This window comes from Juglans regia, chromosome 2 (genome assembly GCF_001411555.2).
Source record: "Juglans regia cultivar Chandler chromosome 2, Walnut 2.0, whole genome shotgun sequence".
NCBI classification, from domain to species: Eukaryota; Viridiplantae; Streptophyta; class Magnoliopsida; order Fagales; family Juglandaceae; genus Juglans; species Juglans regia.
The window spans coordinates 31,707,707-31,834,562 of NC_049902.1; the positions used below are offsets into that span (position 1 = coordinate 31,707,707).

The window sequence follows — 126,856 nt, forward strand, 5'->3', positions numbered from 1 at the left end:
ATCTCTACCTACAAAATCTCTACCAATGGAATCTCCAACAATGGAACGTCATCTCCAGCAACAAAATACCAAACAGATAGCGCCTCAGACCCTCACCACACCTCGGCAAGACAGCTCAGGTTTGTGAATTTCACACTCGTGATTGAAAAGTATTTGCGCCAACAGGTTTAACTTTTATAACATCTTCTACTTACCTTCCCTTGAGAGTCAACAGGCGGATCCAGCCTTAAGGCAACCTAGCCTGCCTTACAACAAAGTGTAGGTCCAGTCTTCCAACTGCCCGACATCACTTTTGAGACAACATCTTCACCAGAAGATGCCGGGTGTTCATGCTCGTGCTACAACCGTTGCCAGCGTGTTACCTTCGTGAACGAGCCTTCGGAGTTAATGAGGCTCCAAGCTCCACAACCGCCTGAAGTGGACCCAGAGAGTCGACGGGCTCCCTGACAACTTCACACAGGTTACAACAAACATACTCTAACACTAACCGCAAATTCAAATCGGAAAAGAAAATTTCACCAACGTCATCGAAAGCAAGGACGTTAGAAGAACGTACACCCTTCAACAAAACTTAGGTCAAGTCCAGTCTTACGAACTGCTCAACCCTTTACTATTTTTTTATAAAAGTCAACAGGCAGGAAAGGTCAAGGACCATCGGGCCTCTCAAGTGTCCGAATAGGCGGGTAAGTCACTTGACTGCTCGGCCAACATTCGTACACGCTCCGTGTGGTCGAGTCTATCTCCTACTTACCTCGCCGAGACTGGTTTCGTGCTCGCACTCCATACGGTCGAGCCTACCTCTCGTTTACCTCGCTAGGACAGGGTTCGAGCTAGAGCTTTGTGTAGTCATGCCTACCTCCCACTTACCTCACCAGGAAGGGCTTCGCACTAACACTCTGTGCGGTCACGCCTACCTCTCGCTTACCTCTGCATACCCGACCAATTTTCGTAAGCCCTCTATGCGGTCGAGCCTACCTCCTGCTTACCTCACCAAAGGCTTCATGGCTTCGTGCTCACACTCCATGCGGTCGAGCCTACTGCCTGCTTACCTTGCCAAGACGGGCTTCGCGCTAGCACTCGGTGCGGTCAAGCCTACCTCCAACTTACCTCACCAGGGCGTGCACATGCCTTGCGCATCTTATGCGGTTAAGCCCATCTCCCACCTATTCCCACTTTCGAAAATGTTTACAGTTTAATGCAAGAAGAACGAGTGACCAGGGCCAGTTCCCAAAATTCATTTCTTTACAGATGGAGGCAGATCAGTTCGATTACATATTTTACCTTTAAAAGATTATTAAGGTCACAAATTGCCCTTAAGAATCGTTGACAACTGTGAAGAGGTAAAATGCACCAGACCCAAAAAAGTTTTGAAGGCCTAGCCCATAAGGAGGGTCATCACTAGAAGATAAAATACGAGAGAATGAGATGAGACAAGATGAGACTAGGGGTGAGGGTGTCAGGAGGCATGGAGGTGTCAGGAGAAAGAGGGAGAGGGAGAGGGGGTCAGACAAGCAAAGCAGACATATCTCCCCACTACCGAGGTGCATGCATGAAGAGGGTCAAATAAAAAGGGTAGGGTACCTACGGTTTCAATGATTTCTTTTCAGTTGGGACTTCTTCTGACTCTTCTGTTCTTCTTAAAATTATTTTTCAACCAGAGAAATCCAGAGAGAACCTCTTCTCCTGCAAATAAATCTACAGCTCTTATTGTACAGTGAGAAATGAGAGGCTATGAGAGACTGTAAAAAAATATATTCTAGTGGAATCTCCCCCTCCCCCAAATCGCCGTCGACATAGGCCTAGCGCCGAACTATATAAATTTGTGTGTTTATCTCTTCTTATTTTTTTTGCATTTAAATACTGTTCACATCCATGAATATATGCACCGACATCGTATAGTCGCACTGAACCACTGTCGAGGGCAACGTACCTTACAGAGCAATGCACTGTTTGGGATACATGACCACATATATCTCAGTACAATGGGAGAACTTAGGATTTCAAAAGGTTGAAGATGATGCATCATCTTAACATTGTGTTTCGCATGCCTTTAAGCCATGTTCCAGCATCCGAACGATCGATTGTCAGGCAAACGTTCATGCAAGCAGACATTTTTTGAGGCCCATCCTTGTTGGTCGTTACTACAAATTTCACTGATCCTTCTTAAGCATCACACACGGAGATCTCTCTTGCATTACACCGCAGCCAGAAACTAGTGACAAACTTTCACTATTTTTTTTTCTACAATTTATCTCTATCATGCCTTGATTTAAAGATACTCAAGACCTTCTTGCTAAGCAAATTGACCTTAATAATCGAGGACATACTGTTGGGGATAAAATCAAAGACCAAAAATATAGCCTAGAGAAAAAGTCAAGAAGAGATAAGAAAAGTTGACTCAGATTCTTAAAAGAAAAATGTTTCATAAGGCATGCATGACTCAATCTTTCCAAAGAATGAAATAGATCTCTATAAAAAGAAGAGATATCTATAAATAAAAAAGACACTCTACACTTCTCTAAGCACGGCCTCCACCATGTACATTAACTCCAAATGATATTCTCTTAAAGGATGAGTCATTTTCAACCTCTTGAAATTTTAAATTACTTTATTGTTTTTAGATATATGTGAGATAATGAGTAATCTTAAAATTGCTTATTATAGTGGATTCATCTCCAAATAATTTAGAGATGTAATTTTTATGTCAAATCACATAAATTTATATGTATCTCTATTTATATTTTATTTGTTTATTTATTATGTAACGGATGAATGCAAAGATACCAAAAATGACCATCTCGATATTCGAATCATCATTGTCTATCTACTCTGTTTCGACTTTTTACATGCATATGCATCAACACTAACATTTATAGCTTAAAAGATATGTACACGCGCCCAAGTGCGTGAAGGGTGGACAGTCTTCATGATAGGTAGCATATCATTATCATATTCTACATAGTCAACGACCGGTCTCGCACTCGTCCAAAATTGGATCGTGCTACAGCCCCCGCTGGGGGCTCCCGCTGGGCTGTAGTGTATTTTTATATGTGTTTTTTTTTAAGTTATTTTTTATATAATTTTTTTAATACTTTTTAATACTTTTTAAAAAATAAAATAAATTTAAAATATTATTAAAAATACTTTCTTAATCAAGAAGTAAAAAAAAAATTATTAAAAAATACTTCCTTAATCACGAAGTAAAATAAAAAATCATATAAAAATATTTTATATTTTACTTCGTGATTAAGCAAGTATTATTTAATAATATTATAAATTTTTTTATTTTTTAAAAATATTTAAAATCATTAAAAACATCTACATAAAAAAAAGAATTAAAAAATACACATAAAAAAATACACTAGAGCTCCAGCGGGAGCCCCCAGCGGGAGCTCTAACATTTTCCTCCAAAATTATAAGGGTGATACTACAGCCCCGATGGGTTTCCGCTCTGGGAGCTCCCGCTTAGGTGTAGTATTATTTTATATATATTTTATTTAAATAATTTTTTATATAAATTTTTTAATATTTTAAAATATTTGAAAAAGATAAAATAAATTTAAAACATTAAGAAAATATTTTTTTAATTTGAAAGTAAAAAAATACATATTAAAAAATATTTTCTGAATCACGAAGTAAAATAAAAAATTATAAAAAAATATTTGTTATAATTTTTTTTTTACTTCGTGATTAAAAAAATATTTTTTAATAATATTATGATTTTCTTAAAAAAATATTTAAAATGGTCATACTACAACTCCGCCGGGAGCTCCCGTTGGGTTTAGTATGTACTTTTCTATATATTTTTTTAATTTATTTTTTATATAGGTTTTTTTTACATTTTTGAAATATTTTTAAAAAATAAAATAAATTTAAAATATCATTAAAAAACATTTCCTTAATCAGAAAGTAAAAAAAAAATATTAAAAAATACTTCTTTAATCACGAAGTAAAATAAATATTATTTTTTATTCTACTTCATGATTAAGAAAGTATTTTTTAATAATATTATAATTTTTATTTTATTTTTTTAAAATATTTAAAATTATTAAAAATATTTATATAAAAAAAACACATATAAAAAAATACTAGAGCTCAACAAGAGCCCCCAGCGGGGCATCTAACATTTTCCAAATTATAATAGGTTGTTTAGATTCAGAAACTTTTAACTTATCTTGATTAAAATTTTTATAAATTTTTATATAAAGAATAATAAATAATTTAATTTTTTAAATATCAAATAAAAATTATATTTTAATAATATTTGATTCAACATTTTATCTTATTTCAACTCAACTTAATTCAAATTTTATTAAAAAGCCAAACTTTAAGATTTGGTTTGAATGTTGAATTGAGTTGAGATAAATTAAATTCTTTATGAAAAATAGTAAGTTGAGATAGTGTAATGAGTTTTGTAGAATCCATATAAGATGAGTTTAGATGTATTTGAATGTTAAGATAAATTTAAATATATTTATAAAAAGTTAAAAAAAATTATGAATTTTACATATAAAAAAAGTGTTAATTTAAAAAAAATTATAAATTTTACATGTAAAAATATTTTAAATTAAAATAAATTTAACAATTTAAATATTAAATTCAACTTAAAATTACAACGTCAATTCAATCCAAATTACGAACAAGCGTTCAAACTTCACCGGAAAGAAGTTTCCATTCTGCTTCTTCTTCTACTAGCTTAACTCTATCTCTCTCTATCTCTCTCTCTCTCATGAGTACTTGTTTTCACTCTGATCACCTAGAGATCTTCAACCCCAGATGTCAGAACCCACCTCTCACTTTCTAGCCCTGATCTTCTCTTCTCTCGTATATAACTCATGCACTTCCTTTCTCTGTAGATGTAAAGAAAAAATCTACACAATCTCAACAAACTTCGAAGCTGTAAATTCCCCTAGCCGCCCCTCCTCCTCACATTCCCTCTCAAGGGGTTTCTCAAAAAAGTAACTCATGAGCTAACTCAGAAGGTGCATTTATGGAACCTTTTGTTTCTTTCTCAACCACATAGGTACTGCAATATACTTTAAAGCTTGAGTACCACAGCTTTTTTCGTAATCTATGTCGCTCCGCAATCTCTGACTTTCATCCTTCTCTCTCTCTCTTTTCTCGGTTTTAGCCTACTTAAACCCTTTTACTACGTTACAGCTCTCTGACCTACTAAATTTACAATGGCTTCGACTGATCATTCCAATGATCATCAGAAGCAAAGAAAACCGATTATGATTCAACGGAGGCCGATGATGCTTAAAGATTACCTCAGGGACGATCTCCTGAGCTCCTGTTCATCCAACGGTTTCAAATCGTTTCCACGCCGACAATGCTGCACCACCATCCGATTCCTTCTGGAGGTCGATCTCAAAGCGAGCAGGAAACAACAACGACTCCGTCGAAGCCGGTCGAAGGCGCCGGCTTCCACTACCATCTCCGCTCTGCAGAGAGCTTCGGACGCTGTGATCAGCGCCGTCAAGAAGCAATTGCCGTTCCACTCCCTTAAGTCTCATTCTCCGTCCCAACGAAACGGCGATAAAAAGGGACTTGTGCCTAGAAGCCTTTCGAGGAAGCTCTTCTTCGGAAGGAGCTTCTGGAGGAAAACCGATAAGAGAGACAACGATCTCAGACGGTGGAGATTGTTCCGTGACATTCTAAAACAACAAGATAAACCGTCGGATCATCACTCCGCCACCAGTGTAGTCGGTGGCTGGGTTTCAATGAGTACCAGCTGTAGCAGCAACACTGACAGCTGGGCTGAGAGTGAATTTACCTCGGAGATTTTAGGGTCTTCGAGTGGTAAATCGGAGAGTTCAAGCGAAAACCACGTGGTGGGTAGTAAATCGGGTCCACCGGAGATGGAGATCGGCAGGAGCATAGGCGAAACAGTCTGTGAGGATTCCATTTCAGAAGCAACGACCGCCAACTTCTCCGGAGCTAACGCAAAGGTTAGATTTTTTTATTCCCAAGGAATCTTTTGTTTTGATTATTATAAATTTTTATTTAAAATAAAATAAATAGTTAAATTTTTTTAAATTTTTAAATAAAATAATATTAAAAAATATATTTTAATAATATTTTAATTTATTTTTAATTTTAATCTCAACTTATTTTACTTTATTTTATAAAATTATTTTTATTTTTTATTTGTTTTTCAACAAATATATAAGACTCTTCTAGGAGTCAAACAATTTTTTTTTTAATATATTTGAGAGAGAGATTTTGAATTCTAAATTTTTATTTTAAAGATTAGGATTATGCTAATCAGACCAAATCTTTGCCAGAGTTAAGAGTAATGCTACATATAGTCGTGGAATGCGCAAACGCCGTGCAGTCGTTTTGAAAAAGAATGGGGTTCATTATTAAAAAATTAATTTCTTTTCAGATGGATCCCTTATTTATTCACTTTTTTCAAAATGACTACACGGCAACTGCACGCTCACGACTGCAAGTATCATTTCTCTTATTTGAATTGGATATGATTAGAATCAAGTAACGATAGATTTTAGGGATTTTGAAAAGTTTTGATCGGAGTGAAAGCACAAGATGAGCTGGAGCTGGGCTGCTGCATGACTTTCACGTGTGGGGTCTATCTTGGGAAATGAATACAGTACGACTCAGAGCACTGTAATTAAATAGGGTCGGGCGTTCCGATGCCCGGCCATTACGCAAGATCCGGCTACGTGTCGTTATTTACTCTTATAACACGAACGACTATTTTGTTTCAGCATACATAGTGATGTATTGGATTGGATCACTCCCTCGATCTACCCCCTCTTGATCTTGAAGAGGTAGAATTCCTATAAGAGCTTTGCTACACAACCTCCACCACACTCCACACTCCACACTTTTTTAAATTTTTTAAATTTTTAATATTTTTTTTAAATTTTTTTTTGAGTTTATTCTTTTTAAATTATTTCAAATTTTTTATTCATTATTCATATAATAAATATTTAATAAAAGAAAAAAATAATAAAAATTAAAAATAATATAGAGTGTGGAGATTGTGTGAATAGTAGGAGGTGGAGTAGATTTTTTGTTCCTATAAACTCCTCGTCCCTTGTAATTTAAAAGAATAGGCTGGTTAGTGGGACTTGGGAGAACATTGATTGGGTTTTGGTGGGGTAGTTTAGGAAGTTTGTGACATTCGATTTTGATTGGTGGGTTTACGGATTACGACTACTTGTTATTATCCTCTGTCGGTGAGATAAAGGAGCAGTGGGTTTGGTTTGGTTTGGTTGCCTGTATAGGAAATTAAATGGATAAGGGGCATTTTGTTTTGGTGGGATTCCTGTTTTTGGGTTTGGGCACATAAAAAGTGGCAATATTTATGAATGTATACTGTTTTGTGGGGTTGGCTAAGTATTATTGTATCTGGGTGGTTTAATTTAGGTTAAACAAGATAGGTGGCATATTAATTAATTAGGTTTACTTAATTGGACATGTGTCCTATTATTGTCAGGTTGTGGGGTTGACTAAGCCAACTCATCCCTACCCTCTTTTTCTTTTATTATATGATGGGAATTAGAAATATTAGTTTATAGAGATTTTTAGTTATTTCAAATTTTGAAAGATAAATTCACGAAAAATACTATAGTTATAAAGTGATTATATAAAAATAATTTTATAAATTAATGTGGTTTGATATGATTTATCAAATTATAAAATTATTTTTATTCTAAAAGAGATATAACGAATAACATGAAATTATATCAATTTATATAATTCTTTTATAATTATAGCACTACTTTAAATTAATTAGCAAAATGTTATTAGAGCCTCTCAAACTTACCGTTCATATATTTTATTTTTATTTTTATTTTATTTTATTAATTAGTAATTTTTTTATAAAAATTTTATTTAATAGTTAAGAAAATGATTATTAATAAAATTTTATATATTTTTATTTTTTAATAATTAAAAATGTTAAAAAAATGTTTGAAAAAAAATAATAACAAAAAATAAATTTATAACGAACTTGTACGTAAACGATTGCCGGCCTGCTAGTGCTAGCATTACATAAGGTGTAGGTACGTAGCATGAACTGACCGACATGACTAGACTTGTCCAAGGTTTTGCCCCACGCTCAACAGGAAACCCATTTTGCATCGCGCGGTTCGGTGCATGAACTTGATATATATCTTTATGAAAATTTTATTCATCATTTTTACTATACACCATCCATATTTTTTTATTTAATAAGTATATAATACAAAGATAATGAATAAAAAAATTCAATTAATTTAATCAAAAATAAAAAATAAAAATAAATATGATGTATGAGATTATACGTAGCAAAACTTATCCGTTTATGGGTGCAACCTCTAACATGTTTGGCCATGATATCACATCATATATATATATATATATATATATATATATATCCATTTTATTCATCATCTCATGCAACACTTGATTTTTTATTTTTTTTCTTGTTAAATTAAAGATATTCTTTTACTCATAATCTATATACTACATATTTGATAAGAAAAAAATTAAAATATATATATATATATATATATATATATATATATATATAGTGTGTGATATGTGTTGTAGAGATGATAAGTAAAATTTTTCATATATATATGGTAGGGATAATGTTATAGATAAGAGAAATGATATTTGTAGTTTTACGATGTGCAAATCTCTTTTTTTTTTTTTTTTTTTTTAAAGTTAAATTTGGATCAACATGAATAAATAAATTTTTTAATGGTAGATTTCATTTTTTTAAAGGGAGTCATGTGAGTGGTTTGTACACCACAAGACTATATCTAGCATTATTCGATAGATAATATATAGGACATTCTTCCGTGAAATAATATATTATAGAGATTTTAAAGCGTAGACTCTTATATAAAATCTACTGACTCTTAATAATTAGAAAATTTTTATTATCAAATCGGTATATTGAGGACATAGTCAAATATTTATATGACATAACTTAATTTGAAATATAAATTTTAAAAAGTGAATTTTTTAAATAAAATCTTACAACTTAAATTATGTACATGGGTGGTGTGCTGATTTATATATAAGCTTGAGAATATAATAATTTTAATAATTTGTATTGTACATCTATTCTTCCCCTCTAGTAGAGCATATATAGGGCCGTAACCTTTTTAATTTGTTCATGATAGATATGTTAGGAAGCTTGCAAATGAATATTCAGATTTCTTCCGTGACTATTAGCACCATTTTTAAGAGATTTAATTGATGAAATTGATATTATGGAACATAACAGGTTTGGTCAAATGAGAAGGAGAAGGTACAATTCAGTCCCGTATCCGTGCTGGATTGTCCATTTCACGAGGACGATGAAGACACGAGCTCGCCTACTCCCCATGATAAACTTGGCCGCATTGAAGGTACGTATCAGTACGGATCTATGTGCATCTCTTTGCTTGTGTTTGCGACCAAATACTTTAATTACAAGAAATTTTATAAAATTAATAGTACTATAAACTAAAATAATTTGATATAATATATTAGATTATAAAATTATTTTTATTGTAAAATAAATTTAACATATTATATAAAGTCATGCAATGACAGATCTACATAGAGCTTAAAAGGGTCATGGCCCCTCCATTTGTCATGGTCAATGAACTAACTAAGGTCTTAATTGTAACATTCTGTATTTAATATGACATAAAAATATCTAGATTTTATATGAAACTGGCTGAACTAACTAAGATGCTAGAATGAAAATGACATTTTAGAAGATCACTTGATAACTTCTATAAAGAAAATAATTTCTCAATATTTCATTACAAAAATAATAAGGGATGAATATTACTCCTTGAACTATTATGGTAAAAAATCTGAAACAAACATTAAGTTGTGTTTTTTGAATTTTATTTCCATGTATATGTAACAAATTATTGAGATTTAATTTTATATATAGTCATGCTTTATGATGCTTTAATCTTTTTTCATTTTATATAAACATAAATTAAGGTAAACGTGACACGTGAAATAAAAGATAAGATAAATGATATTTATGCTCAAAGAGTGGGTAAATACCATGCACTTTTTTTTAAAATAAATGAATAAATATGAGATCACATGAAAAAATTAATTTTTTAATAATAAATTTTACTCTCTTTCAAAAATTATTCACGACACATACATAATCTATTATAACTGTATCTAATATTACTACGTAAGATGCATTGTTTCTCTGGGACTCGAGTCTCTCCTACTCTAGCTACTACCGATCCATTGCATGCAGCCCACATTCATGCATCTCTCATCAGCAGCTGCCCATGTACTGCTTGGATTTATCCCCCCGTAGCAGCTACACAACCCAAAAGACTTCCTCTGTAGTCTTGGGCGACTCATGCATGCTCGGTAACATAGCAGTTTGAAAATTGAAACTTTGAATCTGTCTTTTGCTCATATCAACAAGACAATAACTAAAAGAAATGGAGAAGTACTGTTTCACATTTTTTTGGCTTATGTTTTAGTGATTTTCAGTAATAGATACAGGCTTACGCTACAAAACTGTGCTGTTTGAGAGGAGCATGCTCTTAGTAAAATAGCATATTGGATGAATATTCATCTGACAGAAATGTGATGGACAGGCACGAAGCAAAAGCTTTCCCACAAGATGATCCGGCAGTTTGAGTGTCTTGCTCAACTAGAACCAGTGGACTTGGAAAAACGTATTGCGCTGTCTGCCGGCCTGAACCATGAAGCTCCTCATGAATCACTCGTACAAACTTGCTCGATGTCCACTCTGGAAAACAACACCTTCGACAACCAGACAGAGAAAAAGGCTGAAGAATTGCTTGACCTCATAAACACAAGGAGATCAGTAAACGGTGCAAAATTCAAGGCCGACAATCTGTTGTCGGATTTCTTTTGGGAGAGAATTGAAGAAAATATTAATGCAAGTGCAAGCACCAGTACAAGAGGTATTGTTAATGGATTTGAGAGTGAGTTATTGAAGGTGGCAGAAGATTGGCTTAGTGGGGGGAATCCACTGGAGTTGTTGTTGGGTTGGGAAGTGGAGGATGGGAGAGAAGTATATGTTAGGGACATGGAGAAGGGAGGGAAGTGGAGGATATTGGTTGAAGAAAAAGAAGAGTCGGGATTGGAGGTTGAGTTCGAGGTTTGGATTTCTTTGCTTGACGAGCTGGTACTTGACCTCTTTTCATGATCACGGTCCATAGATGAATGTGTTGGCAAGTCATTGGCTTAATGACTAATTACTTAAGCCAGTTAGCTAGAGGCAGGGACTTTTGACCATTTTTTTAATCAAAATTAGAGGGAAAATGGTGAGTAGAGCTGGAAAGATTAAAGTATATGGAAGCATCGAATGAGAAATTGAAGGAATGAGATCTATTTACTTACTACAATAGATTTCATTCGTTCATTTTCTTAATATATAGGATATATCAAATAAATTTTTTTAGCAAACATTTACATAATATTATTGGAGAACAAGAAGTTTGTATTGATCTTTAGTTTCATCTCAGTTAATACTTTTCCCAATAAATAAATATTCCTTTAGTTTCCAATGCCAAGGCTACTCCATCGATCTCTCTTACTAAAGTCATTCTCCAAACTTCTACTAAGCTCATGAGCATGAGAAAAATATAAATATGTAGGTACAAATTAGTTTCAATTTGAAACTATATAAAAAATAAAAAGAAATAAAATCTTAGAAAATCGTACTTGTGTGACTGTGTAACTGATAGTAGTTAATTAAAGAAACTATATTTGTATGGGAGAAGTGTTACAGCCATAAAAAAAAAATCACAAAAGTAAACTTATAAATTGGTTTGACTATATGTGATACGTTATATCTAGTTTATAATTTGACATACCATATCAATTCTCGTCAGTTTGTGAATTTATTTTTATAAAATTCCTTAATGACTAAAGTATTTCTCTTAGTATATGATACGTGTTAATGTCGTGTTTCGTATGCGTTTGACTCAGGTCTTTAAAGCTGAGCCTGTGAAAACGAAGAAGAAAGAAGTTGAGAGAGGGCAACCTTAGAGGCGGAGAGTCTCTGATACCAAAGTTAGTATAATATTTTAAAAGTTTGTATATAATGAGGGTCTAGAGACCAGATATCATTCTTGTACTTGAGGATTGCTATTTATACCGAGAGTTTGGGAGGACAAATCGTGCCAGCTCCGATGGAGCCCATGTCTCTTTTACTGTTTATGTTTTCAGAGTCCTTTAATGCGGAGTGCATCTGTGACGACATCATTAATGTGGAGTGCAGATCAGATAATGATGCCATTAATGTAACGTGTAGCTTGGGTAGTGGTGTCATTAATGCAGCGTGATTATCCGATTTGCCTTACTCTGCTGGTGTCCTCGGTGGTCCGTCGATGTCACATTTTCAGAGGATTGAGGGTCCCCTTACTTCCCGCTCGTTCATGTGGACATGTACTAAAGGGTTTGACGCTATTCGAGGGATCTTTAGGACAACAAGTCCCATCCCCCTGCATTACGCTTCCCACATGGGGGTTGCGTCTAGGAGAGTCTACCTGCAAGCCGGGCCAAATGGTCTATTTGTTTTGACCTAAACATTATTTTCTTATTCTCTTAGTTGCTTCTCTCAGACCCACTAACAGGGAAAATCCCCTTATACTATGCATTCAAACAATACATATAGAATGGATATATAGAACTTTAGATTCTGTTTTGTCGTTTGGTAGAGCATGGACGAAGAAATTAACTAAATAAATGAAAGCATAAAGATATAGCTTTAATGATCTTCATGCAAATGATTTGAAAACGACATCAGCTCTAATATATGTTTACATTTTATAAACTTGTCTTAATTAACAGCATATCTCTGTGTTCACAAAATAAATAGACCATGTTGGCTAAAAGGAATCAATTTTTTCTACAAACATATTTTGGTTTCGTTTTACAAACCTTTGAAACCATCTCATCTTATATCAACATTGATTGTGTTTGAATGTTGAGCTAAACTCAGTTGAATTAAATTCTTTATGATTGGTAGTGAGTTTAGTAGTGAAAAGAGTTATGTGGAGTCCATCTAAACTGAGTTTAAAGTATGTTTGTATGTTAAGATGAGTTTAGTACTTTCTATAGAAAATTAAAAAAGATTGTGAGTCTCACGTATAAAGATGTTTTAAGCTGAAAAAGGTTGTGGGTCCCACGTGTAAGAAGGTTTTGAGTTGGGTTGAGTTTAGTAATTTGATAATTGAGTGTTTGGATGTTAGATTCAACTTAAAATTAAACTAAACTTAACTGAGTTTGAGAATCAGACGGAGCCTTAAACATTATTTAAATATAAATATTTTCAATTTTAAAATTTCAAATTTTCAAAATTTTTATCTAGTCGTTATCTAATCATTACATCTTTCTCACACTCAAATAAAATATAAAAAATAATTCAATTTTTTCAAATCTCAAAATAAAATTATATTAAAAAATTATATTCTAACCATCTCTTAACTTTATAATTTTTTATTCAATTTGTTTTCTCTCATTTTTTAAAATTCTATAAAAATTTTAATTCAAATTATTTTATTATTATTCACAAGTTATTTTATTATTATTCACAAATTATTTTATTATTATTCATAAATTTCTACTATGCTTAAAGTACTCTGAAAATAAGTTTTCGTACCCAAAATATTGATATCTATTCAAAAGTAGGCCTCATTGCTTTCGTAACAACAATAAAAAAATCTCAATAAACTATATATCCTTGAGTGTATCCCCAACACTAACAATCATAAAAACTTACAAGTCGAGATAGAGCAGTGGGACAAGATTCCACTCGCTTGAAAAGGGTTCAAGAGACGGGACCTTTACACAAGGACCTAATCATTCCAAGCACATAAACAAAGATGACTATTCTTTTTTTACACATTTTTAATGTTTCCTATCACTTTCGCAAGTACAAGCACGGATCAAAACATCCTAAAACAATATGAAAATTAAATATTAATTTTTCTTTTGAAAAATATTACTATAGCCACAAAATTAAATTTATAAATTAACATGACTTCATATGATACATTATTAGATCTACCTTAATTTTACAATCTAATATGTCACATAAAGTTATGTCAGTTTATATATTTATTTTTATAAAAATTATTTGTGGTTGGAACATATTTTGATAGCTTGCTAATGACTTCAAATTCAGTCACCAGGGAAACAGAAAGTCTGTATCTCGTCCCACAGCGTAATGAACAATCCAGACTGCCCCAGAAGAACAATATAAAAGGGTAACAAAATTCAATTGAATAAGCTTTGGGATTTCAAAATGAGAGAATCGAATAAAACCGATCCTAAGAATATTGAAATTGGATTAGCTAAATACTTTTTTATTTTTAAATTTAATAAATATCATCTATATTTATTTCACATTGAATTAGTTAAATTATTTTCATCTAAATTATAAATTACAGTAAATTCATTCATTATTCTTTTTAAATATGAAAAGAATTATAATAAGTCAAAAAGTATTTTTTTAGATTATTATATTATAAATATAAGATTTTTATTCATATGAAATTTTACCATATATATACATATGAGATTATTATATTATAGATTATTAGATTGTAAAAATAAAAATGAATATAATTTGTTGAAAGTTATTGAAGATTATGAAAATAAAATAAAAATTAATTAAAAAATATAAATAATTAAAAATAATAATATTTTATTATTATAAATAGTGTAATGACTAATTTAATATAAATTTTAAATTTTAAATAATTAATTAAAAGTAAAAAAATTATATATTAATTAAAATTTAAAGAATAAGATGACCAATTCAACGGTAATACTCTGACTTACAAACCGAAGCACGTTATTTGGATCTTTTTGTTTTTCACCAATAATAAAAAAGTATTATTTTTGGAATAAATTTATTTGTAAATTTTTTTTATTGATTTATAAAATATTTAGTATGGGAAATAACTTCACAATTCTCAAGAAAGCCGTAGTTGGCACTTGGTACGTCCGTGACAAGCCGTAGTTTGAATTTTGACCTTAATAAAATGAAAAATCATAAACAGACATTACTTTTTATAACGTATTTCATAATTATATTTTAAAATAAAAAATATTATTATAAAATATCATATAAAAATAACATTATTTTATTAAAATATTTTAATCATAAAATAATTATATACAAATAAATTTATAAAATATAATACATTATATTATAAAATTATATTTATTATAAAATAAAAATCTAATCCACGTCAATTTACATAACAGTTCCCTTATAATTCGGCCGCATCCGCCGGACAATTCGCATTTGGCAAACAAGTTCAATTCCCTGATTAGTTCGTCATCTTAACACGTGGCGCCATAATAGAAAGAGTCCAAATAGGTGATCTCACCTACTCGCGAACATGCACTTGGTCCCAAATATAGAATGCGGGGCCCTTACGTATACACACATTACATATTACGCTTTATTTTATATTTTAGTTGTGTAGTGTTAGTGTAGTTAATCATTATATTTATTTCCAAAAAATGATATTTGCAGCGTATAAGTTATGCTTTGTAGTTAATCATTATATTAATTTTCAAAAAACAAGCTATTTGCAGCGTATAAGTTATGCTCACACATTTTAAAAAAAGTAAATACATTTTAAATAGATTATACTTGAACTTGCATATCCTAAAATTATATCTATCATTATTCTTAATTTTTAAGACCAAATTTAATACTTTCACACTTATTTTAATTTAATTATGTGAGAACATCAATTAACTATTAAATTTATTATTTTAAAAAATAAAGTAGATATAACGGCTAATTGATAATTTCATGCAAAAATAATATAATAAAAATGAAATAATCATGTAAATTTACTCATTTTAATTTTGATCATTGTTATTGTTCATTTTTAATTTGGGGTATCTAATTATAACGATGCTTTAAATGGTTTATTTATTTATTTGTTAATCATGTAAATTAAATCACATTACATCGATACAATTGAAGATAAGAAAAAACATAGAATGAATAAGCATTTCATTATTCTTCTCCAAACAAGGAATAAGGATTGAATCATATGTCGTTGAAATTGACTTACATATTCCTTTGATCTCAATACAAAAAAAATGGTAAAAAATGCATTTCCTTCAACAAGTCTTGTTCAAGAATTTTATTAATCTAGAATTTATTTGAAAAGATAAGTTATCCTTTTAAGTTTTTAAACATATAAGATCTAGTTAATATTCCCGTTTGAATTCAAAAATAACTTTAACTCATTTTAATTTATCTTATTATTATTCACAAATTATCTCAACTCATTTCTAAATTCAAACGAAAATTTTTATGTTTTGAAAGATCATGATCTCACACGCAATTATAATAATTCTATGTTTTGAAAGATCATGATCTCACACTCAATTATACTAATTGATTTTGAGAAACGAGTCCAAGGACTTGAATGGTACCAAAAAAGGTAACTAAACTAAAATGGTGGTAAAATGTTACCAAACTCAGTGCTAAGATGTAGCGAATGGTGAACAGAAATGACGCCAATGGAGTAGAAAACATGGCATTATCCTGCGCGGTTCAGCTGTGCCTAACATTATTGTTTTAAGAAAAAGTCTAGATAGTTTATAGATTAGTAGTAAGTCAACCACGCGGGATGCCTCCAAATTGCATTGCTTCGTCTAAATCGCGAACCTCCCGGCTTTCAAGCCTCAAAGCCGGCTGCCAATTTCCAAACGCCTCTTTGTTCGTCTCTTTCGGTTTCTAGAGGCAGGCATCATCTGAAAAGGTTTTGTTCCCCTCACCTTCGATACTTCGTGATGTGATAAACCTACCGCTTTCTCTGTTCTTCTTCTTCCTCGGTTTTTTTTCCCCATGGAAAACACCATGCAACGCTAAGACAAGCTGTTCTGCTAGGCCTGCTTTATCCGATTTTGCTTGTATCAGCCTTACTTTTGGGTTCGTGGAACGATCGGACGGTCAGGGTTCGCGGAGGAAAGAGAATGAAGAACGAAGACCGAGCCAGGTCCCTCTTTGGGATTTCCCTCTCAGACCGGCCTATATGGAAGCAATTCCTCATTTGCTCTTCTGGGTTCTTCTTTGGCTACCTTGTTAATGGCATTTGCGAGGTTTGTTTATTATTCGTTGACTTTTTCTTATTAATTCTCTCTCGCCCTCACTCAAAATGCTTTCGCATTTGAGTCGGGTTGTGATGATTTTTGGTTGTTTTAGGTTTATTTTGATGGGTATCTACTCTCTTTCATTTTGGGTACCCTCTGTTTGATTGCCGAGATTACGTGGGAAAAGAGAACACGCATTTTGGACTAAAAGATCAAAACAGATTATAATTTCATGTTGCTTTGGATTCTAAAGATGCCAATCTATCCATCTGAGTGATTGTTTACTTGTTTTTGTATTCTTGGGTTTCAACTGATGGGGAATTTTAGAATCTAATATCTAAATTCCCTTCTTTTCCCACGTTTCCCCTGCAAACAAATTAGAGATGAAACGCTTTTTGCACTTTAGCCTTCCGCGCAATTTCTCAAATTCGGTATGCGCTACAAATTTTGTGAAGAGTGTCGTCAGAGCTATCTTGTACCCTGCCTTTTGAATAATCTTCATTTCTATGTTCTAGGGCTACTGTTTTATTGGTTTTATCCGCTGTTAATCTCATCTTCTGAATAGCAAATAATTTGGATAGTTTCGTGTGTGTGTGTGTGTGTGTTTTTTTTTTCTCTCCAAACTTTTTTTCTTCTCTGAGCACTGACATACTATTTTGGGTGATCCCAGGAATTCGTGTACAATCGGCTCCAATTCAGGTAATCTTGTATTCCTTCCATTTGCCAATTTGATTTTTTCGTGCATCAATTCAACTTTGTCAATGTGTCAATTCTACGTTTATTACTTACTCTCTTGGTTTCAGCTATGGTTGGTATTTCACCTTTGTGCAAGGATTTGTCTACCTGATACTCATATACTTACAAGGATTCACCACCAAGCAAATGGTGAACCCTTGGAGGACGTATGTGAAACTCTCTGCTGTTCTTATGGGTTCACATGGATTAACTAAAGGGTCTTTGGCATTTCTTAACTATCCGGCACAGATAATGTTCAAATCCACAAAGGTAAACAGTGATGGAATCTGTCTTTTAAAGTTTACCTATTGTAAGCAGAGGATTGACTGAATTTGTTGCAATAATAGTTTTTGGCTTCCACATTTGTTATTGATTTAATTTCGTTTTTGCTATAACTCTGGAAAATCAGTTTTTTATAGACTTCGATATTGGAATAGTAACATAGCTAATCTATGTTGGCATCTCTATTTTCTTACATGTGTGTCTGTGATTGTGAAAATTCAGGTTCTGCCGGTCATGATAATGGGTTCCTTCATTCCTGGCTTGAGAAGGAAATATCCAGCTCATGAATACATCTCTGCGATGCTTCTAGTAATTGGTCTGATCCTTTTCACCTTAGCAGACGCCCATACGTCTCCTAATTTTAGCATTGCTGGTGTTGTAATGATAATGGGTGCTCTAATCATGGATGCCTTCTTGGGAAATTTGCAAGAAGCAATTTTTACCATGAATCCCGATACCACACAGGTGACTTATAGACCCTGAGGTTTATGAAAGCAAAAGTGAATCAATCTTTAAAAAAAAAAAGGAATTTTTGTTTTTAACTATAATATTTTCTTATTATTCTACTGACAGACGGAGATGTTATTCTGCTCAACTGTTGTGGGGTTGCCTTTCTTGGTTCCACCAATGATCCTAACAGGAGAGCTGGTTAAGGCTTGGAATTCTTGTTCAGAGGTAAGAACAAGCCCGTACCTTACAGATAGCTTTTACCATTTTAATTGCGTATGCGTGCTCTATAATTTCGTCGCAGGAATTGATGATTTAACTGCTGTTCACTTTAGTAGTTTATTTACTTCTGAATTAAGAGGGTTATTAGTTATTCAAGATTAGGAATTGGTTAGAATTCTTTATAATAACATTAGACATTGAATAGAATCTGATATATGATTGGTACCTTCCTTTGTTCTTCATTTTTCATGGTTAACTTTCTAACGGTAAGTGTCATTATTTTTTCTTTTTCTCCTTGTTGGATTGTCTTTGTAACGTTTTGTTAATGAACTGCAGCATCCTTATGTCTATGGGGTGTTGGTGTTTGAAGCCATGGCGACATTCATTGGGCAAGTGTCTGTTTTATCGCTCATTGCCATTTTTGGGGCTGCCACCACTGCCATGGTAAATATATATTCTTCCTCCAAACTGCATCTCTGTCTGTCGATTATATCATGTTATTGTTCCAGGTTATTATAGAGGAATCACTTAAGATCGTTGGGGAATGTCGCAGCCACTTTGATACAGGATTTGAATTAAGCATATATATATCTTTTAATGCCACTTGAATGGGTGCATCTAGTTCTGTTGTCTGTACTGAGGGCGTCTCTAGCCTTCTATAAATTATAGTAGTTATGAGCCTTTTTTCAGAACTTTATTGCTGAAATTCCGTGACATATTTACTGGAACGTCTTTGATCATCATGGAATTGCCTTCTATGCATCATATGATGTCATTAGAGCATTTTTCACTAAATTAACCATTGGAATTCTGATTGATGCTGGCATTCAGGTAACAACTGCTAGAAAGGCAGTCACTCTGTTGCTATCATACATGATATTTACAAAGCCATTAACTGAACAGCATGGGACAGGGCTGTTGCTCATAGCCATGGGAATCATTCTGAAGATGTTGCCTGACAACAAACTTCCAGGTAGGAGTGCAGTGGCATCCACAAAGCAGGGAAAACCCTCCAGCAAAGTAGACAATAGCCTGCAAGAAAATGGAGAGAGTGTAGAGGAAGAGAAAAATCTTTTAGTCTGAAGATCAACGTAGATGTTAATCTCTTTTATTCTGGTTTTTCTTTTATTATTTTGCAATTTGTTAATCGAGGTTCCTAGAAAAGGCACAGGGATAAGAGAAAGCAGAAATATATATTTTACCAACACGTGATGTAGGTTGATATGGTGAGGAATGAGATTATTCACATTAGATATTATGGAAACTGAATGATTTAACAGTTGGGAGTTTCCTGAATTTCTTACTTAAATACCATGAACCAAATCTTCAAAACAATGGCCAAGGACAAGAGTGTAAAGAGGGGGGAATTGTCTTTTGTCGAGACAAAACAACGAAGTCGACACAACGAAGATGGATGGGCATTTTCCTCCATCTGCCGGGTGTCATTCGAACAAGATTTTATGGATTAATCAATCTTCTATGAATTATAACATCATCATGCATCAGTTTTTCGTAACCCATTTGTCATCTTTCGTCTTTTGGCAACTCTCAACTACAACAAATGCATTTTGGATTAATTGAATTTTACATAGCAAGCAAGTTGGAAACTTTCTCAAAAACTTTCAACTTTTCAATATCCTTCCACCCTAAGTTTTAAGGCAGTTTTTATTTTATCAGACCCTAAAGTCTAACCTAAAAGTTATAGAGAAATGATATTTGTAATCATGAAGTGTGCAAGTGTCATACACTCCTTTTGAAAAAATGAAGAAAATATAGAATTCACATGAAAAACTAAATTTTTTAATAATGGATCCCACTCTTTTTCAGAAGAAATACACGGCGCTTGCATAAATCATTACTGTATCTAACATTAGTTTAAAACCATATATACCTATACAATTCTTCTAGAGGCAGTTGACCCTTGCAAACGGTGGGTAGTCTGCCCTCCCACGTCAGCCGTTATATTTTATTTGAAGAAGAAGAAGAAAAAGAAATGGGAAAAAGATGAAAATGTTGGCTTGTTCTTCAAATTTCCGAATGAGCTCTGCAGAAAAGTGAAAAAATTGAAATGGGCTGATCTTCTTACTTCACGTTGTGCTTTGATTGTTGAAAGAAAGTAAAAAAAAAATTGGGAAAAACGTGGGTCTTCTGCGTTTAGTCTTCAGGGTCATTGTCTTGGTTGGCTTGGTAAGAAATCCTTGTTTAGTTTTCGGGGTGCCTTTTTATTTACGCCATGTAGGATCCGTTTACCCCGCCCGCATATGCGCGAGGCGACTGCAGCTAGAGTTTTTCATACGTATATTTCAAACCGGGTAAAAACTTTAGTACTTCTTATGGTTTTAGGCCCAAGACGCATTCCAGACACTGGCCCATATTGTTCATTTTTGGTAACGGCAGTGGCCCCATTAGCAACGGGCATCCATGTTAAAACTTAAAAACATAAAATATTGCAGCAGCACGTTGCCCATGTGCACCGATCTTAGCCGTCATGACGACCCTATCTAACGGCCTCAATTGAAAGTTCGTTCCCCACCTGATCCAACGGCTCCAAAAAATTGAAGAGAGAGAGAGAGAACCTCTTCCTGTCTTCCCTTTTAACACGCCTGAAACAAAAGCAGACATTTTTGAAAGAAACCCTAAAATCTCTCCTTTCTGCTACCCCTTGCGCTTTTGGAAGAACTCCATAGACAATCATGAAAGGAACGAAACGTTTCGGTGTATCCGAATCGAACCCCGACACCAATGAGACGGCCGTGAGTATCCGTACTTTGCTCTCTCCCTCCTCTTTTTTCTTACCCCGAAAATCCCTATTTTTTTAAGTTTTTAAATCTATTTGGGGTAGGAGACTATTATCTGTTCAGCTGACCACCGTACGAAAATTCTGATCGAGTTCGAATTTGTGTACTAAATAGTAAGTACTCGAGCAATATGAAACGTGAAAATTTCACGTTTTTTGCTTTTTATTTGGTTAGCTTTGGTGTAGAAGGCTTCGAAAGCAGTGTTCATATTGAATTCTTTTGAGGGAAGTGAAAAGTGAAACTAGACGGTAGTACAATTTTGGTGCTTCACCTAAAGTTTATCCGGTTGTTGAAAATTAGTTCATTCTTCTTAACTTGAATTTAGATTATAAAAGTCCTTTTACCGTGTTGTTGATAATTTTTAAATATTTGATTTGATTTTTGTAACAAATGTCTAGGTTGGAGTGTTGGTGGAGACTTATTTTCTAATAGAATATGTAGAACTGCAAATGTCCAATATCGGGGTGTTTTTTTTTTGTCTTTGTTTTTTTGGGGGGGGGGCGGGGAGAGAGAGAGAGAGCTTAGTGAATTTTTACTTTTTGGATGAAATGCCCGAACAGCCGAACATCGCTTTACCATGCAATTCAGGCTGTCGTCACGACTCACGAGCTCTTGAAAATACCGTAGGTTTTAAGAAGATGAGAAAGCTTTATTGAAATGGTTGCCGAAAAGATTGCCATGGCAATGGATATTCCTCTCTTGAAATGGGCTTTTTTAACTGTTCAATTGTTAGAATCTTCCATTCACTTGCAAAATGAGCACAATGTCTGCTGGAGCTCTAAAAGAAATGCTGGTGATTTTATCTTCCCTAGGAAAAACGAAAAGGATTGTTAGAGGTTGGCTGTGAAACTTGGTGTTCAGAAAAAAGTGTCTTTTCTATTTTTTTTAATGCGGATGGTTTGTGTTGGCCTGTCTCCTTCTTATGTATTTATGTGTCCAACTGTTTGGAGGCTTATAATGGTTCTTCTCGTTTAAATTTGATACAGTTTCGGAATAAAAGAGTAATGGCAGGATCTGCCTTTGATGCTCACAGGGCAGAACCATCTCAACAGTTGGCAGCAACTGCTCCATTGGACATGCAACGGGCGAACTCATCTTGGCAGCACGTGAGAGCTCTCAATACCCAATTTGCAAGGTGCACCATTCTTCTATCTGTCTTTTTTTTCTCCCCTTTGACAATGGCATTTATCATGTCATCATGTAGTCTGTTCCTATTCTGCAAATTTGCTATTTCTAGGTTTTTATGTTATCATGTCTTGATATCCTTTTTTATGTTCTTAAGTACTTCCATGTTCTATTGGTTCTCTGAAGTTGTATTTCCTGTTGTTAATAATTGGACCATCAAGCCAGGCCCAACCCAAATGGAGGTGGCGCCTCAAGAGGGTTGGGACGACTCCAGTCCCAACAATATGTTTGATTTCCATGGCTTTTTGGATTACCCAACTTGAGACCCTAGGATGAAAAGAGTTCAGAGGAGTGGGTTCTAACCCCTCAGCAGTGCACCTACCCCTCACCACTCCATTTTTAGACTCACAAACTACTAGAATACCTTCCAATGCACTGTCCTCTGGATTACCCAAGCTACCCGCACTATGATGATCCTCCAACTTGGATTTCACGGCATCTGAAGAAGGTTTCAGCTCCTTACATAGTGTATGTGCATTTGAAGGTGACAGGGATGGCCCAGACAACATCTCTGTCAAGTTCTGTGAATTTTCACAGTGTTTCGACCCACCCAACAGCTCACCCATCCTCTCCTCTGTGACCTCTTGCGGAATAGCAGCTTCTACAGACTCCGACGATGCCTTTAGCACCATCGCGATGGCTGGAGGCAGCCCAGAGGGGACCGTCGCACCCTTCTGTCCCAAACCAGAGGACACCGATCCTTCCGATGAGAACCCAGTGGCCACCTCTGAAGCTTCGAGCTGTCTCAAAACTTCCATAGACGCCGGCGACATCATTAAAGCCGTCGTGATGAGTGGAGGCAACCCAGAGTGGTCCATCGCATCCTTCTGTGTCACCCCATGAGTCAAAGAATCTCCCGATGGCATACCCCTCTGAAACGCATCTTCTTCTGTAACCGAGAACACTTCTGGCACTAAAATTTCGTCGCAATTGTCGCCGGAGGCAATCCCTGAGGCTGACGGCGCCGAGCCATCGATGGTTGACAACGGCCCAGTGGCTTTCGAGCCCTTCACGGGAGAAAGCCCACAATGGCAGGGTGATATCATTTGCTTACAAGAGACCAAAATAGAATTAATTACAAGGCAAATAATTCGTAGCTTGTGGAGAGGGCATCATGTTGGATGGTCGTATCTACCTTCCAAATGTGCCTCGGGTGGTGTTCTTATCATGTTCGATAAAAGAGTGGTGGAAAGAGTAGAGGAATGTGTGGGTGAATTCACTGTGGCATGCTCCTTTGTAAATGTAGAAGATGGCTTTCGTTGGGCTTTTGCAGGTGTATACGGTCCTAATGTTGACTCAGAAAGAAGCTTATTGTGGGAAGAGTTGGCTGGAATCATTAGTTGGTGGGATGTACCAACCTGTATAGGTGGAGACTTCAACGTATCTCGCTTCCCAAGTGAACGATCAGGTACATCCCACATAACTCCCGCTATGAGGGAATTCTCTGATTTTATTTTAGAACAGGAGCTTATGGATATTCCAATAACGGGAGGCTTATATACTTGGTCCAATACTCGAGATCTCCCTTCTTGGTCGAGAATTGATAGATTTTTGTTAACCTCAGAATGGGAATCACACTTTCCGGATGTAATTCAAAGACGATTACCGAGAGTTTGTTCTGATCATTTCCCTATTCTTTTGGATTGTGGAGGCATCCAAGGAGGTAGAAGGTATTTCAAATTTGAAAATATGTGGCTTAAATCTGATGGTTTTGTAGACAGGGTCAGGCAATGGTGGTCTTCGTATGAGTTTCAAGGATCTCCAAGCCACATTCTGGCAAGGAAATTAAAAGCGCTGAAATATGATTTGAAGTTATGGAATGAACAAGTGTTTGGCGATATTGTATCACAGCGACGTTCCCTTATGGAGGAGTTACAGGGCCTAGAGGGAGAGGAGGAGGCAAGAATTCTTAATGAAGCGGAAAAAGTTCGCAAGAGACAGTTAGTTACAGATCTTGAAAGAGTGTTACTAATGGAAGAGACCTCTTGGAGACAGAAATCCAGGGCTTTATGGCTTAAGGAGGGGGATAGATGTACAAAGTTCTTTCATAGGGTCGCTAATTCGCGTCGGAGGGTCAATGCTATAGATACTTTGTTGGTTGATGGTGTAGTTTTCTCGGATCAACCAAGTATTGAGGAGCACTTGGTACAGTATTATGAACATCTTCTATCCGAACAACAATCTTGGAGACCGTTAGCAGATGGGTTGACATTCTCAGTCTTAGACCAACAGTGTGCAGGGTGGATGGAGAGGCCTTTTGAAGAGGAAGAAGTATGCAAAGTTGTCCGTGGTATGGCTAGTGATAAAGCCCCGGGTCCTGATGGTTTTACTATGGGTTTCTTTCAAACCTGTTGGGAGGTGATTAAGGGAGATCTTATGCGGGTTTTTCGAGAGTTCCATTATTATGCTAGTTTTGAAAGAAGTCTCAATGCCACCTTCTTAGCACTCATACCAAAAAAGGTGGGGTCAGTGGATGTTCGTGATTATCGTCCTATTAGCCTTGTGACAGGGGTCTACAAGATTCTCTCCAAAATACTAGCAAATCGACTGAATACGGTGATGGGAAAGTTAATTTCGAAGCCACAAAACGCATTTGTTAAAGGTAGACAAATTCTAGATTCGGTTCTAATTGCAAATGAAGTTTTGGATGGACGCCTCAAATCTCGGGAACCCGGGGTACTTTGCAAATTAGATATGGAAAAAGCCTATGATCATGTTAACTGGAAATTTCTACTCTATTTACTTGCAAGATGCGGTTTTGGAGAGAGATGGATGAAATGGATAGAGTTTTGTATCTCAACAGTACGATTCTCTATTTTGGTGAACGGTTCTCCAGCGGGCTTCTTTGATTCCTCCCGTGGGTTGAGACAGGGAGATCCGCTATCTCCATTACTATTCCTATTTGTCATGGAAGCCCTTAGTAAGATGATTGTAGGGCTTGAGGAAGGTGGTTTTCTCCACGGTTTCTCGGTGGGGAATGGTAATTTCGACTCTCTTGATATTTCTCATTTGTTGTTTGCTGATGATACTCTTATATTTTGTGGAGCAAATCTTGGAAATATCCAATCTCTGAGGCCCTATTTCTTTGCTTCGAAGTGGTTTCGGGTTTGAAAGTTAACCTGTCAAAGTCTGAGATGGTGCCGGTGGGGAATGTTCCTGATGTGGCTGCTCTAGCCTCTCTTTTGGGATGTAAGGTATCCTCTTTACCCCTTCAGTATCTTGGATTACCACTGGGTGCCTCCTTCAAATCAAAGCAGATTTGGAATCCTGTGGTTGAAAAGGTGGAGCGTAGGCTGGCATCTTGGAAGAGATTGTATTTATCCAAAGGTGGCAGGCTTACATTGATCAAAAGTACTCTTTCTAACCTTCCCACCTACTTTTTGTCTCTTTTCCCACTCCCAGTAAAGATTGCCAAACGTATTGAGAAGCTACAACGTGATTTCTTGTGGAGTGGTTTGGGGGACGAGTTAAAGTTTCATTTGGTCAATTGGAACACTGTATGCACTCCAGTCTCTGGGGGTGGATTGGGTATTCATAACTTGATTAAATTCAATCAAGCTTTATTGGGAAAATGGTTGTGGCGATACCAACAAGAAAGGGGGGCTTTATGGAAATCGGTCATTGATGCACAGGTTGGGGAAGCATGGGGCGGTTGGTGCTCGAAAGAGGTACGTGGTCCATATGGGGTAGGGTTGTGGAAAAACATTAGGAAGGGGTGGGAGACTTTCAGGAGATATACACATACTGGGGTGGGTGATGGCTCTCGCGTAAGATTTTGGTATGATAGATGGTGTGGTGAACACTGTCTTAAAGACACTTTTCCCGCCATTTTTGAGTTAGCACGAGTAAAGGATGCAGCGATAGCGGACATTTTGGCTTTTTCTAATGGCTCCCCTCAATGGAATGTGGACTTCATTAGGGCAGCCCATGATTGGGAGATGGAGGTTATTTCGGATTTCTATGCAGCTTTGTATTCAGTACGTATGACAGAGGGTACGATGGATATGATGTTTTGGAGCCCTTCCAAAAAAGGTAGATTCACGGTTAAGTCATTTCACATAGTTTTATCGAATCAGGGCAGGCTCTCATTCCCATGGAAGAGCATATGGCAAACCAAAGCTCCTTCAAAAGCAGCTTTTTTTGTTTGGACAGCAGCTTTGGACAAAATTCTTACCACGAATAATCTAAGGAAAAGACGATTAATGGTATTAGATTGGTGTTATATGTGCAAGAAAGATGGAGAATCTGTTGATCATTTGTTTCTACATTGTGAGGTGGCTAGGACCCTGTGGGCTGATTTTTTTACAGGACTTGGTTTATCATGGGTTATGCCCGGTAGATTGGTGGATTTTCTATCATGCTGGAGAGGCCTTCGTGGAAACACACAAGTTGCAGCAATATGGAAAATGGTCCCTATATGTATGTGTTGGTGTATTTGGCGGGAGCGAAATGATAGAAGTTTCGAAAACCAAGAGAGAACAATGGAGGAGCTTAAACGTTTTTTCTTTAAAACTTTATTTTCTTGGGTGGGGGCTATTGTTTGTAATGGACTCAATGTTCATGACTTTCTTCTTACGTTGTACAGTTATAGATAGGTATTTCACATGTATACTTCCTGTGTACTTGGGCTTTGCCTATTATTATGAATAAAACTTCTTGATTACTTATCAAAAAAAAAAAAAAAAAATAATTGGACCATCATTGTTCTTGATCTTATATACCTTGCAGATCGATTTTTATTTTCCCACTGCAAGGCCTGATTTGTTATATCTATTTTGAACAGTTGGGTGCAAGCACAAATGAAGAACCACCCGGATGAACTTTGGGAAGATGGTGTCCGGGACTATCTAACCCATGCTTCAAACATTATGGTATTTCCAAACTAATTTTATTTTGTTTGAAAAGTGTTATATATTTCTTTGTTTGCATTCCTTAGTTGTGCCAAGTATAGTTATCTGAACTATCTCAATATGTTTTGGGCCCCTGCCCATTTGATGGCTGAAGAAGATATATTTTGCAAAAGATAATGTTGAGGGTTCATCTTGTATTGTTTACTGGATTTACTTTATGTTAATACATGAATGTAATTACATATATGTCTACTTTTCAGATTAGTGATGTTTTTGGCAAACCCTTTAAATGGCTATATGCATGTTCTAATGGACGCATGTAATTGTATTTGAAAATAATTATACCCCTTCTTTTGTAGACTTGGTCGCTCTATTGCCCGATCTTTATCAGTTTTTTTTTTTTTGCTTAGGATATGCATACTCTCTCTCTCTCTCTCTCTCTCTCTCTCTATATATATATATATATATATAGGGAAATGGTTACAATAGGAGCAGCTTGGTTATAACTTTGTCTAGCCAGTATCAAAGTAGTTCTTTACTTTTAATTTGTTTTGGTTTTTTTTTTTTTGGGGGGGGTGGGGGGAATATCGACGTAATAGATGAAAAGACTTTTTTCCTAAATCTGGTTCCTTAACTCAAACCTGACCATGATGTTTCAATTATATTACTTCTATTTCACTATAAAGCACGGAAAAATCTTTATGATGTCATTAACTGTTACATATTTCTATTTGATCTCTTTTTAGGAGAAGTTCAGTGATGTTGTCAACTGGCTCAAAGCAAATGCAGCAAAAGGAGGTAGCTTGTCTAGGTCGGAAGCTCAAGCTGTTGAAAATAAAGTGGCATTTGAAAGCAATAATAGTGGGATGAAGTTATCTCAGGAGAAAACCGGGTTTAATCCATCAGGCACCACTACAAACGTTGCACCATCATGGGGTTCTGGAGTATTCTCCAGTTGTCAAACCTCTGGGTTTCCTGCAGTGAGCACAACTTCATTGAGCTTCGGAGCATTCCCAAAGAATGAAGCCCCTGGATCTACTCCGGCAGGGACAAACACAACCTTTTCAAACACATTGAGCTCTAAAGTGTTTTCAAATAGTCAAACCACTGGATCTAATCCAGCAGGCACACCCACAACCTTTTCAAATTTGAGTTCTGGAGTATTTTCAAACAGTCAGACCCCTGGGTTTACTCCAGCTGGCCCAACTGCAAACTTTGCGAATTCATGGAGCTCTGGAGTATTTTCAAACATTCAAAAGCCTGTCTTGTTTGGTGGTATTATTTTATTTGATTTTAAGAAATATCTTCTATGATCTTTGACAAAAGCACTAATATTAGAAGCTTTATGATGTTAAAGTTAAAGTTGGTGCTCAAAATGTGTTTCACTCAAGTGGAAACCTGAACTTAGTAGAAAAAACCTACATTCTTGTTGAACAGAAAAAAAAAAGGTTACTAGACCATACAGGGATGGTAAAGTGGACTATAACACATAGAGAACTCCACTAGACCTCAGTTTCACAGGGTAAAGGTACATACTCATTAAAATGATGACTTATTTTAATAGAAAGTTCGAACTGGTTGAAAATTTGAAGTCTATCTTTAGTCCGTGAACCAGTCCTTGTGCCCTTGGAACTTCACAAAGAGTTCCTGAAACCCAGTACCTTTGTGGTGATGAACAATTTGATCAGTGAAAATTAGCTGTTAGAACTTAGATAAAAGCTCAGCGATACAGACTGAACTTTTCTAGTTGTCTCTATTAGCTGTTCCATTTTTAGCACAGAGTTGTATGAGTTGCTTTGATGAGATTGAGGTGCATTTGATTTGCTACTTTTTTACTTTCAGGGAATCAAAGTTCGGTCACTGTTGCTCAAAGTTCAGTTCCCACAAACTGTGATGCTTCAGATGATGCAGATGGTGGTGAGACAATGGAATTTTTTCACTCTATTTTTCTTCATTCAAATAAAATAGTTTTATGTTTCTAAAACTACCATCCTAGAACTTGGTTACAGTTAGTGGAGATGGGTATAGACTTTTTAACTAAATTAAATAATAAGGTTTGAAATTATTGGTGGACGATATTTCGGACATCAATGAATTTTTCTCTTTTGCTGATCTACGGAAGGAATTTTCCTCTTTTGTAGACAATGAGTTGGAGCAGCCTAGCAGCCCATCTGTTAAAAAGTCAGAAGAGAAGGGCATAGTTGTAGTTCATGAAGTCAAGTGCAAGCTTTATGTGAAGGTATTCAACTGTGAAAACTGTTTTTAATAGGTAAAAACACAAGTCACACTCCCACATGGGATTGCTCGGTAACCTCATTTCATTTCCTTCTCTCACCAAGAAGGCAATGCCATTAGGTCTAAAGACCATTGAATTTTATTGTGAGAACTTTTATGATATCATCTTGCAGATACAGCATCTGTATATTTTTTCTTCTTTTTTCGGTTTTAATTAATGCTGTTCACCCATATTTTCACTCAAAAGAGCAATATACGTACCATATATGTCATATGTCTCCTTGCTGCATGCATTTAATGATAGGAATAGATATTGCCATTTTGAAATTGTGCAAATGATAATTGTTGTTTCATTTGTTGGCAGTTTCATCAATGAACTTTGTTGTAATCGTTACTAGGTTAGTAGCTACACAACAAGACAGTGCATGCTTGTTGTGCATGCAATCTTGCTTTTGTATGCTAGGGCTGAGTGTTCTGCCCCAATTTAAGGGCGTAGTAGCTCATCCATTGACCATTCATCAGGCTAGATCTACTTTAAATTGATTAGATTAGTTAATGTCGTATACTCGGGCCTTTGTCTACTTTATTCTCAATAAAATTTTGTTTATCAATACCTATAAAAAAAAAAATTGTTTATCAATGAAAAAAAAGATTAGTTAACGTCGTTTATTTTTGCATTTATGGTTCTTGTACATTAACTTATCCAGTATCTGATTTCACTCATATATATAATATTGATCTTTTACTTATAAAAAAAAACACTTATCCAGTATCTGTAACCAGTAAGATTTATGGGCCAGTGGCCTTTGGCCCAGATGGTAGAAGCCTTGTTTAAAAAAAACCATTAAGATTCATGGCAGAATCAAAGAGAGGATTGAATGAGTGATCCAGTAAGAATCTGGCTATTGCTCACTTACAAGTTACGAGTGTTTGCCTAGACCTTATTTTTGTGTTTTTCTTGTCCTTCAATTACTCCAGTCAAGTGATCCAGCAGATAAAGATGCATGGAAAGATAAAGGCATGGGACAGCTTTCCATTAAATGCAAAGAGGGTGTTGACAAGGGTACTAAAGAATCCAAACCAACGATTATTGTGAGAAATGAGGTATGTTTCCGTAGATAATTTTGTTTGAAATATTAAAAACAAAATGATATTAAATTTTGTTCATAAAAAATATTAAATTTAGCATGAAAAGTTTATCTGAAAATGGGAGAATGCATCCCGTCATAGCTGTTAGTTTGGAATTTGGCCACTTATGTGTCCACTTTTTCTCTAATCCTGAATCATAATTATGACACAAAATAAATAGGGGAAACCTTTGCATAATGTTGATTTATGCTACAGTTTATGCTGTATAGATTACTCTCAGCTTAGGATCACGTTGAGCTATGATTTGTCATATGAATTACCTAATTAGTAGTCTTGATAAGTCTCTCTCTCTCTCTCTCTCCCCCCGTCTCTCCCCAAAGTAGGAAATAAATATCATTAAACCATATAGCTGCATTTTGATTATAAAATTCAAGAGCCTTTTGCACCATTCAAGGAGCATATATCTTCTTGTTATAGTTTGAAGTTCCGATTATTAAATTTATTGCCAGCCCATCTCCTTTTTGTTTTGAAGATTCTATTGAAAGGCATAAACCAAGTACACAGGTACGTTTATAAGAGGAGTACCTAACTACAAATAGAAAATGATACAAGAAAACTTATATTGAATGGAGATAATCTTCACGATTTGCTTTTAGCCTATTCTCTAGTAGTTCCTAGCTTGTATTTAGGTATTTTCTCTTGTGTACTTCCTGTGTACTTGGACTATGCCTATTTACTTGTCAATAAAATTTTCTTATTACTTATAAAAAAAATGTATAGGGGCTATCCTCAAAATTTCTATCATTTTCCTCCCTCCAAATGCACCCCTCTAGACAGCTAACGGCCACCTTCCACATCGCTACACTGTGTGGGCTGCCATATAACCCTCTCCAATTGGCAAAAAGGTCTATTTTCTGCAATTGTGAGAGATAGAGAATCTGTAGATGGTGATCTACAGATGCCCTATTTTTTGCACATACAACATCAATCTGTCACAACTCACAATGATATGATGTTTCCTTAGGTTATCTAGGATTTTTCCCCAGTAAGTTTTCCAAGCAAAAAATGCTGTTCTCAGAGGCTCCTTAGACTCTGGCATATACTCCAAGGGAAGGAGTTATTATTCTGAGATATTAGGACCTTGTAGAAAGATAAAAAAAATGAACTTCCGTCTCTGAAAGGCCCAAAGAGTCTGTCAGCCCATCTCCTTGTGGTTACAACTAAAATGATTCTTTATTGTGATTTAACCCTTGTTTTCTCTCCCTTGTAATTTTGTTGTTGGTATCGTTTGTATTGTTGTTTTTGTTAAAGGTGTGTGCATGTGTCCTTTAAAACTTTAAACTATTGTTTCCTAAACTTTCTGTAACCTCTACTGTTTGCAGGTTGGGAGACTGCTGCTTAATGCATTGCTATATCCTGGCATCAAGACAAATTTGCAGAAGAACTCCATTGTTGCAATATTCCATACTTCGGTAAAAACATGATAAAACTGCATATTTACATTTTTATTTCATTTTGACTTAGTTTAGCTGTGGTTTTCCTACACTAGTAATACCAGAAAGCAGTGTCATAGAACTCAGGATAAAATAACAAGCACTATTGAGACTTTCTTTTCCTCTCTTTTTTTCCTAATAAAGGAATTAGACATAAAATGCTTTGGGCGGCATTTGGCTCCTAGGAAAGGAGACAAAAGTAGCTGGGAGTTCTTACCTTACATATCCAAAACCAAAAAAAAAAAAAAATTGTTGGGAGTTATTACCTCTCTCCTGGTTGTTTCCCATTTGGATACATTATTTTTTCATTATCGAGTTAAAGATCTGCCCATTAAAAAAGAAAAGAGCTCAAGATCCAATATTTTTATCAGGGCCTATAATTTCTAAATACTGCACTCAAACAAAATTCATTATCTTTAATATATGAATTCATTTTCTGCAATTCTCTCTTTAGGACACAAATATATTGATATTAACTGTTTTACACACACACCCCCCGTCACACTCATATATGTATGTATTATGAGAGAAATGCTTTTGCCACAATCGTTGATGTGGTACGTTAGATTGTAAATCTACTTTTATTGTAAAATAGATGTAACGTATCATATGAAATCATATCAGTTTGTGAGTTTACTTATGTAAGATCTCTGTGGCTGTAGCACACTTCTCATGTATTATTAGTGATCTTATAACATATACAGATATGTAGAAACACATGCTTCTGTTTGAAGAAATTTCTAATAATGACCTATCTGTTACAGATGATTTGGATTGCGTATACCGTGGTTCTATCTTATACAGTAGTCCTTGAAGCTATTGTATTGTGACTTATATCATGCATTATGAAATTGTTTTGTTTCTCTTGATTTTTGTAGGGTGATAGTGATGGAAATAATGGTGGCAATAACAATAATGTTGTGGCACGTACCTTCTTAATTAAGACAAAAACAGCTGAGGATCGAAATAAACTGGCTACGGCCATTCAAGAATTTGCTCCAGCATCTTGAAAACAACTATAAGCAACAGCTTATTTACATGGATGACACTTATTTTTCCTCATAATTTCCTTCTAAATTTTGAGCCAGTTTCTTTTTGGGGCTCCAGGACCAAGCGGGGAAAAACTTTTTGGGTAGGCTCGATATTAATGTATCTAGTAAGAGGCCACTGTACTTATACCATAAGAGAGGAATGAAAGGGATTATCTTTTGCTGCCAAATTGGAATTTGAGCTCATTTGTGCCCTAAATCTAATACCTATATTTGCGGACTGTTGGAGGATTTTGTGCATCAATCATCATTTTGGTCTATTTTGTTATGTAATTGTTGTCAGTCTCTTTCTGGTCAAAGCCTTGTTAATACCATGTTCTGTACTTTCTACAATATTTAGCTATGAACCTCAACTTTATGCATGCATCGAAAAAGAAAGAAAGTATTAGGACATGTGTGCGAGTCAACGGGCTGGTATACACAAAATCCTTTAAAAGGGTTATAAAAGGGTTGCATTTATAAAGTAACTATTTCTAAAAGAATAGTACTCACAATATTTAATGGCACAATATACCGTCAAAGGTAAAATGATCATATCATTTTATAAATATTGTAATATTTACAATATTCTCTACACCTCTAACCCATACAACGTACGTGCCTTAAATAATCCATCATTATTAGCTAAGTTTGTATATGATCACATAACTTATTTATAGATCTAACAGGACTCATTCTTTAGAGACTAGTCACCCCTTTTTCTGACACAAACCAAAATCTACATACCATTATTAGAAATGACTTATACTAAGGCTGAATTGAAATAATATGATATGGAAGTTGAAAATTGAATAAAATATTGTTAGAATATTATTTTTATTTTGAAATTTAAAAACCTTGAATTGTTTATTGTGTTTTAATTTTTTTTGTCGTTTATTGTATTTTAATTAGAAGTTTGAAAAAATTGTAATGATTAGATAAGATAAGATGAGTTGAAATGATTTCATTTTACAAACCAGACCTAAATGTAATTAGCCGTTTGCATAAAAATCAACGTCTTACAAAATTTACTTTTATGAGTTTTCACCTTTATAGTAATTTCAGAATATAAAAAGGGAGAAAAAATCCTAGCCAAAAGCTCTCTCTCACTTTTCTTTCCAAAGATCCACCCTAGTAAAAACCCAACCTAGGGGGGTGGAGCTTCAGCTCCTCCCTCCCTCCTCCCATCTGATTAGACTAGAGACTGTGTAGCCCTTTATTTTTTAGTTTTGTTTGTTTTTCCGTCGAAAGTATGGCGAAATGCTGATCTGCTGTTTTCTGAAGCCCAACGACCACCACGCGCCCCTTCGCAAGATTCCTAGGCTAACGACTCTTCGGACGCCCAAAGGCTTTCATTGAACAAAACGGCATGTGAGTCACATGTGCAAGTCATACCAGCGCATGAAATCCACGCGCCACCGCACCAGGAATCTTCTACTACTGCTACGCGCAGCGTTTCTGGTACCAGGGACCACGATTTCTTTAGACTCGATTGGCCGCACACTCCTAGCATGGCGCGTGTCCCTCACGTGCCACCACAGTCTCTTTGTTCATTGTTTTTTGCTTTCCTTCAAGCTGAAAATTTGGATCTATAGTTGTAATCTGTCATTTTCACATTTATTTTTATATTTATTGTTATTTCCTTTTACTTAGGTAAAAATAAAAAGGAAATAGTCTATTGGACATTTTTTCCATAGAGTGAAAGTCATCTCCTCTTCTGGAGGTGGGATTTGAAATCTTTATTTTAGACAGAGTGTGGTTTCTTAGATGGTTTGTCTATAGAGATTTATAGAAGTTAAGACCATACCAGTCATAAAGGAATTTGTGTATTGGTGGAGCCCCAACCGTGAGTAGTTGGCTTATAATTTAAGATTTTTTCTGTATGTATCAGGTCATAGCTGTAACTTCATTTTTATGAATGAATGAAGTCTATTTCCTATAAATATATATATAATATTAAAACCTTTAATTCATTATCCAGATTGGCTGAAATAAAAACTATAAAAGTAGGAGTAAAGCGACGAGCACTAGCAATGGTGCAATCATATGTAAATTTTTTGCTTACAAGCTACAGTATCTCTACATATTTGAATAGGTACTCTCCACAATCTATTGATTATTTTATCACTTATTTATTTCTCCTTTCACTCACTCTCTCCACATAAGACAAAATAATAATTTAATTAAAGATTAAATTATTAATTAATATATAGTCAGTATAATTACAAAATATGAAAAAAAATTATAAAAAAAAAGATTATTATTATTAAAAAATAATATTTTATTATTTTAACTAATATATAAATAATCTAATGTGACAATCTCTCTTGAATGGCAAAGACAAAAAACAAAACATGTGATTTTAGTAGAATTTTATCTTTTCATTTGCAACTCCATTGCTAATGCTCTATCATGTAAAAACTTACATCCAAAAATAAAAAAATAAAAAAAATTCAAATATACTTAAAATCACTTTTTTAATCACTAATAAAAAAAAAATTGGTAAGTGGTAAAATTGAGCGGTAAGTTTAAAAAGATAAAATAATTTTTTTCATATATATATATATATATATATATAATGTTGGTATTGAATTTGGTAACGATAATCGGTGACTCTAGCACCACCCATATAACCTAATGGCTATAGAGAGAAGGTGGGATGGGGTGGGGGTTGTGAATTTTAAGCACTTTATGGGCATCTGGCCCATAGAATAACTAGTTATCTCCAATTTCTTGTTTGTTTCTCAATTGTCCATGTCCTAAAGGACGACATTGTCGGCTGTTCAATCAATGGAAGAAGCCCACATTGGTCGCTGTCTCTACCCCACCACCTTATCTATGGTCTAAATGTGTTTGAATCTTTAATAATGACAGGAAGACTAGCAGGTTTTGGTGGGGTTAGGTTTAAGGGTATCGCAGCCGCGTGACGTAATTAATATATTGCATTTTCATAAAGAATAAGAAAAATGTTTGTTTCTTATTAGAATATTTGTTTTTATAAAGAATAAGAAAATGTTTTATTTGCATTTTCATTGAGTTCTTCAGACTTCACTCTTTGATATCTACTTGGAGCCTATTTTTATTGCAAAAAAATTTTATTTTCGTCGCGTGTAATTGAAGGAGTCCGTCTATATGTAATATATATTGCCCTAAAATATAACGAGAGGTTTTAGTGAATAAAAAATTCTTTTGTCAAGTTGATGTGTAGAGTATAATTATTAAAATATTTACGTGTTATAATTTTATTTAAAAAATAAATTTTTAAAATTTAAGTATTACAAATAAAATATTATTATTTAAATTATATAGATGATATATTTTATACTGATAATAGAATAACTCTTTAAAAAAAAATACTACCAGTTAAATAATGAGTAGTGACAATGTTACAACGCAATCATAGCTCATTTATAATTCTTAATAAAATAATATTTTTTAACATTTAAACACATCAAATCAAAATAAAAATCAAACTAAAATTTTAAAAAAGATATTATTTTAATCCATAGTTAATGTATAAAAATTATTTAACATGAGGTTGGTGGTTTATCATTTTTGATAAATAATTATGCATGACACCTACAAAATCCTATACGTACTTTACTGACTTCATGAGCTTCAATTTGGAGTACGTCATAGGTTCGCCTCTACCACATGCAACCAATGACCCATTAGGCAGATTCGCCAACACAGATTTAATTACAACCATTGACCAACGCACAAGATATCACAACTATTGACTAGTGGTGTAACAGGTCCGATCTGGTTTGGTTTTAGATAAAATTTAAGACCAAACTGATATGTATCGATTTTATATTTTTCAAAACCGATTATGCACCGGTTACCCTCCTAAACCGGTACTTCCGGTTTTACCAATTTTCGGTCCTGTCCGGTCCGGTTTTCTAATTTTTTGAAAATGTAAATTTCATAATTTGTCATTAAAAATTTATTTATAAAAAAAAAAAATTGATTTAAAAAAAACTGTTTTATACTTTTATTAATATATTAGACTATATAATAGTATTAATATTAGACTATTGGTATAGTTATAAATTATATATTAGTATTAGTTATAAACTTTTAGTGATTTAGTATTAACATTTTATGTAATAATTTATAAATTATAATAAGAAATTATTTCATATATGAATATATATGTTATATATAAAATTTCACATAAAAATTTATAATTATACATTATATATAAAACTTATATATATTAATATTTAAAATATATAAAATATTTTGTATAAAATTTATATATAAAAATATTATTTTTTATTTTTTTTAATCAACCAGTCCGGTCCGGTCCAAAAAATTCCGGAACCGGAACCGGCCGGTTTTTACGTTTTAAAAACCGGTTCTGGACCGAACCGGTTCAAAACCGGTCCGGTCCGGTTCGGTCCAGTCCGGTTTGAATTTACACCCCTACTATTGACCAACATAGAGTATTCATCACCAAATCTGACATGTTATATAAAGCGAAAGTTCTAATATGTCCTAACACGAGCATATTTCTCTAAAACTAGATCCACTAAATGAAGTCTTAAGTTCTAATATATTATATAATCGAAAATTTGAAGTGGGAATAATATTTCTATGAAATCACATTACCAATAGATCATTTTCACAATCAATTATAAAAACTCAATTTGATTTCGTCGGAATTGAGAGAGGGACAAAGAGAGGCGACGGGGACAAAATTAAGGACTAGGAGACCCTTGTAGCTTCGTATATTCTCGAAACCCTATAACTATGACGTTTTGTGACCAAAATAAAGTCAAACTAACGTTGTTTTATCTTTGTTTTGGCTCTTTTGGGCCCATTCTTTTTATCCTAAACCCTAAATCAAATCCTAAACAAATTTTAATTTTTGTTTTAGTCATAAATTTCTTTATTTATGGTTTTTATAATTTGTTATCACTAAATTTAATTCTTAGTATTGATTATTAACAATTACTATTTAACTAATGTCTAATTACATGTTATTATTCTATAGTATTACAAATTATTAAATATTAACTTAGTATAATATTTTATACTAATGTTTAACTTATACTTATAATTATAAACTTATACTATAGTTTTAATTACATGTTATTATATTAGTTTCTAATTTATTTCTAATTTAATTATATACTAGATTTAGTATTAATTGTTATTATACATTGGTATTACATGTTATTATACATTAGTGTTACATATTAATATGTTATTACACATTAGTGGCTTAGTGCTCATATATTAATATTACATGTTATGATAGATTGATCACTATACATTACTACTACATGTTATTATACTTTTGTATAAGTTACATTAGTATTACATGTTATAACTTATTATAAATTTATACATTTGTGTTTATACATAATACATTAGTATTAAATGTTATTATACATTAGTTATTATATATTAGTATTACATGTTATTATACATTAGTGTTACATGATAGTAATAGTATGGTGTTTACATATACTAAATTATTATTAGTCAATTTAGTCAATTTATATTATAATATAAATGTATTATTTTAGGTACATTTGTTCATACTAGTATTTAATTAATAATATAAGTTATAGTTATATAAAATATATATGATTAATATATAAAAAACACATATATTTTTATAAAAATATGTAAAATATCAAAGTTGGAATTGGAGGATAAAATCGGAGTCAGAGTCGGAGTCGGAAGTGGAGTCGGTGCACCACCACCTCCAACTCCTACTTCTTGTGGGGAAAAAAATCCTACTCCGAGCAAAGTCAAATTCGAAGTCCAATTTTTGAATTTTTGCTCAGCCCTACCTCTACCAACCAACCAGGAGATAAATCCAAGCAACAAGTTGATCGAGCCTAACATAAAATCTTACCTCAGAGATTCGTAAGACACCTGTGGTACCCCGATTGAGTTGTCTTTTTCTAGACAAACCACCTACTTTTTGAACATGATAAAGTAGATGCTGCTTTTTGGATGATTAAAAGGACAGGAGTGTATGATTTTGATTTCAACTGAATATGAAGTTTTTTACCACTCTAGAATTATTGAATGTTTTGTATCCCCATTAATGCCAATTGATTGAGGAAAAAACAGGGCGATGTTCTGAAGGCAGCTTGTACTTGAGTCATCAATGGTTACTGGTTAGAAGTTGAAATGTCACATAGTCATGTGAATGAAGATTGGGATGGAATAAGAGAAATGATTTGTATAATTTTTAAATAGACAAATCTCATACAAATCCTTATAAAAAAGTGGATCCTACCTAAAAAAATGTAAAAAAAAAAACTATTATTTCTTAGTGAAACTCACTTTTTTATAAAAAAAAGTTATATAGAACTTATCTATTTGAAGATTGTACATAACATTACTTATGCTGAATATATAAGCGAAGAAGACTGGACAAGGTTGTACCATTCATCATTTGAGTCTTCGACATTAACCCCATTCAAACCATCGGCTCTAACATTAGAGTAGTAATCATGTAAGTATTAGTAAGATCTCCATAATATGAGTAATGCTAGGTACAGTCCCCACTTGGAGATTGCATGTGCAGGCCTAGGCTATTTTAACTTTAAAATTTTTTAAAATTATAAAATTATCCCTCCTAAAATAATATTTTCTCTCATTTAATAATGTGCCTGCACATGCAGTCCCCACTTGAGGACTGCAAATAGAATTTCTCATTTTTTAATCATCACTTATCTAAGATGAGAGTTCTCAATCTCCACTCTCCATCTTGCGGGGGGTATTGGAGCATGAGATAGAACAGATTACCTCACCTCAATTTTTAAATAAAGGAAAGGAGCCATATATTGATGCAGAATGATTTAGTTAATTTGTTTGTCATCTTTTGTTGTTGTGCTGTACAGAAGGCTATTAATGTATTTGTTATTTAATAGTTTGTTAGAAGATTCCTTTATGCAATTGTATATATACGGTCCATGTAAAGCTGCACATAAGACAAATACACTCAGAGAACAATTTTCTCTCCCTTTCTCTGAGTCCTCTCTGCACTTTTCCCTTTTCTTCATTTTGTTACACAAATCTTTAGTTTGTCCATATATAGGGAATGATCAGATGAAATCTCTTTCCTTCTTTCTTTTTTTCCCTTCCTTTTGTCTTTGAGATCGAATCACTTATTTTGTTAATTTGTTTTACTTCTTTTCTTTTTAGTTATATCTAAAGAGATCAAACTTGTGCTAGTTTTATTAGTTTAGAACAAATTCACTAATAATTTATATCTAAGTAGGTTTTGGAGAAACGGGAAAAAAACAACATAAAAATAAAAAGGCTAACATGATATTTATGTTGAATGATATTGTTTTAACTTGTGCAAACCTCATGCATTAAAAAGTAGGCTTTTTGTGTGGGTTTTAAGATTTGCTCCATTTTTTTAAAGATGGTGCATGAGATTTGCCCGCCCTAAAATCATACAAATTAATAATTTCCCATTTATGTTTCTTGATTTTAGATTTTCTCCTACCAAGATGACTTTATATTGGATAGAATACAAAAAAATGGGACTTGAAGACTTCTAGATCTAGAGTCGCCTCAAAACATTCAGCTAATTATAATCCAAAATATTCAAAATAATGTGAAAAAAAAAAAATGCAGGGAGGAGAATTTGGGATTTGGGAAATGGTTCCAATCTCTGTGATTTTTTTGGTCAAGCAAAGGGTCACCTTAGGAGTGGTTTTTGATGCAATCAAGATAATTTTAATAGTAATGTTATATACAGTTTTAGAGTGTGTAAGCGTCACATACTCATTTTAAAAAACTGTGGGTCCATAATTAAATAATTAATTTTTATATACATGTTCTATATTTACTCATTTTTTTTTTTTTAAAAAAGGCAAGATTTATATACTCTTAAGACTATAAATATTTGCTAAGAACCTGATCTGCAACTAAAGGGAAAAAAAAAAAAAAAAAACCTTTTGGAAATAAATATGGAAAAATCAACATAATAGGGGGATGGGCTACCCGGGGTGGGGGGGACTCGCAAGAGTGGGTGCAGTAATCACTGAGAAGGAGAAGTAGGAGAACCCTAACGCCCATTCGAACTCGTACCTAACCTTTGGTAGGTCCATTCCGACGTGCCATCCATCTCAATTCACATCATATCATTATTTCCAATGAATTCATTTACCTCTCTTCAAGACAATTATTGATATTCAAGACAATTCTTTTTTTAAAGATATAAATAAATAAATAAATCAAAATAAATAAAAAAGACCAAATAATCTTGTCAATATTCATTCTCGGACTACACTCTCGATGGTAGCATGGCTCATTCAACTTTATAATATAATAATTAAAATACATTATTTTTATATTTATGGTTTCTATAGTAAGACGTTGAATAAAAACGTGTTAATTTTGTTTATTAATATTGTTCAGAATTTTGCTACATATAAATGTCGCGTTAACACATTACCTATAGCGTGATCTATTATAATTTTGAAAAAAATCCTAACACTAATTATTCTTTATTATAGTTGAAATAGAAAGTTTATGCATCAACAATATGTTGGGGTGTAAAAAATAAAGTTTATAAATAATTTTTTTTCTATTAATTGGTATTGAAACTTGGGAGAAATTGAGAAAATAATGATCAGCCATAAACGATATGTGATCAAACAAAATTCAAGTGTCTTGTTTGCAGTGATTGCAGCTTTAATTACTCATGTGTTGAATTTCACTTAGATTATTTGACTTTTATAATTATCGAATTAACCATATAAGTGTTTTTTTTAGATGCTTTGATTATAACGGAATTTTATAAAAATAAGCTTACAAATTAATATATATAGTTTGATGCGTTACGTTAGATTGTAAAATTATTATAACATGTTATATAAAATTAAGGAAATTTATCAATTTATTTTTAAAATTTGTTACTAAAAAAATAATGATTTTGTCAAAGCAAGGGGATGCCAACCACGATCGAGCACTAGCATTGGTTTCTCTATATGCATCTTCAAAATTACATTTTTTAAAGATTGATTTTGCATATCAAGAAAAATCCCAGCCCACATTGGATTATGCATATTTGAATCAAATAATAATAAAATATTATTATTTTTAATTTATTTTTTTAAAATTATTATTTTTTATATATTTTACAATAATTAGCACCATGTGCTCAAAAATACAAATTCGATATATCTAAATATTACAAATTTCATATATCAAAATGACCAATTTTATCAATAAATATTAATATGTACTAAAAAATACTTTGTATCATCAACTTAATATAAATTTCATATATCAAAATCATATTAATATAAATTCCACAAATTGATTTTAATGGGTAGGAGAGGAAAAAAAAACATTAAAAAGAATGTTTGGAGAGTAAATAGTGCTTCTTTGAAGAACTATTCTTAGTTATATAAAAATTTATAGATGCATAAGTTAATGTAGATGAATTTAAAGATATATGATATAAAGATGAAGAGAAGGACTTGATCAATCGCCGAAAAGTTAAGTGGTCTCTTGCTTTTATCTTTTTGGATAATTATGGCTTCATTATCAAGTACTATGATTTGGCTCCTGTAAAAAGGCTGCGCCAACTTTTTATTTACATTATTACAAAGATTTATGTTTCGGGACATTTTCAAGTACTGCATCTTTACCGAATGGAAAATTCTGTACGCTATATATAATACTATTGTTCTATTTTGAGACGATTTTCTTACCACAGGTGTCCTTGGTGCTCTTGGGACGATTGATCCTCGGAGGGCAAAAAGCTACAAATCAAAATGGTTGCAGCACAGTACTGACCAAGCCAACCTCATCTGCTTGTACATATTTCAGAAGTCGAAACATGTAAAGTTCCTGTCATTGGATTGGAGGATAACCTTTATGCTTAAAGTCTTCACATCAGATAAGTCAAACATGCAGTCATTTTGACTTACAATTACAAGGAACCTGAGGCCCACCTTTTACGCTAGGCAATTCGAAAAGTTGATGGATTGTTGGGCAGCTGACCTATAACAAGGGCAGTGGATCATTGCAGAATGATAGTTTTGGAGCTTTCATACCTTTACAAAGCTGTTCTTTTCCAGAACAAGCAGAATATTATTGTGAGCAAGAAGAGAGCAGTATGATCAAATTTGCTTCTTTTTTCTTAAGTGGACGATATATTTTTGTAGTTACTTCTTTTAATCTCTCTGTAATATATATATAGTGCAGCCCCCCATGCTTCTTTTTGCTACTTCCACTACAACTTTGTTTGCCTTCAAGAGATATATATAGTGGAAGCAGCAACGATCGAGAAGCTTGTAAAGGTCACTACCAATTTTGAGATGTATCTAAATCATGTACAATGCAGATATATATTCATGATATATACGTTGGTCAATTCATACAATGCATCTGGCCCCCTAAGTGTTTGAATCTTTAATAATGACAGGAAGACTAGCAGGTTTTGATTTTTGGGGAGGGGTTGTTTGTTAGGTTTAAGCTGGGTATAGCAGCCTGCCAGCCACGTGAGCTGGTAGCTAGCCCAAATTAACATGAAGATAATTATGCATGATACCTACACAATTCTATGCGTACTTTAGTCCAAATGAGCTTCTGTTTGGAGTACGTCATAGATAGGTTCCCGGCATCTACCTACCAACGAGTAGATAAATCCAAGCAACAAGTTGATCGAGCCTACATAAAATCTTACCTCAGAGATGCAACATGCTAATTGAATTCAGTTTGCTCTAATATATTCATGAGTTCGCTATTTCAATCTTATCTTATCGTTTATATTTTATTTTATTAATGTTTTTTATTTAATAATTAAGAAAGTAATTAATTATTAGTAAAATTGTGTATTTTTTTTAATTTTCTTAATGATTAAGAATCTTAAAAAAACCTATAAAAAATGAATAAATAAAAAACTAACTTTTTTTGTTTTACCCGCCCTCTAGATTCCTCGAGATTCGAAAGACACCATACACCATACTCTGAGTCTGAGCTGTCTTTTTCTGGACAAAACGTATGATACTTTTTTAACATGGTGGAGAGATGCTGCTTTTTGGCTGCTTTTTGGACGTGAAGGAACAGGAGTGTCTGATTTTCTTTTCAACTGAACATGAAGGTTTTTACCACCTAGGAATTATTGAATGTTTTTAATATTTTTTTTAATTTTAAAATTTAAAAAAATTGAATTATTTATTATATTTTGTATAAAAATTTAAAATATTTGTAATGATAAGATGAAATGAGATGAGATACTCTCACTATCCAAACATACTTGTCATCAATGGTTAGAAGTTGGCATGTCATACAGTGCGAATGAAGATATTGTTAGTATGGAATATTACCGAATAAAAGAAGAAGCTTGCAAGTTTGGGAGTGAGATAAGAATTTTGTGTTTTGTTTGAAAGTTTAAAATATTATGTTTTAATATTATTATTATTTTAAGATTTGAAAAAGTTGAATTAATGTTTATTATATTTTGTATAGGGATTTGAAAAATGTGATGATGAGATGAGATGAGATGAGAATTTTGTATCTCATCTCACCCCCCAAATCTTCATAAACATTTGAGTTTTTGACACGTGGTACACCACCCAATTCAAAAGTCTAAAAGTCTAAGGTACCGTTTGAATAGTGAGTTAGAATGAGATGAGTTGAGATGAAAGTTACAAGTTGAATAAAAAATATTATTAAAATATTTATTATTATTATTATTATTATTTTAGAATTTAAAAATGTTGAATTGTTCATGGTATCGTTTGAGTTTTCAACACGTGGTACACCACCCAATTCAAAAGTCTAAGGTACTATTTGAATAGTGAGTTGAGAAGATGCATTGAGTTGAAAGTTGGAAATTGAATAAAATATTGTTAAAATATTATTTTTTAAAATTATTATTATTTTAGAATTTGAAAAATGTTGATTATTATTATTATTATTATTAAAATGTTGAATTGTTTATTATATTTTATGTAAAAATTTGAAAAAATTAAAATGATGAGATAAGATGAAACACTTTCACTATCTAAACGGGATCATTATTGATTTCGGTTACATTATGTTATGTTAACACCTCCATATATACTTATATTATATTTACAGTATGAGACTTTCTAAAATACTTTTTGAATCCAAATAGTCCTTAAAATTCTCTCACATTCACATAACCTCAATAAACTATAAATGCAGATGGCCGGCCATGATGTATCATGCTGAAGACAACAACACAACTGTCTCTTGATTTTTTGTAAAAAGAAATATCTATTATGTAGTATTTAGTAGTACTACTACTAGTTTACTGAGTACTTCAAGATTTGTAATTAGGGTTTGCATGTGATGTTAGTACATCATAGATACTTGAACTTTGATCCTTCTTAATTGTTTGCTGGAAAGTGCTGACCTGCCGGGGAGTCAGAAAATAGAAACTTTCTAATAGAAAGCATGAGTTTCTTTTTCCATTATGACTGGCATGATTATTGACATGACAAAATGATATCTTTGATGCAAGTGACCCGTGGGTGATCAACTGTGACAAAATGACAAAAAAACAAGCCTTGTAAACTTGGGAAAAAGTATACATAATTTATGTTGCTTGATTAGCTAGCCATGAGCTGGTTTGTTTCTATCTGCACTGAAGAAAATAAATGGCATCTCTACTCTAGCTAACTAGCTAACCTTCTTGTCTGTCCCTTACAGAACCAGCTTCTTTGATCTGAGAACCTAACATTCCTTGGTCAAAGGTCAAATCGACCACCATGAAATGAATTTGATGTGTTCTTATCCAAGGATGAAGCTTTGCAAAATAACATACTGTCATCTGCAAAAAACAGATGACTTATATGAACCTGACCTCTGCAATAGAATTTCAGTGATCATTCTCTTCTCTTCTGCCTTTCTAAGCATTTGACTTAAGGCTTCTGAGCACAAAATAAATAGATAGGATGAGAATGAGTCACCCTGTCTAATGCCTCTGGTTGGGATAAAAACTAGTTGTGGGGTTCCATTCATAAGAAGAGAATATGAAACTGTTGTAACACAATTAAGAATTAAATCAATCTATCTCTTGTTAAAACTCATCCTTATCATTACAGCTTCTATAAAAGTCTATTATAAACTGTCATAAGCTTTGCTCATATCGAGCTTGAGAGCCATGTATTTAGTTGACCCCTTCATTTTACACTGCATGGTATGCAGACTTCAAAGGCTACAATTATGTTATCAGCTATCAATCTTCCTGGAACAAATGTACTTTGTGTTTGGGATATAATTTCTGGTAGGATGTTCTTCATTCTATTAGCTAGAACTTTGGCCATAACTTTATATAAGACATTACACAAACTAAGTGGCCTAAATTCTGAAATAGTTGTGGGATTTTTAGTTTTTGGAATCAAAACTATGAATGTCTTGTTGATAGAACTATCCCACTTGTTATTGTTCAAAGCCTTTGTAACTACTTCACATAGCTCCTTGTCTATGCTATCCCAATGTTGTTGGAAGAAACTAGCAGAAAAACCATCAGGACCTAAAGAACTGAATGGATTCATACTAAAAACTGCTTCTTTGATCTCTGAAATCTCAAATTCTTTTGTAAGCATAATATTCATCTCTTCTGTGATGAACTGTCCTAGTGGATTAGAAGTAGCAAGCAGATTAATGAAAAATTCTTGAAATGTATGATTGATACCTTGTGCAGTTGAATGAACATGCCTCTCTCCATCAGTAATATTGTTTATGGCATTATTATTCTTTCTCTGATTAGCACACATGTGGAAAAATCTAGTGTTTCGATTCCCCTCTCTAAGCCATTTCTATTTTGATTTTTATTTCCACTTTAAATCCTCTTGCTCTAGCTGCAAGTTTAGATTTCTTTGAATCTGTTTGATTTCTTCTTGATCTGATCGTATATTTCTTTCTTGTAACTGTTGCACTTTGTTAATCTGACTTTCAATTGTTTGTTTGGATTGCTTCTCTTGTCTTTTATTCCAGTTAATTAACTAACCCTTGCATCTGTCCAGTTTGTTTAATAAATCTAACATTAATTGTCCAGTTCTACCATTCCTTTGCCAAGCTCGAGTGACCATTGTTTTGCACTCATTGTTAAGGCCCCAACTCAATTCATATCTGAAAAGTCTAACCCTTCTTCTTGGTTGATCATTTTGAGATATCATGTCTATTAGGAGAGGTCTGTGATCAGAAGTGCATGCTGCTAGAGTAGTAACATTAATAACATGAAAATTGTTAATACAATCAATGTTGGCAAGAACTCTATCTAACCTCTCCTTAGTAAATTCACTTCCTTCCCAATTGTTGAACCAAGTATGGTTATTACCAATGAATCCCATATCATTTAAATCATTGTCTTGTAATGCCTGTCTAAAACTCTCCATTTGAGCAAAAGGTCCTGTATTTCCCCCATATTTTTCATGGTAATGAAGAATTTCATTAAAATCTCTCATGCATAACCATGGTTTGTGATCCATTGGTTTTAAAACCCTTAACAGTTGCCAACTCCCTTCCCTTTTAGTAGTTGTTGGATTATCATAAAAGCTTATAAGTGTCCATGCTTTCCCAATCTGTGGATTAGTTACTCTAACTGAAATGCGATAGTTTGTGTAAGATTCAACCTCAATATCAGAACTAGAATGCCACATCATTGCCAACCCTCCACTGTTACATTTGCTGTTCATTGTAAAACTTCTCTTAAACCCAATTTTGTTTCTTATGTTCTCAATCATTTCCCTTGTGCTTTTAGTTTCAATTAGGAAAATGATTTGTGGGCACTGTTGCTTTACCATAAAATGAAGCTATCTAACTATACGAGGGTGCCCAAGCACTCTACAGTTCCAAGTAAGGCATCTCATTGTTGTAGGTGGGGCTGCTGAACAGCCTCCACCTTTGATTCCTGATTTATGCTCATTTCAAGATTGAGCCCCTCTTTTAAATTTCTTGTTTAAACCCTGATCTTTTTAACTGTCTAGCTCTTCTTTGTTCCTTTTCCTGCCACTTGTGTCACTTATTACTATCTCCTCCATTTACATCTCATCTGGTCTTAATAGAGTAGCAAACCTAGCCCTTCTTTTCCAACTCAATGGTTTTATAGGAGCTTCCATTGAGCTGGGAATGTTGTGTCGAATTTACCAATTGAGATCCTGGATTTAAAAAGATTGGCTGAGGAGCTTGACTAGTGAAGTTTGTATTCAACTCTTCCTAAGTCTTTTCTGTTATGCTTGTTTCAACTGTGATACTTCTCATCTTGTCTGTAATTTGAGTCTCTTGTCTTTCAAACTCCAATTGGTATTTTTGGTTCCCCATAGTAACTGCAGGTGCAGTTTGGCAAAACATCTCTTTTTGGGGCCTTAGAGAATGCACCAAGCTTGCCTCCTCTTGAATAATCTTGTCATCATTTAAGGTGAGAAAGCCCCTACTGTGTTGCCCCTCTTCATTAGCTTATAACCGAGCCTGAGTTTTATTTTCCCTGCCCCTATCCTTTTATCATCATTGCCCATCATTATTATAGCAGTAGCCCTCAACCATTAGCCATATTGGGACTTAACAGCACCTCTAGTATTCAGTCTACTTCTTTCCACTGCACAACTCCTGTTTACATGTTAAATTACCCCACAATGAAAACAGAATAAGTGTAATCTTTCATATTTAAAATCAACCCAGTATTGTTTTTCTTCAATTCTAACTAGTTTCCCTCGAGGTAAAGGCTTTGTGATATCCATTTTAACCCTGATTTTGAGATATTTGCCCCACCCTACCCCATCCTCATCCACATCCACATCCATAGTTATTGCTTCCCCTATGGATGACCCAATTCTTTCCCCACCTTCATAGCTCATAGCATCCAAGGGTAAGTCATGAAGTTGTATCCAAAAAAGCTCATGAGAAAAACTTATCTCACTATGAGGGTTACTGCTATCAAAGGGTTGAATAGGTACTAAAGTTTTGTCAAAAGTTTATGGTCTTCCATTAATAACCCTTTTTATGTCTACTACTTTTTGGAATTCAACTATGAACTTGTGATGTCCTATTTCGTTGAAGCTTACAAAACTTTTAGGATTCCACACTTTTGTCATTGTAGTCTTAAAAGCTTTCTTATTTAAGTTATTTTCCATCACACTAAACAAAAGTAGGCATTTATGTACTTTAGCTGCAGCTCGGTGCGTTTCCTCTTCTATTAAAGTTATCTCATCTTTCTCTGTTTCAGTCAAGGTAAAACCTTTCCAGAGTCTTGCTAATTCATATGCCATGTCTATATCAAGAATTTGCTTATCAAAATTGTATTGAATGGAAGGAATCCTACCCACGGCCTCACCGTTCTAAGAAGGAAAGGACATATATACTCCATACCCAAAACAGAAAGGAACGGAAAGGAATCAGTGTCACCATCAATCTTTGAGTTGTTTAATTAATTGAATTAACCATGTAAGTGTATTTTTTTATGACAAAAGTAATGTTTATGTCAGGTACTACAAACGACTTGCTTTTGTGGTGGTGCTTTTGTCTTTTTGGACAATTATGCTTTCATCATCAAGTACCATGATTTGGCTCCTATATAAAGGCTGCACCAACTTTTTATTTACATTATTATTGTGATTAAGTTTTGAAACATCTTTTTAAGTATTGTGTATTTAAAAAAAAAAATATTTTTGTTATTTTACTGTATTAAATTTCTAAATTAAATTATACGTCATATTATAAAATATACTATATACATAACAGATTACATGAAGTTACGTAAATTTTTATAAATTTATTTTTATAAAATTTTTTTTGTACATGTAACACTTCTCTAATTTTTTTTTTACAAATAAATAGTAGAATTTTATATCTTCAATTAAAAAAAATAGTTCTAGGATGGATAACTGTGAAGGCTTTGATCACCAACGATTTTTCTCTAGCTTAAAGAGTTGCAACACAGGACACCCGTACAATTGACCACAGTAATGATTTTGGCTCTATGAAATTGACCATGTGTTAAATAATTATGTCAACCTAAGTTCTCTTATAGGAGATGATTACTGATTATAGGTTCGACCTCGACGCATTTTAATTGACCCAATTTCAAAGGCGGCCATAAAGGAATCAATAATGAGGCTACCAAATCCTACCAATATGAGAGAACTGAGAAGGATAGCTCATGTCGAGTTGTAAATCTCATGAAGACAGGTGGATCCCCCCAAAAAGCGATTATGATACATCACCAACCATTCTACAATTTATCTACAATTTCAATATTCTGTTTTCAACAGAGCTATTCTCCGTCCTAATTTATCAGTTGACTTCGTATTAGTTGATTACGTAGACTAAAAGAAAAATTATGAAAATTATGTAACATCTACGTAATTATTTATAAGTTGTGCAAATGTCCGTACGTATTAGAATCGATTATTAAAAAATTATTAATTTTTATATGAATTTTATATTACTTGCTCAACATGATCTATGCATTCTATAATTGCAAACGAATATCTCTGTTAAAAGATTATAGAATTTATATGAATAAGGTCATTTTCCTTCCCATCGTTGCCAATTTTCCAATGAGCATTCAATAATTGGACAAGAAAAAAGATTGACGTCTACGACTCTTCCACTATTTTCATGGTGTGCAATGATCAATTATTCAATCAAGTATGGGAGGGGGCCCACTGCATCTGCCTGGTTGAGATTTTCACCCCTCAGGACTGCTACTACTGAATATCCGCTTTCTATGTGAATCAAAAGCAAGTCTTCCACCTCCTCTCGATCCCCTTCCAAGGTATTTCGTGCATTCTTTCTCTGAATATCCGATTGCCTTTTGATTTTGAGAAAACGATTCCTCTGCTTCGTGAAAGACTTGCTATCTGTTTTCTTCTTGTTTCGGATTTCAGTTTTTTTCCTGCTGGTCTAGGTGTTCGTTGATGGTCATCTAAAAAGTTTCGTTCCTTGAGCAGACTCGTAAGCGAGGTTTCCGAAACTCACTTAGGTAATGTATTTTCCACGATTGGATTGTATGTTAATACAACGTGTTTGTTGGCTTTTGTCTACGTTTTCTTGGAATTCGTGCTCTGTTTGGCGATGTAGAGAATAAAACGAAGAAGATGAGAGTTTTGATACCCTGAATATTCTGCGTCGCAAGTCAGCTCACTTTCTTTTCTTTTTTTGAGTTTTTCAAAGCCGGAAAACGCAGAGTTTACCAGTAGGAACTAATTTTCGTTTGTTTTTTCCCGAGTTTTCTCGGCAGCCAAACAGAGTATCGACCGGAAACTTCGAAACGACGTTTTTGTAGCTGTTTGATGCAGTTCTGCAATTGACAAGTCACTCTTGAGCACAATATTAACTTAATGGTTGGGACTAATTTTCGTTTGTGTTTTCCAGAGTTTTCTCTGCGGCCAAACAGGGGGTATCAACCGGAACTTCGAAACAACGCACAAAGTATTATAGCAATATAACGCACAAAGAATTTTTGATAAGTTAACTTTAGGACGAGAAGAGATTAAAATTAAAATGGAATAAAATATTATTAAAATATATTTTTTTAATATTATTTTTATTTTAATATTTGAAAATTTTGAATTATTTATTTTATTTTATATAAAAATTTTAAAAAATTTTAGTAATTAGATAAAAATGAAATGATATGAATTGAATAAGCGAGTTCTTAAATAGGTTAATATTGACGATCGCGATGTGACTCGAACCCAAGGCAGAGAGTATAAATTCTTTTGTTTTCTTCTCTCATTATCCTCTGAACAGCTCCTGTGATGTCAATATTCACCGAAAACGCAAATTTCTGCTGTAAGCATTGCCTTCAAGTTTTCTTTTCAAGTAAGTTTCCATTATTTTATTTGTAGTGAAAGATGGTTGCCTTCGGGAAAAAGTTGAAGGAAAGACAGATTCAAGAATGGCAAGGGTACGTTTGAAATTAAATTATATGACTCTAGTTTGCGTTACGGGATTTAATTTATTTTGACTGCTTCATGAAAGTTTTCTCTGCCAAAATATGAAAAGGAAAAGGCTTACAGATTTTCTGGTTCAAGCACTGCATGTTTGTATAATTATTTGGATAATCATATATTTACTCCTCCTTTACTATTACTGTTTTACTATTTAACCTTTTTTTTTTTACTATTTAAATCTGATTAAAAATTTTAAAACATTACTTTTTTACATAATCTAAAAGAAAATAAATTCTATCAATTAATATAGTCATGTAATTTAATTAAAAATAAATTTAATTTTATAAAACTTGACATTTTACTCTTTGAGTCAATTTTTATAAAATTAAATTTATTTTGAATTAATTTACATAATTATGTTAGTTGATTGAATTTTTTTTTTAAATTATGTAAAAAGTTATATTCTAGAATTTTTAATTCAAATTTAAATAGTAAAAAGAAAAAAATAATTAAATAATAATAAAAAAAGGGTAAAGACATTATTTTATTTTTTTGAGGTGAGAAGGTTTTTTTTTTTATAGGAAAAAAAAAAAGTCATGATAGTAGGATAGTAGGTCGGACATCAGTCATCTTGTCTATGGCCCTTTTTGCTACTTTTTTTTTTTTTTTAATTAGATGTCAATCTGTTTTAAACTTTTGGGCACGTCAAATCTCATAGTTATTTTTGTTCTAGGCGTATACCCAATTGATATGAAAAAAGCGAAAGAAGAATCCTAATGTCTCACAGCAGACCTACATGTCCACAGTATGTCTATGGTCCTCTGTGCCAACATACTCGACAACTGCCTGAAGGCCTTTTCCAACAGAGCCCTTATTGCTTTACCCTTTGTTAAACATTCGATATCAATCTGAATTTGATATCTCGCAGTGACTGAAACCTTGCCCCTGGCATTCTGTTATAAATCAGCATCACACACTCCATGCTTATAATTTTTCATAAAGTGTGCATAAATTATTTAGATATTTTTCATAAGATATGAAATATGAGATGGTGAATAGTGGCCGGGTATTTAAACAGTCTCTCATCTAAACCTGCAAACAAATTTGTGTAGCCCATTATCAATTTCATTTGTAAATTAAGCACAAAAATGAATTATCCATTTTTGTTTTTTGCTGCCCATGAACACACAAACCCGCGGGAATGATACCCCCACAATTAAAAGCTTGTTGGGAGTCCAATCTCCCTCAAATAATATCTTATAACATTTTAAAACTAATAAATAAGCGAAACTTGTTTGATTAGATTTTATAGCTTAAGCGACTTCAATAAAGATTTTTGTCAAACCTTCCATTTAAAGGCAACCAAACAACATAATTTACACTGGCATGACATTACTTCACATATTTCCTCAATGTACACGCACATACAAAGCACACAATAATATATATAAGGTTGATTAGGATTTCAAAACTGCTACCGACTTTTACTCAAGTTTTCATTTCATTGTTAGATCCCTGTCATGGATGCTCATAGTTTTATTTATTTCAGATATTATATCAACTATAAACTCATGAAGAAAAAGGTAAAGCAATATGCTCAACAAATTGAAGTTGGGATACAAGATCGCAGGCATGTACTAAAGGACTTCTCAAGAATGTTAGATAACCAGGTGCGCTATGTACCTGTTTCTCTTTGTGAAATTGAAAACATGTTTAAACAAGCTGAAATGACGTACAATACGTATCTGTACTTTGCTTATGTGTTTTAACTTTCTGTCATTCATAATTTGGCTACTGAATCACATGGCGCCGCATTGTGTCAGACCGAGTACTGTACTTCGAAGTTCTAGGATGTCATTTATTTTGTCAACGCTTATTGGTTTGTTAATTCAAGATACTTCCTTTAGTACGAGGGGTTCTTATCATGCATCCACCTTTCCATTCTGCCCATTTAAACAATCCATTGAACATTAATTAACTTAGGTATTTGTTATAACCGATTTGTAGTAGGCATTCTAAGGAATCAACTTTCTTAGATATGTAATAAACATACGATCTGATCTCTCATAAGAAGCTGCCCTTACATAGGGTCAAACCGAAGTTTTTTTTCTTGATGGTTAGGTGACACTTTTGCATCTTTCTTACCCTTCTGGGAGAAAAAAGCTTATAGTTAAATATAACCTCAAAGGGAGCATCCAAGATATATTCAACCTATGTCTGGCAGTGGCTCTTTTGCATATGTACACTCATGTCTGTAAATACATGTAATACATGCATGTTATTGTATTGCTTGCCTAATGTATCTAGGAGCAGGAACCTTGCATGTGCAGTCATCAAGGGCGATCTAACCTTTGGAGTTCTTTACTTTACTCTAGGTTGATCCTGAAATGTGTTTCAATTACTTTCCTGTAACTATTTCAGATCGAGAAGATTGTCCTTTTTCTGTTGGAACAGCAAGGGCTACTTGCAAGCAGGCTAGCTATGCTTGCTGAACACAATAATACCCCTCAGCAGCAGCCTGAAATATCCCAAATATCGGAATTAAGAGAAGCTTATAGAGCAGTGGGACAGCATCTGTTAAAGCTTCTCTTTTTTGTTGAGATAAATGCTATTGGTCTGCGGAAGATACTGAAGAAGTTTGATAAACGTTTTGGTTACAGATTGACTAATTCTTATGTCAAAACACGTGCAAATCATCCTTATTCTCAGCTGCAGCAAGTGTTCAAGCATGTGGTAATGTGTAAATGTTGGAGGCATTCTTTTTCTACTTATACATTTTAAAGGCTCTAAAAGACTTTTAAGAACTACCGTCCTTGGATAAATGGAACTTTACTGACAGATAATGGAAACCTGCAGGGAATAGGAGCTGTCGTGGGAGCCATATCACGCAATCTTCATGAACTTCAGGACCGTCAAGGAAGTTACTTATCAATATATGATCAACCTGCTCTTCCCCTCCAGGTTTCTGTTGCATATACTCAATGAAACCTTTTCAATTTCTCATGGTTTCCCCCCTGTAGACGTTTCTCCTTCCCTGTTGTATGCACACAAACAAAGACACTGGAAATTAGAGGTCACAAGGCTGGTGATTTCCAAATGTATTTACTATGTTTCATCTGCAGGATCCTGTCATTGATTCAATAAAAGCAGCTGTGGATAGGTTAACCCACTCAACAAATTTCCTCAACTTTTTGGCGCAACATGCACTCATTATGCAAGACGAGCTACCTACTCCTGTTGAGGAGCAAGTTGATGATCAGAAATACCATTTTATGTCGCTTCTCTTGAACTTGGTGAACACATTTCTTTATATGGTCAATACATATATCGTTGTCCCTACAGCAGATGACTACTCCTTGAGCCTTGGAGCTGCAGCGACAGTTTGTGGTATTGTGATTGGGGCAATGGCTGTTGCACAAGTCTTTTCTTCGGTGTATTTTAGTGCATGGTCAAATAAATCATACTTCAAACCTCTTATATTTAGCAGTGTAGTTCTTTTTGTGGGAAACATCTTGTACGCGTTGGCTTATGATCTTGATTCGATAGCGGTTCTTCTAATTGGGCGTCTTTTCTGTGGGTAAGTAGTCTTTTTCTTCTTCCTGTGTTATTACTTGATGGGAATAACTTCATTCATGTGCTTTTTGTGCATATAAGTAAAACTATTTGGATCTCCACATGCTTTAGGCATCTCTTATTTGCTTTATAATAACATTTTTTGAATCGAGAGGTCCACTTTAAAAACAATCGCATCTAAGCATAACTGTGACAGAACTTACTAATTAAAAAACTCAAAAAAATCATAAATTAGCATGAGAAATGTATAACAATCTCGTGTTTGTGTGTATTAGCCCTCACACACCCAAGACATGAGCATTCGAGGAAGATTTTCGCATGAAGATACAGCAACAAGATTTGTTCCTGCTCTGTTGGAGAGGCACGCCATATTTTTATATTGTCCAGTCACAAGAAACTAGAAACCATTTCCTGCTTGTAGAAGAGACTAGAGGCTGTTTCTTTTGACCTGACAGTATAACCATGTAGTTTTCTGTGTTAAGAACTACAGATTATCTTATTTATACCTCATATATATTAATATAGCCATACTTTTCAAATTGCAGACTTGGTTCTGCCAGAGCTGTCAACCGGAGGTATATTAGTGATTGTGTACCACTAAAAACCCGAATGCAGGCGTCGGCAGGTTTTGTTAGTGCCAGTGCTCTTGGAATGGCTTGTGGTCCTGCCCTGGCTGGTTTGCTTCAAACTAATTTCAAGATCTACAAGCTTACTTTCAATCAAAACACCCTGCCTGGCTGGGTTATGGCTGTTACTTGGCTAATATACTTAATTTGGTTGGGGATCTCATTTAAAGAACCTTCTCGTGAAACTGAAGAAAATCATTTACCACAGGAATCTAATGCTGGTATGTTCATTTACAGGGTGGTTTTTTTTGTTGACATCTCAAGCATGTCCGATTCTGTCTACATTATATAATTCATAGGCTGTAAATTGAAGTTCTCACCATTTAATTTTAACTATAGTTATTTTTTCTTCTTGAAATTATTTTGTACTTTTGAAAACTTTTCAAAATTATTTATATTTTAGAAGAGATCATCAATCTATCAATCATACTGGTGATTTACATGCTGATCATTTTTGGAAGTGGTGACAAACCGATCCTCTGTAACTAGCAGCGCTATTTCTGGAACACAGAACTCCTCCCAAAATTAATCTTTTTTGACAATAGTCTTCTCTTTTCAAAATGTTTAATATGTATAGTGGCCTTTTAATGACAGAAGCAGCAGAGAATGATGCCCTTGAGAATGGACTTAAACAACCATTGCTTACTAGTTCAGAAGACAAGCAACAAGATGAAGATAGTGAGCAAGAACGTGATGAAAGTGAAGAAGCTTCTCCAGAATCTCACGGACCAGCTACTTCAATTCGATCGGCATATAGACTACTTACACCCTCTGTAAAGGTATATAAGTGACTTTTATACGAGTTTCTAAAAAATTAGTGAGTTAGATGTATGTCTTGGATGCCATCATTGACATGAAAAACAAGTTTGTAGTTATGATAGTTCACATGCTTTCTCAATTTATAGTTCAGATGAGTTATCTAATCAGATTTTGCATTGTGAAACGGAGCGTTTTGTTCCTCATTCAGCATGTGAAGTGGAACCTCACCCTTGACTTTTGAAGAAATTTGTAAACCTAACTCATCTCATAAAATAGGTTTAACAAGAGAGAATTATTCATTCCTTATAAACATGCCCAAAACCTTGTCCACAGATAATGTGAAATTATTCCTCAACACCCTCCCTCACGTGTAAGCCAGTTTTTTTTCTAGTCCTTGTCACGGAATAAGTAGTGTGGGCTCTCATTGATCCTGTGGCAGGCTCTGATATCATGAAGAAATTCATAAGTCTAACTCATCTCGTAAAACTAGTTCGACAAGAGAGGATTGTTCATTCCTTATAAATATACCCAAGACCTTGTCCACAGACAATGTGAAATTATTCCTCAACACCCTCCCTCACGTGTAAACCAATTTTTTTTCCTAGTCCTTGATACGGAATAAGTAGTATGGGCTCTCATTCGTTCTGTGGCAGGCTCTGATACCATGTTAAAACTGAAAGAGAGAGTGATTTTCAATCAAAAATGTATATTCATTTGTGTATCACATTACAAATATATAGATGTACATGAGATTAAGTATGGATACACATATAAAAGGTAAGTAGACTAATTATACAAATTAGACAGATTCTTAAAATTAAGGTTACTGATTTTCTAGAGAAGAAGAATTTGAAAAATGTGGCAACTGTCAATAACTTTGCTCCTTACATTTACTTCCAAAATAAAAATGAATCACTACTGACCTGCTGGTGATTAAACAAGCTAGAACTTGCCCATTCATCTTCTGATTAGTATCATGTATTTTATTGTCCAAGACAATGGACTGAGTTGAAAATCATTGAGAAGCTTTTCCTCCTATACTTCTTTGCAATCTCATATTCTCTGCTAGAATTGTTTGGTAATTGGAGCTGAAACTCAAGGAACTGTTCTACACAATCTCTAATTGAATTTCTATGTTTCATTCAGGTTCAGCTGTTGATATATTTCATGCTCAAATACGTGATGGAGATTTTAATTTCAGAATCAAGTGTTGTTACCACATACTACTTTCAGTGGTCTACAAGCAGTGTGGCGATTTTTCTTGCTTCTCTTGGCCTCACGGTTCTTCCAGTTAATATTGTTATAGGAAACTACATTAGCAATATGTTTGAAGACAGGTAGTTATTTAACAGTAGCTTGCTTTTCATCTCTATTTTCTGTAGATAAGTGTTGCAATAACAAATTAGAGATCTCATACAAATAAACTCACAATTTGATATGGTTTTATATGATCGTTAGATCTACTTTATAAGAGAAATAATTTTACAATCTAATATATCATATCAAGTCACGTCAGTTTGTAAATTTAATTTTATAGAATATTGGTGTAGCTAAATTATTTCTCTTTTCTGTAGCATGTTCGGTATCTCTCGTATTTGCTTATCTTACCTTAGCATCTCCCCCAAGGCCCAAATGATGAAAGCATATAATCTGAAGTTTTTGGATGTTTCTCATAAACTTCTGATACATTTATATTTTCATTAAACTGATCGCAGGCAAATTTTATTGGCATCTGAAATTATAGTTTGCGTAGGCGTACTCCTGAGCTTCCATATTATAATTCCATACTCTGTGCCACAGTACGTCTGCTCTGGACTCATCCTGTTTGTTTCTGCCGAAGTACTTGAAGGTGAGATATTGTTCATACGTTCAATTACCTTTTTTTTATAATATAGACTATGTTTTTTTTAATATTTTTAATCATTATGAAAAATTAAAAATATATATATAATTTTATTAATAATCAATTTCTTAATCATTAAATAAAAAATTAAATAAATAATAGAAATTAATAACTCTATATTATCCGCGGAACCGGATACTGAAATTATATTCAATCGTGTGGTGGCGGGATGTCCTCTGTCATTGGTCCAGGTGTCAATCTGGCACTCCTCTCACGCGTCATGTCGTCCCGGCTATCCCGTGGAACCTTTAACGGTGGACTACTCTCAACAGAAGCAGGGACAATCGCACGAGTGGTGGCAGATGGCACGATAACATTGGCTGGGTACTTGGGGGAGAGTAAACTGTTGAATGTCACCCTGCTTCCTTCACTCTTCATTTGCATATCCTCCATCTTTGCCACCTGCTTCACCTACAACTCTCTCTATTAATAATGGTAATACTTCCTTATCAAAACATGATGATGTCTTTCAATATCAAATGTACGTAAACCCTGTCTCTTTATAATTTCTATCTCTATTCCTTAATTCGTTATTTTGCCTCATGTATCATTGCTGTATATTTGTACGAAAACGATCCAGCTCATTGATTTTTTATTTTGTCTACATTTGGATATTAATAAATTATTAGTGATCCTTTGCCGTGGAGGTCCCTCGCTAAAGTTGCAAGCTGCCTAGTAACTTAATTCCATTCTTTTTACACGCTGTTAAACTACATATATAGTTATACGATAAAACTTGAGCGCAGAAATACTAGAGTAAGGTCTATATATTTGGTAGTACTTTGCCCTATGCATGCAGTTTAAAGATGTGTATAATTTGGGTTGTATCTGTGAATAAAAATCACTTAAAATTAATAAATTAAAAGATTACTATGGTCTTATAAGCTAGAAAATGAGATCCAATTCTTTCGTCTTAATTTTGCCTCCATGTTAATGTCTTAATTTGCACAACAGACTGGAAGGAAAGAAAAAATTATTCTGACCCCTGAGATATTGATTTGGGCTTCGATATGATACTCTTCGCGTTCATCCATAAAGTAAATAGCAAATAAACAAATAAAAATAAATAAAGAGAGACACAAGAGTTTATATGGTTCAGCATATATAATGCCTACGTCCACGGATTGTTTGGGAGCGAAATCTACTATAATGTAAAGCCACGGATAATTCTTTCTAATTTCCTTCCAGTCTGTTGTGCAAATTAAGACGTTCACACTCCCGAAAACATATGCGACGATGTCTCTACCAATTGGTGTTACATTTGGAGTATTATTAGTAGAATTTGTTTAGTCTTTTTTAATTTACTTAAAATTAGCATGCATAATATTATTGAATCGAATAATTTATACCATATACTAATTCTTTAAGAAAAAAACACACACCTCGCCACGAAAGATATATCACAATATTAATGTGTGTGTGTGTCATGTGTGCACGATTATCGCTTCCATCACATTAGCCGAAGGTACGTAGGGCGGGGGCTCTGTAGTTCATGAGCTCTGGCTCATTAAAGTTGTTGCCATTTCCCACACTATACGTAGCCCTACTTTTTATTTTTCTTTGTTCCCCTTAGAGAGATTAGATATATATGAGCTGCGTGCGTAAATAATGAAAGAGGAGAAAATATACTTACAACCGTGAATTGCGTAACCGTCGCGTAATCGTTTTGAAAAAAATGAATAAAACATGAGACCCACATGAAAAAAATTAATTTTTTAATAGTGGACTCCACTCTTTTTCAAAACGATTACGCGGTGGTTACGCACTTCATAATTATACATAGAATTACTCATGAAAGAGAGAGAAGACATCATGCATGCCGGCCGGACTTTCCATCTACGTTTAAAAGCCACCAAGACATGCGCGTTAATTTGGTAATGATAAGATCAGCTAGCTGGGACCAATCTTCTTTGCAAGCTAATTACAATATTAATGAATTCAGCAGCAATATTATCTCCCTCAATTATATATGCTACATTAATTCAATTACATGCATCTGATCACCTACTATATCTACTACGTACATTCATTCTTTTTCAATTATTAGGGACATATTCATTATTAACATGCAGAAATGGTACTACTTGGGATCGGTGGCTTAAAGTAATGCAGGCTGATTAAATTAGCTAGGAGGCTGAATCATGAATTCATGAATTTGGCTACATTTTTTTGGTTAGATGCATGCATATATATATATTGGGTCATAATTATTAGCTAGCTAGGGTACATTTTTCTGCATGGTTTAATTTCTCATGTGGTGATCATGTTTCTTCCGAGCTAGGCCCTATAATTAAAGCGGCTACCAAGATTATAATTTTTCTTTTTCTAAGCGACTATAATTATTCACCGGAAATATGGTCGATCTAGGGAAAAAAAAAAAAAAAAAAAAACGTCCGCTTAATTTCATCAATGTCCCCTGATTACTATTTACGGCTAGTTAATTTTTAATTAAAGCCTTTTTGTTTTTTTAAAATTTTTCAACTCATCTCATCTTATCTCATTTAATTATTATAATTTTTTTAAATTTTTACACAAAATAAAATAAATAATTCTACTTTTTCAAATTAAAAAAAAATATATATATAATACTAAAAATATATATTATAATAATATTTTATTTAATTTTTATTTTTTATTTTAACATATCTCATTTTAATTCATCTCAAATATTTATCTCATCTGTAAAATAAAAAATAAAAAAAACAAACAAACAAACTAGTCTAGAGACTTATAGCAGGATTTGGTGAAGATTCGTGAATATGTTTTTTGTTTTATTATTATTATTATTATTCTTATAACGCGAGTATGGGGGCTAAGAGGAAAATGACAATGATAAGAGTATAAGGGCAGGTTTGGGATATAAAATAAAACATAAAATTTTCATCTCATTTCATCTCATCATTATACATTTTTTAAATCTCTATATAAAATATAATAAACAATTTAACTTTTTCAAATTTCAATACACATTTTTCAAATCTCAAAATAATAATAATATTAAAATATAATATTTTAAACTTCAAAACAAAATACAAAATTTTCATCTCATTCCCCAAACCTCCCCTAAGAGTCTAAGACTGATAGGGTTTCCATTCTGTGAGCATTAATAAAGTACTGAAGCTGCAGTACTATTTCTTCACAAGTAGTTGAAATATTAATTCATTAATTTTCCATGACTGCAATTCTACAACGTAGGGTAGGTTTAGGAGATGAGATGAGAATTTTGTGTTTTATTTTAGTGTTTAAAATATTATGTTTTAATATTATTATTGTATTGGAATTTGAAAAAGTTGAATTAAGATTTGAAAAAGTTGAATTATTTATTATATTTTGTATGAAGATTTGAAAAATGTGTAATGATGAGACAAGATGAAATGAAAATTTTGTATTTCATCCTACCCTCCAAACCTACCCTTTAATTATACTGATTACTCTCATTAATGTTACAAGTTCTTGTTTTTCTTCTTATCTCTATAAATATATATATATATATATATATATATATATATATGATTAAGCTAGCGCATGATCAGTACTAATAATAATTTACATCTCCTAGACCTCTTTTATCTTTGACGGTGCCACTTGATGTATTATTGGGCCAAAACATGGGCGAGCGGCCAGGGGGTGCAATTAATTCTGGGTGGGTGTCACATTTTCTGCATTTCTTGAATCTTTCCGTGCCTTTGCATGCCAACACATTATTTAACCTTCATGTGAGCCTGTTTCGCCGATTCCACCAAGACATCTTTGTACGTAACTCATGCGTATCTCATCGCCGTCAAGATCGTTGGTCTTTCAATTATATAGGCTTGGGAAGAAGCTTTTGGTTTACAAAATCCACACGGTTATAATTCGAGGCCTTTACTGGTTACTGAGAATTGAGCTTTCTAAATTGAGATATTAATGGCTACGTTTGGCTTGTGGAGATTGTTTAGTGCTGCATTTGCTGGAATTCTCTTCTTTCATGGCGCCTTTTCTTCCTCTGAGAAAGGTACAGTACCGTTAAAAGGGCAGGCAGATTTAAACATGAATTTATACTTTTAATAAAAACACCTATATAAGATCCAATACTATAGATCGATCATTATGAAATCAGGTTCAAAGTAAACAATTCTCTTATATATTATATATATCATCGTTTTTAGTGTATATTAAAATATGAATATATTCTCCTGCTTGCTTTTACCTCAACTCTTTGCACGTACGTTCGTACATGAAATATTTATTGAACCTGATCTCGATATATACACATTGATCAGCTGATCAAGAGTACTAGTTTGTGTACTTTTTATTTATAACCTTTCATCTTGTTTCCAATGATCTAGCTTTAACGATCATTGCGATCATTGCTTGCTTTGTGGAAATCAATAAGGCCAAATTATGAAAGTACTTTACAATTAGCATTTCTAATCTATCTAGCTTTACCCACAGCTCCAAACTACAGCTTCATGCACAATGCAACCTCAGCCCCACCGACATCCTATTACGACTACATTATTGTTGGCGGCGGTACCGCTGGCTGCCCCTTAGCGGCAACTCTATCCCAGAACTACAACGTTTTACTCCTCGAACGTGGTGGCTCACCTTATGGTAACCCTAACATCACCAACTTAGCCGCCTTTGGTGCCGCGCTTTCTGACCTCTCCCCAACCTCTCCCTCCCAACGCTTCATCTCCGAGGACGGGGTCATCAATGCTCGGGCCCGTGTTTTGGGTGGTGGAAGCTGCTTAAACGCAGGGTTTTACACGCGTGCCTCCCCATATTACGTCAGGTACGTGTGTTTATATATATATATATTTATATATATATTACCTACCCTTATAAAGATTATTTGAAACAAACAAACAAAAAAAATGCATGGTTTATGAATCTTTGATCCTATATTTTATATATTTTTCATAAACGTACGTACGTACATTAATAGGGAGGTGGGTTGGGAGGGGCGGCTTGTGAACGAGTCATATGAATGGGTGGAAAAGGTAGTGGCGTTCGAGCCGACAATGCGGCAGTGGCAATCGGCTGTACGGGACGGGTTGTTGGAAGCCGGGGTGGCGCCGTATAATGGATTCACGTATGACCATTTGTATGGGACTAAGGTTGGGGGAACCATATTTGATGGAGATGGGCATAGACATACTGCTGCCGACTTGCTGCAGTATGCTAATCCTAGTGGCCTTACGCTGCTTTTGCATGCCTCTGTGCAGAGAATCTTGTTTAGAATTCGAGGTACGTATGTGAATCTTTTCCATATAGTATACCTATATATACTATTTGTATAATATTTTGAGTCTAATTAATGTATTTTTTAGTTTTATTAAACCGACCAATTAGTGATCTTTTAAATGAAGCAGGAAGATCAAGGCCAATGGCGCATGGAGTGGTATTCACAGACGCAACAGGGGCAAAACACAGAGCATATCTTAAGAAGGGATCGAACAAAGAGATAATAGTATCAGCAGGTGCACTGGGGAGCCCACAGCTACTAATGTTAAGTGGAGTAGGGCCTGCAGAGCAGCTTAAGGCACACAACATAACTGTAGTGTTGGAGCAGCCAATGGTGGGGCAAGGGATGGCAGATAATTCCATGAATGCCATCTATGTTCCCTCTCCGGCTCCGGTCGAGGTCTCTCTCATTGAAGTCGTCGGCATCACCGAGTTTGGGAGCTACATTGAAGCTGCCAGCGGCTCCAACTTTGCTGGTGGCTCTTCAAGAGACTTTGGCATGTTCTCTCCCAAGGTATACATATATATATATATATATATGTTTAATTACTTGGTGCTAGCTTTTATTAGCTTTGGCTAGAGTTTAACTCTCCTCAGATCAATTGGTAAAACTTGCTTGACATGTACAAAGCAATAATAATGCCTTTGGTAGTGCTAACATTTATGAATTTATTTCGGATTAATTAAGACTCGTGTGTTCACCATAATTTGCAGATTGGACAGCTCTCCACAGTGCCACCAAAAGAAAGGACCCCAGAAGCCATAGCCAAAGCTGTAGAACTTATGGACAGTCTTAACCAAACAGCCTTTATGGGTGGATTCCTTCTAGAAAAAATCATAGGTCCAGTTTCCACGGGCCATTTGGAGCTCCGGACCCTCAATGTGAATGATAACCCATCTGTCACCTTTAACTACTTCAAAGATCCAATAGACTTGCAAAGATGCGTCCAAGGCATTAGCACCATCGAGAGAGTAATCGAGTCTAAGGCTTTCTCTAAGTTTAGATACGATAATTTAAGTCTCCCAGACCTTCTCAACATGACGGAGAATTCACCAGTAAACTTGTTGCCAAAACATCAAAATGCTTCAAGGTCCTTGGAACAATTTTGTAAGGATACAGTGATGACCATTTGGCATTATCATGGAGGCTGTCAACTTGGGAGGGTCGTTGATCATGATTATAAAGTTCTTGGAGTGGATGCATTGAGGGTTATTGATGGATCCACATTTAATTACTCTCCTGGAACTAATCCTCAAGCCACTGTCATGATGCTTGGAAGGTACGTACGTACTGTCGACATTAATAATTAATTATATAATTATTTAGGCCATGATCATGAGTAATATCTATCTATATAAAGTAATTATTAATAATGAGCTGTTATTTAATGTGCATGGTGCAGGTACATGGGTTTAAGGATATTGAGGGAGACACTACTTGCTGGAGATCATGATCACGACTCAAATTAGATTATCATAATTTGAATTTAGTTTAATTTTCTGAATTAATTACTAATTGTTCGAATTAAGTCATGCATGAATTTGGACTCCTTTTTACAATTATTAAGATCAGAATGATCATCAAAAAGCCAATATATCCTTGAAAGAATACACGATATATAAAACGTGCACATACGTATAACGTAGAGGATTAATTATATTATATGCTTACTTTTGCGCGCGTCTTTCACAATATATAAATATATATATATATAATAATTAATATTGTTTGTGGTTGTACGTACAATTAATTTTATCAGCCTCGATCGATCGTTAATTTCATGATATATCAGATCATAGTTATTATAATGATCTAAGAAGCTGGCGGCCTGCATAGTACTCATGAAGCGAAATCTATAGTACTAGTATCTATCATTGGAAATTGTTGTGCTATGCGCGATAATTAGGATGAATAATACGGAAAAGAAAAAATAAGAAAAGCACATAAAATTTAACGTAGTTTGGCAGTGTGTTTACATCCACAAAAGCAAGGGTTGAATTTTTACTAAACTCGAATTATGGTTACATCATATATATGCAGTATTTATATTAAACCCTAGCCGTATAAGAGGTATTAGAAAATTTCAATAATACCCCTATACCCTACGTACGCTTCCCTCACTCTGCTCCGCTTCATTCTCGGCATCAGCTTGCTTTCTCTATATACGTGTTCCACTCAATATGAGCCACATACTATAATAGAAAATAACCGTTAATGACTATATATATATATATATATATATATATATATATAAAGTCATGCATGCAAGGGCTAGCTACGAAAATAATATACTAAGGCAAGCATAAATTAAAAACGATCTGAAAGAGAAATCTACAGAAATATATTCATGGTACGTATAAAGGTTAAGATAATTAATAAGGTATATAGCCTTAATTATATATAATATGTAATATATATAATTGGGCTAATAATTAATTAAGATGATGTAAATCTTTTTAACAGCTAATTAATTATGTTGTAGGGTCGTCTTTACATGAGTACTTATGATATTCATGTGTTTGCATGCACTGGATATATAGTACTTGTGGTCTCATCATGCATGGCAAATATTCATGTTATTAATTAGGTTTGCAGAAAACAATTAAAGAGAATATATTCTTAATTAGATCATGGGAATTGCTAATTAAGGGGTAATGCATATTATAAATATCTTATATATTCTCATTGCCTGATCATGTGCCTAGCAGCTTCCACTTCCTTGTGGACCTGCTTGACCTTAATTTGGTGCATGCAATGATCTAATCCATCCATGATTTATACAGAAGCGAAGACAAAAGTAAAACCTGATCACTAATTAATGAGAGTTTCGCAACCCTAAAACATGGAAAACGCTATAAATTAAGTACTGCAACATCTTATTATAAGGTCCAAATTAGGAGTACATGACTACAATTAATACTTCTTCTAGAGATAATTCATTAACTAATTAAAGGGACTTCTAATCAGAACCAATAATTAATTAAATACCATAAAGTATATCAAAATGTAGAGAAGAATATATATATATGAGTACACTAGGATATACCTCTAGGCCCAGGATTTTCTTCAAATATATATTGTCTCCCCAAGATGGATAGAGAGATCAGAACGAGATAAAGAAACACAAAAGATCAAGGCATCGAGTGTTGTTGTCCATGCATGGCATCTTCCTCTTGATATTTCTTTTTTTCCCTTCCTCCCGTCACCTCATGATGAGAGTGGTGAAAGAAACGTTCAGCGGTTGAAATAAAGCAGATCGAATCCATCCCAGAACACATTCGTAAGGAAGCCTTTTTTTTTTCTTCTTTTTTCTGATAAAGGCAACCATGATATATGCATGGAATTATGCTTAGAAAGCAGGCACCTATATTAAAGCAAGGATATCCATGGCATATGCTACTGATCCTCCTCCAACTGCTTAATTATCCACTGCTATTAGACGAGCCTATAAATAAAGCTTTCAAGGCAGGCAATATCCCTCAACACACATATATAAATCAGTTGGAGCTGGTTCTAACCCATGTCAAACCACTCTAGACGATTAAGATGATGATGATGAGTGAGCGAACTAGCTGTAGGGCTTCTCTCTTTTGGCAGTGCATCGATATTCATGGCTTGGCTTTGTGTATATATATATATTCTAGCTGGCTGGCTTTCTAATGACCCGCCAAAGGAGAGTTGCCCTTCAACTGCTTCAGCTTAATGTATTAATTTCAAGCGCCAAAGATCGTGTTTAATGCATACAAAATCATCAGGTATATATAATATTATTGATATCTTAATTCACATGCAATACATATAAACGCATGCACGCTTGGATCAAATTGTTGTCTTATTAATATCTGTACGTACGTACGAACTTATTAATTTATTTTCATGATCCCATGACTCACGCCATAATCATGTGATGATCGATCATAAAGGTGTGTGTGTGTGTGTGTGTGTAATAAGAGTTTGAAATCAGAGAAAAATAAAGCTAGCTAGCTAGCAACTCATACGTTTTTTCTTTAGTGTGGAATTTAATTAATATCGTTACATGATGATCATCAGTTTGAGATCTGATCTTCTTAATTCGAGCAAGATCAACGTCTGGCCAGCTCATGCTAATTCACCCGCAACATTATTATTATTATTATTATTATTAACAAAGTGAGTACCTTTTGTGCCCTGACTTTCATGGAAGATCAGGCTTAAAAAATTGTCTTCAAAGATGGGTCGTTATAGAAATGAGTTAATGTTCTGTAATTTTTTTTTTTTTTTTATATGGCATGGACAATTAATGGAATTGCTGGGTACAGTCATAGTGGGATGGACATTTGTTATTAGGATGATTAATACATGGAATGATCGATGGCATATATAGTGAACGACCATATTTTATGGACTTAAGTACTACTGCAGGTTGTTTATGTGCAATCACTGATTCTAGTAGGTCGTTTTGAAGGGACCCTTATATTAAAATATTTTATATTCTATTAAGCTAATAAACTAAAAAAAGTGATACAGCCACAAGATATTTCATAAAATTAAATTTACAAATTCACATGACTTTATCATATGATAGATACATTAGATCTATTTTACAAGAAAATAACATTAATATAATCTGACACAGTACCATATGAAATCGTGTCTATTTGTAAATTTATTTTTATAAAATCATTTTATGGCTAAAATATTTCTTTCAAACCAAATATTTTTTAATCCAAATGAATAATATTTGCTTGTGATTTTCTAGCATATTGTCAATAGTATTATTATTCGAGTCTTGCATCCAAAATGCGTGCTACCTATATACGTAATAACATGAAAGAGTTGTTCTACTCAGCTACTTACACCACACACTTCTGCCACGTCAATATAATTTTTTTTTTCTAATTGCTCGTTTTGAAACAACATCCCCCTCGTTTGTTTTCAGAGATGAGATGAGTTAAGATTAAAGTTAAAAAGTTAATCAATAAAATATTGTTAGAATATATTTTTTAATATTATTTTTATTTTGAGATTTGAAAAATTAAATTGTTTATTTTATTGTGTGTAAAAATTTGAAAAAGTTATAATGATAAAATGAGAGGTTTTCAAAATTTTAAATTTTAGTCTTGAAAGCAAACCAGGCGAACTGGCTCTTTTCTTGGGTCTCTGTGAGAGTTTTGTCCCTTTCATTGCAAGGACATGATCTGAGTGTGGCCGAGATCTATGGCCCAGCTTCCTGCTCTGAGTGTGCTTGATTAGTAAAATCAAGATGATCACAGGATCTATTTGGCTTCTCCTTGTCATCTTAATTTGCTGACCCAAAATAAGGTTGATTCATCTTTCTATCAAGTTTCTTTAGAGGAGGAGATCGTTTTCCGGCCATAGATCTCAGCCACCGGCCCGCCGCTGCCACCATTTCAAAAATAGATTTTTAAAAGAAAATAACTCACTTTGATTTTTCTGTTGAAAACCCTAACCCAAAAATCTCTTCCCCACATTCTCCTATGCTTTTGCAATCTTGCACAGAGCTTCTCAAACTCAAAACCCTTGATATCAACTTCTTCTCCATCACCTAATCATACTCATAGCTTTTTGTAAAGTGATGAAGATGAAATATTGAGAACTTATGTTGTTTAACTCTTTTTGTGAGTTTGGCTGCTTAGAAAGGTGAGAAATTGAAATGTGGATTTTTTTTTTTTTTTTTTAAATCAAATGTTGGTTTTCAACTATTTGAAATTTAGCTTCCTGATGGTTTTCGGCTTCTTTGCAATGGGGGAGAGAGCGTGTCGGATGAGATGAGTTTCAGTAATTGAGAGAGAGAAAGAGAGAAGCATCAACGGAAAGAAAATGAAAGGGGTTTGCCCTTGAACCATAACGTAGCTTTAGACCGGGTTTATTACGTTGGGTGTGCGGTGTAAGAAACTAAGACCGGCGGTTGAATAGAGTTTTCCTAACATGAAATATCTCAATTTATTGGATAAGGCTGGGTTGGGCCAACAATAAGGCCAGAACCTTGGAGTTGGATAAAGCTGGAAATTCTGTAGGGTCAGGCCCAAGATTACCATGGTAGATATCATTTAAAGAGTAATGTTAGATACAATATTTTTATATTGCATAAGTCTATAAACTCAATTTGAAAAAAACTAGGCTTCACACTATAACGTAAATAAATTTTCAAGTAGTCATACCATCACAACTATATATCATCACAGCTATTCTACTACTACATAATAAAGTCATTTAAAAAAAAATAAACACCTTAATATAAAAAGAAAAGGTCAGAAAAAATTTAAAATTTAATAATTTATTAGATAAATTGTGAAAGGAAAATGATAGGGTTACTACCTTCTTACTATTTATTTACTATTCATTTTATATTTATTTTTTTATTAATTTTTTATTTTATTTAATGATTAAGGAAGTGACTATTAATAAAATTATATATTTTTTTAATTTTTTCTTAATAGTTAAAGATGTTAAAAAAATACTTAAAAAAAAATAATAAAAAAATAAAAAATTTGAAATGAACTATGAATAATAAATGGGGACTACCAATGTGAAAAAGTTGTTAATCAGTTGTCACATATAATTTCTAGAGATCTTAACCAAACCGGCAATCTAGAAAGAAATCCCATAAGGTATGTACGTATTTGCTTGGTTCATGAGTACTACAACATCCCAGATTTTTGCGGCCCATCATATAATTATCCGAAACAAAAAATCATAAAACTAGTCGAAAACAATTTAGGTTTAGTTTGTTTTCGAAAATGAGATAAGATAAGATAAGATGAGATTAAAATTAAAAAATTAAATAAAACATTGTTAGAATATATTTTTTAATATTATTTTTATTTTAAAATTTGAAAAAATTGAATTGTTTATTTTATTTTATATTAAAAATTGAAAAAGTTGTAATAATTAGATGAGATGAGATGTTTTCTCAAAACAAATGAATTTTTTCAGAGATTTTTAATCACAGCAGAATGGTCGTAATTAAATGTCTCGTTTTAATTAATATTATTTTACGGCAAAAATATAAAATAATTGCATGCAAATAAGATTATTTCTGACGAAATATTTGGCTGCAAATAATCAAAATCTTAGTTCATGAAAGCCTGAAAATAATGTATTTGCATTAATTAGATGAAAGCCGCCGATCGAAAAGTCATTTTTCTGGTTGTATGAGTTGAATCATAAATAAATCTTATAGAATATTGATGATCCTTTATTTTATATGATGATCATCCCTTTTACATTTTAGTCTCTGAAATTCAAAAAGAAAAAAAAAAAAAAACTCTAAAAAATCTTGATCAAAAGTAGCATGCACGCACCAGATGCAAGGGATCATTCGCTGTCATAGGTTTGGTTAAAACAAGCTGCATGACTTGAATTTTAAATATTCCAACACGTCGCCTTGAAAGTCCCCTCCCCTGAAATAGTCATATCCCTGCTGTGCTATCATCACTGGTGGACAATAGGCGCAGGAAGGCAAACTTTGACTTAAAACGATTAAATTCAGATATCATACGCTTCATGAGTACTTGGAGTAGCAGCCTACACATATATATCCTGATGCGAAAGGTCATGATCAGGAACTTTATACGGATCATATATAGGTAATTAATTAAAATAAATTATTATTTATAGCACCCCCAATAAGAAATTATGGCGGGGTTAGGTGGGAATTAATAATAGATCAGTTAATTAGGGAAATCGAAGAAATCTACTTATGCATGTATATATACCAGTTTCCGTCTTTATACATATATATCAGTGTACGTAGATCTGGCATTGAAAATCGTTTACTTTCTTTCTTCTAATTTTAATTCACCTATTTCGATCAAACTCATTGCATGCTCAAACCAATTTGTCCTAAGACATGACGTTTTTTCCATATTCAAGGATTGATTATCGCGGGTTCTAATTTAATCGAGCACGTTTCAAACGACATTTACTTTTATATTTTTTGGTGTAGGGAAATGATATTTTAAATAAAATTGATAAATTTAAAATTTACATGAAAAAATTATTTGTTTAAAAAAATTTTTATGTGCAATTATTTTTATGTATTTTTTTAACATTCTACTAATATAATTAACTGTATTATTTTTTTAATATAAAATAATTATTTTGATCAATCATATTAATAAAATATATAAAAATGATTCTACCTATCATATCTTTATTACTCTTCACTGCAATTTCATTTTTTTTTTTAAATAACTTCAGCAAGTAATTCGCTGCTAAATTAAATCAGTCTTGTCTGCATTTGTCAGAGTCTAATTGGCTATTGTGAATTTTTTATTTTTTTTTAAAAATATTTATATTGATTAAAAAATACATAAAAAAATAAATAAAAAAATCTAATTTTACGTTTTCGGTGGATTCTCAGGGATGTAGCAGTACCCATTTTGGAGGCCAAAAAGTAGCATGATTCGTTTGTTTCGACGTGGTTAGAGTACTTAAGCTAAAGCATCCATACCCCCAATATTATTAATTTAGTTTTTTATTATTTTATTATTTTATCTTAATTAGGTAAAGTCATACGACTCAATATGCTAATTTGCAACCATCATTATTAATTATTTTGATCTGTAGTGAAGTCATACTCATTATGCATATCAAAAGCATAATGAAAAGACAAATTTCCATATATAAACGCCAATTTGTTTTCAAAGTACCATTCTTGTCGCCTAGTTTACATGGCCATATTTATTTGTAAGATTTTAAATTGTAAAACTTTTCTTATAAATCACGTCATGTTAAATCAATCGTATATATAAATATAAATAATATACTCTGCATACTGACTTATAAGTCAAAAAAAATATATATATATATATATATTGATTAATCATTTCTCACTCGTGAATTGATGCTTGCAAGTTTGAACATAAGGATTTGCGTGTTTTACCAAGCAAGTCAGCCGCCTGTAATTCGCGTCCAAGTCATCGCTCATTCACAAGTGCATGCATGTTTATTGCAAATAGATGGGAAAAATCTTTTTAATTCACGTATGAGTAATATTATTTATTATTTTAATTTATATCATTCTTCTATTATTTTATAATATGATATTAATTCACTTAATACTACATCATAAAATGATAAAAAGATAATAAAAATTAAGATAATGAATAGATTTTTTCTTCACATATATATATAGCACGTTCTTCTCTTCTCCGAATAATTCCACACACCAACTTGGACAAAAACGCTGTCTTTATTTAGTTTCTGTACGTCTTCGGCATCTAATAATTAAGTCGATCGGTTATGTCGGTACCATGCATGTATGTATTTACTATTTAGGATCAAAGTCGGTATGCTCATCATCAATATCCTCTGATTCATCGTCCATTTGAATTTAACGTTTTCGTGATTTGAACATGGTTGAAAAGAGGCATCTTGACCTTTATATTGCTTCCAAAAGCAATTTTGAAGGGGACAGCGGAAAACATCAAGTGTTTAAAAAGAAAATTGTTGTGTTTATTTTTATTTTTAGTGCTGCTTTTGTTGTGTTTAAGATGATTGTTAGAGACTCTCACCCCATTAAATCTTGTATCCTTGTAACCGTATACTTAACTTGTTGAAAAAAAAATTGTTAGAATTATCTATGTTATAAATAATGAGATCTCACATTATTTAAAAAATAAATTATTATTTTTTATAATATTTCAATATGATTTCAATTATATTATTGATTAGTCTTTCTGAAATATAGCTACGTGGCTTTAGCTTTCTATTGGGACGTTACAGACTTCATATATAGGTGAATTGTGAATCAATTAGAGAAAAAATAATCCCATTTACATATATAAGTAGCATAAGCCTCTTGTGTATATGTTCTTAATTTACTCCTTTTTAAGACAACATGATCAAACCATGTCCTAATTGATAATCATCTGATAAAGTACTGTTGAGTCAGGGACTCTCATGGGACCCAAAAACATAAAAATCCACATTGGTATTGAGGTATGCATGGAAAGTTTTACATCCACATGAATAATAGTGAAGTCCCCCTCGTCCTCAACTTTAGCTGATTGATCTCTGAACATTTCATGTTCACTCATGCAACTTTTTCATGAACACAACTGATTAAAGATCTTTCTCCTTTTCTATTCAAAAAGAAGAAGTATTCCCACATCGTTTTAGCCCAATAAAGTATGTACAAAATAAAGCATCGTACATACATACATATATATATATATATATAGATGCTTATTCATAACCACATATCTATCAGTCATTAAGCTAGCTATCAAAGTGCATCGCATGCATGACTAATGCCAGATGATTGACAGCTTTAATAATTTTTTTTCTTTAAAAAAAAAATAAGATCTTTGAACTATTACTCACATGCTTGACCAAACAACCACCATAGGCGTGGATTCTACCAACCACACTCACTTGCTTGTGCATCATCTGACTCATCCAACGGTGAATCACGAGTCCATTTGACCAATTGTAATGGGAACGGCTGGCAATGAAACAGTCAATCTTGGTTGTCCCTTAGACTATATAATAAACAGTCGGGTCTAGTTTGGTTACCCAGATAAGATGAAATGATATATTTTATTAAAAATTAGATAACATATTATTATAATATAAATTTTTAATATTATTTTTATTTTGAGATTTGATATTATATTTTATGTAAAAGTTTAAAAAAATTATAATAATGATATGAGATAAGATAGTTTGATTTTGTATAACCAAATCAGCCCAATCTTTTTAACCATATATACTAACATTACTAACGTGATATAAAAATCCTTTAAAATATATAATATTAATTTAGAAAATTCTACATACTATATTCTCATCTTCCTATGTTGAAGTGTCAATGTCTATCAATTTATATATATATATTTTTTAAAGGGTGATGAGAGTGTCGCATTTTAGCATTTTATATAGTAGAATAAGAATGTGGTTTGTAATATTACTTTATTAATTAACGTGATTTGAAATGATAAATCCAAATAAATAAAAAAAATTATAACTTTTATAAAAATCAATACTGTCAAAACCATATGCAATTACTGATCGATGGAGATGATCCAAAACGCATCGATCTTTGACCATTATTATTAGGTAATTTGTATTGACGACTCAATGAAATCAACTTTGGCCAATGGATCACTGATCATCGTGCAGCCGTGCAGGATGGGAGGCTAGGATCGGACAAACGGTGTTGGAGAGTCCAAGGTCGGAGGAGTTGGGTGCCGCTTGTCTGTCTGTGACTGCACATTTTAGTATAAAATAATACTTAAAGTCGAAGGTGGCAATAAGAGCACTCTTAATAATTTACGAATCTTATCTTTTAAAATATATTATTAAAATTTATTTTTTTATTTTATATACTGACTTTTGTAATATATCATATATCAGTTTATTTATTTTTTCGTTATATTATATTATTTAATAGTTTGTTGAAAAAAAAATATAAAAAAAGAAAAATTATTGTGAGAGATAAAATATATGAAAAGAGAATAAATAAATAAAATATTTTTATATTTGTGAATAGTTCATACTAAATATAGCTAAACACTGTAGTAAAACATAAAATAGATTTAAAAATAAATGATCTATTGGAGGCACTTTTAAACTATTTTTCTTTAAATTTTATATAAAAATAGATTTTATAAAATTAATTGGGGGTGCTCTTAAGCTTGCCTGTCAGTCTTAAGTTGCCATTTTTTTTTTCTCTGTAAAAGGATGAGAGAACTTGTATAGTTGTCCATCTTCAACTGTACACGGGTTCACTCCGCTTTACAATTTTCATGAACTTTCATAAATTAAGGAAATTTTATTTTTTTTAACTAATTATATATGTCCAATTTTCTTTATAAATCTTAATATCATCATTATTTAAAGTGCTAGTTATTTTATAAAATAATATTATTTTATAAAAATACTTTTTATTTAAAATATAAATTATATAAAATATTAAGAAAATATTGTTGTCATTTTCCTATTCTATAACTAGAAATCATGTACACGTGGCGTGGGTTTCGTAGTTTGATGACAAACAAACGGGATTCCCAAATTCAACGCCACTATTAATTGTACAAAAAATTCTATTTATTATCCGCACGTCATATTTTTTTATTTATTTTTTAATTTTTAATTTTATTAAATGTGTGATATATAAATAATTAATAGAAAATTTTAATAAATTTTTTAAAAAATTAGATAAAAAATTAAAAATAAAGAAATAAAGAGAAAGTTTAATGTGTGAAATAATGAATAACATTATACATCACATATTTTATATATTTTAAAATTATTTTTTATTTTATTTTATTTTTATTAAATTAATTAAATTGTTTTATTTATTAATTATTATCATACATCATATATTTGTTATAAAAAAAAATAAAATAAGTATTATATGTGTGGACGATAAGTAGAATTTCAATGTAATGGTAACCAATGTAATTAAGACGAAAAAGGTGGTCAGAAGACAGGAATTGAGATCGGCGTGAGCGTTGTTCATTCTGCAGGAAACTCCAAAGTCTGATTCAGGACTTTTTGGTCAGTTGGCTCTCTATATAAGCCGGGGAGGAACATCTACTTGTGAGCATCGCCATTCGCCACTGCTTTCTTTTTCTCTGGGAGTCTCTTCCTCGATTCGGTTTCTCTCTCCCAGCCTCCACCTTGCCAAACCGGGAGCTACTCTCATTTGAGAGGGGAGACGAAGAAATTCCTTGCTTCGAATCTCATTTGCATCTGATAAAGGAAATCAGTGTGCACAAATGGCAAAGAATGTGGGAATCCTCGCCATGGACATCTACTTCCCTACCACTTGTATTAAGCAGGTGACCACCCTCTCTCTCTCCCCTTATTTCAGTTCCTGTTTGGATGTTGACAAACGGGGGAAATGGAAACGAAGCCCAACTTCGAAGTTTCTCTCTTTATTTTTTCTTTTGTGAAGATTTGTATGGGTCGTTTTGGATTTTTTTTTTTAAAAAGAGATTAAATTGAGCTGAGCATTTTTTTGGCTCAAATTAAGCATGGTTAATTGGAGGCGGGATTTTTTTTCCTGTTTTCTTTTTTCTACTATTTGAATGAAATTAATGGAAATTCGTGTATCAACATTTTAATGTATAATGAGTTCTTCGTATTAGAATTCTTGGTTTTAGAAAAGGACATAAAACGACGAAGGAAACTAAAATACTTTTTACATATGCTCAAGGAAGGTATTGAGCTATTTTTTAAGGTGTTATTTCTTTACTTCCCCGAGAATCAAACATAACCTTTTCTTCCCGAACTTTCTCGGCGCGTAAATGGAGGAATAACATGTTTACAGTTTTGTGTATGGTAGTTTTAGGTAGCTCAAATGCGTGGTATTTTTGTTTGTATAATGATCTGAATTTGGGGGACTGGATTTTATATTCACTCGCATGGTTAAGTGTGGCTCTAAAGTATACATTGCATATGAAAGTTTGGTAATTTTGTCAAAATTCTGATTTCATGGAGGTAGTCAACAACAACTAGTCTCCTAAGGCGGTGTAAAATATCTTCTCTTACACTTAATTGCAGAATGGTGATAGATTTAAGTATGATCGTTTTGTTTTGAAATTAAGAAATTGATTGGTACCATTATTTGAGATGGGAATTGAGGCAGGTAGATTTGTGATGTAAGCAGCAGCTTAAAAGAAAACATTTTGGAATTAAATTCTCCAGTACTTTGTGCCCCGGGAATAACCAAGAAATTAATTACCAACGGAGAAGGCCTACAAAATTCAAATTAGAAATAATTATTTTCCATAAAAAAAATTATCTTAGAATACTGTTAACCTTTTTTTTGTTTTGTTTTGTTATAGGACTCAAAATAAATTAAAACAAGTAAGAACATGGTTCTTTTTTGTTATAGGACTCAAAATAAATCAAAACAAGTAAGCACATGGTTCCAAGGAAAATATGGAACATTTTTTTGGTTCAGAGCGATCCCCTTTTTTTCACATATGAAATGGATATAATTCTTGCTAGCATTGTATTGACCTGCACATGTACTCTTGTGAACGAAACTTCAGAAATTTGCCTCACCTGCTGAACGTATCTTCCTTTCTGTATGGGAAATAGGAAGTATTGGAGGCTCATGATGGTGCAAGTAGAGGGAAATACACAATTGGACTAGGGCAAGATTGCATGGCCTTTTGTACTGAGGTGGAAGATGTCATCTCAATGAGGTTTTGATTCTATGCTCAACCCTCGCTATTATTCTATAATGCTAGCAGATTTAGTATTAGTTTGCATATTTTCATTGTATTTTGTCAGCATTAAATTGAGAATTATTACGATCTATTGATGTTCTGCGAAGTTTGAAGAACACTATGACAATTGAAAGGGTACCTCATTTTAAAAATAGTGATAGTCTAATAAAACTTTCAGTGAGAAGTTGAGAACTGAACCCTGCTTCTTCAGTTCTAAAAACAGTATACCATGCCAAGTGTATCTTCTTGGACTGCAGTTGGCAACCCTGAAAGGAAAAAAATACTAAATAGATTTGCCATATGACATGTTATACTGTCGTTTTTGCACCAAAAAAAAAAAAAAATCATTCTTTTGGGTTTGTGTGCTAGCACTTTTGATTATGTTCCATGCTATCATGCTAGACTGTGTCCATTAGGAGGGCCCATGTTGATATGTAGTTTTAGCTTTTGCTTATTTGACTCTTACTTTGTATATGCCCATTTGTTTACAGTCATTTGATCCTCAAAATTACATTAATAATAATAATAATATGTCCTATAGCATCTTGAGGAGTTTCTATATTCATTGACTCTTCAATTTTCAGTTTGACAGTCATTACTTCCCTACTTGAGAAATATGGGATTGATCCCAAACAGATTGGTCGTCTGGAAGTAGGCAGTGAGACTGTTATAGACAAGAGTAAATCAATTAAGACCTTCCTGATGCAAATCTTTGAGGTAGTCTTCTGGTACAGTTAAATACACATGCTCTTCTGATTTGAATTAATTGCTTGTTTCTGCTGAATAAATATGACATTGAATATTTTACCATATGATGGTTCTTTAGAACCTATATCTATAATAGGAGTATTAAAACCTCAGTTGAGGTAGAAGTGAAACACATTTCTTGATTAGGTGAAGTGAGATGAATAATTTGTGTTATTCATGTGGGCTCTGAAATTTGTTGCATTAGTTATGGGACTTCGCTAGAAGTTTTAATAATTCCTGGTTTAAACCCACCAAAACTTTTAGGAACCTGGATTCTGGCACACACAAGAGTGGGTTATCAGGTAGAGCAAGGGGTTCGTCTCGATGTGTATATATATACATATATTTTCGTTCAAATCACAACTCTTGCTTGCTCCCTTTTCAAACATTAGGATTCATTTAGTTGGTATTTCAAGTCCTATCACTTCTTAACATGCCTGTTCTTGAAATACTTTAATTGACTGCTCCATACTTGTGTGGAATGAACAGAAAAGTGGAAATACTGACATTGAAGGCGTTGACTCAACTAATGCATGCTATGGAGGAACTGCAGCTTTATTCAATTGTGTCAACTGGGTTGAGAGCAGTTCATGGGATGGACGCTATGGACTTGTTGTGTGCACTGACAGTGCGGTATGATGATTTCGTTTGAAAGTTATATGTTGCCTTGGACTAACATCCAGGGGCAGATTTGCTTTATTTCTTCAATAGTGAATATACAAAATTTAACAATTTATCAATTTGTGATTTTTATTTCACTGGAAGAAATCATTCTAATTGGCATGTGTATTTTTTTATAATTATTTTTTTATGAAGGGGACAGAGCCCCATAATTTTTTATTCATGATCCTCACTTTTAATGGAGGAATACCTTGATTACATCACTAAACCTTATGAATAAGTTCTTTGATAACATGAGAATAAAGCAAAACCTTTACACAAGTCCACAGCAGAACCATGCTTCAAATCTTTTGTTATTTGTAGTTAATGCAAGGTAAATCGGCACAGTCAACGAGAACACATGAGATATATTAACGTTATATGCATCCCTAAGTAACAGAATACTGCCCAAATGTCCCTCATTTCCCATGGTATATCTGCTTTCACACCCCCACACCCCACCAAATAACTATTACCTGTGAGTCCGACTAAATGTACCCTCTATTTATTCCAGGTCTTCTGCATAAATTTAATCCATCATTGGCATATATAGTTTTTTATGGGTTTATTCATTTTATAAAGTCTACCATACACCATCTAATGGTATAGTTTTCTTTATCAGGTCTATGCAGAAGGACCAGCCCGGCCTACTGGAGGAGCAGCTGCTATTGCTATACTAATAGGACCTGATGCTCCCATTTCTTTTGAAAGCAGATTTAGGGGGAGTTATATGGCCCATGCCTATGATTTTTACAAGCCAAACCTTGCTAGTGAATATCCAGTAATCTTTCTGAATTCCATTTTATGTATATGTTGCTATTGACATTTACTGTTCATACGGCGTCATAAATTTCCATTTCAGTGATTTTTTCCTTTTCTTTTTCCTGATTGTACTGTTTCTTTAGATTTTGGTTAGAAATACATGATTATAGGGATTTGAATTTTACTTCTATTTTCCACATGCTTTTCAACCAACACGATTCACCATTTGGTGAACAAGTTTTGCTTTGGAGTGATTTTTATTCTAAGACAACTATGATTGCAGGTTGTTGATGGGAAACTTTCTCAAACATGTTATCTCATGGCTGTTGATTCTTGCTACAAACAATTCTGTAGGAAGTAAGATTCCTTGGAAGTTCGGAAAGCTTTTAACTATGTTCCAATATAGATTTTGATGATTAATAGTGTACCATGCAAATGCCTAAGTATTTTGCATTCTGTAGGTATGAGAAAATGGAAGGCAAACAATTCTCCCTTTCTGATGCCGAATATTTTGTGTTTCATTCTCCATATAACAAGGTAGAGTATGTTTCCAATTGTGGACCCGCAACCAATTTCTCCTTTGGACTCGGTCTTAATCCAAAAATGCTTGAAGCAATAGCTTGGGTGTCTAATTTTTTTTTTCTCTGAACTGGTACAGCTTGTACAGAAAAGCTTTGCTCGTTTGTTGTACAATGACTTTTTGAGGAATGCCAGGTTCTTTTCTTGTTCTCTCTAGGAATTATAACTTCTGGTTTTCATAAATTTTATCTATTAACTCGAGTGTGCTTGGTGAATAATTATATCTGCATCTATTTACAGCTCTGTTGATGAGGTTGCTAAAGAAAAGCTGGAGCCATTTTCGACATTATCTGGTGATGAAAGCTACCAGAGCCGGGACCTTGAAAAGGTACTCTAGAACTCTGAAATAATTTATTATTACTTCATTCTTAAGATTGAACTTGTTCCTGATGAAAATAAATATTATCATACCTATAGGTAACCCAGCAACTTGCAAAGTCCCTATACGATGCAAAGGTGCAGCCAACCACTTTGGTGCCGAAGCAAGTTGGCAACATGTACACTGCATCTCTCTATGCAGCATTTGCATCCCTTATTCACAATAAACATAACACATTGGTAATTTTCTATTTACTTTTTAGTTCAACCATTTTGCTTTCTCTACTTATAAAAAAAAAAAAAAAACTATTTTGCTTTCTCCCTTCCAATGTCCATATTTCCTTGTGGTTTTGATTGTTGTTTAATAATTTGCAGGCAGGGCAGCGGGTGATATTGTTCTCATATGGTAGTGGCTTAACTGCCACTATGTTTTCACTGAAATTCCAGGAGGGTCAACATCCCTTTAGCTTATCAAACATTGCCACTGTGATGGATGTCAAAAAGAAGTTGGAGTCGAGGAATGAGGTATTTCTATCGTTCTTCTAGATACAATAAATTTTCAGTAGTCTTGGTTGCATTTTTTTAACTGTACCTGCCTATAAGCCATGGCAGCATGGGATATCCTTAATTTCCCTCAATGTTTCATTATCTAAAACTTTTGCCTTGTCTTTATTAAAATGGATTTAGGGTCTCTAAACGATGAAGAAGATTAGTTAGGTGCAAAGAAAAATCGATAGATGGTGAACCCAAACTTAGAAGCCTTTTATCCCCCAACTTTCTACCTTAGTCGCGGTATATGTAGTTTTAATCCATTTTAATGTTATTTGGTATTCATGCAGTTCCTCCCAGAGAAGTTTGTTGAAACCATGAAGCTAATGGAGCACAGGTATGGAGGCAAGGACTTTGTGACAAGCAAGGACACTAGCTTTTTATTGCCAGGCACATTCTATCTGACGGAAGTTGACTCCATGTATCGGAGGTTCTATGCCCAGAAGGCTGGAGACAGTGCCACTGGCACCCAATGTGAGAATGGTTCTATTGCCAATGGCCACTGAGTGAAACATCATACAGCATGTATGCCAGGGAGTTGGCTTATGCGTCTTAGGCGGTGTTTGTTAGTAATAAGAACACCTTTTCATAATTTAGCAAACAAAAAAAAAAAAAGAACACCCTTTCATAAGTTTGAATGCTAAAGCAACTAAACTAAGCAAGTAGTCTGTTCAGCAGCAAGAGTTGTAAGGTTCTTTCTTTTTCAATGAAGCTTATCTCAATTATCATTACTTCGTAATTGTTCAAACTAAAACGTGGATGATTGTAATGTAACGAACGCTGAACTCCTTGATATTATAGTCTCGGTTGAGTCAACCTAAATGTGCCTATATCGTTCTCAGTTTACATTTTTATTTACTATTATTCATAGAATATCTCACTATTCAAACGCAACTTCTCTCTTTCATCTGCTCTCCAAAATCGATATTATATTGATCAAGGATGGGAAGCACTGTCTTACTTTTGATCGTATGATCTAACTTTCTATTTTATTTTTGCACAAAAAAGAAAAAGAAAAGAGAAAATAATGGTTGTGCGGAATATCTCTTCCAGCTGAAAATAGTTGGAATAATCTTTACCATTTCTACCAGGAGTGGCCTTTTCAGTACTAGCAGAACATAAAAGCAATGATTCAGACAAAAACAAAAAACCAAAAAAAAAAAAAAACATAAAAGCAATGGCTTTTGTTTTGTACAACTTGGGAAAGGTTCTTGTCCAGTGGGATTGTTACAAAAGATCCCATTTCACCAAGTAATGCTAATGTTTTTTGCCCCCTTTTGGATGGCTCCAGTCGTCACATTTGTGTAACCGTGTTTAAAAAAAAAAAAAATAGTGAGATTCACATTTTTATAAAATTAATTTGTACCCAACATTACTCAATAAATAAAAGAAAATCTTATAGAAATAAAATATATATATATTTTGGTGTCAGTTTCAGGTCAAATACTCAATATTTTATCACTTTCTTTAAAAATCCCCTTGGGTATTTGGGAACTCAACCTAAGGAACTTGCTGTTACAGGCGTTTGTAAAGATTAAGGTCTAATTTGATTATAAGATGTGAAAAAGATAAAAATTAAAGATTGAATAAAATATTATTAGAATATAATTTTTTATATACTTTTTATTTTAAAATTTAAAATAATTGAATTATTTATTATATTTTATATAAAATTTTGATAAAGTTTTAATATTTATATGAGATTATTTATCTGATCTACCAAATCAAACCAAGCTAAGATGATGCATAATTAGATTATGTTTGGTTGTTAGAGTAAGTTCAATTCAATTCAAATTAATTATTGATGGGCTTACTATTTTTATAATTTTTTATAAAAAGGTTAAATTATTTCAACGTACTTCATACATTTAAATATATATTTTAATATATTTATATTTAAATACATCTTAATGAGATTTATAAAATATTATTATTTATAAATCAACTCAGATAATTTGTGATCACTGAGTATCCAAAATTTGAACTGTAATTACTATGAATTCTTTATATGATGTCAGCCTATTGGCTTATATGTCGGGTTACTAATTGATATAAATTTGTCGACGAATGTATTCAAATTTTGTTGGTTTAGCTCCCGATCCAATTATACGGGACATTAAAGGGTAACAGTCTCATCTTCATGGGCTGCATCTAGGGGTGTAATCGGTCCGATTCGATTTAATTTTGGACAAAATCTAAGACCGAACCGGTATGTATCGATTTTATATTTTTCAAAACCGATTACGCACCGGTTATCCTCCTAAACTGGTACTTCCGGTTTTATCAGTTTTCGGTCTGATTTTTCGATTTTTTTAAAATGTAAATTTCAAAATTTGTCATTAAAAATTTGTTTATAAAAAAAAAAATTTTAATATTAATTATAAGTATTAGTATTAATTATAAGTATTAGTATTAGTTATAGTAAAAACTTTTAGTATTAATTATAAGTATAATTATAATCTATAGTCTATATTAGATTATTAGTATTATTTATAAACTTATATATTAGTATTAACATTTAATGTAATAATTTATAAATTATAATATAAAATTATTTCATATATATGTATATATATATATATAAAATTATAAATTAACATCTAATGTATAAATTTAAAATTATACATTATATATAAAACTTATTTATATTAATATTTAAAATATTTTGTATAAAACTTATATATAAAAATATTATTTTTTATTTTTTTAATCAACCGCTCCGGTCCGGTCCAAAAAATCTCAAAACTGAAATTGGCCGGTTTTTATATTTTAAAAACCGGTTCCAAACCGGACCGATTCAAAACCGGTAAAACAGGTCCGGTCCAGACCGATTTTCCGGTTTGAGTTTACACCCCTAGCTGCATCTCATGTATTCTAATTTCTTTGAGAGTATTGGCTATAACTTATACATCTTTCTATTTATTTTTATATTTGTATAATACCTCATCAAATTGGTCTGTATTGAATTATGCGTCTTTAAAATTTTACATAGTTATATTTTTTTAAATTTGAAAAAATATTATTCACTCTCCAAATATTATTTTACTATTTTTTTCTCTCTCCTACCCTTTGATCTCTCTCAACAGCAAGTCAAACAAACAAACTAAAGAGGATCGAACGGGATTGATAATTGCTTATTTGAAGCATATCAAGAAAAAATAATTTTAGAAAAAAGTAATAAAAAAATAAAAAAAATTATTATTATTTAGTTCAAAGATGTATATCAATGTAGAGTTTTTCTTGATATGTAAAATTAATCTCTAAAAAATATAATTTTATATATACATATAAAGAAGAAATGAATATTAATGCTATTAAGGGCATGCAAATCAGATGAAGAAATCATATTATATATATATATATGTATTAAAAAATATATATTTTTTGCAAGTCAAATCAAAGCCATTACTTAGAGCATGCTTACGACTTGGCTTGCCACTTTAACGCGTTACAATGTTCAGAAGGAGGTTTTATACTCTGTTGAAATTGAAAATTTGGACTTTTTTCATAAGAATAAATTGAATAATATTATAAACAATTTTAAGGTATGCAAATTATGCACACGTTTTTTGAAAAAATTAAATAAATTTAAGATCAACATAAAAATCTTATTTTTTTAATGGTTGATCATATTTCTTTCAAATAAAATAAACTAGATTTACATACCTTATAACTATAAATATCATTTTTCTTTTTAAAATAATAATTTTAGAATCATGTCAAATTCAATAATTATCCTATAAACTCTTCGGGATGAAACTCCAAGAACTCTGGTAGACAAAAAGTTTTATATTTAAGCATAGAAGAATAGAAAAGTTTAATTGCAATGGGAAGGATAAGAATTAGGTCCCGTTATACATAAAAACGGTGTCATCTTATCTCATGTTATTTCATTTCATTTTATTATTATAAATTTTTTAAATTTTTAGTTAAAATATAATAAATAATTCAATTTTTTTAAATTTTAAAATAAGAATAATATTAAAAATTAATATTTTATTCAATTTTAAATTTTTATTTAAAGTCATCTCATCTCATTATTCAAAACAAGTTTTAGAGTCACATGACATTCTTATGATGTGACGGAATTTGATATGTGAAATAAATTTGTAAGTTTGTGAACCAAATAATATGATATCAATAATATATTAGATGTATCCTTTGTATGAATATATAGTTAAAAAAAAACAGGGGGGGATTAAGAAGAAGAAGAAGAAGAAGAAGAAGAAGAGGAAGTGAATTCCTTTGCCTTTAGTGAGTGGACCACCATAGATAGGTGGTGCGAACCAATGAAATCCATTAAATAAGCCGGAAAGCCCAACCCTTTTTTCCAGACCTTTCTGACACCACTCTTCGACCCAATTGGTTTAGCCCTCAGCCCCACCTGTCCCCATTGGTCCACCACTTGGGGACAGTATGACAATCCCAAAAGTCACCATGTGGGTCCATACACGTGGCACCCTCTTATTCCCACAACTCCTCTCTGATCGAATCTTATCCGTCAAATCTCTCCCATTATCAACATCACAACCAATAAGTCTAGGGTTTCATTTTTCCTATATATATGTTTTTTTATTACTGTTATTATTATTATTTTTTCTGTAACCTTTTGTAAAACTGTAATCTCTTCGCGGAATCTATTCTTCCTTCCTTCTCTTCCTTCAATCTCCTTCTGTTATATTACCGTTTCAATAAGTCCCTCTTCACCTCATCCTCTGCGAGCAAACCCTAACTTTCCCTCGGATTCCCTCCAAGCAAACGTCCCGAATTTCTTCCATTTCCAAGCTTCAAAAGAGACAAATTTCCTCTTTTTTTTTTTTCGTCTCCTGTTCTCTTGATTGGGCTCCTGAAATGACGACGTCTTATAAAGAACACGAAATGGATCATGACGACGACGGAGGGGGTACCTCCGATCTCAGCACCAGCACCGGAGACCCAGAAGAGAACCCTAACGCCATCACCGTGGCCACCGATCACAACGGGTACTCCAGAGTGCAAAATTCAGACCGTACGGCAGCGTTTCAAGGCATACAGTTGAAAGAGGAGCCATTCGACTCGGACCCGCCGTCAGACCCGGACGAGGAGAACCAGCAGGAGGCGGCGCCACCAGGACAGTCTATCGGAATGGTCCCCGTGGCCATGCCTATGCAGATGCAGATTCCCATGCCCATGCCGGTCTCGACCGCCGCGAGAAGGTCCTCCACTAAGGACCGCCACACAAAGGTGGAGGGACGTGGCCGGAGGATCCGAATACCCGCCACGTGCGCTGCACGAATCTTCCAGCTGACCCGGGAGCTCGGGCACAAGTCCGACGGCGAGACCGTAAGGTGGCTCCTGGAGCACGCTGAGCAGTCCATCATCGAAGCAACCGGGACAGGCACCGTCCCCGCTATCGCCGTATCCGTCGGTGGGACCCTCAAGATCCCCACCACCTCCAACGCACACAACGTCAACGACGACTCCGCCGCCGCTGCGGCCACCACAGCCAAGAAACGAAAACGACCATCCAATAGCGAATTCGTCGACGTAAGCGACTCCGTCTCGCATACCATCTCACAACCCTCTACTCTCGCACCGGTGCAGCAGGCCACCCCGACGGTCCCACCGGGCCTGGTCCCTGTCTGGGCCGTTGGGAACGCCGGCATGATGGTCCCAGCCAATGCTTTCTGGATGATCCCGCAGACCCCAGCTGGACCGTCCAATCAGAACCCGCAGATATGGGCATTCGCTCCTACGGTATTCAACATGTCGGCGAGGCCAATTTCGTCATTCATAGCTGCGAACAACCAGTCCGGTGGCGTGAATGCGAATGCGAACATGAATATTCCGGTGGGAGTCGAGGTGCGTGCTCCGTCTCCGGGCGCGGTGTCGTACTCTGCTGTGAGTACGAGCACGGTTGGAGCTAAGGTGGCGAAGAAGTCGTCGTCGACGATGGCGGCGAGTGTGAGTTCGAGTGGGAATGGTAGTAGTAGTGGCAGTAAGGCTCACATGCTTAGAGATTTTTCATTGGAGATTTATGATAAGCAGGAGTTGCAGTTGATGGGTCGGGCTGGAAACCAGCAAAAGCTCTGAGTTCATCGAAGGCATGAGCATCGGAGAGAGATAGTGAGGAATGGTGGGTTTAGTGTTCACAATTTCGGGTGCTATTTTCCACTGAAACATAATAAGAACAATGAGAAAACTGTCGGTATTTCTTATTTAATTTCTGTTCATGAGTTTGTGTTTTCGAATAGATTTTATGTTTTGAGCAGTTGGGTTTGCCTTCCAAATCGCACGGATGCCCATGAACAAGCATTATCTTCGAGAGTGACATTTTGAGTGCAGAGCGTAGCTAAGCCAGCCAACAGCAAAGCGTAGAAGCACCTGTTTATTGCCGATAGAGAAATCCACGTAGTCTTACCCAAAAACACTAGTCTGTTGATACTATTACTAAACGACGTTTTCTTTCTTTTGTAATTTCCTACACCAAAATTAACAACGTTAATTATAGAACAGAAGATACTTTACGTGCCAAATGGAGCATCACCTAACATAATGGCTCGCGAATTAGGTTGCAACGAGAACTATCCCAATTTCTTAGTTCAATTTCAATCTACCTTATTAAGGAAAAGCGTTGTTGTAAATTTCCTTTCTTTTTATTTTTTGGGTTTCCTACAGAGAGTGGATCAGATATGGGTATTTCCATGTAAGGCATAAGCTTGATCCTCAAGACAGATTCATGGGGGCATAGGAGCAAATGTTGCAAGCAAGAGGTTGAACATCTATTAAGAGTTAGGGTCGATTTGGAAATATAATTCTTCTTATATATTACTTTTTTTACTGTTTACTATTATTCATTGCTACATATAATATGAGGTAGTAATTTTAATCAACTCTCAGCCTCTCAAAGTAAAAGCCATGTTTTGACGTATATAAAGTCTTATTCCACTCATTAGACTTTCGGCGTGTCCGTGTGGGTGTTTTGATTATGGAAAACTCTTTAGTCACATATGATTAGATAAAAGTAAATTATAGATTAATATGATTTCAGGTGATACGTTATATTATAAATATATTTTTATTATAAAATAAATTTAATAAATTTATATTGATTTATTTTGTATAATATATTTATGTCTATATCATTTTTTATTAATTATATTTAATTTTAATTGTTAAAAAAAAGGACATTTGGTAGCGGAGGTTTTGATAAATTTTAGAAGAAAATTAATTTACATCTAATATTTTATATAATTATATTTAAAATTTAAAATATTTTTATAACATATTTGATAAAAAAAAAACATATTTTTTAATATTATTATGTAATATATTATACGATGTATTATATCATCTTATTTTAGAACTTTCATGGTCCCACCGCAACCAGATGGGCATAGACAGACTCATAGAATTCAGAAGGGAAAAAAGAGAGGTTTTTTGACCGTACAAGAAAGCAAGCCAAAAGTAAAGTGTCTCCCACGTGGGAATTGGGTTGTGCGTGGGTGGTGGGGGTCCACCTCCAAATGGTGGGTCAACAAGGCCCGATGGAGCCAGCCACCATGACGCACATCGGTTGGGGCGTGTAGAGTACGCACCCGACATCAACGTCTAGCATCTCGTTAATCAACTGGGTCGCTCAGAACGCGTAGTTTGCACGCTCAGGAGGAGGAGGAGTTTACAGAAAAATAAAAAAGAAGTGAAATCCGTGGAGTTGTGCAAACGCGACTGGGGGGTGGGGCCAAGATTGAAGCTGTCAAAATGGATAGGATTGGGAGGTGTACGCGTGCACCGAGGAAGGTGGGGTCCAAGCAAGGGGTTGGCCTTCTCTATCGGAGGTGGTGGGTGGGGCTCGATATTTGTGGACCCCCAACCAACAATTTAGTCTAACTTCCTCCTACTACTACTGCTGTTGCTGTGGGCTCCTGCTTCTCTTCTTCTTCTCTCACTAGCCTTTTCGTGTTTTCCTTTATTTATTTTTTTGAGATGAGAGCTCAAGCACAATGCAATTTGGCCCGCCCTGGGAGTGGGAGCTCACCATTTTCTTTTTTTTTTATTTTATTTAAGTGGGCTCTCCTCTCCCTGCCATACACGGCTATCGTTTATATGTGTGGACCACAGCTCCACATCTTTTATTTACCTTTTTTATTTTATTTTTTTTCTTTTGGGTCAAGGTGGTCCACCTCATTGTATGGGACCATGCTTACATATTAAAATCACCGTCCTCGTAATCCTCGCCCTTCCATTTTTTTTTTTTCAAAGTATTTTTTGAAACTGGACAACTATTCGTCTATTCCATTACCTCCAAGGAATTTAATAAGGGTCGTGCTACACGGGCTTAGCATGTAATTTTTTATATGTATTTTTTTAATTTATTTTTTATATAAATTTTTTGATTTTTTAAATATTTTTAAAAAATAAAATAAATTTAAAATATTATTAAAAAATATTTTCTTAATTAAAAAGTAAAAAAGAAATCATTAAAAAATATTTCTTTAATCACCAAATAGAATAAAAAATAATTTTTATTCTACTTTGTGATTAAAGAAAGTATTTTTTAATAATATTATAATTTTTATTTGACTTTTTTAAAATATTTAAAATTGTTAAAAATATCTATATAAAAAAAAATTAAAAAAAACATTAGAACCCAACGAGAGCCTCTAGCGGAATATTTAACATTTTCCTTTTAATAAACCTAAAATTTTGCTTAAAAAATAATAAAATAATAATGATCTCATTTCAATAATCATATTTCATTCTTATTTTATAATAATAATCCATACAATTTTTTATATAATTATATTTTAAATTAAAAATATTTTATATTTATAAATGATTTTATAAAAATGCATTTAATATAAAATATAATTATAGAAATAATTGTAAAAGGGTAATTCTACTCATTGACGTGCTATTAAAAAAATTAAAAAATATGTATTTACAATAAAATGACACCTGAAAATACAAAAGTATGAAAATTAAAATCTTATATTTACACTATCTTTTTATGTTTTTTTTTGATAAGCCACGTGGCACCACATGACAAAATGAATAGTATAAATTAGGAAGCATAGCAATATTTCTCATTCTAAAAAGTATTGTACATATATTATTTTTCATATGTATATAACCATAAAAAAAAAAATGATCATAACATAAGCTTGATCATAATATGTCATGAGTAACTCATAACAGGTAATCACTATCAAACAGTCTCAATTTGCTCAGCCAACACAAAGCATAAATGGTTCACTTTGGTCAAATCTCTCCCACGCAGATTAGAAATAAATAAATAAATCTCTCCCACGCTTAATTTACTCACTTTTTTTTTTTCCTTTTCCTTTTCTTTTTGTCTAGCTTGAAAGACAAATGAAATTGTTACAAGTGGCATTCAAAAGGAAGGAGGACAATTTTGGTTGGCAGACAGAGAGTTTGATATGGACAAGCACGGTTGTTTTTAAGTGCACAACTCTACCCCAAGTGTCTTTTTGACATGTTCATATGAACTCTTCATGAAGTTAGAATTTACATTTCACTTTCATTTTGGTAAAGGGTATTATAGATGCATGAAGATATTTTGAGAATGATTTTAACTAAGGTTTTTGGATCGGTTCGGTTTTAAAAGCGCGCGTGCACATACACACATATACATACACATGTGCTCACATATATATACACGTATAGCATTGAGTACATGATTATATTCCAACCAAAAAATACAGGGAGTTGTTAGGAGAAAGAAAACATCATAATCAAGACCCATCCAAAAGGATTTTTTTTTTTTTTTAAAGATATAATCAATTATTTTTGGCTTGTATATTGATATGAGCAACCTAGCATCCCGTTGGCTTATAACTCGTTATTGATAGAGAAATAATTTAACTACATAAGAATTACATAAAAGTAAATTTATAAAATGATGTGACTTGATATTATATGTTAGATTGTAAAATTATTTTTATGATAAAATAGATCTAATAAATCATATGAAATTATATTATATCATTTTATAAATTTACTTTTATATAATCTCTTTGTGTGTACAAATCAGAGATTTTGGCTGTTTCTAATCCTAAAACAAAAACGGAAATTGGGCCATAACCATGTTCGTGGGTCCACACAAGTTGAAGTTGTCAGATCACTCAAAGTTGGTATATGTTGACAGCTATATCGAGGGGTCCATTTTGGGCCCATAGCTGCATCACTGGTGGACCCACGATAGTTGGGCTGTCTGAGTAAATTAGTAAAGAGCCAGCATTTTTTTTTAGTACTATTTATTACGGGGTCAAATCCCTCAGGAAATATTAAAAAAGAAAAAAAAGATATGGAACTTGTATTTTAGTGTGGGCCTGAGCTTATAATATTTCTGGTCCAACATATGGAGCCCAGATGAGGATAAGAGTGGAAGCCACGAACATATCCAACTAATTGTCCAAACTCTAAAGTCCAATTCTGTATTAATAATATTGTAATTTATATATATTACACGTTCATTTCATTGTATCAACAGGATATTATTATTGTTCGACCTTATATTAATATTTATTTTTAAAACAATATATTTAAAAATTGATAAAAAAAATATGATCACATCAATATAAAAGACGACGAGAGGAGATGATAATGTAGTATATAACATTTTTTTTTATGGTGTAAAGAGCTCATGAATTTGACATAATTGCATACTAATGATTGATTAGCTACTTATTTGCAACTATAAGACCCTCTAGAGCCGAGATTTTGTTTTGTTCTTCGATCTGTACCATCACATAGTCTCTAAATTAAATTTAACTAGTTTGGGTACTGAATATCTGATTATTATTTATTATTTTATTATTACTTTTTATCTATTTTTTATTACGATTTACTACAATTCAATATTCTATTATTATTTTTTTATTATTATTCACAGAATACTTGAAAATATCTCACTATCCAAATACAAACTAAGTGTCTAATCCTCCAAACAAATTAATGTCTATATATATGTTCGAAAAGTCAGAAAATGAATTAAAAAAGATGAAGGAATTAACAATGGCCTGTGGGGCAAAGCATAAAACCCAGATTACATGCATGTATGGGACCTTTCATGTGTCGAATAAGCAGTACTAAAGTTTCAAAGACTTTGTTTCTTTACTTACTGAGTTTGGACATCTACAGGCTGGAATTCAAAGGCTTTTTTTTCCTTTTAAAAAAGCTACATAGACAAGAGAAAGCCCCAAATTAATGTCAGTTTTGTGAGTAGCATATAATATCGCTAGAGGGGGAAAATGAAGAAGAAAAGACTGTAATTTTTCTTGGTATTTCATAGGTTAATTTAAAGGCTAATTAAGATCAAGTTGTACGTGGGTTTTTTTTGTTCTCCTTTTTAGAAGGTTCCTTTTTGTGTGAGTGATATGGGTTTATTTTAAGATATATAGTTATGAAATTTTTGAAGTAAAAAAGCTTGATGATGAGAATAGTTTCAGTTCATGCATGCATCCTACGCACATGATCAAGATGCATGCATGCATGCATGCTTTATATATAGCGATAAGACTTGACTGATATTAATTTTGATTGTACTAGACAGGACACCGTTAAGATTTTCAAAGGAAGATCTCGTAAAACTTTGAAAGCTGAGATCAAAGTGCAGTGCATCATGATAAGCTTCTATATAACGTATTATCATTCTATTAAATATGATATGACATATTTATTATTATAAATAATTATTTATTATATAATTTTTTATCATCTAATGATAATAAATATATCACATACTTTTTAATATAATCAAAATAGGATTTGAGCTTCTGTCGCATGTCTTTCCTCTCATGTGTGTTTCGAAAATATATGGGTGGTTCTAAGTGCTACAGTTACGTGAAGTTAGAGGGTAGGGGGAAATTATAGATTTTTGAGATTACTATTTTGACATTTAAATGTATATTTTAAATGGGTTTTGAATGGCCCTTGTTTTTAGGTTGGGTTTGGTTTTATGTTCGGCTTGTGTTTTACAAAAGGTTTTATAGCTTAGACTTGGTATTTAATTGAATTTGAGTTTTGAGATTGATTTTTTAGAATTAAGGGATATTTTAAGATTATGAGAATTTTTAAGTATTAAAGAATTAAAATAGATATTTTAGAAGCTTAGGCTTAAATGGTTTAAATTTGTGAATGATTGGAAATTTATGGATTTACGTGATTATTTTATAGGTGACAATTTATAGTTGACTCGACATTTTTTTTAGAAAAATTCTGAAAAGTTAAGAAGTCCAGGTAAATGAGATTTCTATGCTAGATTTTGCATAAAAATAAAATGGACTGAGGTCAATTTTGAAAATGCACATATTGTGTTATGAAAAGAAATGTTAAACGATCTCAGTTATTTGTTCTGCATTGCTCATGAGATTCTGTATAAGAATAAAATATTTTTTTAGCATGACTGGTGTAGACATGAGTTTATTTTTAGCATTCGGTTATTGAATTCAGAAAAATATGAGCGAATATGGAAATTGATAATTTTTGCATGTGACGTGAAGATATTTTGAATCTGTTTTGAGAAAATGTGAAATGATTTGAATTTGTTCAGTACTCTGTTTTGGAATGATTTGGCATCTGAAAAACCTTTGGCATGACATTCTGATTTTGTTCTAACTCTGACTCTGATTCTGATGTGATTTTGATTTTGATTTGCTTTGATATGTGGCCCTGTCATATGATATAATAGTAACTTTTGGCTCTGTCACGGGATACAATAGTGATCTCTAGCCTTATCTCGAGATACAATAGTGATATCTGGCCCCCTCATGGGATACAATAGTTACCTTTGCTCCTGTCACGGGATATAATTGTGACATCTGGTCCATCACGGGATATAATAGTGATTTTTTGTTTTGAGTGTAATCACTTTGATATTCATGGTGATTTATGTTCTGCTTGACTTTCCACAGAATGCACAACCCTACCACAGGGGTTAAATATAGAATTCTGTTATGATATGATATTTCAATTATGCTATGCCAAGAACATTTTGAATAAGAATGTTTTCTGAAAGTTTTGTTCTTATATTTTTAGTAATATGTTTTGATTTTGCATTCTGAAAACAAGTTTTCTAATTTTGCATTCTGAGAGAAAATATTTTGTTCAGTATTTCAAAGTTTGATAAATGCTCATATTTACATATTAGTATATGTTCTCTGCTTACTGAGTTATTGATAACTCACCCCTTATCTTTATAACATTTTTCAGATATTTTTATAGTTCAGCTGAAGAACAAGAGTATGAAGTATTGGAAAAGTCTGATGATCATAGATGAATGAGTGTTAAGGGTACAAGTATTTTGGAGGATCATATTTAGTAGTTTTATCTCTGGCGCTTATTTTATTACGTCAAGTTATGAATAATTTGAATCTTTGCAGAGATGTTATTTCATTTTATTGAGGTTTTTGTTTAATATTTCTATGGAGGAACACGGATTTTTGGATTGAACCAATAAGTTAAGTATTTGGTAGAATTTTTGTTTATTTATTATTGATTATTGGAGATATTCTTGAGTAATCGAAGCTAACTCTTCGGACCTCCAGGAATGGAGTGTTATATATATATATATATAAGTGATGTTATATATTACACTCTAATTATATTTTTATCATACTAAGTAGTATGATGTACATTCATTATTATTAGATGATAAAGAAGTATGTAATAAATGATCATTTAATAGTGATAAATGTGCCACATCTTATTTAGTAATGATGAAAATTAGATGGTATTATGGTGTACGTATAGAATTTTCTTTATGCAATAATTGGGATTTTGCTTTTTTTGAGCAAATTTTTATTAATATTGAATTTTTATAACTATTTGAGTTTGGCTTAGAAGAAGATTTTGAATTTTATCAATAAATTTTTTATTCTTAGAGTTTTCTTTCTATTTTGCAATATATTTTTTTTGAATCTCAATCCATATATAGTTTTTCTTAATTAACTAGACCTCATAATAATTCTAATTCTATACATCATCATTAACGATTATTTCTTTAATTTTGTGAATTCTAATATTTTTTAACGAAAAATTACATAAATAGTCTAAGAAGAGGTCTTTGAAATCATCAGTTGTACTACTTCCATATTCACGGCCAGCTGGGACGTCCAACGAAGCAAAGTTTACGGAATTAATCAAATGGCAGGCGAGGCCGGCCGGCGTATGATACAAGGAATTGAACATTAACGAGCATATGTCGCAAAAATAAAACAAAGATGAGATGCTTAATTATTTGGGGGATTGAAAAAAACACAGATATATAGAAAAAAAAAAAGACAATATGAATTAAGCTTCACATGAAGGTATGTATATATGGTTCAAACGGCGGACAAAACAAGTTTCAGTGTTTCTTATATAAACACCTCGGACGACAACTATTTCGAAAAGTCATTATAAGCTTAAATATTACATTCTGTAGTACTTGAGCAAATTAGTTCAACACCATTAATGGCCAAGGCAGGCCTACATGTTCTTCTGTTCCCATTGTTGCTTACAGCTCTTCTGCAAAGCTGCCATGGCCAGGAAAGAAAGGTAGATTGCTTTTCCTAGCTGCTAGTACTTCACATGTTATATTTTTTTAATGTTCAAAGCAATTGATCAGCGTGGGATCTGTTCCATACAGGTTCACATTATATACATGGGAGAGCGGCCTCAAGGAGACTTTTCTCTTGCATCAACTCACCATTCCATGCTCGAAGGAGTACTCGGAAGGTCGCTACTAATTTTTATTTTTATTTTTACGTAATTCTTCCAGACAACACCGTATATAAATAGAACTGTTAGGAGTTTAACGATATATATGTATATATACATAGTCACTGTGTGTATAATAACAGTGCTAGAAGCTTCCACGTGAGTATTCATGCAAAAGCCGATGATGCCTCATTGCCTATATATGCAGCGTTGAACAATTTTTTGGAACGTACTATTACTAGATTGAGATGACAAGTGTTAGCTAGGAATACGACATTTTTTGGCTGAGTACTTCACCTTATGAATTATCTCAAGCATATATATACCTCTTTTCAATTGCAGTATTTCATCGGCCAAAGAGTCGTTAGTTTACAGTTATGGGAGGAGTTTCAACGGTTTTGCAGCCAAGTTGACCGATGAAGAAGTTGGCAAGTTATCAGGTGAGATTGTCAAACAAGCTGTGGCAAGGACTCATGATCAAGCTTTGTAACCGTGTAATTCCGTGCTAAAATTTATAAGCAACTGAAATGTGTTGCAGAAATGGAGGGTGTAATTTCAGTGTTTCCAAACCATAAACTAAAGCTTCACACTACAAGGTCATGGGATTTCGTGAATCTCCCAGCAGGCAGCGGCAAAGTTGGAGGCACTCAAGGGGATGTCATTATTGGGCTTCTTGATACAGGTTTTTATACTAGGTTACACGAGTCTATCCAATTTTATTTGCATATATAAACAAGATAACCTGATGTTTGCCATGTCTTTTCTGGTGTAGGAATTTGGCCAGAGTCTGAAAGTTTCAGCGATGAAGGGCTCAGCTCACCACCCAGTAAATGGAAGGGCAAATGCATAGGTGCCAACTTCACCTGCAATAAGTGAGCTCTCTAATTCTCCCCAGTACTTATTTGAGCATTTCCATGGGTCCAAAAACCATTAGAGGAATGAACAAATAAGATAGAGATAAATAAAAAGAGTACTCGAGCCATTTTAGTGCTCACTGCATTCACAGACACAGAATATTAAGCAAAGATACCATTATACAGATTCTAGTCTTAATAGCTAGCAAACAGCCAAAAAGATGTAAAAAAGCGAGCAATCTTAATCCTGAGAAAAATGAATTCAAAGACGTTAAGTGATTGTAGCCCCACCATGCACTTCATCTAAATCATTCAGAAGCTAATGTCCAGCAAACTTAAGACTGCAAAAAAAAAAGACAAGCATTCATCTTTTCTAGCAGTCAACTTAGTTAGCAACTCAGTTTCTGATTTTTGTTTTTTTAACAGCAAGATCATTGGAGCACGTTACTACAATAGTGACAACTCCTTCGACAGCACTGACTTTAAATCTCCAAGGGACTCTGAGGGACATGGAACCCATACTTCCTCAACCGCTGCAGGAAGGGAGGTAGCTGGAGCGAGCTACTTTGGGCTAGCAGAAGGAACTGCAAGAGGTGGAGTTCCCAGCGCAAGGATTGCCATGTATAAAGTTTGCTGGTCATCCGGATCATGTTCTTCAGCAGATGTCCTGGCAGCATATGATGATGCAATAGCAGACGGAGTTGACATTATTTCAGTGTCGCTTGGTTTTGGCTCGTTTCTCCAATACCTTGAAGACCCAATTGCTATTGGGTCTTTCCACGCAATGAGAAAAGGGATTTTGACCTCGGCTTCTGCCGGGAACTCGGGGCCTTATCCGTTTACCATTAATAATTATGCACCTTGGATTGTCACTGTTGCGGCCAGCACCATTGACAGGAAATTTGTTGCTCAAGTTGTGCTTGGAAACGGACAAGTCTACACCGTGAGTTTCCTAAATGAAGTTTTCTTTAATTCAAAAGATAGCATTTCAAAAGAGTAATCATCACTAAAACCATTATAATTCTTTGAACAATATAATGAAGGGTCTCTCCATCAATAGCTTCAACCTATATGGAAAATCATTTCCCTTGATTTGGGGAGGAGATGCTGCAAACTACTCTGCAGGAGCTGACACAGAGATTTCAAAATTTTGCTCTCTTGGGACCCTGAATTCGTACGAAGTTCTAGGAAAGATCGTCTTATGTGAGTTCCTCGACGATGGCACCGGCGTTCTACTAGCCAACGGTGTGGGAACCATTATGGCGGACTCATCCATCAAAGATTTTGCCTTCAATTACCCACTACCAGCAACAGTAATCAGCACAGAAGATGGCCTCAGAGTTTTGGACTATATCAGATCAACAGAGTAAGTAAATTTCTATATTAAATCAGTTCAAAATATTTTACACTATCCTAATAAAATTATACAAACCATTGATAGAAAACCAATCGCAACTATTCTTGTCGGTGAGATATGGAAGGACGTCATGGCACCTTATGTTGTATCGTTTTCTTCTAGAGGACCAAACCCCATCACCCCCGACATTCTGAAGGTGATCTAAGGATTGAATTTCTAAATTTTATGCACCTATAATTTAGGTTTAGAACACATATTGATATGCCAACACTCTTGTTTGGATGGTTTGCAGCCAGATCTCACAGCCCCTGGAGTGGACATTCTTGCTGCTTGGTCTCCTGTGGCACCACCCTCAATCGCTTTTGAGGACACTAGGAGTGTGAACTACAACATAATTTCTGGCACATCCATGTCTTGCCCTCATGTTAGTGGTGCAGCTGCTTATATTAAGGCTGCCCATCCAAATTGGTCCCCTGCCGCCATTAAATCTGCACTCATGACCACAGGTTAAATAACATATTATTTAACTTCTTGAAACATGACTAAGCTGTAGATTATTCCCTGCTCCTCAGTGAAGATAAAGGAAAACATACGTACGTATTGAGTTACAAATTTGTGAGACAGATTCAACAGACCTTGCTTTCACTGGTTTGTTGGAATTACAACAGTCTTATAGGCTAAAACTAAAAAAGCTACATGATTCATAAATATGTGGGTGTGTGTATATATATATATATATTTCACTGAGACTATATTGTATCATGTACAGCTTCCAACGTGGACCCAAAGAAGCACGAAGATCTTGAATTTGCCTACGGATCAGGTCAAATAAACCCATTGAGAGCCGTAGACCCCGGGCTCGTCTATGATGCATCTGAGGCAGACTACATTGACTTTCTGTGCAGGCAGGGCTACAATACCACCACGCTAAAACTCATCACAGGAGACAACAGCAGTTTCTGCACCACCACAGTGCCTGGAAGAGCTTGGAGCCTCAATTATCCCTCATTCTCCGTAGCCGTGGAAGATGGTTTGCCAATTAGAGCCGTGTTTAGTAGAACAGTCACCAACGTTGGCCCGCCAAACTCTACCTACACTCTCAGTTGGTACATGCCTCCCTCAATTAACGTTGTAGTGGAGCCATCTGTCCTATCATTCTCTGCCACTGGAGAGAAAAAGTCGTTCACAGTCAAAGTCTACGGCCCAAGTATTGCACAGCGGCCAATTACATCAGGAGCAATTATTTGGAATCAAGGGGTACTTCATATGGTGAGAAGCCCACTTGTGGTATACACAGTTCTTCCCGGTTCCTCCTTGCCCTTCTCCTCCTCGTCTAAAAAAAAAGCAAATTTCAAACGTTCCTCCATGTATCATAAGAATGGGATATTTGGCCACAAATAAATCCCCACCCACCCATATATGATTTCATATTGCCTTTTGTTTGCGCTTGAAATAATTTGCCAGATTCATGAAGGTAGAATATAACGGCTAAAAGTTCTTGGCACCTCTCTCTCTCTCTCTTTCTCTCTCTCTCTCTGTGCGCAGTGTGCAGTCTGTCACTCATGTTCCTGTCATCGGCATTTCTGATTTTTATTTTCAATTTACTTGCAAAAACGCACATAATTAATGTGACACTTCTTGCATCATTAATTAAAGCGATAAAGAGAACAGTATAGTTTTATAGAAATGCCGTAATTAATTATCCCATTGGCTCGATTTGCATGTACACGTACATGATTATATGCGCACAAAGTTCTTGATTGCCGCTAGGAGTGTAATCGGTAGTGATCAGTTTGCTTTTCGACAAAATTTTAGAACTGAATCGATAGATATCGATTTTGAGAGTTTAAGAATTGATACAGACCAATTTATCATCCAATTCAGATTTTTTGATATTTTTGATTTTGGTCTGTTTCCGTCTGATTTTTCCGATTTATCATGTAAACATATGGCACTACATAAGTTGATACTTGAGAACCGGTTCTGCTTATTTTGCATAAGTTTACCGTTTACACGTGTGACACTACATAAAATTTCATATTATATTAATATTATAAGATTAAACTTTATATGTTACATTAAATGTTAGATTAAAAATTATAAGATTAACTTTATGCTATATAAAAGGTTATATTAATTTTATATTATAAGATTAATAGATATGAATAATAAGATTAATATTTTATGTTATATTATAGAGCAGTTCTGTGCATCAGCCGGAAGCCGCAGCACACCTCACGTGATTTTTTTTTTTAAACTCAATGCACTAGTGTACTGCAGGCTTCCGGCTGATATAAGAAATATTTCTATATTATATAGCAATTTAGCACATAATATTTATAATATAACATAAAAATTTTATATAAAACATATTTTACATATCATATAAAAAATTATATATATATATACCAATCCGGTTCAGTTCAAACCAATTTTGAAAATCGGTACCGGATTGGTTACAAATAGGATCGAACCCACTAATTTGGCCGATTCAATTTGTTTTCTAATTTTTTTATATTCCTACTTTTTTTTACAAAGAAGACGGTATCCCAATTTTATTGATAGCTCTCACTTATGGTGGAAGAATATCGTGATTACTACTGGACATTTGGGGGTTACATATAATCATAAAATCCAAACCCATGCATCAAAATAAAATATAGAATAACTCAACCACTATACAATATACTAAAATAAGCATATAAATCAAAAGCAAAACAGAATACATACCTGAAAAATTCAACTAAATCTAAAATAACCTGCATAAAATATTTTATCTATGTTGAATTACATGTAAACCAGCTTGATCCAGTCGAATAGCTCCCAACATGTCTTTTAGAAGGCTATTATTATTCTCAAAGATCGCCTCTCAACCACTAAAGCCCAACTTGGCTAATCTATATGTGACGTGACTCGTTTCCTTAAAATAATGATAGAACCTTACCACTATCGAGCGAGCCTACATTTTTACCTATTCTAGTACATTTGACTCCTCCAAGGGACTAACTCTCACTTTTCCCACCAATTAACCACAAGCTTAGAATCAATTTCAATTTCGATGTGGATTATATTTCTCTGTGCACATAAAGTACGACCATCTGAGAGGGCTCAGATCTCAACAATATTGTTTAAACTTATACCATAATATCCGATAAAAGTAAAATCATGTGCCCCTCCGCATCTCTCAGGATTCCTCCACCTCCACTTCTTCCTGGATTGCCACAGCTACTCCCATCAACATTTAGTTTAGCAAAATCTTGTTTCGGATGCATCCATTTCAAAAATCTAAATTTTCTTATTCTTGACAGGCATTGCCAAAAGGTCTAGTTGTTGTAAAAATGCACCATCTAAACACTTGATGAATGGTTTATTCGTTTTTGTATGTATATTCTGAGCCAGAAATCTCTTGATCTTATAGCACACTTTCTCCCTCGTTTTTGTAACCCCTTCCATGCGAGCCTTACATTTGTATAGCCATAGAAACCAACTGATTATAGAGGGAAGAATTCCAATCACAAGAGTGATATGAGAAACTACTTGAGCCTTAAATAATTATTGTTGTATTTTACCCGCCCATGTCCTATTTGGCCTAAGTTTCAGACCTAGAGCAACTTCAAAAAAATTTCAGACATAAGCAAGAATCTCTCACATTAGAAGTGAATGATCCAATCATTCAAAATCAGTTAGTTTATAACATTCACATTTAGAAGCCAAAGATATATTCAACTTCATAATATTCTGGTCAAAAGGTAAACCTTTATACATATCTTTCCACATAAAAGTAGAAGTTTTACTCGACAGAAGTCTGTGCCAGATCCATTTAGCCCATGTCACTTTTTTCCCCTGTTCATAAATGTAATTCCAAGCTGAAGATGTAGAAAACTTACCATTCCGTTCAGATCTCCATATAGGAATATCAGGACCTCGAGAGAGTTTGATATTTTGGCGCTTCAGATCTTCACGTAGGGTACTCCCCACTAGTTCCTGAATTTTCTCTCAGTTACCTTCCATGTAAGTATACATCAGCTACTTTTAGTGAGGGATCATTAATATATGAAATTTCACCAAGTATTTCAATGGATGACCAATTTTCAAACCAAAATGACATTATGCATTCCTTAACAATCCATCCTGATCCCTTTATAACCAATTTCACCAAAAGTTTTAAGGCCTTCCAAAAATGAGATTCATAGGAGAGTTTATTTAGAAGGAATGGGTGATCTTGTTTTCTATATTTGGCTCAGAAAAAATTTGCCCAAAGTGAATCTCCATCCAGGAACTACCAAACAAATTTCATATGAAGGGCTTTCTCCATTTCTTCTAGCTTTCGTATTCTGAGTTCACCTTCTGCCATAGGCCTACAAACTTTATCCCATGCCACCCATTTCTTTTTCTTCTTGCCATCCTTGCTTCCCCACAAGAAATCTGCAAAAATCTGGTTAAACTTATGAAGTACACTACGAGGCATATTTAGCATTGCTAAAAGATGAATAGAAATGTTGGATAACACATGCTTTAACAGAACTAGTCGACCTCCCTTAGAGAGTAAAGCTCCTTCTATGTGGCTAATTTCTTTTGCACTTTCTGGATTAATGGCTCTAGATGAGAGTCACGTGTACTACCTGTACTAATAGGTGCACCTAAATATAACCAGGGGAGAGAACCTTCATGAAAGCCTGTAGTTTGAAACCCAATCGTCTTGCGAGATGTGCAAGTATGTTTAGCAAAATGCATAGCCAATTTATTATGATTCACCTTTTGACTAGAAATATTTTCATATAAACGTAGTGTATCCATACATGCCTTCAAATAATTTTTGGATTCATTCAGGAATATCATCAGATCATCCGCATAAAGAAGATGAGAAATTCTAGGACATCCTCTGTGAGTTTTGTACTCAAGCATCTTACCATCTGAAGCACTCTTCTTAAATAATCGGCTCAATACTTCTTCCACAATAATGAATAAATAAGGGGATAATGGATCCCCTTGTTTTAATCTCCGTGATAATTGGAAGTAACCTTTACTAGTACTATTCATTAAAATAGAGAAATAGGGGGTGGTTATACAATTTGATATCAGCTGTCTCCACTTTTCAAAGAATCCCAAAGTTTGAAGTACTTCTAAAATAAATCCACATTCAAGTCGATCATATGCTTTAGTCATATCCACTTTGATCATCACATTGCCTCCCCACACTATTAAGCATTTCCCAGGCAAGCATAATATTTTCATGTATATTACGGTCTCTAAAAGCTCCTTATTCTTTCGAAACAATTTTGGAGAGAAGAGGGTCAAGCTTCTTCACCATAATCTTCGAGAAAACTTTATAAATTACTGTGTACAGACTAATAGGCCTAAACTTAACAAAACTCGAATGATTATCTTCCTTAGGAATAATAACAATGAATGTGGAAGAAAAAAAATTTAGGAAGGGGAGTCCCATGAAAAAAACTTGTTGCTGCTTCTACTAAGTCTTCCTTAATGATGTCCCAGCATTTTATGAAGAATCAGGATCTAAAACCGTTAGGTCCAAGGCTGCCATCTCCTGGAATATCAAATAATGCTGTTTTGAGTTCCTCTAAAGAGGGGCTCTGGCATAGAGAAGCATTTTCCTCCTTTGTAATTACTGCTTGAAATAAATCCTGCCATGTATCCATCTGATGCACCCCTTTTCTGGTTAATGTAGACTGAAAATATTTAACAGCTTCCTCATGAATCTCCTGGGGAGAGTTAAGCTGAGTTCCATCTTCCAATGTCATCTGCTGAAGCATCCCTCTATTTCTTTTTTTTTTTTGTTGTAAAGTAGCATGAAAAAATTTGGAGTTTGAATCCCCTTCTCTTAGCCATTTCACCCGAGATTTCTGCTTTAGGAGAATTTCTTCTTGGAGTAAAAACTGTTCAAGTTCCATTTGCTTAGCATGTAGCTGGATTTCTAGGTCATGACAATGGTTTGCCATCAACTAAGCCTCTAGATTCATGATCTCATCTTCAGCATTCTACACGTGAATTTCCACCCTGCCAAACGTCTCTTTGTTCCAAGTTCGTAGCATAGGTTTCAACCTTTTTACTTTAGCTGCAAACTTCATAAGTCCTTCCCTATAAATTGGTTGGTTCCAGTTATCTTGAATAATCTAATCAAAAGACGTGTGTGCACCACATCCTCATAAATTTGAAAATAGGTGGACCATATCTAGGAGCTGCCTGTTTAGTTTGAATGAGGAGGGGGCTATGATCTCAACATATCCTTGCCAAAATAGAAATATAAAGTTGGGGAAATTCTACTAGCAAATTGTGAGTGACTAGTGTTCTGTCAAGCTTAGCCCATATACATGTTTTACATCCCTACTTGCTATTAAGAATATAATAAGAATAAATAAATCTACATCTTTCCATAACATATAGGTCAAACTCTCTCTCAATGAGTAGGTCAAACAAATGAAATATTTAATTGAATGAGGTTGAGTGTAGAGTTAGAGTTCGAACTCACCACTTGTCCCAAAAGTTTAAACTAATTGGAAAATATATATTTATTTATTTGTATTATATTTTTAACACTCCCCGACATGTGGGTCAGACTCTCTCTCGATGAGTGAGCTAAACACCTAGAATATATAACTAATTGGGGTAGAGTGTAGAGTTAGGATTTGAACTCAGAACATCTACCTGATATCATGTGAAATCATCACTGTCTCAAAAGTTTAAACTAATAGGAAGAAGTATATTTTTATTATTTTCTAATTAATTACAAACAAAATCTATTCAATCTATATAATTTTGATTAAACATACACCATAAATGTGTAGCATGCAAAAGCTATGTGTTTGGGATGAACTCCCTAAACCATTATTAAAAGGAAAATGTTATTTAGTCCCTTCAATGTTACCGTTCAAAGTTACTGATTGAGTATTTTAATTTTTTTTTTTACTTAGTGATTAAGGAAGTGACTATTCGTGAAGTTGTATATATTTTTTTAATGATTAAGAATATTAAAAAAATATTGAAAAGAAAATGAAAAAAAAATAGAACAACAAATACACATTCCATATTATATATTAACGTGACATGATTAATTTGATTTGTAAGATAAATTTAAAGACTTAGATCTCGTAAATCAAATCTCATCACATAAGAGATGTGAATAGTATATCCTTCACACCGGATTGCATGTAGATGCTGAAAGGATTCTAAAAGCCTATACCTAAGTTTAACAAGGGAGTAGTGAACCCAAATTTCATTTTCACATAAGTAAGATCTATGCCAAAAAAGCTTTGCCAGGTACAAGCGAGTTCGCGTACCAAATCAAGTACCAACGCATACATGGCTTTTTTTATTGGAAAGAAAAATTTTGAGAAAAGAAGAAGGTCATCTATCTCATGAAAATCATTTTTGCCTTCAATTTGAACCGTTTTATTAAACAGATGCCTTAATTTATATAAGGAGACTTCCTAAGTTCAAAATACCTAAGTTTAACTAACAATATTGAGAAGTGAAAGAAAAGATAATGCTTAAATTGTGAATAACAACAAAACGTTTAAAGCTGGAACCATGCACCAAGAAACGAAAAGTTATATATCTTGAAGCAACCGCCAGATAATTAATAATTTACATAAGACTTAACAAGAATATTACAACGTCATAAAGCTTATTAATAGATCCAAGTGCTTAAGAGACGGCAAAACAACAATGATTTCCTTTTCTTTTTTTTTGGTGTTTTCCATTTCAAGCTGGCTGTCTATATTTTCTTTTTCTCCTCAAACATTGTTTAACTCCAAAAGAACTCAATAGCATGGAAGTTATATATCTGTTCTTCTTCCAAAATCTCTTTTTAATAACATGATTAATTTGGCGACAATAACAAAAACTTTAAAATAGTTAAATATGGAGTTTAGCTACCGAAGCTACACAATGTGCACAAGGGAGAGACATAAGTACAAGTTTCAATGCATCTTCTTCTATAAATACTTCACACATTTAGTTTGAAATTAAGGCCATTAGCTTTAACACTTAGGTTCATCGACCTAAGTTACATATAACACCAATGGCCAAGGCAGGTTTAATTCATGTTCTTCTGTGCCCATTATTGCTTGTAGCTCTTCTGCAGAGCTGCCATGGCCAGGAAAGACAGGTAGATTGGTTTTATTAGCTTATTTATTAGATTTTGAATCTTGTAGAAACCAAGTCAATATGAGATCATCCTATTCAAATCATTTGTACGTGTTACTTTTAGGTCCACATTGTCTACATGGGAGAACTGCCTCGGGGAGATTTTTCTGGTGCATCAGCGCACCATTCCATGCTAGAAGAAGTACTCGGAAGGTTACTTCTTAAATGCTTTATTTTTGCATAACTTTTGTAGTTATAAATTAACACTGTATGCCTATACAGATAGTTTTATGAGCTTAATTCTAATGGTAGTTCAGAACCATGTAGGTTAAAAAACAATGAGTAGTCGACTGTCGAAGCTTATTATATGTAGGTTGCTAAGGTCAGGAGTGCCTACCGGAAATAACTTCTACTCTTTGAATTATAACAAGCATATACCTTTTTTCCAATGGCAGTACTTCATCTGCCAAAGAGTCACTAATCTACAGTTATGGGAAGAGTTTTAACGGGTTTGCCGCTAAATTAACTGATGATGAAGTTGCAAAGTTGTCAGGTGAGAATGCAAACAAGTCACAAGGAATAATATCATGTTAACAGTATGCTATGGGCTAAAAGCAATTGATCAATGTTTGCAGAAATGGAAGGTGTAATTTCAGTTTTTCCAGACCGTAAACTAAAGCTTCACACTACAAGGTCATGGGACTTCATGGGTGTCACAGAGCCCAGACGCGGAAGCCCTCAAGAAGGAGATGTCATTATTGGGCTCCTAGACACAGGCCAGTTTTCTATTGAGATCGAAACAGTTGCCACCAATATGATTTGCGTCAATAGCCAACGTACGCTATGTTTCAATAATGTGAAGTGTTTTTTCCACATCTTTTGTGGTGCAGGAATCTGGCCAGAATCTGAGAGCTTCAGTGATGAAGGACTCAGCCCTCCACCCAGTAAATGGAAGGGTGAGTGCCAAGGTGCCAACTTCACCTGCAACAAGTAAGCTCTCTTTCTCCTCACGAGTACTTAATCGAGCTTTAATTGGGCCTAAACAGCATTAGTGAAAATGAACAAAAGAGATCGTGGAAATTAACATTTTCAAACTCTTTTTTAGGACTGCATTCACATGATACCACTATCAAGATTGTGTGGTACTTATAGCAGACAACCAACAACGAAGAAGGGAACCATACTGATACTAATACTGACAAATGCAATATATATAGTCGATGCATGCACCGCAAGATCATCTTAGTTTGTTAAAATGTCATTCATCTTAGTTAGAAGCTCACTAAGATTTCTTAAACTCACAGCAAGATCATTGGAGCACGTTACTACAACAGTGACAACTCCGACGACGACACTGACTTTAAATCTCCAAGGGACTCTGAGGGTCATGGAACCCATACTTCCTCAACCGCTGCAGGAAGGGAGGTAGTTGGAGCGAGCTACTTTGGGCTAGCCGAAGGAACTGCAACAGGTGGAGTTCCTGGCGCAAGGATTGCCGTGTATAAAGTTTGCTGGTCATTCGGATGTTCTTCGGCAGATATCCTGGCAGCATTTGATGATGCAATAGCAGATGGAGTTGACGTTATTTCAGTGTCCCTTGGTTCTGACTTTCCCGGGCAATATTTTGAAGACCCAATTGCTATTGGATCTTTCCACGCCATGAGAAAAGGCATTTTGACCTCAGCTTCTGCTGGAAACTCAGGGCCTTTTCCGTCAACTGTCAGCAATTTCGCACCTTGGATACAAACTGTTGCTGCCAGCACCATTGACCGAAAATTTGTTGCCCAAGTTGCGCTTGGCAACGGACAAGTCTACACGGTGAGTTTTCCTATTTATGGTATTGAAGTTGTTTAATTCAAAAGAGCAATCCTCACTAATACCATGCATACTAATAATACTTTGAACGATATAATATTGAAGGGCGTCTCCGTTAATAGTTTTGATCTCAATGGAAAATCATTTCCCTTGATTTGGGGCGGAGGTGCTGTAAATTACTCTGCAGGAGCTGATACAACAATTTCGAAATTTTGCTTTCCTGGTGCACTAAATTCACACAAAGTTCAAGGAAAAATCGTCTTATGTGAAACTATCGACGGTATCCGCGGCATTTTCATAGCCAGCACCGGCGTTTCAATTGCCAATGGTGTGGGAACCATTATGGCTGCAGACTCATCCATCAATGATTTTGCCTTTAGTTACTCATTCCCAGCAACAGTAATCAGCACAGAAGATGGCCTCAAAGTTTTGGACTACATCAAATCAACAGAGTATATAAATTTCTATACTAATTAAATCTCTCCTTAAATAGAATCATAACTTCTAGATTCTCTACACCGTACTAATGAATTTATGCAAACCCTTGATAGAAACCCAATCGCAACTATTTTAGTCGGCGAGACATGGAAGGACGTCATGGCACCTTATGTTGTATCGTTTTCTTCCAGAGGACCAAACCCCATCACCCCAGACATTCTCAAGGTGATTGATGGATTTAATACCTAATGTACCAAGTTTTTTTGCACCTTTCGTTTAGTTTGAGAACTCGCTTTGATATGCCAACAATCTTGTCTGAATGACTTGTAGCCGGATCTGACCGCCCCTGGAGTGGACATTCTTGCTGCTTGGTCTCCCGTGGCACCACCTTCCATCGACTCTGAGGACACCAGGAGTGTCAAATTCAACGTAATTTCTGGCACATCCATGTCTTGCCCCCACGCTAGTGGTGCAGCTGCTTATGTTAAGGCTGTCCATCCAAACTGGTCCCCTGCCGCCATTAAATCTGCCCTCATGACCACAGGTGAAGTATCAAATAACTTGAGTTCATTCTGGAAACATGGCTAATTCGTATCATTTCCTAGGCTCCTATCCCTCACAATTAATATAGGAAAAAACACCTAATTTCTACAACAGACAGATTCAACAGACCTTCTTTCTACTGATTGGTTGGAACTTAAGAGTTATTGGCAAATAGCAAAATTAGTTACATTGGTGTGGTCTTCATTTGAGGAGACCGAGCTTGTTAGATTTCCCTAAACATATTTTTCTCATGAACAGCTTTCGTCGTGGACCCAAAGAAGCATGAAGACCTTGAATTCGCCTATGGATCAGGTCATATCAACCCATTGAAAGCCATAGACCCGGGGCTCATCTATGATGCATCTGAGGCAGACTACATTGACTTCCTCTGTAAGCAGGGCTACAATACCACCACGCTAAAACTCATCACAGGAGACAACAGCAGTTTCTGCACCACCACAGTACCTGGAAGAGCTTGGAGCCTCAATTATCCCTCATTCTCCATAGCCGTGGAAGATGGTTTGCCAATTAGAGCTGTGTTTAGTAGAACAGTCACCAACGTTGGCCCGCCAAACTCGACCTACACTCTCAGTTGGTCCATGCCTTCCTCTCTTACCGTTAGAGTGGAACCATCTGTCCTGTCATTCTCTGCCACTGGAGAGAAAAAGTCGTTTACTGTGGCGGTCTATGGCCCAAATATTGAACAGCAGCCGATCACATCAGGGACAATTACGTGGACTTATGGGGTTTTTGAGGTGAGAAGCCCACTTGTGGTTTACACAATTCTCCCTGGTTCTTCATTCTCCTTCTCCACGTCTCAGAATAAACCAAATTTCAAAGGTTCCTCCATGTTTCACAATAATGGGATACTTGGCGGCCACAAGTAAATTGCTCCCGGGTTCTGTATTCTCCTCCACATCTAAAACAAAGCCATATTTCAAAGGTTCCTCCATGTATAAGAATGGATACTTGGCCACAAATAATTGAACCTATATAATCTTTAATTTAGCATCGGTTAGCATTTAAGATGGCTTTTCAGCTTTGTATTGCCTTCACAAGATTGAGATGATGGTCGAATAAAACCGCTGAATGTTCTTGGCAATTCTCTCTCTCTCTCCCCCTCATTCAAGTTTCCGCCATAAGAATTGCTGACTTTGCTTCGCTTTAATTGCAATAACAAAACGCGCATAGATGACACTCTTGCATCATTTCAAGCGATAAAGAGAACAATTCATGCAGGTGTATATAGAAACCATCCATAATTCAAGCATCCCATCTGCTCAATTTGCACGTACACATGACACAAACAAAAATATCTTGCATGCTAATTAATTACAGACAAAACCTTCAAGATCTAGATAATTTGCTTAAACACAGATTCACATGCTACACATGTATAGCTGTCATGCATGTGTTTGATGAGAAATTCCTAAACCATTATGGAAATGCCAGATCTGACATTAATACCTTATATGGTCGTAGAGAACCCACAATGTTTTCCATCTTCGCATACAAAAGATCTAATGCTAACATATCTAATAATATCTAGCATTACCCAAGTACCCCTGTATAATTAATAATACAATGTTCTACCAATTCACTCAACTAATTGGTTAGTTTTGAATCAAGTGATTATTTAATAATCATAAAGCAATAACATAAAGTAAATAAATTGCTTAAGACCAATCTTAGTATTGAAAGGAAACCCTTTAAAAAACTCTTTAAACGTAAAATCCTACGGGGTAGCCAAACTCAAAAAAGTCAATTTTATTATTTGAAAATCAATTGCAAACAACTCTCAATTACAAAACCTTTGTTAATTGACTCTCATACTTGACGCAACAAATGACTCGTTTGCCTTTATCACAGTAGCAGTCAAAAGCTCTGACGATCTTTTAATACTAGCTTTTCTCCTGGAACTTCAGTGGCTGAATGACGATCAGTCAATCTCCAACATGGAGCACGAACACTCTTGAAGAGAGAGAAAAAAATAACTAGAAAATTCTCAAGAGAATTTTTCACACTCAAGTACTCAGAATATACTCTTCAATATCTCCAAGTTGAAAATTCTCAAGTCGCTTATCCAATCGAATCCAAAACATAAATAACCTGAAAGGAGTTTCAATTATACTACGACTTTGCTAATGGAACGAATCTGAAAGGTGTTTGATTTGCAGTAAGATTTTGCTGACGGAGCGACTATTTTGCAAAAAACTTTAATGAAAAGATGATAACATTGCCGCTAATTCTTCTTAGTAGATGTAGTTTCCCATTCAAACTCTTCTCTGGATAGTTACAGACTCCTTGGAACTCAATTTTTCGTATTCTTGACTTATCTAAAACACTATCTAATAACTTTTAGATAAACTCAAAATGGTTATAGATAAAGTCAAAGTATTTTACATCATCTAACTTAAAAAACATCAAATAAACTCTATCAATCTAGTCAAGTCAAAGTATTTTACATCATCTAACTTAAAAAACATCAAATAAACTCTATCAACCTAGTCACCTAGTTCTAGCCAAAATCTTGTATTGATAATCTCCTCCTTTAGCGGATTGGTAACAAAAATTAGCTTGATGAATGTAATATAAACCTAGAAAAAAAAACTAGCAGACTAAGATCTCGTGTAGAAAATCTTAATACAATAATGAAAAGAAATGACATAAAACATTAATTAGAATTTGTCTCAACAAAATCAAAGGTTAGACATAATCTAAACCTACTAATGTTTTGTTCTAGTCACCACCAATAGACATGTTCAGTAAGTAAGAAATCAAGACATTGTCTAGATAGATTACAACCCAAATTAAGGAAAATAAAATATTGAACTAAAATATCAAAAAAAACATTCTACTGCTTCTGCTGCTGCTTTTTTGTTGCTGCTCCCCCTCACTTTCTACTCCCCCTTTTTGTTAGCAATCTGTCAAGGGTTGCTACTCCATATTTGAGTCCATTACACTCTCCATCACTTGCTGCACATCCAATGAAAGTTGGACCAGTCTATCATTTGTTTGTACCCAATCAGAGCGTACTGCAGCAACCTGTTGTTCTAACTTTGAGTTATTGGCCTCTCACTTGGCAGCAAAGTTATCAATCTTTTGAGATAAAAGATTGATCCGTTCCAGCACTTGTGAGATGGGCACATATAGCTCTAGAGGGGAAGAGGTAGACTCGGTCGTGTGGGGTCTCTTCTTTGTCAAAACTGTCTTAGACCTAATCACAGTAATGGTTGATGTAGACCCAACCATCTTCATCGTAGGCTCATTGTCCCTAAGAGGGACTTTGGCTTTCATAGCCAATTTTGTGATTAAGCCTCCAAAAGGCAAGTTAAGCTCATTTTCAACATGAGAGCGATGAATAATATCAATAACATGCCTAGGATAATCTATAGAGATCCATGTGGCCATTGCATACATGAAGTGAGCACGCTCTAAGGGAAGTTAGTATGATGGCTAATAGGCCACATATTAGACAACACAATTTTGGCCAAAAATCTGAATGAATGAAGCATAACATGAAGAGGAAGTTGATGAACCTTATGGTTCCATTTCGGACCTTGAGGTTCGACAAAAAGGTTACGCATGGCTGCCTTTGTTGGTGCCCCTATACCCTTGTATGGATACAATGGTGCATCCACCTCAGGTAAATCATACAAGTCTCTAATGATGGCTGGAGATATTTCAACAAGGGCTCCTCTAACAATAGAGATGATGCTATGGTCATCATGATTAAAGTGAGCAATATTGGAGTAGAACTCACGCAACACCTCAACACACAGAGTGGGTGAGGGGTGTGTTAGTTTTTCCCATTGTCGCTCGACACAAATACTACGAATAATTTTGTATTCAGACGTGGAAAAGTCATTAACACTCACCTCTCTTTCACCTAACACTGGTCTGAGAGAAAATATATTCCTATAGGCTGCTTCAGCTTCTAGTGAAGCAAAACGCTCAAATGAAGTTGTAGACCGAGGAGTCTCAGATGGAGGGGCAGAGTTATCCCCAGTCAGTAAAGTCTCCATATGAGGTTCTTCCTCATTTGAGGAATTCTCAGGTGATGGAGCCCTTGAACTTATCTTTTTCTTAGTGCGCTCCGTAAATCTCATATGTAAAGAAAAAAGCTTCCCGTCAGTATTAAAATATTATAGTTGAAGCCTTAGAAGTGTCGAGATACAACCATTAAGGAGGACCCATATTTTACAATGCTAAACTCCATCTGAATTACTCAACCATGCATTTTGATAAACTTGATGTATGAATATAATTGTATGTCTAACAATGAGCAAATGATTGAGGTAAACTGATTGAGACATAAAACCAAACACACGATGGACATTCCATAGAAACCGAATGGCAAGGGCCACGAACCCACCCAAAAATCATCCTCAATACATAACATTGTGAGAAACACTCATAGACCAATCATAATCGGCACAAAATTACAACCCAAACATCGAGAGACCAAATCGCAAATCTTAGGCCAAAGAGAATGTCGAAAATTCCAAACTATGGGTGTACTTTGAACCCTAGATGTAACGCCCCGGTCCCAGATGGGTCGGAGAGTGAGCTCCTATCACTTAAAATCGTCTTCCAACCACATAATCTATACTCCAAATTTCTCTATCAAACAAAATGCTCATTATTTCACATCAATTACTCCAGTATAATTAATCTAAGACATCACAAAGTCTTAAAATAAATGTCAACCTCTCACATACTGAGTCATCATTGTAACACCCCGTATTTTTTTTAATGTTTTTTTTTTATTTGAAGGATTATTTGTTATTAATTTAAAATTTGATTATCTTGTTTTAAATTTTTAGATTTTAGTGGGTTTATTTTTATGATTTTTATTAATTTGAGAAAATTAAATTTGATATGTTTCCTTAATATTAATAATTGTTATGCATTTAAATTTCTCTTAATTTAAATTAGTTTGTGAGTTTTAAAATTATTGTATTGTTGGATTTAATTATTTTATTTTACTTAGTCACTGTGTTTAAATTTATTTTATTTAAAACTGTTGTGTTGAAATAATTTTTTTCGTTAGAATTTTGTGACCCAAGTTGTGAGTTTTAGACCTCATTTATTTTTTCCTTCTTTTTTCTTTTTCCACTTTCTTTTTCTCTTTTCTTTTTTTTTTCTTCTTTCTTTTTTTTTTTCTTTTCTTTTTTCCTTTTCCGGAACTGCTCCTCCCGCGTGACCCAGCCCCCTCCCTCTCTCCCGTGCGTCTTTTTCGTCCGCCCAGCCCACCACCACCGCGTCGCCGTGCCCGTCACTGCCCAGTCCATTGCCTCCCCCACCGGCCGGCGACACCACCCCACCAATCTCAGCCTCTAACTCGCCGCCAATAGCCCCCACGCACCATACCAAGCCGTGGCGTTCTCTTCACTCCAGCGCCGCCGTCGCGCCACCATCGGCCACCATCTCTTCACCACTTCATCATCGACCCCCTAGCAACCTAATGCACCCATCCTTGGCTCCAATCTGTCACTGACTCACTAGTGAAGCCCATCTATCTCCATCTTCGATTCGTGCTTTTTGGCCTTCAACCGCCGCCCACGCCGCCACCCCGACCAACCACGACCACCACTAGCTTCACCGACATCCTTAGGCCCTACCCTATCAATCTCGAGTCTTCGTTTGCACCCGTTCAAAAGTGAGTTTTTGAGACCCACGGCCACAGTGTATTTGACACTGTTCTGTTGCTGTGTTGCCGCTTCTTACACTTCCGTGATCCTTCATAAATTGCTATATAGCGCTGTAAGTATTTTCCAAAGAACTTTTGTGATTTAAATGTATTTTTGCACTAACTCATTACACTGTATTGAATTATTGATTGGTTTTGCCGGACTGAGTCCGAGGAGTATGGGGGTCGGATGGATTAGTGAATGGAGTTGTTTGTGTGTTTGGTTTATGCTATGAAATTTGTTGGCTGTTTCGAATTTAAATATTGGTGTTTTGAGTTTGACGTTGGTCATGGTAGATATTGGTATTTTTTTTTAGGAAATGGTGATATACTTTGGGATTATGAGGATTTTAAGTTTTGAGAAATTAAGATAGATTATTTTAGAAGATTAGGCTTAAATATGAAAATCCGTGATTGGTTGAAAACTTACGGAAATTGTGTGATTATTTTTATAGGTGACGATTTATAGTCGACTCGACTTTTTGAGAAAAATTCTGAAAAGTTAAGTTGTCCAGGTAAGTGGGGTTCATATACTAGTTTTGCATAAAATAAATAAAAGGAGGTTGACTTTGAGAATAAATGTGTTTATTTTCTTTTTGAAAGAGATGATCTGAAAACAACCTCATATGTTTATTCTGCATATGCATAAATTCTATATAAGAGAAAATATTTTTCTGTCATAACTGGTGTAGACATGAGCTAGTTTTGTGCACTTTATTTCTGAACTATGTAAAAGAGCGAATATGAAAATCTAGAAGTTTTGTTATGAACAAATGAGAATATTTTGTTTATGTTTATCTCGAACATGTGAAATAATCTGAAACTTTTCAGTGTTTTGTTTTGGAATGATGTGTCATCTGAAAACCTTGGCATTAAGTTCTGATTCTGTATATGATTGTAATCGGATTTTCGATGAAATCTGTTTTGTTTCTGTTAAGGCCCAGCCACGGGTATAATGGTGGTTTATAACCCTACCACGGGGGTGAAACATGGAAAATGGCCCAGCCACGGGTATAATGGTGGTTTATAACCCTACCACGGGGGTGAAACATGGAATATGGCCCAGCCATGAGTATAATGGTGGTTTATAACCCTACCACAGTGGTTAAACATGGTATTGTCCCGATGTGATATTAAACGATGATATGATTATAATGTTTCAGTTTAGAAATGCCAACGGATTTTCTTTTTGGAATAAGTTTATTTTTCTGAAAATTTCGCTTTAATGTTTTTGTACAAGTTTTGTTTATGCATTCTGAAACTAAATGTTTTGTTCGGTTTATCAAATGTTATAAATGCTCATGTTTACATGCTAGTATATGCTCTCTGCTTACTGAGTTGTTGATAACTCACCCCCTTATCTCCACAATATTTTTCAGATATTATGATGGTTCAGCTGAGGATCAAGATTATGAGGCTTTGGGTGAGATGTTTTAAGTGTGGTGGTTCAAGCATAGGAAGCTTTTTATGAGTATTGTCAATTTTATTAAGAAGTTTTGTTGTGTTATAATGACTTGGTATTTTGGAAAATTGGTTATATTGAGGAAATTAGATTTAATTGAATTTTCTATATGATATTGAGAATTTGGAGTATATTTTTATATTGTTGAAAGGTGAGTTTAAGTATTAGGAAGTAACTCTCCGATCCGTGCGGGACCGGAGCGTTACAATCATAATACGACAAATTTAACGAAAAACATTCTTCAATAACCATGGCATCTTTCTGTGCTTAATCTTTTATACTTAAATAATCACATCCATGCTCCATACTCCTGATCCTCAACTAAAAGATTCAAATCATTTGAAAATTATTATGGATATAAGTGATGAGTTATCAACAATTCAGTAAGCAGAGAACATATACTAGTATGCAAACATGAGTATTTACAAAGTTCAGAATGCAGAATAAAATATTTACTTTCAAAATGCTGAATCAAAATATGTTACAAAATATCAGAGTGAAACTTTCAGAAAACATTCTTATTCCAAAAAAAAAAAAAATCATTCGACATATCATAAACTATGACGTCGTCTTCATATCAGATTGGAGCATCATATCAGGATAGAGACCATGTTTAATCCCCGTGGTAGGGTTATATACCACTATTATACCTGTGGCGGGGCCATATGCCACTATTGTACCCTTGGCGGGACTGTATATCACTATTATACTCGTGGCGGAGTCGTATATCATTATTATACTCTGGTAGAGCCGTATTCCAATATTATAACCGTGGCAGGAGCCGTATAACACTATTATACCCGTGGTAATGCCTTAACGAAAATATAACATAAACAATATCAGAACCAGATTATAATCAAATACAAAATCAGAAATTCATACCAAGGTTTTTTGATCACACATCGTATCAAAACAGAATACTGAATAGTTTAAGATCATTTCACATATTCAAAATAACATAATCAAAGCATCTTCATTTAATCAAAGCAAAACTTTTTAGATCTCATATTCGTTCTTTTTCTCAGTTCAGAAACAGAATACTAAAATAAGCTCATGTCTACACCAGTCATGACAAAAAATACTTTCTCTTTATATATATTTCATGAATATGCAGAACACATATATGAAGTTATTCTTAGGTTTCTTTTCAAAGCAAGTATGCATATTTTCAAAATCAATCTCATTTGATTTCTTTTATACAAAGTCTAGCATAGGAACTCCGTTTACCTGGACTTTTTAACTTCTTTGAATTTTCACACAACAATGCCATGGAGTATCAAACATCACCTATAAAATAGTCACGTATTTTCAGTAAATTTTCAATTGAACATGTACTTCGTAATAAAAAATCCGAGATATTAATAAAAATCTATATTTCCCTAATGGATATTAATAAAAATCTATATCATCACACTATAAATAATCGAGTCTAGGGATGCAAACTGGTGGGTCCGGTCCTGTCCGGCGATGGACCAAATATTTTCAGTCCATCATTTTTCCGAACCAAACCGGTAGCTATAGGTCAATTCGGCCCGACCTAATTTTTTTTTTCTTTTTTTAAATGAATTAATAAAAAAATTATTTAAAATACGGAATTAAACTAATTGACTTATTAATGTAGATTATGTAACAAACTCAATAAAAAAATATTTTATATGATCAATGATAATAAATTAGATGAAAATTACATTATTAATTTATATAACTACTGTATAATTAACTAATTGATATTATATATTGGTTAATTCATAGAATATTAACAAGTGTTAATAACATATTTAAAATTTTATATTGTTAATAGTGATAGATTAGATGAAGATATATATAAAATATTGTTAATTTATAGAATATTAATAAGTATTAATAACATATTTTATATTTTATATTGTTAATTTTACAATAATTATATAAATAATATATATAATATATATATTTTTTCATTCGGTTCGGTCCGGTTCGGTCTGGAAAAATCCTGGACCGTGGACCGGACTGAAACTTTTCGGTCCTCTAAAACGTGGACCGAGACCGACCAGTCTCAGTCTCGGTCCGGTCCTGTTCAGTCCGGTCGTTTATCACCCCTAATCGATTCCCACGTACTTTCTCCAACCAATTATTGATTAAATCCTAATATCATATTAACCCCATAATTTGACTTTCTAATATTTTCCATTGAAATCTGTGTCTGTTGACCCTCGAAAAATATCCATATTTAAATATTCACCCGTTGCCTATAAACACGTGAAGCTCATAAAAACCAAAACATGCAGTGGTGGTGCAACCAAAGGATGAACGTGCGACTCCTATCCGCAGTGTGTGGCCAAGCCCATAATCATCTAATATTTTGTGCTAGACCTGAAATAAAAAATAGAGAGATGACTATGTGAGAGGAAAGTGAGGTGCTGTGAGAGAGAAAATAGGATAGAGAGAGAGAGAGAGATAACGTGGAGAGAGAAAGAGTGAGTTGCAAGTTGCAACTGAGCTTACCAAAAGGGTGATAGTTGTGGCTATGGGTGGAGCACCGGTAGTGTTCTTCCAACGAGAAAGCACTATGAGTGGTGGCTTGTGAGGTTGGGTGTTGTGGTTGGCGAGGCTTGGCATTAGATGGAGGACCCTATGCCACGTGATCTCTAAAGCGGTTGTGGTGTAACTAGCGGCTAATGGCCAAGTGGGCATCGGCAGCGGTGAATTCTTGGCAGTGTCGTGTGGCTAATTCCGACGGTGGAGAAATTGAGGAGGGTGGTAGTGGCTTTATGGCTCACGACTTGGAGAACAAGTGCTCTATTTTTCTTGCTTAAAATAGAGGCTCATTCGGTACTTTTTTGCAGGTGGTTGCTTGTGCTCGGCATCTCACATGGTGGCTTTCGAAGCAACTTTTCATGAGATGAGGGTGGTGCAAACAGAGGACATGCAAGTGGAGTTGGACGACGGCTTGGTGGTGCAGGGGCAGCACTGTGGAGGAGTTTTGTTGTTGCACCGAGGTTGAGCAGTGGGAGGAGGTCGCGACTTGGGGGTTGGAGCCACTGAATGTGGGTTGCTAGACTCCACTTAGGGTAATGATGGCCTTGAGGAGGTACGGTGGCTCCAAGCCAGTTTAATTGTGGGCTGAGGAGGGGTGGATTTTATGGTTTTGACTTCCAACAACAAAAGGTGAGTCATGCTATGGGGAGGCTGAGAGTGCAAAGTCGTGAGATGTGGGTCTTCATGGTGGGAGGAAATTGTTATGCGTCAATTGTGATCTAAGTTTATGTTATCTATATATATATATAGACGCTGGTGGAAACCCTAATGAAAGAGAAGAGAGAGATCAACGTGCATGGGTTATGCACGTGTCTAAGGTAGTGCTTTCTACTTTAGCTTGTGGGCTTTGGTTCCATTTCAAAATATTTGGGCCTACATCTTGGTGATGTATGAACTTAACAAAAAATGGGTTTGACGAGTTAAAGTAGACCAAATGATCTGTTTGGCTTGTTCGTATTTCCATGGGTCGAGTATATAATAAATACTAATGGGCCTCAACTCAAATTCTAAACTCGCCCAACTCGTTCCATAAACTTTTCAGGCCAAATACCAAATAAATAAATTCCACTTAGTCCATAAAAATATTAAGAGGATTTAACCTAATTATCAAGCCCAATTAAAATCCATATTCCATCATAACAAATTTTGAGCTTGTAGCCTATTCCAAAATTACTCGTTAAATCTAATATGGGATTTTCATACATATTAACCCAAAAATAATTTAATAGAACCTGCTATTAACTTAAGCTTGGTTCTAGGCTTAGGTGTTACACTAGAAATGGTCTGAATATCGGGGGGGGGTAGAGTGGCTATCATGAGACACTAATTAACTGAGGTCACTTAGTGACTTAATGTGCCACGCACCCGAGCCTAAGGCTCAGAGTCCTACTGGGACTTACTACCAAAAAAACTTTCCAAACACCATGTGCCTAAAAAAAATTTCAAAAGAAATCCAAAAAAAATAATAAGAATATACCATTCAACTAAATATAAAAATAAAATAAAAGTGGAGGATTAAAACTGATTGTCACAAAAAAAAAAAAAATTAAAACAATTGAGACAACGCACATGCCTAAGTGTAACACTTGTCCAAGCATAATATCACTCACACTGCCAAAAAAAACTAACTCTCTTATTTGCAACAATCACAATGGCTGTTCATACCTTATAAATTTATCAACAATAATGTTCATGTAAGTGTGTGAGTGAGAATACTTACTGCAGGGAGTCATATAGGTACAGTTTTCATTCTTTGTCCCCCATCTTCTTCTTTTTCTCTCTTTTTTTGTTTTCTCCTCATAGAGGTTGTCTCTCACCTTAAAAGTTAAACTTTGTGCTGGAGTCTAGATACTTAAAAAAATATCTCCTCCAAACATAAGGTTCCACAACCCTTAATATGTCCTTTTTTATTGCTCATATTTTCCCACAATAATTAGAGCAACGATTTTTTCTATAAGGACTTGAGGGTCAAATCCGGTGTTTGCCTTTTCAGCAATGAATAAATATCTACTTTTTCTATATGGATCAGATCTTTATGTTTGGTAGGGGAGATCTCTTGTTCTTAGTACTAGGTTCAACTAGTATTAGTCAATTTAAGGCCTAGACTCCCCCTTTGGTGAGCACCTCTCAATTAATTATGGAATAATAATGAATGTGAAAGTAAGTTCCTCATAGTGCATTATAATGTGACTTTGTTTGGATGAAACATAAGCTTAACATACACAAAGTGAATTGCACAAAATAAAGAAATGCTTCAAGTTAAGGAATTGACTATGTGAGAACCCGAGTGCTCAAGACTTGGCACACCAATCTTGCACTTTGCTCAACTGTAAAACAAATTGAATTGAGAGAAAAATTAGAAGAAAATGAAAGATAATTTAAACAAACAAAATAAAACTAAGATATGTAAAATGCATGTCTTAAACTAATGATGTACAGAAAGTTAAATGCAAGTGAGTAGTGTGCCTTTCACTTGATGTCACACACACCAATGATTTTCCTTAAAAACTCAAACCATAAACCATCTAAAAGTTTAGTTAACAAGTCAGTTAATTGATGCTTGGTGGACACATGATCCAAATACACCATTTTAGACTCGACCAAGTCTCTTATGAAATGATGCCTAATATCTATATGCTTGGTCCTAAAATACTGAATAGGATTCTTTGAGATACTAATAGTACTAGGATTATCACAATAAATACTCATAGTATCTTGAGAGAACCTGTAGTCTTCAAGCATCTTTTTCATCCATAGCAGTTATGTGCAACAACTTCCTATTGTTATATACTCGGCTTCAGCTGTAGACAAGACAATTGAATTTTACTTTTTGCTCATCCAAGCTACAAGATTACCACCAACATAGAAACAACCCCCAGAATTACTTTTTCTATCATCAGCATTCCTGGCCCAATCAACATCCGAATAGCCATCTAGTGTAAAGTTAGTGTCCTTAGAATACCAAATCTCATAATCAACATTTGCATTTAAATATTTAACTATTCTTTTTACTACTGTAAGATGGGATTCCTTAGGATTAGCTTGAGACCTAACACATACATCAACACTAAAGGTTATATCAGGTCTACTAGCTGTAATGTAAAGTAGACTTCCTATCATGCTACTGTAGAGAGTAGGGTCAATATTTTTACCTGTAGGATATGTGCTGATCTTTACTGAAGTGCTCATAGGAGCACGAGCATGACTCTTTCCTTCCATCTCAAATTTCTTAACAAGCTTTCTAGCATACTTAGATTATGAGATAAAAGTTTTTTCTTTAGTTTGTTTTTCTTGGATGCCCAAGAAAAAGTTTAGATCACCAATCATCTTCATTTTAAACTCAAATTTCATTTCAGTAGCAAAATCATATGAGAGTGAGTCGTGTATTGTTCCAAACACAATATCGTCAAAAGAAATTTGGGCAATGAGTAGTTGCTTACCTGATTTCCTAATGAAAAGTGTCCTATCAGCTTGTCCTCTAGTGAAACCATGTTCAAGTAAGTAGGCTGTCAATCTTCCATACCAAGCATGAGGTGCTTGTTTTAGCCTATAAAGTGCTTTCTTCAACCTGTACACATGGTCAAGATAGAGATTATTAGTAAAGCCTTTAGGTTGTTCAACATATACCTCTTCCTGTAGAAGTCCATTTAAGAATGCACTCTTGACATCCATTTGATATAATTTGAAATTTAACCATTTAAGAATGCACTCTTGACATCCATTTGATATAATTTGAAATTTAAATGGCAAGCGATGGCAAGAAGTAAGACAAATTCTAGACGAGCAACTACGGCAAAAGTTTCATCAAAATCAATCCCCTCCATTTGTGTGTAGCCTTGTGCAACTAGCCTTACTTTGTTTCTCACAATGGTTCCATGCTCATTGAACTTGTTCTTGAAGATCCACTTGGTTCCAATGATATCGTAATTTTCAGGTCTAGGAACCAACTCCCACACATCGTTCCTTGTGAATTGATGGAGTTCTTTTTGCGTGGCATTAATCCAACTTTCATTATTCAAAACTTCCTCAACTTTCTTGAGTTCAACCTGCAACAAATAACACACAAAAGAAGCTTGATTTATAGATTTTTTTCTAAGTCTCATAGCTTCATCTAGCTCACCAAGAATATTCTCTTTTGGATGATTGTGAGTAACCCTTGAAGAAGGTTCTTTGACCTACGGAGGAGGAGAGTTTTGAGATGTTTGCTCCAAGTGGTCTTCATCACTTTATTCTTGTGAATCCTCTTCAGTAGTTTGTACTAACTCTTTCAACTTTTCAAGTTCCCGTTTGGTAGTCTCAGCTGAAACACCATCTACAACCACATTGACAATTACTATTTTTGTCTGTAGATTGTAGACTCTCTAAGCCCTGATATTCAACGAATATCCAAAGAGCACTCTTTCATCACTCAAACTCACGATCATGCAAGATGTAGCATTTGATGTTGAAGACTCTAAAATACTTAACAATGAGCTTTTTATTCTTCCACAAACAATAAAAAATATGTTTGGTGCCAGGCCTTAAAACAACTCTATTCAAAATATGACTCGATGTATTCACAACTTCTCCCTAGAAATATAAGGCCATCTTTTTGCTACTCAACACGGTTCGTGCCATTTCTTGAATAGTCATATTTTTCCTTTTCACCTCTCCATTTTGTTGCGGAGTAATAAGAGCAGAAAATTCTTGATGAATGCCTTGTTCATCACAAAAAGAGGAAAAATTAGTACTCTCAAATTCTTTACCATGATCACTACGAATTCTAGAAATAGAAAGATCATTCTCTATTTGTAGTCTCTTGAACAGCTTCTTGGCAAAGTCAAATGCTTCAAAATTTTCTCTTAAAATGATAGTCCACATAAATCTGGAAAATTATCCACAACAACCATAATGTACTTCTTTCCACCTAGACTTTCGGTTTGTGTTGGACCCATCAAATCCATGTGAAACAGATAGAGTGGTCGAAAGGTGGGAATAGCAAAAAATTTCTTGTGTTGAGCTCTTGTTTGTTTTTCCTTCTTGCATGATCCACAAACCATCTTCTTGACTTTAAGAGACTTAGGCAACCCAACAACAACTTATCTTTTGAAAATTTTTGATAAGTCTCTAAAGTTGATATGGCCAAGTCGTTGATGTCACAGATCGGCTTCATCTAATAAAACTCTATGACAACTCAAATTTGATGTTGTGGAGACTCCATAGTAATTGTCTAATGTTCTAATGCCCTTTAGAATCCATTCTCTAGCTTGGTTGTAGACATTACACTCATCCTTTGAAAACCGCACAGAGAAATCATCATCACAAAATTAACTGATGCTAAGCAAGTTAGCTTTAAGGCTGCTAACAAATAAAACATTATGAAGAATATGTAGTTCAGGTATTTCAGTACTCAATCTTCCTTCAACAATGGACTTGCTACCATCTCCAAAGGTCACGATGCCTCCACTAATGTACTCAATATTCTTGAATAAGGCCTTGTCTCCAAACATATGTCTTGAGCATGCGTTGCCCAGGTTCAAAAGGCTTGTCCATTGATTTAAAGGCTGCGTGAGCAACTAAACATATGGCATCCTCTTTAACCACCCATTTTGCTTTGAGTTTTGACCTATTCTTTTCATCAACACCACTTTTATGATCTTTTCTTTGTTGTGAAGGTAAAATTCTAATAGTTCACCAAGCTTGAAACTTATAGAGGTTATTTAATGACTTAACTCTTCAACTTGATTTTCTAGTCTTTTTTTTTTCTTTCACCTCCATTTTTCTGCATTTTGCTCAAATTAAAGTGATATGACCTTATATGGCCATAAATTCCACAATGATGACAAATAGAAACAAACTTACTTTCAAACTTACATCGATTGAACTTCTTTGAGGTTGATATTCGATGAGACTTTTCAGAGTGATTTGAATTTGACACGACTTCATTCGGAGCACCCACAACTTGGCTTAATTCCTTTAACGAAGATAATACACTTAGAGGTAGTGGCAGCGGATAATGAGGCTAGAGATTCTTTGCCTTGGGAAGGTTTGTACCTCAATCCAGTACGATCACAACTGGACTTTTGAAAGCTTAACATCTTATCCAATTTCTGAGTTGTAGATTTTTGTTGACACTCTTGAGAATTTTTTAGTTCTTTTCTACTGCCTCCTTTTGAGCCTTCAACATCGATATTTCAACTTTAGAAATTTTCAGTGCTTCCGAAAGATTGTTCTTTTCATGAAACTTCTCAGAGTGATTTGACTTTGACACAACTTCATTTGGAGTATCCACAACTTGGTTTCCTTTAACAAAGACAATAACCTTAGAGGTAGTGGTAGCGGAAGATGAGGCTAGAGATTATTTGCCCTGGGAAGGTTTGTACCCCAATCCAGTATGATCACAGCTGGATTTTTGAAAGATTAACATCTCATCCAATTTTTGAGTTGCAGATTTTTGTGGCATTCTTAAGAATTTCTAAGTTCTTTTTCTAGTGCCTCATTTTGAGCCTTCAACCTCGATATTCAACTTCATAAATTTTCAGTACTTCCAAAAGATTGTTATTTTCATTCTTCACGACTGTGAGTTTGTTGTACAACTTCTTGTTAGTTTTTTTCAGCTTGAACACTTCTTCACATAAGTCATTATAAGCTTCTTGTATACTCAGCTCATGATCAGCATCAACAAAAGCTATGTCCGAGTCACTGTCATCATATTCACTCTCAGATTTTGTTAGCACAATTTCATGAAAATCACCAACAACAATGGAAAAATCCATAAAATAATTTTCATCATCAAACGATGAATTAGAAATTTCAGATTCTGAACTATCACTAAGTGTGACATTTAGTGTTTTTCCCTTGTTTTTCTTAAAATTTAAGCAGTCAACTCTTATGTTGCCATATCCTGAACATTCATGGCACTTTATTTTGTTTCTTTTCTCAAATTTCTCTCTATTCCATTTTTCAGAATCATTCTTCTTTGAAGGAAATTTCTTACCTTGTTTTTGCTTTCCACTAGCTGTCTTGTTAAACAAGAATTTTCTGAATTTCCTTGCAATGAGAATTATATCCTCATCGTTCAAATTCTCTTCATAAAAAAAATCTTCTCGATCTTCTTTCACAGTTTTTAAAACAATAGACTTACGTTTTCTTGTTTGAGGAAATGAAGAATCATATGTTTGCA

At 34.0% G+C, this 126,856-nt stretch overlaps 9 protein-coding genes across 15 annotated transcripts; all 9 read left to right on the forward strand.

Annotated features, from left to right (window-relative positions):
- Window positions 1-4,827: 4,827 nt before the first annotated feature.
- On the forward strand, window positions 4,828-11,440 carry LOC109011568. The gene is made up of 3 exons (XM_018992826.2): window positions 4,828-5,951; window positions 9,248-9,371; window positions 10,590-11,440. Exons 1-3 carry the CDS (start codon window positions 5,184-5,186, stop codon window positions 11,165-11,167), a joined length of 1,470 nt encoding a protein of 489 aa, XP_018848371.2. The 5' UTR covers window positions 4,828-5,183; the 3' UTR covers window positions 11,168-11,440.
- A 5,059-nt stretch (window positions 11,441-16,499) lies between these two features.
- LOC109011565 (UDP-galactose/UDP-glucose transporter 2-like) lies at window positions 16,500-20,076 on the forward strand. The gene is made up of 7 exons (XM_018992824.2): window positions 16,500-17,103; window positions 17,765-17,793; window positions 17,898-18,099; window positions 18,334-18,576; window positions 18,685-18,786; window positions 19,117-19,224; window positions 19,612-20,076. Exons 1-7 carry the CDS (start codon window positions 16,978-16,980, stop codon window positions 19,861-19,863), a joined length of 1,062 nt encoding a protein of 353 aa, XP_018848369.1. The 5' UTR covers window positions 16,500-16,977; the 3' UTR covers window positions 19,864-20,076.
- Window positions 20,077-21,374: 1,298 nt separating this feature from the next.
- LOC109011569 (nucleoporin NUP152-like) lies at window positions 21,375-33,723 on the forward strand. 5 transcript variants are annotated; one of them, XM_035687778.1, is made up of 10 exons: window positions 21,384-21,533; window positions 21,626-21,691; window positions 22,565-22,713; window positions 27,547-27,634; window positions 28,360-28,888; window positions 29,456-29,530; window positions 29,755-29,852; window positions 30,827-30,952; window positions 32,320-32,409; window positions 33,309-33,723. In XM_035687778.1, the coding sequence occupies exons 3-10, from the start codon at window positions 22,583-22,585 to the stop codon at window positions 33,438-33,440; spliced, it is 1,269 nt and encodes a 422-aa protein (XP_035543671.1). In that variant the 5' UTR covers window positions 21,384-21,533; window positions 21,626-21,691; window positions 22,565-22,582; the 3' UTR covers window positions 33,441-33,723. The 5 variants fall into 5 exon arrangements, with proteins under 5 accessions (XP_035543670.1, XP_035543671.1, XP_035543674.1 ...); XM_035687781.1 differs by having other exon boundaries at window positions 22,612-22,713; XM_035687777.1 differs by lacking the exon at window positions 21,626-21,691 and having other exon boundaries at window positions 21,375-21,533.
- Window positions 33,724-51,092: 17,369 nt separating this feature from the next.
- LOC109011564 (SPX domain-containing membrane protein At4g22990-like) lies at window positions 51,093-59,831 on the forward strand. 3 transcript variants are annotated; one of them, XM_018992821.2, is made up of 12 exons: window positions 51,093-51,198; window positions 51,331-51,405; window positions 52,274-52,332; window positions 53,868-53,988; window positions 54,740-55,051; window positions 55,175-55,279; window positions 55,441-55,895; window positions 56,437-56,738; window positions 57,115-57,296; window positions 58,423-58,613; window positions 58,992-59,125; window positions 59,371-59,831. In XM_018992821.2, exons 3-12 carry the CDS (start codon window positions 52,280-52,282, stop codon window positions 59,607-59,609), a joined length of 2,094 nt encoding a protein of 697 aa, XP_018848366.1. In that variant the 5' UTR covers window positions 51,093-51,198; window positions 51,331-51,405; window positions 52,274-52,279; the 3' UTR covers window positions 59,610-59,831. The 3 variants fall into 3 exon arrangements, with proteins under 3 accessions (XP_018848366.1, XP_018848365.1, XP_018848364.1); XM_018992820.2 differs by having other exon boundaries at window positions 51,094-51,198; window positions 51,311-51,405; window positions 57,112-57,296; XM_018992819.2 differs by having other exon boundaries at window positions 51,094-51,198; window positions 57,112-57,296.
- A 2,988-nt stretch (window positions 59,832-62,819) lies between these two features.
- LOC109011562 (protein HOTHEAD-like) lies at window positions 62,820-66,063 on the forward strand. The gene is made up of 6 exons (XM_018992818.2): window positions 62,820-63,173; window positions 63,614-63,953; window positions 64,107-64,408; window positions 64,534-64,919; window positions 65,120-65,685; window positions 65,809-66,063. Exons 1-6 carry the CDS (start codon window positions 63,086-63,088, stop codon window positions 65,873-65,875), a joined length of 1,749 nt encoding a protein of 582 aa, XP_018848363.2. The 5' UTR covers window positions 62,820-63,085; the 3' UTR covers window positions 65,876-66,063.
- Window positions 66,064-76,853: 10,790 nt separating this feature from the next.
- On the forward strand, window positions 76,854-83,026 carry LOC108990693 (hydroxymethylglutaryl-CoA synthase-like). The gene is made up of 12 exons (XM_018964729.2): window positions 76,854-77,197; window positions 78,465-78,571; window positions 79,180-79,312; window positions 79,832-79,975; window positions 80,625-80,783; window positions 81,048-81,121; window positions 81,226-81,301; window positions 81,423-81,478; window positions 81,584-81,671; window positions 81,761-81,901; window positions 82,037-82,186; window positions 82,501-83,026. The coding sequence occupies exons 1-12, from the start codon at window positions 77,135-77,137 to the stop codon at window positions 82,714-82,716; spliced, it is 1,407 nt and encodes a 468-aa protein (XP_018820274.2). The 5' UTR covers window positions 76,854-77,134; the 3' UTR covers window positions 82,717-83,026.
- Window positions 83,027-86,802: 3,776 nt separating this feature from the next.
- LOC108990694 (transcription factor TCP9-like) lies at window positions 86,803-88,460 on the forward strand. Its single transcript, XM_018964730.2, has one exon. The coding sequence runs from the start codon at window positions 87,062-87,064 to the stop codon at window positions 88,280-88,282; it is 1,221 nt and encodes a 406-aa protein (XP_018820275.1). The 5' UTR covers window positions 86,803-87,061; the 3' UTR covers window positions 88,283-88,460.
- Window positions 88,461-96,664: 8,204 nt separating this feature from the next.
- Window positions 96,665-100,522, forward strand: LOC108990684 (cucumisin-like). Its single transcript, XM_018964716.1, has 10 exons — window positions 96,665-96,748; window positions 96,840-96,928; window positions 97,253-97,350; window positions 97,449-97,592; window positions 97,683-97,782; window positions 98,191-98,707; window positions 98,808-99,130; window positions 99,206-99,317; window positions 99,414-99,627; window positions 99,891-100,522. The coding sequence occupies exons 1-10, from the start codon at window positions 96,665-96,667 to the stop codon at window positions 100,520-100,522; spliced, it is 2,313 nt and encodes a 770-aa protein (XP_018820261.1).
- Window positions 100,523-107,162: 6,640 nt separating this feature from the next.
- Window positions 107,163-110,991, forward strand: LOC118347719 (cucumisin-like). Its single transcript, XM_035687807.1, has 10 exons — window positions 107,163-107,249; window positions 107,352-107,440; window positions 107,683-107,780; window positions 107,863-108,003; window positions 108,118-108,217; window positions 108,532-109,045; window positions 109,148-109,494; window positions 109,594-109,705; window positions 109,811-110,024; window positions 110,282-110,991. Exons 1-10 carry the CDS (start codon window positions 107,163-107,165, stop codon window positions 110,908-110,910), a joined length of 2,331 nt encoding a protein of 776 aa, XP_035543700.1. The 3' UTR covers window positions 110,911-110,991.
- Window positions 110,992-126,856: the final 15,865 nt, after the last annotated feature.

Coding starts and splice junctions, on each gene's coding strand:
- LOC109011564 (XM_018992820.2), top strand. CDS start 52,280: ATGGTTGCCTTCGGGAAAAAGTTGAAGGAAAGACAGATTCAAGAATGG. Junction 55,052..55,174: donor AGCAAGTGTTCAAGCATGTG/GTAATGTGTAAA, acceptor GGAAACCTGCAG/GGAATAGGAGCTGTCGTGGG. Junction 55,896..56,436: donor ATTGGGCGTCTTTTCTGTGG/GTAAGTAGTCTT, acceptor TTCAAATTGCAG/ACTTGGTTCTGCCAGAGCTG.
- LOC118347719 (XM_035687807.1), top strand. CDS start 107,163: ATGGCCAAGGCAGGTTTAATTCATGTTCTTCTGTGCCCATTATTGCTT. Junction 109,046..109,147: donor GCAACGGACAAGTCTACACG/GTGAGTTTTCCT, acceptor ATAATATTGAAG/GGCGTCTCCGTTAATAGTTT. Junction 109,495..109,593: donor GACTACATCAAATCAACAGA/GTATATAAATTT, acceptor AACCCTTGATAG/AAACCCAATCGCAACTATTT.
- LOC108990693 (XM_018964729.2), top strand. CDS start 77,135: ATGGCAAAGAATGTGGGAATCCTCGCCATGGACATCTACTTCCCTACC. Junction 79,313..79,831: donor TCCTGATGCAAATCTTTGAG/GTAGTCTTCTGG, acceptor TGGAATGAACAG/AAAAGTGGAAATACTGACAT. Junction 82,187..82,500: donor AGTTGGAGTCGAGGAATGAG/GTATTTCTATCG, acceptor GTATTCATGCAG/TTCCTCCCAGAGAAGTTTGT.
- LOC109011562 (XM_018992818.2), top strand. CDS start 63,086: ATGGCTACGTTTGGCTTGTGGAGATTGTTTAGTGCTGCATTTGCTGGA. Junction 63,174..63,613: donor CTTTTCTTCCTCTGAGAAAG/GTACAGTACCGT, acceptor CTTTACCCACAG/CTCCAAACTACAGCTTCATG. Junction 63,954..64,106: donor GCCTCCCCATATTACGTCAG/GTACGTGTGTTT, acceptor GTACATTAATAG/GGAGGTGGGTTGGGAGGGGC.
- LOC108990684 (XM_018964716.1), top strand. CDS start 96,665: ATGGCCAAGGCAGGCCTACATGTTCTTCTGTTCCCATTGTTGCTTACA. Junction 99,318..99,413: donor TCACCCCCGACATTCTGAAG/GTGATCTAAGGA, acceptor GATGGTTTGCAG/CCAGATCTCACAGCCCCTGG. Junction 99,628..99,890: donor ATCTGCACTCATGACCACAG/GTTAAATAACAT, acceptor TATCATGTACAG/CTTCCAACGTGGACCCAAAG.
- LOC109011569 (XM_035687777.1), top strand. CDS start 21,474: ATGAAAGGAACGAAACGTTTCGGTGTATCCGAATCGAACCCCGACACC. Junction 27,635..28,359: donor CCCATGCTTCAAACATTATG/GTATTTCCAAAC, acceptor ATCTCTTTTTAG/GAGAAGTTCAGTGATGTTGT. Junction 32,410..33,308: donor TTGCAATATTCCATACTTCG/GTAAAAACATGA, acceptor TGATTTTTGTAG/GGTGATAGTGATGGAAATAA.
- LOC108990694 (XM_018964730.2), top strand. CDS start 87,062: ATGACGACGTCTTATAAAGAACACGAAATGGATCATGACGACGACGGA.
- LOC109011568 (XM_018992826.2), top strand. CDS start 5,184: ATGGCTTCGACTGATCATTCCAATGATCATCAGAAGCAAAGAAAACCG. Junction 5,952..9,247: donor TCTCCGGAGCTAACGCAAAG/GTTAGATTTTTT, acceptor GGAACATAACAG/GTTTGGTCAAATGAGAAGGA. Junction 9,372..10,589: donor TAAACTTGGCCGCATTGAAG/GTACGTATCAGT, acceptor TGTGATGGACAG/GCACGAAGCAAAAGCTTTCC.
- LOC109011565 (XM_018992824.2), top strand. CDS start 16,978: ATGAAGAACGAAGACCGAGCCAGGTCCCTCTTTGGGATTTCCCTCTCA. Junction 17,794..17,897: donor TACAATCGGCTCCAATTCAG/GTAATCTTGTAT, acceptor TCTTGGTTTCAG/CTATGGTTGGTATTTCACCT. Junction 18,100..18,333: donor TAATGTTCAAATCCACAAAG/GTAAACAGTGAT, acceptor GTGAAAATTCAG/GTTCTGCCGGTCATGATAAT.